The sequence below is a fragment of the Polypterus senegalus genome, chromosome 12, assembly GCF_016835505.1.
Source record: "Polypterus senegalus isolate Bchr_013 chromosome 12, ASM1683550v1, whole genome shotgun sequence".
Lineage (NCBI taxonomy): Eukaryota > Metazoa > Chordata > Cladistia > Polypteriformes > Polypteridae > Polypterus > Polypterus senegalus.
This window is the reverse complement of record NC_053165.1, coordinates 156,154,592-156,298,770: the sequence shown is the minus strand read 5'-3', so window position 1 is coordinate 156,298,770 and position 144,179 is coordinate 156,154,592. Positions and strand designations below refer to the sequence as shown.

General features: G+C 41.4%; 3 protein-coding genes across 4 annotated transcripts in view; 2 read left to right on the top strand and 1 right to left on the bottom strand.

Annotated features, from left to right (window-relative positions):
* atp13a1 (ATPase 13A1) overlaps nt 1-46,999 on the top strand; it is a 71,344-nt gene extending 24,345 nt beyond the window's left edge. The window contains exons 9-26 of the mRNA XM_039770412.1: nt 1,617-1,672; nt 6,972-7,098; nt 7,220-7,357; nt 7,519-7,639; nt 14,497-14,654; nt 17,717-17,892; nt 19,849-19,959; nt 20,404-20,529; nt 23,841-23,949; nt 24,394-24,593; nt 24,690-24,786; nt 32,178-32,359; nt 36,922-37,036; nt 40,657-40,853; nt 41,524-41,666; nt 41,961-42,072; nt 42,258-42,401; nt 44,914-46,999. Of these exons, the coding sequence (XP_039626346.1) occupies nt 1,617-1,672; nt 6,972-7,098; nt 7,220-7,357; nt 7,519-7,639; nt 14,497-14,654; nt 17,717-17,892; nt 19,849-19,959; nt 20,404-20,529; nt 23,841-23,949; nt 24,394-24,593; nt 24,690-24,786; nt 32,178-32,359; nt 36,922-37,036; nt 40,657-40,853; nt 41,524-41,666; nt 41,961-42,072; nt 42,258-42,401; nt 44,914-45,024 (2,423 nt within the window). The 3' untranslated portion in view covers nt 45,025-46,999. The remainder of the gene's footprint in view (nt 1-1,616; nt 1,673-6,971; nt 7,099-7,219; nt 7,358-7,518; nt 7,640-14,496; nt 14,655-17,716; nt 17,893-19,848; nt 19,960-20,403; nt 20,530-23,840; nt 23,950-24,393; nt 24,594-24,689; nt 24,787-32,177; nt 32,360-36,921; nt 37,037-40,656; nt 40,854-41,523; nt 41,667-41,960; nt 42,073-42,257; nt 42,402-44,913) is intronic.
* Nucleotides 47,000-59,160: 12,161 nt separating this feature from the next.
* mvb12a (multivesicular body subunit 12A) lies at nt 59,161-95,237 on the bottom strand. Its single transcript, XM_039770406.1, has 10 exons — nt 95,029-95,237; nt 85,689-85,775; nt 85,407-85,493; nt 81,423-81,519; nt 77,150-77,279; nt 75,939-76,079; nt 74,433-74,533; nt 72,400-72,458; nt 65,781-65,837; nt 59,161-59,989 (listed from the first exon to the last, which is right to left on the bottom strand). The coding sequence occupies exons 2-10, from the start codon at nt 85,773-85,775 to the stop codon at nt 59,915-59,917; spliced, it is 834 nt and encodes a 277-aa protein (XP_039626340.1). The 5' UTR covers nt 95,029-95,237; the 3' UTR covers nt 59,161-59,914.
* A 2,284-nt stretch (nt 95,238-97,521) lies between these two features.
* On the top strand, nt 97,522-114,567 carry LOC120539986 (kinetochore-associated protein DSN1 homolog). Of its 2 annotated transcripts, none has more exons than XM_039770404.1 (12): nt 97,522-98,116; nt 101,079-101,106; nt 101,720-101,756; nt 101,883-102,713; nt 104,531-104,604; nt 104,927-104,999; nt 106,392-106,485; nt 107,831-107,887; nt 108,015-108,086; nt 108,552-108,699; nt 110,483-110,570; nt 114,380-114,567. In XM_039770404.1, exons 1-12 carry the CDS (start codon nt 98,046-98,048, stop codon nt 114,448-114,450), a joined length of 1,644 nt encoding a protein of 547 aa, XP_039626338.1. In that variant the 5' UTR covers nt 97,522-98,045; the 3' UTR covers nt 114,451-114,567. The 2 variants fall into 2 exon arrangements, with proteins under 2 accessions (XP_039626338.1, XP_039626339.1); XM_039770405.1 differs by lacking the exon at nt 97,522-98,116 and adding an exon at nt 98,134-98,347.
* Nucleotides 114,568-144,179: the final 29,612 nt, after the last annotated feature.

The window sequence follows — 144,179 nt, the reverse complement described above, 5'->3', positions numbered from 1 at the left end:
TCTACCTTTCATTAGATTGAAATTTATTTGTCTCCAGAAGGGACATTTATATTTTTACAGAAGCTTGATTAAATACAATTACATTAAGATAAACAACAAACCATCTGTCTAGATACACATTCGAATAACTAAAAGAAAGAAAATTAAATAGAAAGAAAGATTCTGACTTGGCTAAAAATAAGAAGAGAAGTCACAATCACAATAAGGCATTATGCAGATGTATTGCCATCAATGTAAAGGAACATCCGTAGTGTTTTTTGGCACATTTCTGTTAAATAATTCATTGGCAGAAAGTCTCAATGTGTTTGTGTGTCAGAGAGAGGATGTGGAGAATTGTTCATAATGGCACTCACCTTTGTCTTTATTCTCTCTCTCTCTTCATTCCATTACTTCCTCCATGGAGTTGAGAGTACATCCCATAACTGTCCCTGCTTTTTAAGTTATCTGCTTTATTCGGTGGACCTCTCCTGAAATGATGTTAGCAGCTTGGCACACCGCAGTGTAGAAAATCATTCATGTAGAGTATGTAAAGGAGTCTTCTCTGCCTTTTCTTAGGTAGGTGAGACTAGTTCAGATTGTTATTGATGTGGTCCCCCATGTACTTGTAGCAGTGCACCACATCCAATTGCTGAATATATTCTTGGGGTGGAAAAAGTCAAAATCCATTTCCTTGGTTTTGCTGATGTTAACTTGAAAATAATTCTTTCTGCAAGTAGAAACAAACTTCTCCGCCTTACTCCTATACTCTGTTTCATCCCCCGTGTCATTGCACACCATTTGTGCAGATCATCAAAGAGTTTCTGCAAGTGGCACGACTTGGTGTCATACTTCTAGTCTGAGGTGTACAGATGGAAGACAAAAGGAGGCAGGACTGTTTCTTGTGGCACCCCCTCCAGTATTACTCACATCTGTATCAGAGGCACATTCCTTTTGCCTCACAAACTGCAGTTTGTATGATAGACCATGCATTATCGAGGACCTCATTGGCTCATCCACCTCCACATCTCTGAGTATACCCCTTAAGTGGCATGGCTGGATGGTATTGAAGGCACTGGGAAAATTATATATGTGTAATCCTCACAATGCTGCCATCTTTGTCCAAGTGGGAATAAACCTGGTGGAGCAGATAAACAATTGCATCTTCCACTGTAATCTTTGTCCTATTACCTTTGTTTCTGGGCCAGTGTTACAAACTGCCTTGAATCCTACTACCTTCAGTTCATATGAGGTATCTCATTAAAAAATCAAAATAAATAATTTAAGCACTTTATATTATTTAAGGTAGTAAAATGCCTTGGGCCAAGTAATGCTTTTTGCTCAGCCAGTTTAACGTAAAGCCTTTGTGCTTGAACCATTTAAGCTAATTTCGCACTCTCACACTGACCATATTACTTCCTCACTGCACTGATAAGTAAAATTATGACCTTTTGTCTGTTAAATAGTTTTTAACAGTCATCATGTGTGTTTTTTCTACTAGCAGAGTACTACTTAATGCTTGCAAACCAATGGAACCTTAAGGTTTAAAAGTATCTGTACTCTGTTGGACCTCTACTCCCTTATCTGTGTGATCTTTTCTATTTTTAATAATATTCATTTGTTTTTTTTCTTTTATTTAGCTGTTGACAATGGATGTGTAGCTTATGTGCTCCGGACTGGATTTTACACCTCACAGGTATGGCAGAAAAATGCATTCCCCAGCCTCCCCCCCAAAGCCCCCCCCCCAACACCGTGGGGCTTGGCTATGTAGACATGCACTGATTACAGGATATTATGCCAGTCAATTTATTAATTGGTATGTAATTGTGTGATGTGACCACAAGGGGGTGCCACTGAACCCTAATTTAAGACATAATAATTACCCAACAGGGTCCTGGATTCAAATAAAGGATTTTTATTACCCAATATAAATTATTAAGTGTGTAAAACCAGCCAAACAACGATTATAAAGCAAGTGAATCTTCATTCTCTCCTTGCGCTCGTCCTTTAGAGTGTAGCCTCGCATAGATGAGTCAGAGTCTGTAGGCAGCGGGCTCCTTTTAAGCTTCATGTTTCTGGTGCCATAGTGTGTCTTCTTGAAAGCTCTTTCAAATCATGTGGAAACCAGGGAGGTCTTCCCCTGACAGCTCCTTCTAATGGAACCCACTGGCCCTGACAGGGCTGCACTTCCGGACTCTAACTCCCATGTACTCCTGTGGGTGTCCAAACTGGGATGCCTCAGGAGATGCACTGCCACCTGTCTTACGGAGGGATGAAACTGCGCCTGGCCTCCAGGTTCCACTACTCCACTTTTTAAAACCCTCTGGCTGGGAAGAAGTCGTTTCCCCATTTGGCTGGCATAACCGTCTGTCCTTTATACAGTGGTTTGTGACATCTGCCTTTTAACTTGATGGATTGTTCAGGTTCTCTTCTATAGTAACAGAAAAACATCTATATGTGAAAGAGCCATTAGAAGAACAAGTTGAACCTCTCCCACTGTGTGAGCTATGCTGTTTTGTGTCACTAGCTACATTTTGTGCAATTATTACAAATTGGTTGTGAGGTGATAAACTGGTCTGAAATCAGTGTGGTGTTGCAGAGTGTACAAGAAGTATTAGATACTGCCTTGTTTTGATCAATAATTGATTAAAATAACATGTGAGCTGAATTTAATTAAATGGTTAAAACTAACACTGGTGGGACTTTCTACAACAGTAGACAGAGATGAGGTAAACCATCTAATTAAAAGAAAAGCTCAAGTTCCAAAATGGCTTGACTTTAAAAAAAAAAAAATAATAATAATAATAATTACAGCAAAAAACTTGCAGCCATTGTGAATTTTAAGAAACAGGTGTGCCTTTTTTCTCTGTTAAAACAGTTTAGTTGTAAAGAAGAAGCTGTCTTAGTGTACTCCAAAAATATGTTTGAAAAAGTAAATTATACAGCAGAGATGGTTACTTTTAGTCTTGTAAGGCTACGGGCTTTCATTTCAGTAAGTTTTGTAATTTCAGCAAATTGTTTATCTACACATGTTGTCTATGCAAAACAAACATGTCCACAGGCTTCAGTTCCACAAGATGAAGTTGGTCTACAGAAGGAGATACAACAACAACATTTATTTATATAGCACATTTTCATACAAAAAAATGTAGCTCAAAGTGCTTTACATAATGAAGAATAGAAAAATAAGAGACACAGTAATAAAATAAAATAAGTCAACATTAATTAACATAGAATAAGAGTAAGGTCCAATGGCCAGGGGGGACAGAAAAAACAAAAAAAAAAACTCCAGACGGCCGGAGAAAAAAAATAAAATCTGCAGGGATTCCAGGCCATGAGACTGCCCGGTCCCCTCTGGGCAATCTACCTAACATAAATGAAACAGTCCTCTTTGGATTTAGGGTTTTCACGGAAGGATTTGATGATGATGATGATGATCACGTGGACTTCTGGCTTTTAGTCCATCAATGCTGGGGCATCATGGTGCTTTGAGTAGGTTGGTGGTGGCGCAGGCCGCCACCACAGAGAAACCGGAAAAAGAAACGGAAGAGAGAGTAGGGGTCAGTACGGATGACCAATCCTAACCACGAATGGCCAGAGACTTTCATACCATCCAGTTTCTTAGGAACACGTTGTTAACAAAATGTTGTGCTTGTTGTTTCTTGCTACTCTGCAGAGACAGAAAGTTCTACCAGTATATACAGTTAGGTCCATAAATACTTGGACAGAGACAAATTGTTTCTAATTTTGGTTCTGTACATGACCACAATGAATTTTAAATGAAACAACTCGGATGCAGTTGAAGTGCAGACTTTCAGCTTTAATTCAGTGGGGTGAGCAAAACGATTGCATAAAAATGTGAGGGAACTAAAACTTTTTTTTAACACAGTCCCTTCATTTCAGGAGCTCAAAAGTAATTGGACAAATTAAATAACTGGAAATAAAATGTTCATTGTGTTAAAAAAATGCTTTAGTTGCCTCACGTTTTTATGCAATCGTTTTGTTCACCCCACTGAATTAAAGCTGAAAGTCTGCACTTCAACTGCATCTGAGTTGTTTCATTTAAAATTCATCGTGGTAATGTACAGAACCAAAATTCGAAAAAAATTGTCTTTGTCCAAATATTTATGGACCTAACTGTAAGTCATTGAACATTTTGTGGACCAGAATGAATTAGTAACTTCTTGTTCTCAACTATACCTTTTAATTCTTTCTACATATTTTGTCTGATAATGTATGCTGAACACACTCCTGTGTAAATGAAGTCAAATTAACTGCTTCACTTTTGGTGGTCTTGCTACTAAAGCCTCCTTGTTTGTTGTGAAACAATAAAAATAAATAATTTCAACAGGCAAGTTCACTAAAAGAACATATTGACTGAATTGACTCTTGTGTCAGTACTAAGCTTCACTCTGAAGTTCATAAATAAGTTAAATACTCACTATAGGGAATTTTGAAGATTGCAGACAAAGTGATGGATAGTAAGCCATCTGATTAAATAAGTTTTTAATTAGCAGCAGGAATTGACTTAATGAAATTGGTGATAACAAAAATCCACATTTATTGCATTCCTCCAGGACCACCGTTGAATACTGATTTGTTCTAAAGGTAAACTTTAACAAAGATGGTACAAGGTGAAGCATAATAGCTGTACTTGCTGGTGTAGTCTCAAGTCTCTGACACATTGTTGATCTTGAAAGAATAACCTCATCTTTCTAGTGTCCGATCAGTAGTTCTCTGTCATTTTAGATAAAACATCAACTAATGGATATCAACTGATTTCTAAGACTGGTTGAAATCTTAGTAATCAACAAAGACCTTGGCATTAAAATGTGCAGTGCACCATACAATGCCTTTGTCATATGCAATTTGGTATGGCATTCGTAAAAAACGCCATCTATTGGAATGACAAATGCAGTACATTTCTCTCTATTATAAAAAAAAAAAAATCTTGGGACGGGACGACTTTTTTCCTGCAACAAGACGTGATCTTTTGAAGGGAGACACTTTCACGTTCCGCGAGACGGTCACGTCACGTCATACTTACAACCTTTGGAAACAAGTCCCATGATACATATGCAGAGCAGGTTAGAGTTAATGGAAGTAGGGAAAAAAAATGAGAGTGAAGATCACATTAGCGCAAACAAACAGAAAATATTACTCTGTGAAATAACGGAATAGCAAAAAGAGATTGAATAGTGTTTGAGGATGTCTTGGGGAGAAGAGAGACAAGGCAGTGAAACAAAAGGACAGCTGCTGTACACGCTTTAAACGTTTGAAGCACCGCATGAAATGCAGATCACGGGGCACGGCAACAGCAGATCGGACAAAGAGGAGGTAAAAAAAAATACATATTTCTTTCCCATTGATAATAAATTGGACTGGACTGCCAATATTTATGCTCTGTGCAAGAGAGGACAGAGCCGATTATACTTCCTTAGAAGGCTGGCGTCTTTCTAAGATGCTGCAGATGTTCTTTCAGACGATTGTGGCGAGTGTCTTCTTCTATGCGGCGGTGTGCTGGGGAGGCAGCATAAAGAAGAAGGACGCCTCACACCTGGACAAAATGGTGAAGAAGGCAGGCTCTATTGTAGGCATGGCGTTGGACAGTTTGACATCAGTGGCAGAGCGACGGGTGCTGAGCAGGCTCCTGGCAATCATGGAGAATGCGCTGCATCCACTAAACAGTATCATCTCCAGACAGAGGAGCAGCTTCAGCGACAGACTGCTGTCACCGTCCTGCTCCACTGACAGACTAAGTAGACCCCACACTATGCGACTCTTCACCTGCACAGGCACACACACATTTTTTTATTAAGGAGGATTTGACTAATACCTTCATCCAGAATGACCTGCAGGTTCAGGAAGCAGTGCTTTTCATATATTTTTTTTTTTTAAGTTGGAGCACAGGAAGGTTATATGACTTGTTCAAAGTATGAATTAAATCAGCAGCCTTAAGGTTTTAAGCACAGTATCCAAGCTGTTGCACAGCACTGCTTAAATAAGAAAAAAATGTAATGATTTCTTTTAAAACCTACTTTAATTTCAAATTTGTGTAAAATATATTGTCATTTGTTAAAAGTACAATGAAATGGTTACTTGTGTGTCTCATAGAATTGTAAAAGGAGTATAGTACTGTGCTTTAGGTGCACCATTACATGGTGCATATAAAAAAAAAAAAAACATTCATTCATTAGTCAGTATGAGTGGCTGATGAGCAGCCCTATGACTTGTGCTTAAAATTGTTTGTCAGTCTACTGGTGTGAATGCTAATGGACATGAGGAGTCAAGAGAAAAGTAACTGTGCAGAATGCTGAAGACCTTTAGTAATACTTTCTGCTTTTCTAAGGCAGTGTGTGCCAATATTGATGTGAGTTGAGTTCTCCCCCCTGTGTTTGTGTCCAGTGATCTTAAGCACTCGTGAAGGTGAATTTCACTGGATAATTTGGTGAGCATAGATGGAGACATCTGAGCTTTCCTTTGATGTAAAGGGCACAACACATTGATTAGCCTTATTGGTGAAAGCAAAAATTTATTATGCCCCCTTTAGGTCATCAGTATTGGTAAATCTGAAAAAAAAAATAAAAAATTAAAGCTGGTGGTCCTCACCATAAAATCCTCAACAGCATGCTGATTCCTATGACCACTTGTTTTATTTTGCAGACATTAAGGTTGAGATTATTTGCTGGCACAGCTGTGTCAGAATGCAAATATTTTCTCTGTAAGCACTCTTATCATTGTTATTAATCAGGCCTGTGATGGTGGAGTCATCAACAAATGTAATGGTGAAGTTATACAGTCTGGCAGTTTATTTGAAGTGTTGAAACTAATAGTGCAGCCTTCTGTTTCATTTATGTATTGACAAGGCAAGGCAAAACTGTCTCTTTTTTACATTGGAATATTATATTTTGAGAGCATTTTGTGAAAAACTTTGTGTTGATTGACATTTGAATTTGATAAAATGCATTTCGGCCACTTTTTGCTTGATTTTGCAGGGCAAGCTATTACGCACCATTCTCTTTGGGGTAAAGAGAGTTACAGCCAACAACCTGGAGACATTCATTTTCATTCTCTTCCTCCTTATCTTTGCTGTTGCTGCTGCTGGTTATGTCTGGGTTGAAGGTTAGAATACCTTTTTTTTTTTTTTTATAATTTTCATTTATACATTTCTTGTTTACAAACAGTAAAGCTTTTAGTTAACATTTCTTTACGGCATTTAAACAAAGAATGTTGCTCATTACAGGAACAAAGGACCTAAGCCGTAACCGCTACAAACTCTTTTTGGAATGCACGTTGATTCTTACTTCTGTTGTGCCACCTGAGTTACCAATCGAGCTCTCGCTAGCAGTCAACACATCTCTCATTGCACTGGCAAAACTCTGTAAGTGGTGACAGTTCATCTGTGGTGTTCATTTAGCCTGTCATAATTTCTCATTGCTTAATGCACTTTCCTGTTGCAGAATTTATCTGTGGTGCAAGAATAAGGCTGATGCGTTTCATTGTTTTACATTACCTCTGAGTCTCCACCACTTCTGTTAACAGATGTCTACTGCACAGAGCCGTTTCGAATCCCCTTTGCTGGCAAGGTGCAGATCTGCTGCTTTGACAAAACAGGCACTCTTACCAGTGATAACTTGGTGGTGAGGGGTGTAGCAGGACTCAGGTAAGGCTATATTGGAGGATGGAGAGGGATGTGTGGTGTCTATTAATATAACTTACTATACTGATTTCACACTTTTCATATAAAAGTAGATGGAATGGCCTTGTGATTGAGGCATTTCACTATAATTCATAAGGCTGCAAGAACCGTCCCCGTCACTGACTCCCTGTGTAACACCAAAGAGATCACTTTCCAGTTCCTCAGTGGTACAAATTTGGAAACAATTGTACATTGTGTGTATAATGCTTTAGAGTGGGTTCCACTGAGGTGCTGTGTACAATATTTTTTGTGTTTGTGTTTTATGCAATCCAATTATTTTTTTTGTCCTAGAATGAAGGTGAGGATACGTGTAAGAGTACTGCAATGTAGCAATGTCCCATTCATCGTGGCTCCTTATTTTGTATCTTCTTCATCTTCTTGTTTCAGCTGCTCCCCTTTGGGGTTGCCACAGCGGATCATCTTCTTCCATATATTTCTGTCCTCTGCATCTTGTTCTGTAACACCTAACACCTGCTTGTCCTCTCTCACCACACCCATAAACCTTCCTTTAGGCCTTCCTCTTTTCCACTTCCCTGGCAGCTCTATCCTTAGCATCCTTCTTCAAATATACTCGGCATCACTCCTCTGCACTCCAACGCAATCTCACCTCTCTGACTTTGTCTCCCAACCGCCCAACTTGAGCTGACCCTCTAATGTCCTTGTTTCTAATCCTGTCCATCCTCGTCACACTCAATGCAAATCCTAGCATCTTTAACTCTGCCACCTCCAGCTCTGTCTCCTGTTTTCTGGTCAGTGCCACCGTCTCCAGCCCATATAACCCAGCTGGTCTCACTATCTTACTACCGTCCTGTAGACCTTTTCTTTCACTCTTGTTGGTACCCGTCTGTCACAAATCACTCCTGACACTCTTCTCCACCCATTCCACCCTGCCTTCACTCCCTTCTTCACTTCTCTTACACACTCCCCATTACTCTGAACTGTTGATCCCAAGTGTTTAAACTCATCCACCTTCACCAATTCTACCCTTTGCATCCTAGCCATTCCATTGACCTCTCAAGGATACATAATTTTTATTTGAATATCCTATTTTAATTAAGATCATATGCTGATGCAGTAGTAGTGAGTACTTTTACCATATAGCTGCAGCGACTCAGAGTTGTTGTTTGTAAGGTGCTTGCATGTTCTCACTATGTCCATGTAGGATTTTTCTAGGTGATCCAATTTAATCCCATGCTGAAAGACTTGTGTGTGGTAGGCAATTGTCAGTTTTCTTCTATCATCTGAGTTTGTGTATGTGTAACTGAAGAGGGGTCTTCTTGTTGTGTGCAAATGTTGACAGGAATAGTGAATGATAGGAATTTGAGATTAGGAGTATGTATGTAAATATCAATTGAATGCCAGGCTTTGCTTATTTTCCCTTGGTGTGCATCTGTTATGTAATGGTGAAATCAATAAATAAGAAATGAAGGACAGAAACAATATGAAAACAGGTCATGGAGACACATGCACACCAGCAAGTAGAATATTCACTTTGTTTCCAAATTGGGCTATTTGTGTGGTGACTCAGTGGTAAAATGTGGGTTAAAAAAATCCCAGGGGACAAAAAGTACAGATGAGAGGAAATTAATGTGAACTGCATTTAAGACAGAAGCGAGGAAGCACATCTTTACTCAAAGAGTTGTGGGAATCTGAAGAAAAACTAACAGGTATTAGAGTTTAATCAGAAACCTTGCAACGTTTAAGATGCATCTGGATGAGCAATTGGGACAGCTTAACTATAAGCTGAACAAGTAGGCTTGATGGGGTGAATAGCCTTCTATCATTGATCAAATTTTGCTTTTTCTTATGTCTGAAAGTGCTGTGTGTTAAGAGTCCTATCAGAGCTCAAAGGCTTGCATTCAGTTTTTTTCTTTACCAAAAATTTAGGATTTCCCTCCATAGTTGAAAGATGTGTCCTCCAATTGCATAGCTTCACTGAACTGTGCCCCAGTTTGAGAAAAGGTGCAGCCAACTAATCTATCATGTTTCGTGCCTTACACACTTTGCTGTATTTATGGACTTAGCCTCCCGATTAAGAAAGAAAAGAAAAAAAAAGTTTTGAAAGTGAATCGGAATTCAATTTGTGATGGTATTGACCAAGAACAGAAATAGACCATTAAATTGAAAGTTTCAAGGCAGAACCTGGAATCTGACCTGAGAAATTCATAAGAAAACAATACAAGGTAAATAAGGAATAAATTGAGTCTGTCTCAGAATGCTTCTGTTTTGTAACCTTATCCACTTTGTAGTGCACAACATTATTGAACAGGCATGAATTGGTATTTTATGCTTGACTTATTGGAGGAATTAGGGTAAAAAATGTGACACACATCTTTGCTTGCATAATGTCTTATCAGAACGTCCTGGGCCTTTCTCCTCTTTCTTTCCCATTTTAAGCCGTTTTCTTTTCGATGATGTGCTGCTTTTTTTCTCTGTTTTAGTAAGAGCTTATAATTAGCTGGGATATATTCATTATAGTAAAATTAACAGGACTCCATTCCAGAGCTGTTTTCTGCCCTGCACACGATGGGGGTCAGGGTAGGCTATGGTCTCCAGTGACCCTGAATTGGATTAAGGAGGGTTTGAGAATGCTGTATTATGATATCTGCATTAGGCCATATTTAACTTAACATGTTTCCTGCTAATTAAAAACAACCACCATGTTCCTTGGCCTGGTTTCATTCATGCTGCACTGACAGGCCAAATAAAGATAAAATATATAGTGAAAGACCTTGTGCTAAGATATTTTATCAACTATGAGTTGTAAAGATACAAGAACAAAGAGAATGTTTTGGGGCACCATTTGGCCAAACCCGTATATTCTAATCCATGTAAATGTGTAAAAAGCGTGTTGAGGAACAGCTGTTATGCTGTGTTGGGTGTGCCATCTACTGGCAAAAGTGAGAACACCATGGAAACAATTTATGGTTGGAGCATGCAGAAAAAAGATTTAGATTGTCTTAAAGTTCCAATCCACAAAGACCTACTAACACGGCCTTAAGCCACACTGGGACCTCATCCAGCACTGTTGGATTCCAAGTGGTTTGCTAGGCTGTAATCTTATGAAGTGGATTATAAACTGACAATCTTTAGTCAAACAACCAAGTAAAAGCCATACATTAGCTCACCCCACATTTGCAATTTTCTGTTTTAATTGTAAGCGCACTGCCTTGAGTTAAGCAGAGTGCTATAGCAAGTAGTTCCTACCATCTCACAATTCTTAGACGTCCATTCCATTTCTGGCCATGCTGCCTTATGTAAGGTTGGTTATTCTGTTCTGTGTTTGTGTGTATTATTCTACAAACTCCTGTTTTCAACTACAGTGAAAGACAGGCTGTGAGGTTGATCTGCAATTCTAAACTCCCTTTAGCCACAATACTCAGTAGTTTGCTTCCTACTTCCAAAATGGTGTTGAGTGCTTCCAGGCCTCTGTTATCCACTAGGTGTCCCAGGGAATGTTGTTCACTATTTGATTCAAAGAATTCTGGTGGAGTAACCTTATAGGTTTATAGGGACCTTATTGTCATGTGTACAGAGTTCAGTGACATGCTAATCAAAATGCCACTCCATGTTGCGATGATTCAGGAATATAACTACTTTTCCATTAAATGTCTATCTTCAGTTACGGTAGGAGAATTGTCATCTGTATAGAGTACAGTAAAACTCCTTTTTCTTTTTTTTGCCTATCCCACCAACATGTCCCCATGTAGCCTTTTCTGTTAAGAAATAAACAGATTTAATCTCTTATCCCCTCTCTAAACTCCAGGGGTGCATTTGGTTGATGCCAAACTACAGACAAGACTCGTAGATGCAGTTTGACATCTCAGTATATTGTCTGAGGGAAACTACTCTTGATTTATATTTGACAGTTTCCACAATGCACTGTCAAATTTTATTTGCCTATCTATTGCTTTTGTGCCTTTCATAGAGGTTTGTTCAAGATTCTGTCCCAGAGAAATGTTAGGTTTTTGTATTTTGTTATCTGAATCTGTCATCTGTTATCCTAATGCGTTACTTAATGGGGAAGAAGATGGTAGAGGGAATATTGGGCATTTGAAAATGAGGAAAATTAGAACGATATTGTACAAATAATTATATTACTGTCAGAAAAATTAATAATAATTAATTGGCCCAACTGTATTTGGGAAGCTAGTCAATTGCAGGGCCCACTCATGTCGTGCCAATTTGGATTCAACACTGTGATGAGCTGGCACTGCACCCTGAGTTTATTCCTGCTTTGCACTCAAAGCTTTTTGGATTAGCTCTGTCCCCTTGCCACTCAGAATTGGATTAAGTTGGTTTGAGAATGTTACATTATGTTAGAAAATGTAAGGAGAAAAACCGAAGAGTGGCAGTCTACATATATACAGTTACTAGGAGTGGAACTTAACCCAGAACTCTGGATTTGTGACATAGTACACCACCATGCTGCCCTCAGCTTTGACATTAAAAGATTTTATTAAGCTATTCATATCAGGAGCAATGCTTCTGCCGCAAATGATAACTTTAACTCACTCTTGGCATAAAAAATGGATTTGCACTATTTTAACTTTCTGATCTGAAATTCTTAAGTTCTTTGTACATATTGTTTGGTATACACTTCAACTTCTTCCTACCTTGATTTGTATTTGTATGGATAAATATTATTTTTTCATGCTTGTTATCCATCTGTCTTTTTTTTTTTTTTACACAATCTGCTTCCCATTTACAAGTTCTGAGTGCAATATCTATTAACCTGTTTCCTTTAACCAATTTTTCCAAGTCAAAGGAAGTTATGCTTAAGCTTTAAGCTTTATAAAGCCCTACTGAGGCCTCACATGGAGTAATGCATGCAGTTTGGGTTTTTGTGCTACAAGAAAAAACATAGTAGCATTAGAGAAAGTTCAAAGGCTAACTCCTTGTTTGAGAGGTGTGAGCTGTGAAGAGAGATTGACAGAATTGAAATGTTACCATTTAAGCAAACTGAGTGTAGGAGGTGAGATGAGCGAAGTATTTAAAATTAAAGGAACCAGTACAGTGGGTCCAGGTTGATACTTTAAAATGAGTTAATTAAGAACACGAGAATACTCTCTTGAAAACACACTGTTGGAAACTAGCATGTACATTTTGCCCAAATCTTAAAAGTTTTTCTTCACACAGAAAGCCACAGATATATGAAATAAAACAACAAGTAGTGTGGTTAGACAAAAGATGTTTAGGGTCTTTTAAAAGTCGACTTGATGTTATTTTGGAGGAATTTGGTGGACAGTATTGGTCAGTTAGCCTGGATACCCAAACTGCATACAGTACTCCAGATGAGGCCTCACCAGTGCGTTATAAAGCTTCAGCATAACCTCCTTGGACTTGTACTGCACGCGTCAGGGCGCTGTGTAACCTGAAATTCTGTCAGCCCTCTTAAGGGCTTCTGCACACTGTCTGGCAGTTGATAGTGTCAAGTCCACAACAACTCCTAAATCCTTCTCATAAGGTGTACTTTTAGATTTTTCAGACTTCCCGTTGTGTATTCAAACAAAACATTTTTACTTCGTACTTGTAATACTTTACATTTACTTACGTTAAATCTCACTTTGAAGCTTTCAGTGGATTCACAAACTTTTGGCATACCTGAACACGGTTTGTCTACTTTCGTGTGATGTCTGTATGTCAGGATGTGAGACAGTGGACATGATAGCTGATAAATGAATCTGTCCATTCAGATTAGCCTATGGTATTTTTACTACTAAAATTACAGCTTTATGCATTGACAGTTGTCAGATTTTTATTTGGTGGATTGCTTTTTACAATCTTGTCCACAGAACTCCTTGATGCATGGGTGCATTACAGCTCTCTCATGTACTGATGATAGGTGTATCATCCTGTAAAACCAATTGGCTTTCAGCTTCTCAGATCTGTTAGTGGTGACTTTAAATATTACCTCTCACCCCTGTATCAATATGTAGAAGCCTCATGTTTAAGTTGCCTGTGTTGCTGGAAAAAAAAAAAAAAACCTTTTTGAAATACCGTCTGCACTGCTTAAAAGAATTCTTGGGACCATATCTTTATTTGTGGGCTACAAGTGCAGGTGGAGATTGGAGAAATGCTGTCTTCCCGCTGCTGCTCAGATGCCTTCCGATGGCTCTTCTGACAAGCTAGCCAGTGAACACGCTGTCTTTGGACAAAGAAGCCCTTCATTGTTGGTCTGCAGGTGCAGGCCTTGCAGCTGGCAGCCGATCGCTCCATCCAAACAGATATGAAGGAGACGAGTGACGGGTCACCGATGAAGTTGTTGCTTCTGCATCCAACCCCTGTGTGACCCACCAATGTGAATAATTTCTTTCTTTTCTTACCTACCCCCTCCCTCCTTCACCACCTTGATATTTCATTAAGCTGGTGAATGCCTGCTGCACTTTGTGGCTGGCAGCATATTCTGCTTATCAGGTTTGAAGAGTGATGTACATCTAAACTTCTGCAGACTATGTAGGGATGCTGCGGCCGAGTGGCTATTGACACACACCAGCTTATTCAGGCTGTATGAGTGATGCATACTTGAGTGTGATGGTTGAAAGATTCTTAGTGCAGCTGTTCAGTCTTGAATATATTTCATTATTGAAGGTATGTATGCAATGTAGGGTCACTAGAATAAAGCAAGCATACTTCAGCACACAGTGTCCTGAGTGTAGTATACTGTATTAGTGTTCTCAGAAGAGATCAGTTCATAATGAGCAAGATTTGCACAATTCTACATACACTTGGTGTTCCTGGTTGTATCATTTTCCTGTGGGCTGGTGAGCAACATTGCAGCTGAAATACAATGTATAAATGACCTTCTATTCACCTTGCAGGGAAGGAAAGGAAGTGATGCCAGTGTCTGACATTCCTGTAGATACGCACAGGGTGGTGGCAACTTGCCATTCCCTAGTGCAGATGGATGATGGGACACTAGTGGGTGATCCGTTGGAGAAGGCCATGCTTACAGCTGTCGACTGGACCCTAACCAAAGGTACATGTGTTTCTAAGGTAGTGCTGGGAGGTATACCATTTCATACCGAAAACCGTTTTTTATTTTTGTTATGATATGGATTTTTCTTATACCACAGTACCGTTTTAAATAGCCTAAACAACGTTCGGAACATGGCACAGTGGGAAACTGTTTAAGGGGGGACCCGTTTCACTGCTAAACACGCATGCAACGAAGTGCATGCTTTAGTGGAGGTATTCAGCGGTGAAAATGGACAGAGAACATTCAAAAACTGAAGCTGTAGCAGACGATATAGTTGAACATGATGACACAGAAGAACTTTTGCCAAAAAAAGGAGGCGTGTCTGTTGTCTGGAGATAAAAGGTTTTAAAAGGTCAGATGTGGACCAAACAACTATTTACTGCAAATGCTGTCAAGCTAAAGTTGTCGCCAGAGGAGGCAACACGAGCAATTTGCTGCACCACCTTAGCCGCAAACATGCTCTGGTATACCATGAATGTATGGAACTAAGATTGGCACCCCACGTCCTCAGGTAAAGCTGAAAAAGCGAGAGGACACTCGAGTCAGACGTCACTTGTAGACGCGTTTGTTAGAGGTACTGCCTACGACAAAAAAAGCAAGGGGTGGATCGAGATAACCAACTCCATTACAATCCATATACACACGTGGACAAAATTGTTGGTACCCTTCAGTCAATGAAAGAAAAACTCAAAATGGTCACAGAAATAACTTTAATCTGACAAAAGTAGTAATAAATAAAAATTCTATGAAATTTAACCAATGAAAGTCAGACATTGATTTTCAACCATGCTTCAACAGAATTATTTAAAAAAATAAACTCATGAAACAGGCCTGGACAAAAATGATGGTACCCCTAACTTAATATTTTGTTGCACAACCTTTTGAGGCAATCACTGCAATCAAACGATTCCTGTAACTGTCAATGAGACTTCTGCACTTCTCAGCAGGTATTTTGGCCCACTCCTCATGAGCAAACTGCTCCAGTTGTCTCAGGTTTGAAGGGTGCCTTTTCCAGACGGCATGTTTCAGCTCTTTCCAAAGATGCTCAATAGGATTGAGGTCAGGGCTCATAGAAGGCCACTTTAGAATAGTCCAATGTTTTCCTCTTAGCCATTCTTGGGTGTTTTTAGCTGTATGTTTTGGGTCATTGTCCTGTTGCAAGACCCATGACCTGCGACTGAGACCAAGCTTTCTGACACTGGCCAGCACATTTCTCTCTAGAATCCCTTGATAGTCTTGAGATTTCATTGTACCCTGCACAGATTCAAGACACCCTGTGCCAGATGCAGCAAAGCAGCCCCAGAACATAACAGAGCCTCCTCCATGTTTCACAGAAGGGACAGTGTTCTTTTCTTGATATGCTTCATTTTTCCATCTGTGAACATAGAGCTGATGTGCCTTGGCAAAAAGTTCAATTTTTGTCTCATCTGTCCATAGGACATTCTCCCAGAACCTTTGTGGCTTGTCCACATGTAGTTTGGCAAATTCCAGTCTGGCTTTTTTATGATTTGTTTTCAACAATGGTGTCCTCCTTGGTCGTCTCCCATGAAGTCCACTTTGGCTCAAACAACGACGGATGGTGCGATCTGACACTGATGTTCCTTGAGCTTGAAGTTCAGCCTTTATCTTTGACATGCTTGTCTATAATTTTCTTTCTAAACTCCTGAGACAACTCTTTCCTTCGCTTCCTCTGGTCCATGTTGAGTGTGGTACACACCATGTCGCCAAACACAGTGACTACCTGGAGCCCTATATATAGGTCCACTGACTGATTACAAGATTGTAGACACCTGTGATGCTAATTAGTGGACACACCTTGGATTAACATGTCCCTTTGGTCATATTATTTTCAGTCTTTTCTAGGGGTACCATCATTTTTGTCCAGGCCTAAGTTTATTTTTTTAAATAATTCTGTTGAAGCATGGTTGAAAAGCAATGTCTGACTTTTATTAGTTAAATTTCATAGAATTTTTATTTATTATTACTTTTGTTAGATTAAAGTTATTTCTGTGACCATTTTGAGTTTTTCTTTCATTGACTGAAGGGTACCAACAATTTTGTCCACATGTGTAGCTAACATGTCAGTGGACAGGGATTGTTAACAGAAAGTGTAGTTGGTTTACAAAAAGTATTTACTATTTATTCCTTTTCTAAGACATGTTCAGTGCAATACAACTTTTGACAAGCATCTCTGGATATTTGACTAAGTCTAAATGCCTCTTTGGATGGTTGAAAATATGTTGTCAAAATTATAGTTCAAGTTGTTTGCAAAATTTGTTCAATAAAAATATATTTTGACTGCAACTGTCATGCAATGTGATTCCTTCTCTTCACTAGCGCCACCCCCTTGAAAACTATCACTTTATGGGGCCATGCAAACCTGCATAAATATGTGTGTGCACATTAAAATGTACAATTCTCATGACAGTGGAATAGGTTATTCTTAGCCAGTCTAGTGCAGTAATTGCAGTGGAAAATGTGGTTAAAATCCACTCATGCATGGGGAAAAAAATATTGTTGAATACCGTGAAACCGGTATAATTTTGAAAAATGCAGTAATATAGAATTTTGGTCCTACCGGCCAGCACTATTCTAAGGTATTTTCTGAGAAGTCAAGCAAAATGACACCTTTTATTGGCTAACTGAACAGATTGCAATATGCAAGCGTTCGAGGCAACTGAGGCCCCCTCTTCAGGCAGGTTGTATTTTCTGAAAGCTAACTGAGTGATGCACCTTTTCACCTTTCTTGGCTCCCCACTATGCCAGCACTTTAAATTATTATTCTAATTTTTAATTTAGCAAAAGCCTTCACCCAAGGCAGATTGTAAGCAAAAAATGCTCTGCGTACAATCTAAGTGACTTAAAACGACAACATTAATAAGCAATAGTAAAGAGAATTCAAAGAAGAGCAGATGAAATGAAGTGCTATGGATGAAAAAAACAAAACTTGTAGGATGGGCTCAGAACTTAAATATACTCACGCCATGTTGGCGCTGTCAGGTACATACAGCATTTATCTTCATCTTTTTTCTCTTTGCTTTGTCTTCCATGTCTGATTGCAGATGAAAAGGTATTTCCTCGCAGTATTAAAACTCAGGGTCTGAAGATTCATCAGCGTTTTCACTTCGCCAGTGCTCTAAAGAGGATGTCTGTTTTGGCGTCCTACGAGAAGATGGGCTCAAGCGACCTGTGTTACATCTCCACTGTCAAAGGTGCACCTGAGACACTTCACAGCATGGTGGGTCCTTAATTATTATTTTATTAATATTAACAAACATAGTGTATGCTAGGGTGGAACATTAGAAAGAGAGGTTGGGTGTCTTGCTACTTGGTATTTTATTACGTAAATAGGTCTTCTAAGGCATAATGATGGAAATTACCGTACTATTTTGCAAGAACATTTGCATTTATTTACATGACCGTTTAGTCCGTTGTTAAAATTTGTTTCAGAAGGTGGCATGGCACTACCTACCTTTCAGTTTTGCTACTATACAGCAAAATACACACAGAATAAAATAATGGAAATCAGCAGAAATTCAAGAATTCACACTGGCCTTGCTTACAATAGAAACAAACTGCTGTTCTAAGTCTTCCTTGTCTGCTGTGCTTTGTGCTTCACTCAATACTAACTACTGTCAATACCAGCAATCATGTCGTCCACGAGTTACTTAAAATATAGAACCAATGCAGGGCACAATTCAAAGAAGAAAAGTCTTATCTGTTGCTCCTATACATGATAGTCACTTTTTTCCACCTTCCGTAACCTTCTCTGTGTTTTAACTAACGGAAAATGCAAGGGGTTAAAACATAAAGATCTTTATATAAGATGACATATTTGCATCTTATGAACAAGTATGCACCAAATATTTTTGACGTTTAAACTGCAAATTCAGTTCTGGATTATATTGTACGATCTGAGTGTAAACTGTGTTGATTCAGATCAAAGTTTTTGTTTTGTAAAGTAGAAAAGCATCTTGCCTTTGATCCAGCTTAGATAGTTGTATAAAATCTGATGCAATGGCAACCGAGAGGATAACAGTGAATGCATATGGGAATTGAACAGATTTTTAAAATACTAATTGTTACTTTCTGTTCTTGTGTTGTGATCCATGAAAGAGGTACACAGATGAAGGAAATCATCAAAAGGAAATCCATCTATCCATACATTGCCTTAAACAACCAATCCAATAATAGGTCTGTTTGCAGCCATCTCAGTGGCATTGGCACAAGGCTGGAGGCAACTTTAGACAGAACACTTGGGCCTGTTTTAAAGTCAGTCAATGAGCAAACATGCATGTCTTTGGGCATTGGGAGAAAACATACAAAATCCAAACTGTTGCCTTTAAAGCAACTAAAGACTCTCATTTAAGGTTTAAAACTATCAAATGCCAATTATTTTCCTGGCCTTTCTTTTTCTGTTTTTTTTTTTCCTCCCACCTTCTTCAACATACATTCATACATTCAGCATTCTTCAACATTTTTGCTTTGTTAATTATTCTCTTGTTAAGTCTAATAGGGAGTTGTACATCTTTGACTAGCTAGGATTGTCACACTGTATTGTTAAGCCTTTAGCAAAATCTCATTGAATCACCCAGCATTGTGGTGCAGTACAGGGTGATATGGTCTGTGCTAAGCACCGACAGTAATACTTGGTTGAAATTCAAATTTCAATGTTTTTTGAGAGATTTAAGTGAAAAGCAATTGTTGATCTGATTGGTGTGAATGGCCTGCCCTTGTCAAAGCAAATCTTTTGTTTTTATTTTACTGAGCTGTTTAACTCCTATGGCTTCATCTACAGTATGCTGAAGGTTGGATGTCCAACTGGCTCTTGATTTCAACCTGAAGCCAAAAGTCTGAAGTTTTAGATATCGACACATATGTGAGCAAGTCATTAAATCTGTTTGAGCTGAATTTTGAGAGTTAAGGCACAATATTAAATTGCATAGTAGTTCATAGAGGCATTTACATCGGACTTTTAAACCACAGCATTGTCAGGTTAGCTTCTAACTCATCAAGCAAACCATTTATCATGCTTGTTTTATAAATAAATTAAAATATGTGAGAAAATGAATGTGATGTATTTTCATCTTGTAAGCCAATTTGGGTAATGGTATCTCCAAAATGTACAGTAATGATGAGCCTTAAAACTACATCACAGTAACATTTCTGGATATTTTTTGTGTTTTATTCTCAGTTTTCAGAATGCCCAGAAGATTACAATTCAGTTCATACAGAGATCTCCAGAGAAGGAGCCCGAGTGTTGGCATTGGGTTACAAAGAGCTTGGACACCTTACCCATCAACAAGTAAGTGATGGCAAAAAAAGAATAAATCTTTCCTTCTTGTGTGCTTTGATAGATACGGTGGTTGATAGCACAGGCTGCATAGGAGGTCAATCTTGACAGACCAGTTAGGGTTAGATGACCGCTAAGCAAGCAAAACTTGTGTTGAGGTCTAAAACATGCTAATGAAATAGCATCCCTCGTTTATGTGGGAAATTTTTCAAGTAAACTGTTGGAAGTCAAACCTCAACCTTTTATCCCTCCAGCTATAAATTGTTTTGCGGTATAAAAAGTGAAAGAGAAAAACATTACTGAAAGAAATGTTACTGTGTGTGTAAGATAAGAATCTGCAGAGGAAAGAGATTTGTTTGGAACGTTTTTTCATGAAAAGAGAAATTAAAAAATATATATATTTTAATAAGCTTGTGAGTGTGTGGCTTGTATATTCTTTCTCTCCCCTCTCTTTAGGTAAGAGAAATGTCAAGGGATGACCTGGAGTGCAATCTGAAGTTTGCTGGCTTCATAGTAGTGTCCTGTCCGCTCAAGTCCGACTCTAAAGCTGTTATCAAAGAAATTCAGAATGCATCACATCATGTAAGTATCTCCCTCAAATGGGCAGGGAAGTGAATATTATAAAATATATATAATTTATTTTATTGATATCTTAAAGATTACTTTAAAGTCATTCCACACAGATGCATATTGACTTGAGATTACAAAAGTACTGAATGTAAAATATTATTAATCTCAATAGACTAAACATTTTCACTAATTAACCTCCTTAGCGTTAGACCCGAGTATCACTCGGGCTGTGAAAACAGTACTAAAAGTTTTAGTCCCAAGTGTCACTTGAGCAACTGTATAAACGCGTGTCACATAAACATTAGACCCCAGGCTTACTCAGGCTGTAAAAGTACTAACGCGTTAGTCCTGAGCATTACTCAGCCAACGGGGTAGATGTCTTACGTAAGCGTCAGGTCCAAGCATTTCCCAGGCAATAGTGTAGACGCATCTTCTCCTAGCCTCATATAGGTGTCTTGTAAGAAATGTTTTTCAGCAGCCCAGGTGTTGCACACTCCTAACAGTGATACGAGCAGTGATGTTGAGGAGCCTCTCATCAGCAGTGATGACGAAGTGAATCTGTCTTCAGGAAATGAAATTGAAACGAGCTGTGAAATCAAAAGTGATTCTGACGAATCCAAAAGTGATGCTCGCTTTTGGGTTTCTGTTGACCCTACTTCAAATAAACCAGCACCTCCTTGTTTAGATTACGGGGGGCAGCCAGGAATAAAGGTCAATGTTAATGTTGAAAGCCAAGATCCTCTTACTTACATGAAGTTATTTCTTGATGATGACACGATGGAAAGAATCGTTGTTGAGACGAGCTGTTATGCTGAACAATGTCAGGTAAATGACCGTACACCTAAGCAGTTTTCCTGTTCAAAGATATACCACACAAAATACATATTTTGACAATATATACAGTATTAGCATCATTATTATTATTATTAAGTAATTTCATATTATTTTTATTTGTATCATTATTATAGTCCAAGTGTTGGAGTGTGCACAAGTGGGCCCTGTGATGGACTTGTGCACTTTTCAGAGTGTGCTTCAAACTTGCAACTGATGCTGTAGCTCCTGCAACCCCTTATAGTGTGTGTTTGTGTGTGTGTGTACACTGATGAGCCAAAATATTATGAGCAGTACTATATGAAGTAAATTACTTTATCTGTTTTGTAATAACAGTGCATGTCAAGGTCAGGGATATATTATCCAGTAAGCTGACATTAAGTTCTCCTAGTCGACGTGTTGAATGCCGGAGCCTGGGCAGGTGAAAAAACCTGAGTGAGTTTGATAAGGGCCAGATGACTGGGTCAGAGCATTTCCAAAACAGCAGGGCTTGTGGGGTCCTCCTGGTCAGACAAGGTAAGTACCTGTTGATAATGGTCATTGGAAGGAAAAACCAAAGACAGGTGTTGGGTGGCAAAGACACATTGATATGAGTGGTTAACAGGTGCTGTCTTGTTTGATCCGAAACAAAAAAATATCTGCTGTGGCACTAATTGCTAATAATTTTAATGATGATTATTGGAGTAATGTGTTACTACACACAGTGTTTCAAACCCTGCTGTGTATGTGACTGCTTAGCTCACTGGCTAGTCAGAGTGCCCATGCTAACCCATCTTCACTGTCAAAAGCACCAACAATGGGAGAGTGTCAAAACTGGACCTTGGATCAAAGGAAGAAGGTAGTCTGGTCCATCGATTTCTTGTTTTCTGTTCCATCACGTGAATAGATGAGTATGTCTGCGTTGTTTACCTGGGTAAGAGGTGGCATCAGGATGCACAGTGGGAAGAAGACAAACTGGTGGAGGGAGTGTGATGCATTAAACCCGGAGTTCAGGCTTTCATATGGATGTTAATCTCACGTTTTCCACTTACCTAAACATTGTTGTATACCACGAATTACCTCTCCAGGGCAATGGTATTCCTTGATGGAAGTGGCCTCTTTCAGCAGGTTAATGTGGCCCCCACCACATCATAATGCATCAATATACGGCATTGGATAAGCATCAAATTTGGAAACCTTATTTAAGCATCTAAAATCAATACAGAACCGAATTGAACCATCCAGTTTTGGGACTAATATGATCGGGCTCTGCCAATTGCTTTTACACTCATGAATTACGCCTAATTCAAGCATCTGTTTCACCTCATCATGTACCACATTCTTCCTCGCCAATTTGGTCGCACTTGGACTTAGCCTGTTACGATTTTATGTTCAGCAAGTTTAGTGAGGCGAGGCAACAAGGAAAAGACATCCATGTTTCTTCCGATCAAAGACTGCAGCTCCGTTTTCTGAGTGTCTGTCAAATCGTTACTAATAGTAATGTCAGTTAGGGAGACTGCAACCGTGGGGGATAACGCCTTGCCCGGTTTGTGCCATTCTTTCAAAAGATTAACATGTAAAGTTTGAATGGGCTTTCACCAGCCCAGTATTCTAACTTATAATTTACAGGGCCCATCTGCTCTACTACTAAAGTAGGAACCCTGCCATTTCGCCAGGAACTTGTTCTGATTTCATCTGACCCACACAAGTACCTGATAGCCCTTTTTGAATTTGTGGAGTTTGTTTTTCTTAATCATAATTATATTTCTGCGTCTCCTGCTCGCACTGCTGATGCCCCACTGCGATAGAGGATAATTTAGAAATTTGTTCCTGCAGTGAAACAACCCAATCTACTAATTTCAAACCCTGAGTATTAGTCTGCACACCCGTTCACTCTTCAAGAATAATATCCAAGACGCACAACGGATGCCTGTCAAACAGTAACTCAAATGGACTTAAGCCAGTAGAAGACTAAAGGGATTCTCGAACTGCGAGCATGATGAGAGCAACACAGAGTCCCAGGATGTCTGGTCATCATGAGCCACACACCTGATCACCTGCTTTAAAGTCTTGTTAAATCAACCTGTCAGACCATTTGTCTGAGGATGGTAAACCATGGTGCTCAATTTCTGAATGGCAAGACAATCACATTAACTGTTTCATTACCCAGGAAGTAACAGGCAAAACTTGGTCAGCTAAAGCTTCTCGAGGAATGCCATTACGAGTAATGATCTCACAATTGAGCCTTTGCAACAGTCGGCGAGTTGGCCTTCCGCAGAGCAGCCACTTCAGGATTCCATGTTGTATAATCGACCAGCACAAGTATATACTGATAACCATATAATTGGACTTTCCACACACATACACTTCCTAGCTTAACTTTTCACAAAAGGGATTTTACTAGTGTATAAGTGATTTTATGTAAGTCAATTACAGTATATATATATATATATACAGTACTGGATAACCAAAGATGTCAAAAATTGCTTATTTCTGTGCCCTTTCTCTTCTAGGTTGTTATGATCACTGGTGATAACCCACTGACAGCATGCCACGTAGCACGAGAACTTCACTTCCTACAAAAGGAGCACACTCTGATCCTGCAGGCACCACAAACTCCAGGTAGGCAATGCCTGTCACTTGTTTTAGATCATGCTGTGAGGAGGAGGAACAGATACACAACTCCCTGTTAGCCTTTTAGCCTGTTTAGTCAATTTCAGTTACCATACAAGTCTTGTAGGGCAGTTCATTTTCAGACAGCAGATTGGGTCAACTGTGCTATGTTTAATCTTGCTAAATGAGTAGTAATGGACATCTCCAGCAAATGTGAGGCAAGATTCAGTTGTTAAAGCAGATGTATTAGAACGTTCGAGCCAACATAACTATTGGGAAAATCTTTGCAAACAATAGTTTCACCGCCCACCAAAAACCTCCCAACAATTTTGATGTTCTTCAAACCTAAGGACTAAATGTTAATTTGCATTTCTTTTAAAAAAGAGAAAAACAGCAAGCATCCTGCCAACTGTCAGACCACTTTATAACTATCCTCTGACCTTTTATGTCTAGGCTCACAGTGGGAATGGCAGTCTATTGACTGCACGGTCCAGCTACCTCTCATCCCACCATCTCTGAAGGACCTGGTCAGGCAGTATGATCTGTGTGTCACCGGTGAAGGACTGTCCTGCCTGAAAGCACAGGACTCTGGCTTACTGGCGCAACTTATCCCACACATCCAGGTGTTTGCCAGGGTTGCCCCTAAGCAGAAGGTCAGATGCTGATAAATGATGTATATTGACAGTTCCTGCATTACCTTTTAAAATTAACTTAAGTTGAACGGCTGGCCATGTTCTCTCATTTTGCAGGAGTTTGTAATAACAAGCCTAAAGGGAATGGGATTTGTCACACTCATGTGTGGAGACGGCACCAACGATGTGGGGGCTTTGAAACACGCAGACGTAGGTAGGTCACCTTGTTGTTGAATTACTACTTGGTACAAAACCTTACTGTTAAGACACCTCTGTTGCATTTATTCTTGAAATGACATCACTGTAGTTCACCAGCTGATCCTTCTAGAAGAATCTGGTGTGGTCATGTCTATATAAATAGATGGCCAATACTTTGTCTCAAGGAGGGAAATTTAGCTTTTTACAGAAGCTGATATATGACAGACAAACTGCAACACCCTCAAACACACAATTAAGAATTGACAAAAAAGCGAAAAACAAAAATCGGACATTTTATTATCAGAACATGCCAGGAATGTTATGAATTGCAATCAATGTAGATTCCTTTGTAGACCAGATTTGGCAATGTGACATGTAAAACAGTGATCAGGATTGATGTCAGACATTGGTATGTGCAAAGCATACAATTATTCAACGTAAAATCTTTTATGAAGCACATCTATTTTGTTTAAAATTGTCCAAAATGTTTCCAGGGCAAGATCCAACCTGCAAACGTTGCAATCGAGCTCCAGCCTCATTGGGCCACATGTTTTAGGTGTGCACCAAATGAACATCATTCTGGACCAAAAATCTTTAAATGCTTTTCAGACAGCCTTGGTGTTATAATCCCTCCTAATCCATTAACAGCTGTGTGTGGTGGACCCCCCAGATGAACTTAAAAGTGGAGAAGGACAAACAAACTGTAATTGCCTTCACTTTACTATTAGTACATAGGGTTATCTTGCTCAACTGGAAGAATCCTAACCAACCTCTTTTAAGTCAGTGGGTAACTGATGTTATATACTGTTTGAAATTGGGGAAAAAATCAAATTCTTACTTAGAGGAACTGTTGAAAACTTTTTTAAAACCTAGCAGGATCTAATCAATAACTTTATAGAATAAGCATTTTTTTGGGGAGAAGGACTGCTTTTCATCTTTACTAGTCTCAAATGTTTTACTTTGGCTGTTGGCCTTCCTCTCTCTTTCTCATGGGTGGGAGTTGAATTGCATTTACTTTTGTCAAATTTGACTTGTTTGTATGGAATGTTACTTGGTTTTAATACATTCAATAAAAAAGACATGGGTCCTTAGAGCAGTTGGGGTAGCAACTCTAACCCACAACAATGTAACAACACTTAGCTGTCTCCAACTGGTTCTGGCATCAGGGCGGGAGGGTTACTATCAGTACAATGGTGGATTGATTATTTGGAGGGCAGCAAGGGTGGCACAATGGTTAGCGCGGTTTCCCATGGGTTCGTATCCCACATGTGGTGTTGTCTGTATGGAACCTGCATGTTCTCTTCAAGTTTGTGGCATTTTGTCTTCTGATAGTCCAGTTTCCCTGCAATGCTGGGGTTAATTGAATAATTGGTTATTTAAAGTTGGAACAGGATGAATGTGGATGGGCCCTGTAATGGACTGGAGCCCTAGGTATGGTCTCCCAACTTTCACCAAGTACTGCCAAAGTTGGCTGTAACCTGCAGTGGCCAGGTTTGGGAATGTATGCACATGTCTGACTAAGCTCACGACAAGAAAGCAGTCCCAGTGAGACATTATTCCGGCATATTGCCATTGGTGAAAAGGAGCCTCAATAATTTGTTGGCTGAAAGTCCTCAGTGCTAGCAATCATGGCCATCAGTGCAGCTGAAGTAAATAGCAAAAGCTGAGTATTCTGTGTCTGCGTGAGATGGAACTTCTTATGACTCAGTACAATCTTTGAGAGCGAACACAATTTGATCAACGTATAAAGCAATAAAAATACAGTAGATGAAATGAAGAAATATATGTGGAGTATATATAACCTAATATAACATCCTTAAACCCACTGAATCCAGATTAGGGTCACGGGGAAGACCCCCCCAAACCCCGAGTCTATTTCTGCAACATTTGGTGCCAGAAAGAGAATAAACACAGGGTGGGATGAAAGTCTGTTAACGTTCTAAACCCTGCTTGTTATAATTCATGGTTATGCATGACCGACTCTCCTAGATAAAACTTTATTAGTCTTCAGGGGCAAATTTGGATTTTTTTTTTTTTTTTTTAGAAGTTCTATAAATAAATAAATAGTTGGATGGATGGATAAATAAATACACCCACACTATGGTTTGGATACACACCAGAATGACTAAACACCAAGAAAATTAAAAAGAAAGAAAACTTCTGACTTGGCTGTCACAGTCCCAGTCCCAGTGAGGCACTATGTGGGCGTATTGCTGTTAGTATGAAGGAGCCCCCATAGCATTGCTTGACCTACTTCTGATGAATGATTTGTTGGCTGGAAGTCCTCAGTGTCGGTGTGTCCGAGAGAGGATGTTCAGCATTTTTCAAAATGGCACTCAGTTCTGTTTGCATTCTCTCCTTTGCTCTGACCTTCAGGGTGTCCAGAGTGCCTCCAATAACTGATCTTTCCTTTTGTAATTAGCTTGTTGATTTGGTGAGCCTCTCTTTAAGTGATGTTGCCAGCCCAGCACACCACAGTGCAAAAAATTGACCCTGGCCATCACAGGGTTATAGAAAATGTGAAGGATGTCACTTCCCACATTGAAGGAACACAGTTTCCTAAGGAAAAAGAGCCAGCTTTGCCCATTCATCTGTAGTCCCACTGTGTTCTGAGACCAGTCCAACCTGTCATTGATGTGGACCTCCTCTACATCCACACCGTGAATAGTGATTGGACGTTGAGGTTCTTCAGTGTGGCGAAAGTCAATAACCAGTTCCTTGGTTTTGCTTATGTTAAGGAGTAGACCCAACTCCTCTCCTCTGTCTCATCCTCCTTATTAATTCACATCATAAGTGCAGAATCATCTAAGAATTTCTGCAAGTGACATAATCTGGTATTATATTTATAGTCTTGAGGAGTGAAAAGCCCAGAGCTGCTTATATCCTTATCAGAAATGCAGACCTTAACTCTCACAAACTGCACCATCTTCAGACACAGTGCAGGGACCAACCCTGAACCAGGGCACCAATCTTCTTACATTACATCTGCCTAATTCAATTAAGACTCTCGGCAGATGCAGCCCATCCCAGTGGGATCAGGCAGGCACAAACCCTGAACAAGATGCAAGTCTTATAATTTTCTAAAGCCATCTTAATCCAGTTCAGAGATGAAGAGCCCAGATCCCATCTTGGCTGTATTGGACACAAGGGCAGAGAGCCAGTCCATCACAATTGCATGTGTATAAATCGGAGGAGACATTAAAGTAACTGTGTTAATACCAAAAAAAAAAAAAAAGTCTTCTAAAGCCAGTGGGCAAATTCAATTAGTCTAAATTGTGTTTTTATTTATTTTTTCAAACCAACAGCCTTATTTCCTAAGGGGCATGTTATTGACTCACTACATTTTTTATGAGGGTTTTAATGAAGATCAGCGCTGAAGCCGAGACGTGGACAGGTAGTTTGTAAAATCGTTGAAGGCATTGATTTAAAAAAAAAAAAAAATCGACATTTTCCACACTACTCAATTAACTTCTAATATGAGAGTTGTTCAAAAAGCAAGAATACAAAGCTAAAAATAAAGTAGGAAAAAATGATCAGAATTAATTGTAGAAGAGCCATTTTTATGCTTAAATGTCGTATTTGATTTACTAGCATAACGTTTCCATGTTGACTTAATCCACTTTGGGGTTGTGAGAGCTTCATCTGGTGGTGCCATTCCGGTGCAGGGTCCACTGAAAATAATCCATGCAGACATGATGAGAAAGTGCTGCGTTCATTTTAAAGCATTTTAAATGGCCTAAAACTGCTTTTCTTGTTATTTGTTTTTAGTTTACGTCTGAGTGAGTGCTGTCCTTTAAGTAAGTTACAAGGATGTTATGTTATAGCACAGGGTAGGTAGGCTTTATTATCCCAGAAGGAAATAGGACAGGAGCAGGAAAGTACAAAAAGAAAATACAACACTTGTTATAGTAATTCAAGAAAAAAAGCCAAGATGCAATAAATGGCAGTAATTGTTAATCAGTATGCACACCTGTAGGATTTTTGCAAATAGAGATAATTACATTTAACAGTATACAATAGAAGTTAAGCAAAATGACACCTTTTATTGGCTAACTAGAAAGATTACAATATGCAAGCTTTCGAGGCAACTCAGGCCCCTTCTTCAGGCAAGATCTAATGGAATATTGCACACTAGCCAACCCGCGGCATACCATACGCCGCATAATCAGGGCATTTTTTTAATAATTTTTAAGCACAGGAAGAAAATTAACATTTGAAAAATCGGTAATGTAATAAATCAGCAAGAAAAGCAGCATTGTAACAATGCACGGAACGAACCAACACACAATCGTCCATGCGGCGCTCAGGCGCGGAGGGTGGAACGGGAGGAGAGGAGAAGGACATCCACTCCGCTCCCTCCGTCATGCTAGTCTGCTGGTTTCTCGTTCAGTATACACTGCCTGCTCATGTGCCCACCTCCAACTCGTCACTCGAGTCTTTGTACAGTCCAGATGCACCTGTGACTCACATAGATTTTTCATTTCTCTGTGCGGTTTTGGCTGCCTTTCTATATATAATCCACCATGACACCCGACCACGGTAGTAGCAAGGTGGGAGGGCGGTGTGTACAAAGTGCAGGAGCATCTAAGAAGACGCATGTTTGTCGCTGATGCGAATTGCTGTATGTAGCGTGTAAAACAGTTTGCCATGGTGCATGCGGTCGTGCGTCGTAACTGAAAACTCGTTTTTTAAAGACCGCTCACTTCATTGTATTTTAACCTCAGTTGTAAAGGATTGTTTTAAGGATCCCATGGGATACCCCTCGCAAACAGTTTTACACGCTGCATATGGCGATTCACCTCTGCGAGAAACATGCCTCTATGAACAGTCAACGTGGGTCGGAGCTGCATGTGGCCTCTGCGACAGACAAATATAAATGACGCCGGTTTTTCTGTGTCGTAGCGTCCAAGTTGGTGGCCGTGGCTCTGTGAGTTGTCGTCGTATCCAATGGTCTTGGAGTTGGTGAGCGTGGCTCCTTCCTGCTTGCGCCATAGATGTCTCACTTGTCGGCGGCTTAGTGAATCCACGCCCCTTCCGGCGTGCTTTCCATGGTTGTCTTGCCTTAGTGAGTTATATATATAGATTTAATCTTTCTATAAAACTCACACTGTTCTACTCCATCTGAACTAGTGTGGTGCTGAGGAATCGCCCGTTGCATGGCTGTACTCGGGTCCTAATCTGGATCCTGAGTTGGTTTGTCGTGTAGTGGGTGCAGCAATGCATGTATCAGTGCGTGCTCCTAACCCCTCTCTCCCTCTCTAGTTAGCTAATAAAGGGAGTCATTTTCCTTAAGTTCTCTCTACAGCTATAATGGCTAACACGATAAACACCCTAGTACTACAGAATTCAGCAGGATCTGTACACCTCCTACAATTCAATAGGCTTATAGCTCTGGGGACAAAAAAGTTCTTAAATCTGTTCATCCTTATCCTTGGGGACCTAGCTCTGCAGCCTGATGGCAACAAATAAAACTTCGTGGGGGAGAGAGCATGGCTACTGTCTGACAAAGTCAAGTCAGCCTTCTTTCTAACTTGTTTGCGATATAGCTCAGTGACCATATTGTCCGCCTGAGGAGCTCACAGATAGGTGTGGTCCCACTTTAATGATAAATGCTAGTCCCTTGGTTAGGAGTCTTGTGCAGATTTTTGCAGGTACAGCAAGTTCAGCCTCATTCTCTGCCCAGAAAAGATACTTTGCTTAAATGTTATTTACTCATTTGCTTATAGTGACGGGCGAGAAAAAAATGTTATCTCATGTTTTCATGCAGAAAGGAGTTAAGAAAGTTTATGATTCAACAGTCCCATTAGGGGTCCACCACAGTACAACACCAAACAACATCAAAACCTCCTTGAAAAAATCTTATGTTACTTGCGTCTCATAATCTATATGCAAAGTTACTAAGTCGCTTACAATGTCCAAAATGTGTATTTTCACTAAAACTAGAGGGCTTTGCTCGCCAACCCCCCGGCCCGCACTACACATTAGCCTCTTTGCGGTTCTGCTGCTCGCGTATGGGGATGCGGATGTACAATTTAAACAGATTTTTATTTTCATGGGAATTGTTACATATGCATCAATGCAACTTATAACTACCCGTGATTGAATTTCGTTTCTTTCTCTCTATTAAATAAAATGACTTTTTCGAATGTTTGGCTCTGAGATTTGTTGTTTGTCTTTGCAAAAGTTATTTTAACGGGAAACTGTTAATGTTTTAATATGAATGGCATATCAAGATCTCCTTTGTTGTCTAATGTTATCCCCTGAAGATGTACTCCATTACCTTTCTTGGAATCGCCCTTCTTTCTACAGTAATTTGTGCGTTGTAAGACCCGGACGTTGTTAAAGGTTGTAGATATTCTTCGTGATATTGTAAGTTGTTGTTTTCATTTTCCGCACGATCACCACCAACTGTTTCAGCACAGTCTATTGATACGCATTTAACCAATTTGCCATGTAACCGTTCGGCATTTTTGAACGCATTTAACCAATTTGATGTGTAACCAATTGACATTTTTGCCGTTAATTCGTTTGACTTCCTCGTTTCTCGGTGCTAGGATTACACGTGTACTCATTTTATATGTTGATAACCCTTTGTGATGAAATTCTTCAATAAGATTTGGACATAATAATACGTTTTCTTTAATTGGGAACTTAAAGTGAGGAAAACGTATAAGAGCTGCGAGTGCAGGAAGTGTGCCTGACAAAAGCATTCACACAAATGAGAGTTGAGAGGACCTTGGTCTTGTTTGAAAATTTTTGAGATGAGGGCGTGATTTGAACAAATATCATGACAAAAGTCTCGTGGGACTTGAAAAAATCTCTCTTCCAAAAAGTCTCGTCTCTATTACTAATAGAGAGATACTTGTAAATAAACTGCTTCCGCAATGTGCTCTCATGGACAAGGAAGGAGCGCAGATGCACATGTGAGTGAGCATTTGACCTGAATTGGTCAGGACTCCTTCTTATTCACTTGGCTGCCTTGACGCTTCACATGCTGTGTGCAGGCGCTGATTCCTTCCATGGTCTTGAGTGTGTGCTTTCCAGAAGCGGTTTACTCAGAAATATTTTCGTTAAAAGACATGTTTTGGACATTGCAGAAAAGAGGTAAGAAAGTTAATGATTCAAGCACGTTGCTTCCTCACAGATCCATTGCCGCTGGTTTCACATCCCCACATATGTTGTTGTATATGTGGAGTCTACATGTTCTCCCCATGTTTGTAGTGTTTTCCTGCAGATTGTTCACTTTTTGTCCATCAATGGGGTAAATTTACTGGTCAAAGTTGGCCCGGGATAAATGTGGATTGACCCTGTAATATACTGGAGCCCTATGTAAGGTCTCCCACCTTACACCAAGCACTGTCACATATGTTAGTATCATTATCAAGATGCACCTTTCTCTTTTACTAGGTGTTGCGCTTTTGGCCAATGCACCCGAAAGAATCCCTGAGAGACGGAAGAAAGTACGGGAAGGACTGAATGATGCCAAACCATCCGTGCTGCCTGGCTCTAGTGGAAACATGAAGCTAAGCTCACGGGCTGCCAGACAAAGAATGATGTCTCTTCGGGAAGAACAGCTTGCCATGCAAAGGGTAAGATCATTGGCAGGTTGTAGCTTCCTGAAAGAAGTGAAACTGCTCCTCTTGAGCAAATTACTCAGTACCTACACATTATGTGAGAAATGCGCACTGCCGGAGATCCTACTTACCTTGACTCGAAGGTGCAGAAACATAAAAGATAGTCAATCAATCAACATTTATTTATACAGCACATATTCATACAAAAAAATGTAGCTCAAAGTGCTTTACAAAATGAATAGAAAAATAGAAGACACAAAAAAAAATAAACATTAATTAACATAGAATAAGTAAGGTCCGATGGCCAGGGTGGACAGAAAAAACAAAAAAAAAACTCTGTAGGGGTTCCAGACCACAAGACCGCCCGCTCCCCTCTGGGCAATCTACCTAACATAAATCAAACAGTCCTCTTTGTATTTAGGGTTTTCATGGAAGGACCTGATGATGATGGTCACGTAGACTTCTGGCTTTTAGTCCATCAATGTTAGTCACTGGAAGGCTGTGATTTCATTACCTTTCTTGATGACTGTTTGCATAAAAATGCAAAAGCACATTATCTGTCTGTCCATCTGCTTCTGTAACAATTCCGCTCCCAGCTGACTAATTCCGTTGTGTGCAAGTTTTGCACACTTGTTCTTCAAGGAAAGTTCCATTTTAATTTGTAGTACCTCAAATTCATTGTGGTGCTGGAGTTTTAAAAATTTCAAACGTTTTTATTTGTAGTACTAGGGTGTTATGCCGTGTTAGCCATTATGGATGTAGTGTGAAGTCCAGAAAAATGACACCTTTTATTGGCTAACTAAAAAGATTGCAATATGCATGCTTTCGAGGCAACTCGGACCCCTTCTTCAAGCAAGATGTAATCAATTACCTACCTACATATTGATTATTCTGCGGTGGGCTGGCGCTCTGCCCAGGGTTTGTTTCCTGCCTTGCGCCTTCTGTTGACTAGGATTGGCTCCAGCAGACCCCTGTGACCCTGTAGTTAGGGTATAGCGGGGTGGATCATGAATGAATGGATGGATGGATATTGATTATTGCTTTTCTATCTGGCATCCCACAAAAACGTATCCATTGCTGCCAGAATAATAACCCGTTCTAAATCCACTGAACATATTACACTGATTCTCTCCCAACTTTAATGGCTCCCTGTTTACTACCAAATACAATACAAAATACCGCTCTTAACATTTAAAGCTCTTCACAACCTCACTGATCTCCTCCAGACTTGCACTCCATCTCGCTCACTTGGATCCTCATCTGCAGCTCTACTTTCTGTACCACACATCAAACTCGGTTCAATGCGAGCTCAAACGTCCCTCATAGTGCTCCTCCTCTCATATCCGTCATCTAGACTCAATAACACTTTTTAAAACTGCCTTCAAATCTCTTCAAACTGGCATACCAATTATGAATTTAACACTTGCTGCCTGTTCTCTTTGTGTGTTTGCTACTACCTCTGTACCTTATTGCCATTTGATTTTATCGTCCTCTTTGTTTTTATATTTCATTAATGTTGTTTAATTTCATTGTAAGGTAACCTTGAGTGTTAGGGAAGGTGCTTATTAAATAAAATGTAGTATTATTATTATTAATAATAATATTATTTATTAATTACTAGCTGTGTAAGCCCGTGCTATAAAAAGCCTGGGGTCCTAGAAACTATTGAAATCGTCAGAAAAAAAAAATTGAAGTGTAGAAAGGTCAGGTAATTGAAAGGAACTACTCTGGGCGTCTCTCTCTTAGGAGGTTTCGTTTTGCCGATATGCTGGCCCTGCTTACCCCGACTCCACCTCTCACTTCCAGGCCAGACAGACACACACACTTGCATGTATAGACTTGAAAAAGCCTTGAAAGCTTGCATATTGTAATATTTTAGTTAGCCAACAAAAGGAAACATTTCTATTTGAAAAACATTAACAAATTTTCAAAATCATCTATCCTAAAAGAGAAAAAAATATTATCTGTGATCTCCATTAGATAGATAGATAGATAGATAGATACTTTATTAATCCCAAGGGGAAATTCACATAATCCAGCAGCAGTATACTGATACAAAGAAACAATATTAAATTAAATAGTAATAAAATGAAAAAAATTTAAATAAAATTAATGTTCGCATTTACTCCCCCGGGTGGAATTGAAGAGTCACATAGTGTGGGGTCTCCTCAGTCTGGCAGTGGAGCAGGACGGTGACAAAAGTCTGTCACTGAAGCTACTCCTCTGTCTGGAGATGACACTGTTCAGTGGATGCAGTGGATTCTTCATGATTGACAGGAGTTTGCTTAATGCCCGTCGCTCTGCCACAGATGTCAAACTGTCAAACTTTAATCCTACAATGGAGCCTGCCTTCTTAACAAGTTTGTCCAGGCGTGAGGCGTCTTTCATCTTTATGCTGCCACCCCAGCACACACTCATTAATTTACTCTTTCAAAATTGATGGGTTATCTAAACTTGTATATTTTCCTCTTTTTACTGCTTGTGATTGCCACCCTTTATAGCCAAATAAATCCCTAATACAAGTTATTGAAATATTGTGAAAGATTGCATTGTATTGTGAAGTAGTCCTAACAGATATCACTTAAACTTCTGAGGCTCTTTTTATATTGTTACCATACCATACCATATTTATTTGTTGAGCGCTTAAAAAAACAGCATTACAACTGACCGAAGCGCTATACAGTTACAACAAGCAGGACTAAAAGCAAAATATTAAAAACAAACATTAAGAGAGAATTAAAACAGAGATACTAAAAACAGGTCAGGGGACGAAATAAAATAGAGAAAATAGCAAAAGGCAAGTGGAAAATGAAACAGGTTAAGAATTAAAAGCCAATGTGAAGAAGTGCGTTTTTTAGGCGAGATTTGAATGTGGCGACTAAAGCGGCTTGCCTAACCACTAAGGGCAGGGAGTTCCAGAGCCTGGGTGCACAGACGGAGAAAGCCCTTTCACCACGAGCTTTAAAACGCGTGCCTTGGGAACGGTTATGAGCCGCTGATCTGCGGATCTAAGAACACGAGGGGGATTGTGACAATGGAGCAAGACACTCAAATATGTGGGGGCTAGACCGTTTAATGCCTTATAGGTGAGGAGGAGAATCTTAAAATCGATTCTGAATCTAACTGGCAGCCAGTGTAGGGTTTTTAAAATCGGTGAAATGTGTTGGATTCTGCTACTTCCAGTTAGAAGCCTTGCAGCCGCATTTTGAGCCAGTTGGAGTCTAGAAAGTGTGGCTTTACTGATACCAAAAAGGCAGGAATTAGAGTAGTCAAGCCGGGACGTAATGAATGCATGAATTACTGATTCCAGGAGGTGGTTAGACAGAATAGGCTTGAGTTTGGCGATTCGCCTTAGATGGAAAAAGCAGGACTTTACTGTGCTGTTGACTTGAGCATCCATTTTCATTTTCCATTTTTCATTGTTGGACAAGTTAACCCGAGAAATGCCTCAATCATTAGTTTTGATTTACAGAATATGTGCAAACACAACAGAGGCCATGGGGCTGTTGCTGTCCCTGCTGGGTTACAGATTTGGCAATCTGCACCGGGGTCGCTACAACAATGACCTCAAATACAAAGCAAACATACCTTGACAATGGCCAAGGCTCAGCTTCAATGCCTTATCAGGGGCTGGGGCATACTTCACAAGGAGACCATTTGGAGTGGTCAGGATGAACTTGGCACAGATCATGTAGAACATTCTCTTAGCTCGCTAGGCAGATCCCATCAAGGAAAACCGGGAAACTGGTATTGGCGACTGGTCAGGGAAACGTGAGTGTGGATGAAAATGTTTACTTAAGCAACAGCTCTCAAAGGAAGGAAGAATTTCAAGATTTCTGTTCCAAGATTTGGTTGATTCTGCTCAGTGGTCAGAGAAGATAACCAAAGTAGTATAAAATGAACTATGTGATTTTAAAAAAGTTGTATTTAATTTATTCTTTAAGTGATAGCACACAAGGCTTTTTATTTTGGCCAAGCATTGTCATGATATGCTGCAAGTTTAAACACTCCGCTTACTTCCTTTCTGTTCTCACGTTATATCTCACACAGGGTATTTTGTCATTTGTATTATGTAATTAATTATGGGTAACCCATGACATTTCTAATTAGTGGGCTTGAAAATGGATGGATGGATGGACAAATCATACACTTACCCCTACCAGTCTGTTTTTGACGGGGTGGACTGAATGGTTTTCTTAGTCAGTCTTCATATAATGTGATGGGTAGCGAGACTGCCTCATATATTGAGCTCCAAGGACACAGGGCTTCATTTCATCCTGGTCAGTTTCTGTGTGAAGTTTGCATGTTCTCTCCTGGATACTTTAGTTTTCTTCCAGTCATGTACATGTTAGGTGTCATTGCAATTCTAAGATGGCTCAGTAAGTCAATAGTATTCTTTACTTCGAAGATAAGTTCTGGCTCCTCGTGACTTTTAAACCGGGGGAGAAAGTTTACAGAAAATGGATGGAACAGCTACCCTGACTGTAAACTGATTTCTTGATTTTTTTTTTTTTCTTTACATTTTTGATAATTCTTCAAATAATCATTAACTTTTGTATTCTTTATTAAACATCTAGGAACGGATCAGTCAAGTGTTTAAAGACCTAGAGGATGATCAGGTTCAAGTTGTCAAGCTGGGAGATGCGTCGATAGCAGCACCCTTCACCTCCAAACTCTCCTCCATCCAGTGCAGTAAGTTCATTCTTCCGTTACACGTGGAGTTTTAAACTTTTGGAGGGGAGCAGCAGGCAGCCAATTTTGAGGTATTCTGGAAACATCGTTTAAACATGCTGAATATACCATGGAGAATTTGAGTGGCCAACATTTGGTTCATCTTTTTTGTTCTTCTAGTTTACTACTGAACCTAACCAAAAGTCAGCATTTAAGCACAAATTTGGAATACTGAGTAAATGGTTACTTTTATACAAAGCTTTGACAGTCTATTCAACTGTGCAGAGTATTCAGAAACAGTTGTAATGGTTTAAACCAGGGGTTCTCAATCACGGTCCTGGAGGGCTACAGTGCCTACAGGTTTTTGCTCCAACTCAACTGCTTAATAAGAAGCACTTATTGCTCAAGTAACACGTTTCTGCTTCACTTTAGTGGTCTCGCTTGTTAAGAGTTTGAACCCTTATTGCTTATTTTAGTCTTAAACATTCTTATGTCTTAAAGCAAAATTATTGGTTTTTAGTTGCTCCTAATTAGCAATAAAAGCAAATGACAAAAGAGACCAGCATATCACCATTTAGCTTATTACCATTTACACCTGTGTGTATTTATTTTGCACTACACTGTGTGCACAATTATTAGGCAAGTTGTATTTTTGAGGATGAATTTTAATATGGAACAAACACAGTGCTATCAGTCAATCCAAAATGTTAATAAACCTGAAACCTGAATGTTTCACAACGGAAATGTGAGTGTGAACATCATCAGGGGAATACATATGTGCGCACAATTATTAGGCAACTATTAGTGTGCAGATTTATTATGCAACTAAAGGAAAAATGAAAATTTTCCCATCTCACTTGTTTATTTTCATCTGTTATAGTGAGAATAATAAACAAACACCTCAAAATTTACAAATAAACATCTCTGACATTTAAAAAAAAATCAATCAATCAATCAATGACCAATATAGCCACCCTTCTTTCCAATAACAGTCATAAGCCTTTCCATTCATGGAGTCTGTCAGTTTCTTGATCTGTTGACGATCAGCTTTTTGTGGAGCAGTGACTACAGCCTCCCAGACACTCTTCAGAGAGGTGTATTGTTTTTCTCCCCCGTAAATCTAGCGTTTAAGAAGTGCCCACAAGTTCTCGATAGGGTTTAGGTCAGATGAGGAAGGGGGGCCATGTCATTATTCCTTCATCTTTAAGGCCTTTACTGGCTGGCCACGCAGTGGAGAACTTCGATGCAAGTGATGGAGCATTGGCCTGCATAAAAATCATGGTCTTCTTCCTGTATCACTGTTTGAAGAAAGTGTCTTCAAAAACTGGCAGTAGGTTTGGGAGTTGATTTTGAGTTCATCTTCAATGCAAAAGGTCCAACTAGCTCATCTTTAAAAATACCAGCTCATACCAGTACCCCACCTCCACGTTGGAGTGGAGCTCTGTGCCCATTACTGATCCACAGGTCCATCCATCTGGTCCATCAAGAGTCACTCTCATCTCATCGGTCCATAAAACCTTTGAAAAAATCTGTCTTCTGATATTTCTTGGCCCAGTTTTGACGTTTCAACTTATGTTTCTTGTTCAGTGGTGGTTGGGTTTCAGCCCTCCTTACCTTGGCCATGTCTTTGAGCACTGAACACCTTGTACTTCTGGGCACTCCAGGTAGGTTGCAGCTCTGGAATATGAAAGTACTGGAGGATAATGGGTTCCTGGTAGCTTCACGTTTGATTCTTCTCAAATCTTTGGCAGCTAATTTGCATCTTTTGTTCTCAACACGTTTCTTGCGACCCTGTTGACTATTTGCAACAAAATGTTTGATGGTTCTGTGATCACACACCAATATCTTAGCAATTCCAAAAGTGCTGCATCCCTCTGAAAGACTTTTTACAATTTTTGACTTTTCAGAGTCAGTTAAATCTCTTTTTTGGCCCATTTTGCCCGAGGAAAACTAGCTGCCTAATAATTCTGCACACCTTGATATGGGGTGTTGATCTCCTTAGGCCACACCCTCCCTCATTACACAAATACACATCACCTGACGTGCTTAAATCCAATAAGCATTCAAGTTAATACAGCTTGGAGTTGGAATATACGCATTAAAAATGATGATATGGTCAAAATACTCACTTGCCTAATAATTGTGCACACAGTGTATTGGGTTTAATTAAATACTGTACTTAGAAGGAAAGTGAAGGACTGAGAATTACTCCTCCATTTTAGGCTTCAAATCATTTGGATGATATCCTTAAAAAGGGGAAGAAAATCGAGGATATGAGAATGAGCTGACATAGCAGAGTTAAAGCAATAACAAGCCATGAAATTAAATTATTGGCAAGAATTGCTTTTTAATTAAGTAAACGGGTTAGAACGTAAACCTGCAGCCTCTGCAGCCCTCCAGGACTGTGATTGAGGACCCCTGGTGTAAACTGTGTGACAGCAGGCCTCGAGGTGGCATGTCAAGAGTGTCCTCTCACTTCTGCCCTTATATAATCTTCTCTCTGCCTCTGCAGTCACTTGAAGTTTGAAGTCGACGTTATTTGTGTGATCTTAGACATATAAGGAGTTTTGGTACAATGGGGGCAGGAGGGTTCCCTTTGGGAGTATCGTCCATATTTTTAGCTTCTTCTCCCTCTGCTTCTGTAGCTGCCTTTTCTTTAGAGCCATTCTGAAAGTGAAATGTTGGTTGACAAGTCCTGTAGCATCACAGAGAGCATTCCTTGCCAATGATCACCTGGACTATTGTAGATTAGGCCTTGAGGGTATATTTGAATCACTTTCTCTGGCCACCCTGGCATCTGTTCTGTTAGTAGTAGAGGATTTGCCTTAAGAGGCAGGAGTCGGGTCATTCACTGGCCCATCCAGCAGTGTTGGTTCCACAGGTTCATGGCTTAGGTGCTGATCATCTTTGCCTTAGTTGGTACTGTGATCTCCATTTTCTGAAAGCAAGAAGTCATAATTTTTCCAGGATATTGTTTGATAACTCAAGAAATGCTGTCAAGCAGGAGTGTAGTGTTACATGTGGCCTTGTAGCTTGGTTTCCTTTTTGAATGTCTTGGCAGGTGTTTCTACAGCTAATATGGTACTGAACATTTTCCCTGGTCACTGGCAGCAGAACTATGGAAAGTGGTCAACAGCTTCCAGAGGTTCCCCGAGATGGCAATTGTTAGGGACATTTGGTAGAAGATTTTGATTTTCCCAGTGTTGAGTTCTTTAGCATAGTGGACCAAGTCATCTGCATACTGAAGGTTGATGATTATTGTAGCCTTACATTATTAAAGAGTGAAGAGCTTCCTGCCAAACTGGTATTCAAACTCATAAGGAGAGCTGTCAGAGATTTGAATAACAAAATGACATGTAGGTAAACCGCAAAAAGGATCAATACAAAGACACAGCCATAATTGACCTCTGTTCAGCTGGGGAAGTGATCTGTTTCCATTCTACTGCAAGGAATAGTTAGCCATATTGTCCCGCAACAGCCCCAGGATTGTGATGAATTCCTTTACATAGAAAAGTAGTAGAACAACTGAGGGTACGTATCGCCACATCTCCCTGAAAACCAGGAAGTATTTACACCCTTTAGATGTTTATGGTGTGCTGCAGATGTCCACATGCCTTTAATTCTAACTTGTCTTTTTGCAGTCTGCCATGTGATCAAGCAGGGTCGTTGCACCCTTGTCACCACTTTGCAGATGTTCAAGATATTGGCACTAAACGCACTCATCCTGGCATACAGCCAAAGCGTCCTGTATTTGGAGGGCGTCAAGTTCAGCGATTTCCAAGCTACACTGCAGGGCCTCCTGCTGGCTGGGTGCTTCCTGTTCATCTCCAGGTCAAAGGTGAGTTTGTTGAGCCCACATTTTTTGTACAATGCAATACAAACCCAGATAAAGAAACAGAAGAGTAAAAAGAAAAAATAGCTGACAGTTGGTCTAATTCTGCTTCCACATTACCATTTGTGTCAACCTGCCTTCCCAATTTGTTCTGTTCACCTCTATATTCAGTTGTGGGATTTGGGAGAAATTCAGTATTGCTGTTGATTTAACTACACACTCTTGACAAAGTGCAATTTTAGATTTCGTTTACTTTAGGGGGATAAAACATAATTGAATCTTATTGAACAGGTATCACCTAACCATGCATACAATGTGACTGCCACTGACATTTTTGGCTGTGCTAATTATTATTATTTATTTGGTACACAGAAAAAGCTGAGAGGTCGGCACTGCTTCATATCTTCGCTAAATTAATCCCCCATATTGTGCCACTGCAAGCGTGGATGGACATTCACATGAAATGTCCCTATAGACATCTCCTATTTTCATTTACATGTCCTTGGGGTGTATAGGAAAAGTGGAATACCTGGATAAAACTCACATGCACACAAAGACATCATACAAATATTGCATATTTTTTTAAATAATTGTCATTTTATCTTTTTTTTTATTTTATTGCCAACACCTTTTCACATTTTCACAATGTTTTTCTGTATTTTTTTTTCTGTGGTAGCCCTTGAGGACACTGTCAAAAGAGCGTCCCCTGCCGAACATCTTTAACTTGTACACGGTACTGACAGTTCTCCTGCAGTTCCTGGTCCACTTCTGCAGCCTGGTATATCTTTATCGAGGAGCCCAGACACGCAGCCCTCCCAGGTAATTCATTATGAAATGTTCCTCCTTTTCAAGGCGTCTTTCACCTCGGCTTGCTTTTCTTGTTACCGGTGAACCCTGAGTTGATTTATTTAACTTTCTTTCTTACTCTGTTGGCTAAGGATAACCGATGATCTCCACTTTATCAGAATTCACCTTTTACAGCAGATTCTGACTATCTCAGGTTTAGTCTTGGTGGTCACTTATATATCTTATTTTTTCTCTTGGTGCTTCTTGTGTACCTTCCTTGTGCCTGGCCTTCTCATTTCACCACTTCTCTGTACCTTTTCTCCACAGGAAAGAACAGTTTGTGGACCTTTACAAAGAGTTTGAACCCAGCCTTGTAAACAGCACCGTCTATATCATGTCCATGGCCATGCAGATGGCCACGTTTGCCATCAACTACAAGGTAAAGCACGTTTACAGATACATTTGTGTGCTTCGCTAATTTTCTTTGTGTCATTCAGTGAAAAGTTAGGACAACCACTTTCAGCATGTTAACTCTTTTCATTAGTTTTTCAGCACTTTTTCGTGTACACAAACCACTTTGATGTTGCTCTAGTCTTTAGATTTTGTTCATGTCCTTTATTTTAGGGCCACCCATTCATGGAGAGCCTGCGAGAGAACAAACCTCTCCTTTGGAGCATCGTGGTTTCCGGTCTGGCAATAGTTGGCCTACTTAGTGGATCATCCCCAGAATTCAATGAGCAGTTTGCTCTTGTAGACATTCCTACTGAGGTAACGTTCAGTTTCTGGTTTATACTTTAAATTGATGAGAAATCACTCAGACCTCAGACAGGTCGTGCATACATTCACTGTACTGCCCATTGTCACAGGACATGTGTTCTATGCCTGACCCAATCATGGAGATGTGGAATGTTTTCATATATTTTTGGATACACTAATCACAAGGAGCTCTGTCTGTCTGGACGGCTAAGTTGCACTGTATCCCCATTAAGACGTGAGCCTGAGTACTCCATCATCATCATCATCATCATCTTCATATTTAAAGTATCTTGCATATACAGATAAGACCATCATATTTTGAACTTAAAACAATGTCTGAGTGATACGCTTGTACATAAAAGAAGAAGAAGAAATATATATATATATACATCCATCCACCACATCCATACAGGGGATGCACAAACCAGTGAGTTTCTTTGTGCTAGTCCCAAGCCCGGATAAATGGGGTGGGTTACATCAGGAAGGGCATCCGGTGTAGAATTTTGCGAAACCAATATGCAGACAACAATACAAATTATATATATATATATATATATGTATATATATATATATACTGTATATATATATATATACTGTATATATATATATATATATATATATATATATATATATATATATATATACTGTATATATTATACATACACACACGTGTGTGTATATATATTTATGTTACGGCCAAAACCCGAAGTTCAGCCAGTTCCAGAGAATTGGCCAGCCAATTCGCTTTTTGGCCGAGAGGTGAGGCCAAAGTCTGAATTACTAGAAATGACCAGCGTATATACTACTTTGCCCGGCCATTTTGCGAAGTGGCGAGAACTCCCTGGCCAAAGTTGGATGCGCTGATGTACGACTGTCCGCTCAAGGTGGAAAGATGCTTAAAAACTTTCAGATGCAGATTCAGGAGTGAGTTTTCGATTCTGCACGAGAAACTGCTCACACTGGAATCCGTAGGCACAGAAGAAAAATCGCTACGAACCGTCGCATCTTCCCAATCACCAACTGGCGGCCAAGGCTACACTCAATGCGATTACACTACTAAGTGCGCAACAAATTACTGCTCATGCCTTTTTTTCCTTCTGACTTTGGCCAATCACCCTAAGCCATTAAGCAAACTGGCTGGCCAAATCCCGAAATCAAGGAAAAGGACCAGGTGATATTTCAGTTTTTCTTTTTTAATAAATCTGCAACAATTTCAAAAATTCTTTTTTTTGTCTGTCAATATGGGGTGCTGTGTGTACATTAATGAGGGAAAAAATTAATTTAAATGATTTTAGCAAATGGCTGCAATATAACAAAGAGTGAAAAATTGAAGAGGGTCTGAATACTTTCTGTACCCACTGTATGTATGTGTGAGTGTGTGTGTGTGTTGGTATGTATTATATATATATATATATATATATATATATATATATATATATATATATATATATATATATATATATATATATATAGTGAACCTCGCCCCGGACACAGACAGGCAGACACGTTCATGTCACCCACAAACACTGGTTTATTTTCCATTATTCTTTTATACAACTCTGCTCACCAACCCCAATATCCCTCAGTCCAGGCCACTCCAATGCCTTCTCTTTTCTTCTTCTCTTTTCTCTCACTTTTACTTTCTCTTTCTCTTTTCTTCCCACCGCCTCCTTCCTCCTCCAGACGTTGCCACTCTTCCACCCGACTCTTGTCAATGACTGGAGGGAGGCGGCCCCTTTTATAGGAACCCGGATGGGCTCCAGCTGCTTCCCGCAATCTCCCGCGGACACACCCCGTGGCGGAAGTGCCAGCTGCGCACCCGGAAGCCGTCCGGGTGTCCCCAGTCGTCTTCCCCGGAAGTGCCGGGCCCCTGGAATAATGAGGCACTGGGGGCGCCGCCTGGCAGCTTCCAAGCCCTGTACCCAAGGCCCCCTGCATAACCAGGACGGACGCCCCCACTCGGTCTGGAGGAGGCACTCGCCCTCCTCTGGTCCTCCGAGGCGTCCCGGCCGGCGACCACACGGCATAAACCGGCATCGGGGCGCCGCCTGGCGGTGGCCACGGGCCCCTACAGGGCTGGGCTTCCAAGCCCTCCACCCGTGGTCCCCAACAGAACCAGGACGGACGCCCCCTCGCGGTCTGGAGGAGGCACAAGCCCTCCTCTCGTCCTCCTGGGCGTCCCAGCCGGGGACCACAATATATATATATATATAGGGGCAGTCAACAAGTTCCCGGAATTGTGATATAGCAGGAGAGTGAGAGATCAGATTATTATACCCACATTGTTGTGGAGGGGAATGCAGCCTGTCTGTAGACCAGTTACAGCAGGTCTGGATTGGTTTTGGCGTGTAGTATTGTTTTAATTACCATTTGAGTTAGACTTTGTCATAGTCATCTGGCACAATATCATAGATCAAACAACGTGCTAACATCAAGTTCATGTACAAATTGGGGAAAGTGCCACGTGTGTGTGTGTGTGTGTGAGGTTTAAACCTAATGCATGTCCTTCTTTCTCTTTTCCCAGTTCAAGCTGGTGATTGCTCAGGTGCTGGTGGTCGACTTCATGTTGGCTCTGCTGGTGGACAGACTCCTACAGTTCTTGCTAGGCAATGCTAAGCTCAAAGTGCTGTCTTGAGTACTTCTAGCACTTGCCACTGTGAGGGTGGCAGCTGGTGCTTTGACATAAAACTGGAGTGAACCGAGTACTGCTGGAGAGCCGGTGACCATTGCCAACCAACCAACCAACCAACCAATCAGCCAGCCAACCCCCTCTCCCCTCCCTTCCCATCCACCCCGGGCTCTCCCTCTACTCAAACTGAGCCTCGCGCCGCTCCAGGCTTTGAATCTGTTTACACTTCAGGACTCTGCAAGGAACCCGAGGAGATGGGGTGAATCACGGACAGCCAGGCTGACCACCTATGGTGAAGATCTCAAGAGAGGGAGGGGAGGAAAACTGTATTTTGGAGGGGGTGGCGCAGCAGCCATTACACTTCTTCAAGCAACAGATGGCATTACTTTGGCTCCTTTTAATACACGGTTTGGACTTTTAACTTTCCCATTTACCCCTCTTTAATGTTGACATGGAGATCTTTGTGCGTGTCTCGACACTGAACACAAGCAATATCACCTTCTGCTTTGGTCAGCAATTGGGTGAAATTACTCCGAGTCTAAATTACTTGTTGCAAATTACGCCGAAAAATATCACTTGGTAAAAATCCTGCCAGCCCCAGAGAAGATGACCTGGACAAATTTAACTAAGCAGAAATCACTATTTTTTTTTTTGGGAAGGGGGGAGAGAAGAAATGTATGTATATATGTAAGCATGAGAGTATTATGAGAGCTGCCTTATGTGATAGCATAAAGCCAGACAAGACACTCAAAGTTTGGGATCTGTAAATGCCAGAGACGTGCCTGTACAGCTTTTTTGGGTTTTTCTTTTCCCCTCTCCTCCCCGGATAGAGCCGTGTTTGCTGCCTACAGATGTCCGACTGGTGAATTTGGTTTTTTTGGTTTTTCTCTCCTGTATTCCGACACGGAAGGAGTTTTTCTCATGTCAGGATACCCAGAGACAGAGACCCTGACTCGTCTGTAAGTCCATTTTCACTCATCACAGAATTTTTTTTAGTCTTCTGTTAATTTTTATAAATGCATAATTAATGACTTAATTGTAACAAACGATAAGGGGAGAGGACAAAATTATGCTGCTGATGGGAACTGCATTTCTTATAAAGGCCAGCCTATTTTGTGAGGGGAAGGGGGTGCGTGTTGCATTTCAATTGAACTTGAAACCACACTTTTGTAGACTGGCAGTTAAAAGACGTGCCAGTGCTGAAGCCCAAATGTGTGTGAGCCTCCCGAGTGGCACTGCTATGTCACACACACCCGAGCTTATGGCTTTATAAAAATTCTAATTTTTGATGTCATATAAGACCGCTACCCCTTTCTCAAGACACAACAACCAAATGCTTAACAAAGATTTCCCCAAACCCAATTTAAATTATTTTTTGGTGCCCACAAGGAGAGAAATAGAGCTGACCACGGTGGCAGCAGTTTCCCGTCTCCTAAAAAAGTTTTCCATTTTATTCACATTTTTTGACCAGTACAGATTGGTGGGCCCACTCCTGCCTTCAATAAAACTCGGTTCTCTAAACGTACCGTCGCTTCAAGCGGACCCCAAATCAGTTGCTAGGATCACCGTCACCTCTTTTCTAGGAGTTGGTTTTTCGCTCATCTCTGCCCTACCCATAATGAACGGGCATCTCCACAATCTCTGATTTTGTGTATTTGCTGTTTGTCTAGCAAGTATAACGCGCTTAGCCTTTGAAAAGGGGCGGTGGTGTTAAAACAGAATCGATACCTCGAATTCAGAAGTCAGCCTTTGTAACGCGGAGGGCATGGGCAGGATGTCCACCACCAGAAGACCAAACGGCGCAGCATGAAACGTGAAATCAGTGAATGGAAGTATTTATTCGGTTTTTTGTTTTTTGTTTTTCCTTTGGCCTCCTTTTGTAATGATAATACTCGAGGACGCTGTGAGGTATGGAGGGGGGGGGAAGGACACGAGAAGTATTTATTAGATTTGTTAAATAAACAGTGTCTATAAATTTTAATCCTTTCTACTTTCCTGATGCTTTTGGACACGGGTTATGTTGTGTCAACGGCCAAACGTCATTCTCAGGTTTCAACATGCCTGGGGTTTTGCTGGGCCCTTTCCCCTCTAGCATCAATACAGCTTATGACATTGACCTCTTTTGGTGACACGGGCTTTTCCAAGGATGTACAGTCGTGTGAAAAGGTAAGTGTAGCCCATGAAATGTTTTATTTTTTTGGTAGCGTATTTAGACCTATCAAGATGTGATCTTCATTTAAATGATATCGATGGTAGCAAACGCCATGCCACATTTACAGTTGAGGCCCGGAGCTTCCATACACTTGAGGTGAATTCTTTCTAACCTCTCCACGGATGTTATACTAACTGTAAGGTTGGCGTATCGTTTTAAGACGTCTACTTTGTGCAGGCAAAAGTCATTTTTTTCCAACAATGTTCACAGATCTCGGGCGTATTTCGCTTTTTAGTGACCATAACACAATTCCAGTGGGTCACAAGTTTACATACATTTTGTTAACTGGGCCTTTAAACAGCTTGGAAAATTCCAAAAAATGATGCCAAGTCTTTTGGCAGTTAGACCATTAGCTTCTGATCACCAATTAGCGTAATTGGAGTCAACATGTGGATGGATGTTGAGGCCTACCAGCAAACTCGCTGCCTCTCTGCTTGACATAATGGGAAAAATCAAAAGAAATCAGCCAGGACCTCAAAAAACCTGTGGATCTTCACAAATGTGGTTCATCCTTGGGAACACGTTCATCTGTAAGACACAAGCATAAACGCCATGGCACCACACGGCCGTCGTACCGTTCAGGAGCGAGACACTTTTTGTCTCCTAGAGAAGAACGGACTTTGGCGCGAAAAGTGCAAATCAATCCCAGAAGAACAGAAAAGGACCTTGTGAAGATGCTGGAGGACACAGGTAGACAAGTCTTGATATCCACAGTAAAACGAGTCCGACATCGACATAAGCTGAAAGACTGCTCGGCGAGGAAGAAGCCACTGCTCCAAAGCCACTATAAAAAAGCCAGAGACACATGGGGACAAAGATCTGACCTTCCGGAGAAATGTCCTCCAAGATCGAACTGTTTGGCCATATAATGACCGTCGTTATGGTTGAAAGAAAAAGGGCGAGGCTTGCAAGCCAAAGAACAACAGTCATGCATGGCGGTGGGAGCATCGTGTGGTGGGGCTGCTTTGCTGCAGGAGGTTAGGGTTAGGGTTAGGGTGAGGGTTAATAGAGATTTTTTACCCCAAGGGGTAAAGACGCACGGGTACACTTGTGCTTAATGCACTTTTCTACACCTGACGGACACATATTCCAGATTAAAATCTATTTATTAAATGCCTATTCATAATGCCTATAACCCATTATATATATCTCTCTAAACATAAGGTTTAAAAATTCCAAAACTCGAATACATCGAATTAAAAATCAGATATGTACCCGAGATTGAAAACCATCCCCTTCCATAATAGAACTAAAAGCTCCGCAAGGACCGCTCTGACGACGGTCCTCGACTCACCAAGGAGTAAAAGCTCTGACACTCGGGCTTGATTCATCAAACGCTTTGACGCTCTGCTTATCGCACAGGACCCTAAAGACAAACGCGTTTGGTTCGGTGGGTCGGTCACAAGCAAAGCAAAAGTTTGGGAACGCCGCTCTAAAGATGATCAAGTCTTACACGTCTACATCTGTGAGAAATGAAAAAAGGGGTGTACTTACTTTTTCACACACCTATACCTGTAAATTCCCAGCATGTGGAAATGTGTGAACAAACTCGGCTCAAGAATTCCTGGGTAAGCCAACCAGGGAGGTTTTCAGGCTGGGACTCGATAGAACTTGCACAATTTCCCACGTTAACGGCAGGAAACTCCACCGTAAAGCACAGAAGATGTCATGGCGCCCTCGGTGTGGGTAACACGCATATTCGTGAAAGTGAGCCCACGGTAAGTGACATGTTTGATCGTATCAGGTAGGTAAACTAATGACTGAGTAGAGTCAGAGATCGACAGCCTTGTCAGCTAGATCAGGGGCGGCAAACTCCAGGGCTCGAGTGCCACAGTGGCTGCTGCAGGTTTTCATTCTTGCCATCTTCTTAATTAGTGACCAGTTTTTGCTGCTGATGACTTCTTATAATTAACTTGACTCCGGCCCCTTAGTTGTTTCTTTTTCTTTAATTAGCAGCCAAACAAGCCACCGCGTGACCAGCTCCCCTGGACCCGTCACTCAATATCTGAAATTAAAGAGAGGTGATGGTCTTGGTATGGTTGATCTCTCAGGTCACCCAAACACTTTGACATTGGCGCTCTTAGAAAGAACAGAAAAACAAACGGATGTGGCGGAATGAGAGCAGCAACAAGCCACGGGATGAAAGAACTGATTTAATTAACAGCGAGAGTCGGCTTCTCGTTAAGAAAGTGATTGGAGTGAAATTGGTTGGAGTTTGAAGCCCCAGTTGGCTCGTTTGACATCCCATTGCTGCTTGGCTGTCATTTAATGAAGAAAGGAATCAATTCTGAGGGCTGAACTCTTCCAACAGGGCTGGGCGGAAAAAAGTGAATTAGCAGTGAAAACTGGTCACTGATTAGGAAAAGGTTAGGATGAAAACCTTACAGATCACATTGTTCAGGTCCGACCAGTGAAAACAGTGGCTGGAGGGAGCAGATGTTACCCGAGTATGGTGGAGCTTTCCAGAGCAGCTGAAATACAGAATCCTCCTTAATTACGTGACCCGTCTGGTTTTCGGTTTGCAGTCCAGTGTGTGATTTCTTAATGGATTTTTGAGTCTGGCTGTGGATTCTGTTCTTGCCGATTTGTCTATCTGCTGTTACAAAAGCGTAACCCACCTCCCGTATCCGCAGTCTAACTTTGCCTATTCGTGGTCACGTGCAGCAGAAGAGGCTTGTTGGCGCAGCAGTGAACCATGCGATTGAATAATAACAGGTGAGTGATGGCGCTAAGATTTTGGGGGCTGAATGGATCAACGTGTGCCTACCTGGTAAAGTCATTGCACCCCACGTGTGATGGGGACTGACTGGCACTTGCAACCGTTCACCACTGTAGCCAAAGGCTTTGAGGTTTGTCACTGTGATCGGTGAGGTTTACTTCATTGGACCCGAGTGTCAGTCAGTTATTTTCCAACCCACTCTGTCCTAACACCGGGTAAATCCCCGGGCAGGGCGCCAGCCCACCGCAGGGCACACACACACCCTGCTCAAACTAAAAACCATGCTCTCTCTGCCCGCTTGCAGAGAGAGAGAAACTGATTCTGCCATGCCAGCAACCTGACCAACGCATAGAGAGAAACAAGTGGGAACGGCTTGGGCGGCCGGTTAAGGGTTGACTTGGTGTGCCCAGTGGTCTAAAAATCATTTACTTACTGGGCTGATGTCTTTATCCAAGGTGACTTGCAACATTTAAGATGCATTTGGTGACACAACCTCAGGGTTTGAAGTCCAAAGCCTTAATCACTACGCCACACTACCAGGGCGTCCCCTTGGCCTGGTCCAGCCACTCGGGTCCTTAATAATATGGATCCTGCGAGCTGATCATCATCATCATCATGTAATCGCGCCACATGGCCATAACTGAGGCTCCCTCACAATGCAGGTCATGTGCCTCATTCAACACAAAGTCAAGCCAACGGCACCCAAGGATTCTCCGAAGAGACACAGCAGTGAAGGAGTCCAGTCTTCATCTCGGGTCACTGGATAGCGTCCATTTCTCACAACCATATCGTCCTTTTGCTGAGATGATATGAGCGCCACACACCCCTTTCTAGTGACCTCATGACCCCCCTATGCTCTCCCAATCCGTCCATTGACTTCATAGAAGTAGTCACCAGAGCCATGAATGTCACTGCCGAGGTAAGTAAACCTCTCGATGACGAGGTCGACACTCTCTCTGCAGACAGGCACACTGCTGATGGCCGTACACAAGAGGTCATTAAAGGCCTGATGTTGATATTTATCAGGACCCTCTCAAGCCAAGACCCTCAGACTCCTCGCTCAGTCTCTCGAGCTCCTCGATCTGGGCCTCCATTGACTCTGTGAAGATCACAGCATCGTCAGGAAAGTCAAGATCTGTGAATCTCTCTTCACCAACTGATGCCCCACAGCCGTTGGACCCCACCACCCTGCCCAACGCCCAGTCCATACAAGCATTGAACAGACCACTGACAGACCCCAGAATCAACTGGGAAAAACACTCGTTTTAGGTTGGGTCAGCTTGTGGGCTCAATCTATCGGGCACCCACCTCGCCCAAACTTCTCATAACCCAAGTCTGTTGTTGATTATTGCACAGGCCGAGCCAATGACGGATTTGCAAATGATTTGCCACGTCAGCTACTGGCACTCGTCTACTCAACAGAATCATTTCACTGGCGCGCTCAATGTTGTCATCCGCTGCGGACGTGGACGGGCATCCGGCTCCTTCTTCATGGCTGACACTTGTGCAACCTTCCTTGAACTTCTCATCCACACTTCTTTGCGACAAAACAATTTCTCCATACTTGTGCACAAAGTCTTCGATAAAAATATCGACACCAGGCAACCCCCTCAGACCACAAAAAACGAATCGCTGCACGTTACTCTTCTTTCGTGCAAATCACAAGTGGGGCAGCCACTGATCTCGGACCGCAGTTACAAATGATCTGACGTAACCCGTTCGACACCCGCACAGCAGTGACTGGAGAGACGGGGACCTCGTATGGAGAGCGCTGATAAGTCGGTGCGGCCAACAGACGTTTTAATATAACTTGAGTGCGGATCTTTTTGACTCCCCTCGTGTCATCATCTTGTTCAAACACACGCCAGTTCTCTGTGACATTGATAGATAGATAAGTCACTGTGTAATAGAGTGCCAGCAAAGCAGCGGGTCCAGATGGTGTATCGCCACGACTGCTGAAGGCCTGTGCATTGGAGCTGGGGAGTCCTCTACAGTACATCTTCAACCTGAGCCTGGAACAGGGGAAAGTCCTGAGGCTTTGGAAAACATCTTGTATCACGCCAGTCCCAAAGGTATCACGTCCTAGTGAGCTGAATGACTTCCGGCCTGTCGTTCTGACGTCACATGTGATGAAGACCATGGAGCGGCTGCTGCTTCACCACCTGAGGCCACAGGTCCGCCACGCCCTCGACCCTCTGCAGTTTGCATACCAGAAGAAGGTGAGAGCGGAGGATGCCATCATCTACATGCTACACCAATCCCTCTCCCACTTGGACAGAGTCAGTGGGGCTGTAAGAATTCTGTTTCTGGACTTCTCTAGCACCTTCAACACCATCCAACCTCTGCTCCTCAGGGACAAGCTGACAGAGATGGGAGTAGACTCACACCTGGTGGTATGGATCGTGGACTATCTTACAGACAGACCTCAGTATGTGTGTCTTGGAAACTGCAGATCTGACATTGTGGTCAGCAGCACAGGAGCGCCGCAGGGGACTGGACTTTCTCCAGTCCTGTTCAGCCAACATACATCGGACTTCTAATGCAACTCCGAGTCCTGCCACGTGGAAAAGTTCACTGATGACATTGCTATGGTGGGCTGCATCAGGAGTGGGCAGGAGGAGGAGTACAGGAAGCTAATCAAGGACTTTGTTAAATGGTGCGACTCAAACCACCTACAACTGAACACCAGCAAAACCAAGGAGCTGGTGGTGGATTTTAGGAGGCCCAGGCTCCTCATGGACCCCGTGATCATCAGAGGTGACTCTGCAGAGGGTACAGACCTATAAATACCTGGGAGAGCAGCTGGATGATAAAATGGACTGGACTGCCAATACTGATGCTCTATGTAAGAAAGGTCAGAGCAGACTATACTTCATTAGAAGGCTGGCGTCCTTCAACATCTGTAATAAGATACTGCAGATGTTCTACCAGACGGTTGTGGTGAGCGCCCTCTTCTACGGTGGTGTGCTGGGGAGGCAGCATAAAGAAGAGGGACGCCTCACGCCTGGACAAACTGGTGAAGAAGGCAGGCTCTATTGTAGGCACGGAGCTGGACAGTTTGACATCCATGGCAGAGTGACGGGCACTGAGCAGGCTCCTGTCAATCATGGAGAATCCACTGCATCGACTGAACAGGATCATCTCCAGACAGAGGAGCAGCTTCAGAGACAGACTGCTGTCACCATCCTGCTCCACTGACAGACTGAGGAGACCCCACACTATGCGACTCTTCAATTCCACCCAGGGGGGGTAAACGTTAACATTATACAAAGTTATTGTCTGTTATACCGCCATTGTTATCACTCTTTAATTTAATATTGTTTTTTATCAGTATGCTGCTGCTGGAGTATGGGAATCTCCCCTTGGGATTAATAAAGTATCTATCTATCTAGATAGGAAAGGCACTATATAATAGATAGACAGATAGATAGATAGGAAAGGCACTATATAATAGATAGACAGATAGATAGGAAAGGCACTATATAATAGATAGACAGATACTTTATTAATCCCAAGGCCATCAAACACAAGCGGTTCAGATCTACAAAATCCTTCTGCCATGCCATCTAAATGTACGTTCAATTACCTTCGCTCACTGCACTGCGATGAGACTTTGTTACTGACGAGTCGTCTCCGTTATTGAAGGTTATCAAACAGTTTATTGTACTCCACTAACAAATCAATCTGCACGCACATCTAAACTTTACCCGATACCACCTGGCGGGCGCCACTCCTGCTTCCTGAACTACAGTGGCTGTCGAGGGACACAAACAGCAGAACATCGTCACTCACTGCTCTACAGAGACGATCCGGTCGTTTATCAAAATTAAACATCCTGCTGTAATGTCAGACAGAAACCGTCAGATGGATGATCGACGACCTTACACTGTGTGCACAAATTATTAGGCAAGTTGTATTTTTGAGGAGTCATTTTAATATGGAACAAACACAGTGCTATCAGTCAATCCAAAATGTTAATAAACCTGAATGTTTCACAACGGAAAAGTGAGTGTGAACATCATCAGGGGAATACATATGTGCGCACAATTATTAGGCAGCTTTTCTTCTTCTTCTTTCGGCTGCTCCCGTTAGGGGTTACCACAGCGGATCATCATCTTCCATGTCTTCCTGTCCTCTAACTATTAGTGTGCAGAATTATTACACAACTAAAGGAAAAATGAAAATATTCCCGATCTCCCAGTTTATTTTCATGTTGCAGTGAGAATAATAAACAACTCAAAATTTACAAATAAATATTTCTGACATTTAAAAAAAAAATAAATAAAAATCCGCGCCCAATGTAGCCCCCCCTTCTTTTCAGTAACAGTCATAAGCCTTCCATTCATGGAGTCTGTCAGGGTTAGGGTTGGGGTAGGGGATAAAAGCCTTACGGCAATACATGGGTACACTGCTCCGGTTATAAAAAATAATTTTTGTTTTATTAGGATCATTCAATCTATCTATAATTTATACATGATCTACTAATTACTCCCTCACTATCCTCCTAATTACCTCACCATACGATTATTAATAAGCTCCAAAAAGATTTACATAATTATTTTAAAAAATGTTTTTATTTTGGCCGTTTCTCCGAACCATTGCCCTATAATACTTTCAAATTAATTTTCAATCAATCATTCATTAGCCTCTCATTAACAGTATTCTTTTGATATTCTAAAGAACAGTACACTAAAGCTCAACAGATCATATTAAAAATTATTCTTGATTGGGTGTATCAATTATATTTCTGACCTTTCTTATTTCCCTGACTTAAATCCCTTCCAAATTTTGTCCCTCCTATTCCTTTATATATTCCTCCCCTACAACAATTAAATAACATTGTACAACCCCTCTCACTCCCTTCTTCCACCATACCCTGTTGTCCAATATACTAATGTAACCTCAGGGCCCTACCCCATAGGGGTTAAGTTTAGAGCTTGGGGAGGGCCAGGCGGTCAAGTACAACCCTCAACTAACCCTCTCCACTATCCAACTGCCCACTTCTTCTATTTAACATCAGGGCCCCTACCTCAAAATCCCTCTCTCTCAGCGGAAAGGCCCCATCTACTGATTAACATCAGGGTTACCTCTCCAGTGAGGTTAAGTTCAGAATTGGGTCAGGGGATGGGTTAGGGTTATCTGTTGACGATCAACTTTTTGTGGAGCAGTGACCACAGCCCCCCAGACGCTCTTCAGAGAGGTGGACTGTTTTCCTTCCCCGTAAATCTCCTGTTTAAGAAGGGCCCACAAGTTCTCAATAGGGTTTAGGTCAGGAGAGGAAGGGGAGCCATGTCATTGTTCTTTCATCTTTAAGGCCTTTACTGGATAGCCATGCTGTGGGGTACTTTGATGAAAGTGATGGAGCATTGGTCTACATACAAATCAAGGTCCTCTTGAGAGATGCTGACTTCTTCCTGTATCACTGTTTGAAGAAAGTGTCTTCTAAAAACTGGCAGTAGGTTTGGGAGTTGATTTGGAGTTCATCTTCAATGCGAAAAGGTCCAACTAGCTCATCTTTAAAAATACCAGCCCATACCAGTACCCCACCTCCACCTTGCTGGCATCTGAGTCAAAGTGGAGCTCTGTGCCCGTTACTGATCCACGGGCCCATCCATCTGGTCCATCAACAGTCACTCTCATCTCATCAGTCCATAAAACCTTAGAAAAAATCTGTCTTCAGAGATTTCTTGGCTCAGTCTTGACGTTTCAACTTATTCAAGTTCAAGAGTATTTATTGTCATTTCATCCATATACAGCAGTGCAGCATACAGTGAAACGAAACAACGTTCCTCCAGGACCAGGGTGCTACATAGAACAGAGGACAACGAAGACTCCACGACACATGACATAAAGACACGTAATGTATGACAAGGTGCATGTGAGTCAAATGTCTTCTGCTCTGCAGTGTTGCACATCTATCAGATCAGATCAGTCCGGTCCATGAGTGTTCAGGAGTCCGACTGCTTGTGGGTAAAAACTGTGACACATTCTGGTGGTGAGGACTTGAATGCTTCTGTACCTTTTTACGAAATGGCAGGAGTGTAAACAGTGCGTGTGCAGGGTGTGTTGGGTCATTCACACTGCTGGTGGCTTTGCGGATGCAGCGTGTGGTGTAAATGTCCATGATGGATGGAAGGAAGAGAGACACCGATGATCTTCTCAGCTGTCTTCACTATCTGTTGTAGGGCTTTACCATCCCCGACTGTTCAATTTCCAAACCAGACCGCGATTCCATTGCTCAGGATGCTCTCTATGGTTCCTCTGTAGAGTGTTGTTAGAGTAGCTGGTGGAAGATGAGCTTTTCTCAGCCTACGCAGGAAGTAGAGCTGCCGCTGGGCTTTCTTGGCTAAAGAGCTGGTGTTGTGTTTTATGCGTTATGATGGTTATGTTTCTTGTTCAGTGGTGGTCGAGTTTCAGCCCTCCTTACCTTGGCCATGTCTCTGAGCACTGGACACCTTGTACTTCTGGGCACTCCAGGTAGGTTGCAGTTCTGGAATAGGACAGCACTGGAGGATAACGGGTTCCTGGCAGCTTCACGTTTGATTCTTCTCAAATCCTTGGCAGCTAATTTGCGTCTTTTTTTCTCGACACGTTTCTTGCGAAGATATTGGGGCGTGATCACAGAACCGTCAAATGTTTTGCTGCAAATAGTCAACAGGATTTAAATATCTTAGCATCCCTCTGAACGACTTTTTACAATTTTTGACTTTTCAGAGTCTGCACACCTTGATATAGAGTGTTGGTCTCTTTAGGCCACGCCCTCCCTCATTACACAAATACATATCACCTGACATCCTTAAATCCAATAAGCATCCAAGTTTATACAGTTTGGAATTGGAATATATAGGGTGGTCCTGATCTAATTATGCAATTTTCATTACGCTATAACTTATTAGATAGATAGATAGATAGAAAGGCACTATATGATAGATAGATACTTTATTAATCCCAAGGGGAAATTCAAATACGTTCATTACATAAAAATCACCCGAAAAATCCCGGACCATCGAGAAGTGTGCGAACTGACGACATGAAGAATCGTCTTCGCGCCGAACTGGAATCATCCGCGCAAAAATAAAAGTCATCCAGACGATCGGGATCTGCATAATTAGATCTGGACCACCCTGTGTACACATAAAAATGATGATATGGTCAAAATACTCACTTGCCTAATAATTGTGCGCACAGTGTAAATCCCGCCCCAAATTATGATTTATGAAACCATTACATTTACGTTGCTTACGGCCTTTGTATATTTTGATATTAACGATGGGCACTGTTCAAATTATTTTAATAAAGTGCACAATTATTTGGCTCTTTATTACAAGCAAGAGAAGTGTCTTTTTTAAATGAGGCTCCTATTATTAGTTTTGAATCTGGCATTTTTACAATGATATTACGTATCAGGACGGGGGCATAATTATCATAATTTATAATTTGGGGGTAATGCTATAGATTTCTTATAATTTGGGGTGGGGTAAATTTCAGAATTCATATTTTTGGGATGGGACTATATTTCATACATCCCATTTCATAATTCATATTTTCACACATTTCATAAATCATAATTTGGGGCGGGGTTTAAGGTCATCAAGCATCCATTTGACAGTTTCTGCCTGTCAATAACATGGGAAGTAAATGTGATTGACACGGAAATTTCAGGGTCGGGTTACCTGGAATATCATTCATTCATTCATTTTCCACAGCTTATCAGATGCCAGGTCACGGGGGCAACAGTCTTAGCAGCACCTTTTCTCCAGCCACACTTGCCAAGTCATACTGTGGCATACAAAGGGGCTCCAGCCCACCTGGGTGACATACTCCTCCCAGTGAGCCCCAGGGTCTCCTCCCAGCTGGTGGTGCCTGTAAAACCTCCACAGGGACGCGTCTGCGTCAGATGCCCAAACCACGTCAATTGACTCGTCTTGATGTGGAGGGTCAGAGGTTGGCTGCCAAGCCTTTCCTGGATGTCTGCACCTCTCCTGCTATCTCTAAGGGAGAGTCCAGCCACCCTGCAGAGAAAGGTCAACCTGGAATGACAATCGGTCTAATGATTCAAATGCTGTTATTTTTGCCCAGGATAAACTTTATCTACTATAATAGCGAAACACTTTTTATTAACCTCCTTAGCGTTAGAGCCGAGGGTCACTCAGGCTGTGAAAACAGTGCTAAAAGCGTTAGTCCCAAGTGTCACTCGGGCCTCAGTATAGACATGTCTCATGTAAGACCACAGGGCTGGTAAAGTGCCAACAGCAGTAGTGCCAAGCATTACTCAGGCAATGGCATAGACGCATTTTGCGTAAGACCCAAGAATTACTCGGGCTGGAAAAGTGCCAACAGAGCTGGTGCCGAGCGTTACTCGGGTATCGGTATAAACATGTCTCGTATAAGACCACCAGGCTGGAAAAGTGCCAACAGCGTTAGTGCCAAGCGCTACTCATTCATAACACACATCTCATGTAAGACCCGAGAATTACTCGGGCTGGAAAAGTGCCAACACAGCTGGTGCCAAGCGTTACTCGGGCAACGGCATAGGCACGTCTTGTGTGAGTGTCAGGCCCGAGTGTTACCATAGCAACGATGTAGGCGTGTCTTCAAAATAACATAATGGCGTCTCGTAGAAAATGTTTTTCAGTGGCCCGGGTGTTGCACACTCTTGATAGGCGTGGTAAGTGCAAGTGACGAGAATCCAAAAATGACACGCGTCACTCGCACATGTGCAGTATGCTGTTCATATTATTATTGTTCATTATTTATTATTATTATTTGTATCACTGTTATCTGCGGTGGGTTGGCACCCTGCCCTGGATTGGTTCCTGCCTTGTGCCCTGTGTTGGCTGGGATTGGCTCCAGCAGACCCCCGTGACCCTGTGTTCGGATTCAGCGAGTTGGAAAATGGATGGATAGATGTATCACCGTTATACTTTCTACACTTCTGGCTTTTGTACGTTTTACAATAGAAAGATGACATTTTTCTAGCCAAAGAATGCAACGCTTTTTTTTAACACTTTTTTTCTGAGAAACGCTAAGGAGGTTAATTACGTTCGCTTTCACGTCCTGCACCTACAAGCAGAAACAATTTAATTTTAAGAGACTCGCAATACAGTAAGTGCTGGACAGAAGGCCACTCGTTGTTCTACTGTGTAAAACGGTTTTAGGGAGACTTTGTTTGGTTTTAAAAATTCAAAACTTTATTTCTTTCCACATTTGGTAAGGTAATTAACAGAGTGATACAGTTTATTTAAATAAACATAATGTTAAAGCTTAGCAGACAGTTCTCCACGTTTGTTATCCCCGTGTCCCTTTACAGTTTTATGTCTTTGGCCTAACATAGGCCTCAAACCAGACACACAGTAAAAATTGTTTAAAAATATTATCATAATTTCTACAAAAACCTCTACCTCTGTATGAAATTGCTGCTGGACATTTTATTATATAAAGGATATTTAGCCTTCGAGATCAGGTGGAACACGGACGGTCATTTCACGTGCACGTCAAAGCTATCCACTCAGTGAGGTTGATCCGAGTGTCCTTCAGGGTCAGAGAGTAACGAAGTGGACGGCGTCACCCTGGGCTGGAGCCTCGGAGGGAATACAGTACTCTTCACGCTGGGCATGACGAATGTTTGCACCACGCCACGTATTTGCATTCTCCCAGCCAGGCATGGCACCAGGATGCAGACGCTAGTTAAGGCCCATTATGGTTCCACCCCTGGCTTCTACAAATGTCAACGTTTGCCAATATCATATTGTCAAGGGATGTGTGAAGGATGTTCAGAAATTGTAGATGTTGAGTAAAAACACAAATAGGGAAGCTAAATAAATTACTTCACAAAATGTACCAAGTATCAAGCTTGGCAACTAGTGCTACTGAAACTCCATCGTCTTGAAGAGCAGGAAAAGGGACTAAACACACCTCTGACGGACATTTGTCACCAGGCATTGAGGCAGTGTGCTAGAGCACCTTCAGGAGGACTCCACCATGCTTCTGACCACAGAACCACCAGCTGCCGTCTTCTCCACCACAAAACTGTAGTCGTACTATAGGATGAAAGACAGAGTTATGAGAAAAATGGCACCAGCAGGAGCACTTGGTATTGTCCATTGGTCTGCGAGAGGACCTAACAAACAACTCAGCAGTTCAAAGGCAAATCTTATACACCACCGGTCAAAGGTTTTAGAGCACCTCAGCCTTTTCAGTTCTAATGTCTTCAATGTTTCATGAAATCAAGGCATAGAACAAGTAAACAATGACAAATCTTTTATATACAGTTGTTTTTGAAAGTTTATGAACCCTTTAGAATCTTCTATATTTCTGCATAAATATGACCTAAAACATCATCAGATTTTCACTCAAGTCCTAAAAGTAGATAAAGAGAAACCAGTTAAACAAATGAGACAAAAATATTATACTTGGTCATTTATTTATTGAGGAAAATGATCGAATATTACATATTTGTGAGTGGCAAAAGTATGTGAACTTCACAGATGATCAGTTAGTTTGAAGGTGAAATTCGAGTCCGGTGTTTTCAATCAATGGGATGACAATATACAATATACTATATATATATATATATATACACACACATACACTCACCTAAAGGATTATTAGGAACACCTGTTCAATTTCTCATGAATGCAATTATCTAATCAACCAATCACATGGCAGTTGCTTCAATGCATTTAGGGGTGTGGTCCTGGTCAAGACAATCTCCTGAACTCCAAACTGAATGTCAGAATGGCAAAGAAAGGTGATTTAAGCAATTTGGAGCGTGGCATGGTTGTTGGTGCCAGACGGGCCGGTCTGAGTATTTCACAATCTGCTCGGTTACTGGGATTTTCACGCGCAACCATTTCTAGGGTTTTCAAAGAATGGTGTGAAAAGGGAAAAACATCCAGTATGCGGCAGTCCTGTGGGCGAAAATGCCTTGTTGATGCTAGAGGTCAGAGGAGAATGAATGAGCCGACTGATTCAAGCTGATAGAAGAGCAACTTTGACTGAAATAACCACTCGTTACAATTGAGATATGTAGCAAAGCATTTGTGAAGCCACAACACGCACAGCCTTGAGGTGGATGGGCTACAACAGCAGAAGACCCCACCGGGTACCACTCATCTCCACTACAAATAGGAAAAAGAGGCTACAATTTGCACGAGATCACCAAAATTGGACAGTTGAAGACTGGAAAAATGTTGCCTGGTCTGATGAGTCTCGATTTCTGTTGAGACATTCAAATGGTGGAGTCAGAATTTGGCGTAAACAGAATGAGAACATGGATCCATCATGCCTTGTTACCACTGTGCAGGCTGGTGGTGGTGGTGTAATGGTGTGGGGGATGTTTTCTTGGCACACTTTAGGCCCCTTAGTGCCAATTGGGCATCGTTTAAATGCCATGGGCTACCTGAGCATTGTTTCTAGCCATGTCCATCCCTTCATGACCACCATGTACCCATCCTCTGGTGGCTACTTCCAGCAGGATAATGCACCATGTCACAAAGCTTGAATCATTTCAAATTGGTTTCTTGAACATGACAATGAGTTCACTGTACTAAAATGGCCCCCACACTCACCAGATCTCAACCCAATAGAGCATCTTTGGGATGTGGTGGAACGGGAGCTTCGTGCCCTGGATGTGCATCCCACAAATCTCCATCAACTGCAAGATGCTATCCTATCAATATGGGCCAACATTTCTAAAGAATGCTTTCAGCACCTTGTTGAATCAATGCCACGTAGAATTAAGGCAGTGCTGAAGGCGAAAGGGGGTCAAACACCGTATTAGTATGGTGGTCCTAATAATCCTTTAGGTCAGTGTAGATATATTATATATATATATATATATATATATATATATATATATATATATATATATACACACACACACACAGTACAGGTCAAAAGTTTGGACACACCTCCTCATTCAATGTGTTTTCTTTATTTTCATGACCATTTACATTGGTAGATTCTCACTGAAGGCATCAACACTATGAATGAACACGTGGAGTTATGTACTTAACATAAAAAGGTGAAATAACTGAAAACATGTTTTATATTCTAGTTTCTTCAAAATAGCCACCCTTTGCTCTGATTACTGCTTTGCACACTCTTGCCATTCTCTCGATGAGCTTCAACAGGTAGTCACCTGAAATGGTTTTCACTTCACAGGTGGGCCTTATCAGGGTATTTAGTGGAATTTCTTGCTTTATCAATGGGGTTGGGACCAGCAGTTGTGTTGTGCAGAAGTCAGGTTAGTTGGACGATCATTTATTTTTCAACAGGACAAGGACCCCAAACACACCTCCAGGCTGTGAAAGGGCTATTTGACCAAGAAGGAGAGTGATGGAGTGCTGGAAACGGTCATGAAAATAAAGAAAACACATTGAATGAGGAGGTGGGTCCAAACGTTTGGCCTGTACTGTGTGTATATATATATAGAATTATTATTATAATATACACACAATTGTGCTTGAAAGTTTGTGAACCCTTTACAATTTTCTTATCTGAGACAGAGGCTGCGGGCCGAGGGGAGAGCGAAGCATGAAGTCAGGGGTGGGGAGCCGGATAAGGCCCTCCTCACTGTCCTGTTTCACTACTACATGTGTGGAGCCGTGGGGGACGGCTAGTAAAAAATAAAAATAAGTCAAGGAATCATTAAGAGTGCAAAATGTTTTTCAAATTTTTGATTCATCTAAGTAGCTGTGCCTTCTGCTGATATAACATCCAAACACATACGTGGCATTCGTTCTATACGGGAAATCAAATATTGGTCAGAAAGATCTCCCAGCACTGCTGCAGAAGTCCCCACCAATGTGTTGCACTTGTCAGTTGCTTTCCTTTCATCCTTCTGTCCAGTTCATCCCAAGCTAACTCAACGGAGGGGAGATTTTAAAGTGTACCTTCTTGTTCTTTTAACAGAATTCTGACATACGAGTTCTGACAATTAAGTTTGTAAACTTGCCACCGTGCACTTACGTTGTACAAACAGCTCGGTAAGGTTTCATAACCTTGGTATGTCACTGTCACACAGCTGTGTTTATGTTGACGTGTGGCAGTGTCTTGCTGAGTGACGTTCATTATTGTTGTTGCGTGTTCTTGTGTGCTGTCGCGAGAATGTCGGAGTTTGCAATAGAACAACGAACAAATGCCAGCTCACATGGCGCCGTCTGTGAGGGAGTTTTTAGCCAGTAAACAAATAACTGTACTGGAACACCCTCCCTACTTACCTGATCTGGCCCCCAATGACTTTTTCTTTACCCGAAGATAAAGGAAGTATTAAAAGTAAGACATTTTAATGACATTCTGGACATCAAGTATAATACGACGACAGCTCTGATGGCCACCCCAGGAAAAAAACATCCAAATTTGCTTTGAAGGGTGGACTAGGCACTGGCGTCGGTGCACAGCTTCCCAAGGGGAGTACTTTGAAGGTGACCGTAGTGATATTCAGCAATTTTTTTCTAGGATGAGTTTGCAAACTTAATTGTCAGACCTTGTATCCTGGAGGTATGTTTTGGGTCATTGTCTTGCTGTCCTGACCTACTAGATGCAGACTAGAAGGTATCGCGTGGTGCTGCAAAATGCTGTGGTGACCCTTTTGATTCAGAATGCCAGTCAAGGCACCGACTCTGCTCTCAGCAAAAGAACCCCAGACCATCACACGTCCTCCTCCATGTGTGACAGTTGGTGTCACACACTGAACTGAGGGACTATCCTGTCACCAACTCGATGGCGTACAAACCCCCTGCGTGATGAACTGAACATTTCAAATTTGGATTCATCGGCCCACAAGAGTTTATTCAGTTTACAGTTGCCCACAGCCGGTATTTCATGGCCCTATTTTGTCCTTTAACAAATGGCTTTCTTCCTGCCACTTCTGTAGCGCAAAGTCTCCTCTTCACAGTACAAACTGAGATTTGCTTTTGTTGACCTGCACTGTTAAGCTGTTGTGCTGTGAGGCACGAAGCTGGTGACCCTCAGAAACTTGTCTTCCGATTGGCTTGTGACTTGGGCTCTTCCAGATCTCTTCCTATCAGAGTTTCTATCAGTTTCCAGTTGCCTTTGGGTTGTGTAGGACACCACTGGACTCACCGACACTTTGATATTTTTTTGCAGTTTCTCTAAATGAAAGGCCTACACTTCTAAGGGTAATAATGCTCTGTCTCATTTCATTTTGTTAATTGCCATTTTCTTGCCATTATCACTGGAATATTGTCCAAGTAGTACTCTTTAAGACAGACAGCAGGATTTTTTTAAGTAATCAACAGAAGTAGGGACACCTGTGCAAATTGTTTGCTTCACCTTGCCAGGGTTCATTTACTTGAATCGCTGCAGAATATCTGTAGGTTGTAACATATTCGTTGTTCCCCGAAGAAGGCCCAATTGTAATATTCTGAAATTTCCTTTTTTCCCCCATTTTTACTAACCTGAACTTTAAATTTAAGGCCTCTGGCAGTTGACTGCTTACCTTTTCACCATTTTTATGTCATTCATTGCATTTCAACCGATTTTCATTTGAAAAAATAAACTGAAAAACTTACAACCAGAAGTGTATCTTTTTTATTTTTGCCATGGGTCTCCGAGTTCTTAACACTCGACAGGTTTTCTTTAGCAACGGTTGTGCTAAGCCAGGGGTGTCGAACTCTGGGCCTGGTGGGCCAAAGTGGCTGCAGATTTTCATTCTAACCCTTTACTTAATCAGTGACCAGTTTTCACTGCTAATTAACTTCTTTTCCCTTCATTTTAATAGCCCTGTTTTTAAGGATTCAGTCCTCTGAATTTATTCCTTTCTTCATTAAATGACAGCCAAACAGAAATGAGATGTGAAACGAGCCAACAGATGAGCAGCTGAATTGGGCCTACAAACTCCAACCAATCTCTTAATGAGAAGCTGATTCTTGCTGCTAATTAAACTCATTATTTAATTCCACAGCTTGTTGATGCTCTCATTCTGCCACAGCAGACATTTCTAAAACTTTTTGTTTTTTCTAGGAACACCGTCAACATGTTTCGGAAACCAGAGAGATCAACCTTATCGGGACCATCACTTTTCTTTATTTTCAGATACTGTGTGATGGACACAGGTTTAGCTGATTATGTGACGGCTTATTTTGTGTCTCATTGTTGTTTGGCTTCTAATAAAGGAAAAAGAGACAACTCGGGGGCCTGAGTTGAGTTAAATAAAACTAAGGCAGAATAAATTAATCGGCAGCAAAAACTGGTCACTAATTAAGAAGGTGGTTAGAATGAAAACCTTCAGCCACTGCGGCCCTCCAGAACTGGAGTGCGACACCCGTGCGTTAAGCTACACTTTTAAACTGCCCTGTCCTACCCACAAGACTTTATGTGTAACTTCAGTGGATTTTAATGTTCAGTGCTGTGGAACCCCAAAAGGCTGCAGATTTTTGTTCCAACCATTCCTCACTCAGTCATTTTTTCCAGTAACTGGCAACTGAGTGTTATGGAGTAGCAACAAAAATGATGGAACATAAGCAGTTCTTGAGATTACAAGATTAGCAAATTAGGATTTAATCTGTCCAAAGACATGCAGGTTAGGTGGATTGGCGATTCTGAATTGGCCCTAGTGTGTGATTGGCGTGTGGGTGTGCTTGTGTGTGTCCTGCGGTAGGTTGGCACCCTGCTCAGGATTGGTTCCTGCCTTGTGCCCTGTGTTGGCTGGGATTGGCTCCAGCAGACCCCCGTGACCCTGTATTCGGATTCAGCGGGTTAGAAAAATGAAATGGATTTAATCTGAAGCTCCCATTAAGACCCACGCTATTAGGAAAAAGTCCAAAACAACAAAATTTATAACAATACCCGAAAGCGTACTCTCACCTCATTTTCAATGTCAACAAGAGATTTGATTTGCATGTTCAAGTTGGAAACGGCCACCTGCAAAAAAAAAAAATAGATTAAAAATGAATACAAGTTACTCGTCAAGATGATACATCCTTAAATGGTTAAAGACCTTTCCTCAGATATTCACAAAAGTGCAGAGTTAATCAGTTTCTGGAATCCTGGGGAGACAACTCTAATTCATTCTCATTCACCCGTTCCAAGTTAGACATCATTTTAATTTGCTTTACTGTCATGATCAGGGGGTCAGCTCCTTCTTTGTATGCCAGCACCCATCCCACCTGCACTTCAGAAGAGGTCATCCACCTTTGGCTTAGCATGTTTTTGCCCAGCCAGTGCTTGGAAGGGACGCCATCTTGGGCAAGCTTAAGTTGCTGCTGGAAGAGGTATTGGCGAGACCAGCAGGGGGGGCGCTTATCCTGTGGTCTGAATGGAGATTCCAATGCCCCAGTGCAGTGATAGGGACACCGTGCTGTCTGTCAAAACCAAGGTCCCCGCTCTCTGTGGTCATAAAAGATCTTTGTGCATCCTTTCATAAAGAGCAGGGAGTATCCTGATGTCATGGCTAAGATATCCTCCCTGGCCAAGTCATTCTGGCCCCCAAATCATCCCCTGTTTCTAACTGTCTCTCTCTCTCTCACCCCTTCACCTTTTTACAGCTAATGCAAGGTGAACATACTGGCACAAAAATCATCCAGATGGGTGCTACACATTGGTGGTGGTTGAAGTGGCTCCCACTCACTATGAAAAGTGCTATATAAATGTAAAGAATTATTAATTATTATTATTTGTCTCTGCATAGTAATTTGCTTTTTGTGTATCTGTGACAGAACTACACAACAGTATTTTTCATGATGAATATTTTGTCAGTATATAAAGCATCAGATTTTGAATTTTAAGGTTATATTTTATGCATTTTTTTGGTGCATGCATATCTCAGCCAGGGCTGCTCCTCTGGCTGGGATTTAAGTTCATGATTGATTCATTAATTTATGTACTTAATGTTCATTCTTTAGTTTTGGTTTTGTCTATGTTTCTAAGCAGCCTGTGTTAGGGGGGAAGGTGGCCCCGCCTCCTGGGGAACCACCCCTAAAACACATGCTACATAACATGGTTTGTGCCCTGTGTTGGCTGGGATTGGCTCCAGCAGACCCCCGCTACATAGAAACATAGACAAAACCAAAAATAAAGAATGAACATTAAGGACATAAACTAACAAGTCAAAAATGAACCTGAATCACAGCCAGAAGAGGAATCCTAGCTGAGATATAACAGGCACTTGAATTATTACTAATTATTTATTTGACTGATGACTTTATCCAATGCAACTTACAACATCTGAGATACAACTGGTTACATTCAATTTTGTTCTTCCAAAAGGAGGAGAACAGGGGCCTCGTGTATAACGCCGTGCGTAGAACTCGCACTATAACATGGCGTAAGCACAAAAGCCGAAATGTGCTTACGCACAGAAAAATCCAGATGCAGGAATCTGTGCATAGTCCAACTTCCACGTTCTTCCGCTACATAAATCCCGATCAGCGTGAAAACTAACGCTCGTGCACGCGCATTATGCAACGCCCCAAATCCTCCCAGAATTACGCCTATTTGAATATGCAAATCAATATAAATCGCCCTTAAGCGCAGCCTTCTGTGTAAAGACAATGGGAAAAGCACGGGGGGAAACATAAGAATTTCAGCGAATACCAAGTGGAGGCAAAGGAAAAACATACTATTTGTTCAAATAAACCGTGGTATAATCAACAAAATGAAGTTGATCGAGTGACATAGCGTGTTGGAGAAACTTGAAAGCTCACATTCACAAAATCGCACAGTGCCAGAAATAAAAAAGAAGTCACATATCAAAGTCGCCGTGAAAAGAAGAGTTGTAAGCCCACTGTCTGAGTGTCATATGAAAGCTTATTAGGGTACAGAGAAAAAAGCCACACGGTGGGAAAAAGCACAAATGTCAACTTCAATCTCGACATTTCCACTTTAATCACGTAGTTTATTTTGTCATTAAAGTAGAACATCATAAACTTCATCTTAAAATCGTTTAATTAACCAGTTTCTCAAATCACATCGTAATTAAAGTAGCACGTTAAATGCTTTGTTTTGTATTTGATCTTCTATGTGCTCTATGTGTGTGAATCACTACTTGCTTTTAAACCGCTCTCTTCCTCCAACTGGACACAGAGTCCATTACATTTGTGATATTACAGCTCTCTGAATAACTAAAATACTGAGATGTATACGTGATATCATTTTCATGATGATAGGAGTTAAAGCACGTTATTAAACATGTTTCACTTCGATGAAATAATTTATTGCAGCAGTACTCAGGGCGCTCTAGGCTTGTGGTGGCACTGGGCAGAGAAAGAATCGGTGGCTCCTTCACCCGCCAATGTCAGTAAAGTATCTTATGCACGGTGGATGGCCACGTATGTTGCAGACACTAGCCGCCTCGCTCATGACACAAGCATTTAACTTTTGCCGAAACTTGTCGCTGCGTTTTTGCTGTGTTGTTATTTTCTCTTTCTGTTTTATATTCAATATATATTGGTGTAGCCGTCACTGCAGTCAGTGCTTTTCTTTCCCCAAGTAACCGATCGCCACACAATCAGCTCTGTAATAGACGTTAAGCCATCTGTAAGCTTAGCGCCGATTCTTCAAAACGTTTAAAGAACATTGAAATATCTTTGTAGTACATGTTTAATTATTCTATCCTTAAAGACACTCCCAGTGAAGAATATAGATTATTTAAATGAAGTTAAAGTTTTATCTGTATAATTTAATAAACATATTTTGCTGCATTTCACCTTAAAAATGATATCGTCATCATATGTAAATCGCGCTTTATAAAGTGGCTCAGGTTGTGCGATATTATAACTGTAGTGCAAGTTTACAGTGAGGTGATTGTACTTATAAGTACTCACAGTTCTACAAGGTGCAATTGATTAAGTGCATTTAAAGTTCTTGGGATGAAACTGTTTCTGAACCGCGAGGTCCGTACAGGAGAGGCTTTGAAACGTTTTGCAGTGGCTGAGGTAGCGTGTCCTTGAAGCCTTAGCTGTATACCGATAATTCTCTTTCTGATCAGCTGCTGCTGTGATTCACACTCAGATACAGTGATATAAATACTCTGAGTGGTGCAGTGAGAGTAATATGGAAAAAGATGATCCGCTGTGGCAACTCCTAACGGGAGGAGCTGAAAGAAGAAGAAGAAGAAGAAGAAGTGAGAGTAACAACGCTAAAGCAGTTATGGCATTTGGAATACTATGGCTGTTCCCTGGACCATTATATTGTTACGAGTTAATTACAATCAGATGCATTACACTAATAAACAATATGCGGTTAGTTTCAGTGTATTTATAAAGCCGCGTCAGGAAAATAAGGTGTAATCACACAAGAACAGTAGCACTGCTTTGACGCTGGGTGCCGCCAGTTTGCAAAACCGAGCGGAGAACTTGCGTACGACAAGGCATGAGGTACCGTGGAAAAGTGCGTGGCTTTACGCCAAGTGTAGGTTTTATACATCGCGATTTGAACGTGGAAAAGTTCTTATGCAACATTTCTGTGCGTACGCACCGTTTATACATGAGGCCCCTTGTGAAGTGCCTTGTTGATGGTACTGGTGTCAGTAGTGGGATTTGAACCTTCAATCTCAGGGTTTAAAGTCCAAAGCCTTAACCACTACGCCACACTGCCTGCGTGTCATACACATTGTTCCTTCCGACATCCTTTAGATGGTACCCTGTATTATAAGGTCTTGCAAGTAGGAATAGTTATAGTGAGAGAAGTGATGGTAATTGTCACATTAGCATGGCTACAGAGAGACACAGATACAAAATGCTCAGTCTGGATTGGAGTTCATTCTGATTTTCCCAGTGTTATAGGGAATACCATGCAACTTGCAGCTGTCATTAATGAAAATGGACTTCTCTGCGAGCACTTTGAGTGTGTGGGCTCAGCTTACGAGGCATCACCCAGATGTGTGTCACAATGGGACTTGATGTTGAGGTTGGTGGGATGACAAAATTTGGCTTCCACATTTATCACCCTTTTTAAATGGGATGAGAAGCCTCAAGGGGGCGGCGCGGTGGCGCAGTGGTAGCGCTGCTGCCTCGCAGTTAGGAGACCCGTCTGGGTTCACTTCCTGGGTCCTCCCTGCGTGGAGTTTGCATGTTCTCCCCGTGTCTGTGTGGGTTTCTTCCCACAGTCCAAAGACATGCAGGTTAGGTGGATTGGTGATTCTAAATTGGCCCTAGTGTGTGCTTGGTGTGTGCTTGAGTGTGTCCTGTGGTGGGTTGGCACCCTGCCCACGATTGGTTTGTGCCCTATGTTGGCTGGGATTGGCTCCAGCAGACCCCCGTGACCCTGTGTTTGGATTCAGCGGGTTGGAAAATGGACGGATGGATGAGAAGCCTCAAGGACTTTATGTAAGCTAAAATATTTTTGATGTGACTTTTTAGTGAAATAAGATACTAGGTTAAGTGACGACGTTGTGTTGAGCACATATCATGGCAGGTTATTTATTTTTAAGCTGTCGAATGCCCTCTTTAGACCTCATCTGGAATACTGAGTTTAGGTTTGGTCTCAATATTCCACAAAAGAAAAAGGTGTACTAGAAACAAGATAAGAGGCCGATTCTAGGGTATGAGCTACCAGGAGTTACTTCTTTTCATTCCTATCTAAAGAACAAGGGGTCTTCACTTCATACGTATAACACCGCATGAACAAACTTCCCGTTTGTGGATTAGTTTAATTTTCTTGAGGTATTAATGATGTGAAAAGTCAAGCAAAACGACACCTTTTATGTTCTTGCCTGAAGAAGGGCCCTGAGTCGCCTTGAAAGCTTGCATATTGTAATCTTTTTAGTTGCCCAATAACAGGTGTCATTTTGCTTGACTTCTCACTACATTCATAACGGCTAACACGGTACAACACCCTAGTACTACCTGAGGTATTAATGATATTTTAGCTAAAAAGGTCCGCGTTTTACGCGTTGTAAGCTTACAACTGGATGACTTGACATGTGGCACAAGTCACATGAGATTTCTTTATGGATGTTTTTCTGATATTGTTTGCTGTTGTCCAGCGTTGGTCAGCATAGCCTACCATTTTAGCACAAACATTGTTATCTCTATTCTCCATAAAAACATGACATTATTCTTTCTTGGCCATCACTACCAATCCCATGGGATAAGTAACATATAGTGTTGGGTGGAGTGATCCTTTAAAAAGGAAAGTCAATGCACACTGACACAATGGAATCATGGCCTTTTGTAAAACATTTAAAGGCTTCATGAGGTCCAAAATATTCACCCAAAACTATAACGACAATTGATTATTGTTCAATTTCACGTACACAACATTCTCAAACCCAGTTAATCCCATGCAGTGTCACCTGGGTGCTGGGGATTACTCTGCCAGCATTAGGCTGAAGAACATCGTGGGGGTCCTCTTAAGCAGATGCTCACATGTGGCCAATTTTACAGTTGCCAGTTAACCTAACCCATGTTTTAGGGATGTGGGGACCCACTCAGACATGGGGAGAATGTGTGAACTCCACATAAAAAACGAGCAGATACTCGACTTGGACTCTGAAGACTGGATTTGTGAGGCAGGAGCAATAGACATCTACACCACAAGGCTGCCCACTACTTTATTTCACATAGCAAAATTTTTTAAGTAAACCAACTTTAATATGGTGGCACTGCTGCCTCACAGTAAGGAGACCAAGGTTCAGGTCCCGGGTCATCCCTGAGTGGAGTTTGCATGTTCTCACCATGTCCTCCAGGTGCTCCAGCTTCCTCCCACAGTCCAAAGAAAAGCAGGTTAGGTTGACTGTCGATGCTAAATTGGCCCTGGTGTGTGGTTGAGGGTGGACGTGTTATGTGTGTGTTCACCCTGTGATGGACTGGTGCCCTGTCCAGGGTTTGTTCCTGTCTTGTGCCCTATGGTAGCTGGGATAGGCTCCAGCAGAACCCCCGCACCCTTGTTCATAACCAAGCGGGTTAGAAAATGACTGACCGATTGACAATCTTTAATATAGATTAATGGTTTATATGATCTTATGCCATGCAACACCCAATCAAACATATTTACTGGTTTTACTTTTAGATTGTTCTTAATTATCATTAATGATCCAACTTTTTATATATAAACGTCTACGTGTGGAAGTGTGTGTGTGTGTGTGTGTATTTGTCCAGTCCAGAAGTAAGAGGTGGAGTCGGGGTAAGGGCTCCACCTCTGAAGATATGCAAGCGAGGACAGCATGTCAGCAAGACAAAACCTCCTAGTGAAGACAAAAGTGAAGCGAGCACATTGGCAAAACGAAACCTCCTAGGAGAGAGACGCCCAGAGTCGTTACTTTCAGTTACCCGACATCTCTACACTTCAATTATTTATTTTTTTTTGTTTCTAGGACCCCTTACACAGCTAGTCTCATATGAAACACAAGCAATAAAAACATTATCCAGTAACAGAAATAACATATAATTTGTATTTTAATTGCTTGAAAGGGAAAATTAAAAAGCACAAGATGCTATTCCTTACTATGCAGGGCTCTAGCCAATACATTTTGTTTAGCACTTACACTGTTGCTGGAATGTCTTTCAAATTTCGGATGCAAAGCAAATGGCACACCATCCATGGCTGAAAAAGACGGAAGGCAGAAAGGCATGAAGCATATGGCAGAGAAAGAAACCAAAAAAACATTACATTTAAATGAGTACTCCACTCAGCAATTATACTTGTATACAATATGTTACCTACCCAAGAGTAATAACCCATTTATAATGAGAAGGGTGACATTCAGGATTGTGGAAATTACAGAGGGATAAAATAGATGTCACACATGCAAATGAAAATTTGGGAAAGACGTCTAAAGAGAAGGCTTAGGGAAGAGACCACCACAGAGGGAAGGAGCAGTCTGGTTTTATACCAGGGAGAGGAACAACTGATGCCGTCTTTGCACTGAGACAACTGATAGAGAATAATCGAGAAAAAAACAGAAAGGTCTGCACGTGGTGTTTATCGATTTGGAGAGGACGTATGATGGTGTACCACGTTAAGAGGTCTGGAGGTGCATTAGAGAGAAAGGAGAACCAGAAAAGTGGGCGAGACTTGTCCAGGATATGTATGAGGGAGTGAGCACTCAGGCTGGAGTAACAAACAAGATCCCAGTTAGAGTGGTTCTGCACTAGGGGTCTTCTTGAAGTCCTTACCTCTTTGATCTGGTTATGGATGTGTTGAGTCATGGGATAGAAGTTCTGGCGCAGGCTTTTTTTGCTCATGACATTGTGTTGTGTAGCATCAGGCAAGAGGAAGTTGGAAGAATGGAGAAGGGCTTTGAAAGAGAGAAGGTTGAAGATAAATAGGAAGAAGAGTGAACATCCAAGGTTTAATGATGATCAGGATTCAGAATGTAGCCTGCAGGGAGAGCTAAGAGTGGAGAAGTTTAAATATCTAGGATCAGTGGTAGCACAAAATGGAAAACTAGATTCAGAGATGAGCCTCAGAGTGCAGTGGGGATGGAACACTAGGAAGAAGGTTATCAGGAGTACTGAGTGATTGACAAATTAATGTCAAAGGTAAAGGTCAGGTTTGTAAGACAGTAGTATAACCAACGATGATGTATGGAGCTGAGACATGTGTAGTAAAGAAAATGCAGGACAAGAATTTGAATTTGCCAGAAATAAGAATGTGGATTTACAAAAAAATGGACTGAATAAGAAATGAGACAATCAGAGGTACAACGAAGTACAGCAAAGTAGGTTGAAGTGGTATGGACATGTGATGAAGAGCGACAATGAATACGTGGACAAAAGAATGAGGGCATGAGGAAGAGAAGGCGAGTGGAGGTGGATGGATAAAGTGAAAGAAGATCTGAAGGAAAAGGTCCTGACTGGGGAGGAAAGGCAGGACTGGGCTGTACGGAGAAGGTTGATCAAGTGCTTCCACCCCACAAAGAAGTGGGAAAAGATGAAGAGGAAGAAGATGATACTTACCAAAGTAGGTTATAGTGATGGCTAAGAAAAATGTTTAATTTTTTGTATAGAAATGAACCCAATGGTTACCCACACTGAACAGCAGGAAACAATATCAAAGACATTTATGAAAAAAGTTCAAAATTATCCGAGTCACGTAATTTTCACCTTAAGTCATCTAGTTGTACGATCACAACATGCCAAATGTGTGTATTTTTTGCTAAAGTGCTGTGAAATAAATAACTCCAGAAAGTGAAAGGAGTCCACACACATGGAAGCCCCTTCACACGGGGTTGCACTTTTTAACTGAAGACAGGATTCTTGACCAATGAATAAGGGGAAGAGATGGGCCTTGAATTCAAAGTGTAATCCCTGTTATTTTTGATACTGTCTGCTGTTGTCCAGCATTGGTTTCCATTGGGTCCTATTCTATCAGAAACTTTGTTACGTCTGTTCTCCACTAATACAAGAGATTTAAAATTTTTCTCAGCCATCACTACAAACTACATGGAATAAGCAACATAAACAAAATATCATTTTTGGGTGGAGTATTCCTTGAGACAACACGTTAAACAGTGCGAACATATTTCCACTGATATCTAGCACTGAAATCTAAAACGGAAAAGTAACGTTTACTTACCGGAAATGCCATAGATCCCAGATGTGTTGTAAATAGGATCTTTAAGGTCCAAACCACTGCGACGGTTGGTCAGCGGTGGGGCTGTGGGCGCAAAATCATTGCTGCAAAATAAGAACTTATAATTTAGAATCTACCTATTGTTTATAAATGTCCTATAACAACTATGACAGTGAAGCAGCCCAGCAGTTAGGACCAGTTTTTACTAAATGAAACAGGGTATTCTGAGAGGAAAAGAAATCTCCATTTTAAAGAATATCCAAAGGAATATTACTTTACAGGGCGGCACGGTGGCGCAATGGGTAGCACTGCTGCCTCGCAGTTAGGAGACCCGGGTTCACTTCCCGGGTCCTGCGTGGAGTTTGCATGTTCTCCCCGTGTCTGCGTGGGTTTCCTCCGGGTACTCTGGTTTCCTCCCACAGTCCAAAGACATATAGGTTAGGTGCATTGGCAATTCTAAATTGTCCCTAGTGTGTGCTTGGTGTGTGTGTGCGCCCTGCGGTGGGCTGGCACCCTGCTCTGGGTTTGTTTCCTGCCTTGCACCCTGTGTTGGCTGGGATTGGCTCCAGCATACCCCCGTCACCCTGTAGTTAGGTTATAGTGGGTTGAATAATGGATGGATATTACTTTATTTTATTGAGACTTAACTGTTCAGTTTTGAGTGCCTAACCTCTCAATAAAATAAAAACAACTTCTCATGTGTTGAAGTGGGGCAATGGCAAGTGTTGCTGCTTCACGGCATCAGAGAACCTGGTCACGATCTCCAGTACAGTATATATATAATCTCTCTCTCTGTATATATATATCTCTGTATATATATATATATATATATATATATATATATATATATATATATATATACAGTATATATATATATATAATCAATATATATATATATATATATATATATATATATATACAGTATATTAAAGTCAATGTGTATCATTTCCGAACGGCTGGACCGATTTTCATGAATCTTGGTACACAGGTTTCTCATTGGTTGACTAAAAATACTGTCGAGTAAAATCAACTCTAAACCCCCCTTCTGGGTAGGTTGGGGGGTGATCTTGCAGTCTTGTATGCATGTTATCATCCAGTTGACACTCAGAACGATCACCAAAGGGCGAACTGGAGGTGACTGCCAGCATTCTTTATGTTTGAGCCCCACCGCGCCCCTGTTGCTTTTCAAATTAAATCGAGTTGGCCGGTTCCAATTTTTCTCAAAAAATTAAAAAAAAAATCACTTTATTTTTGTATTTCAGCTAGTAGAGTTAAAAAAAAGAAAAAGTAGAGAAATGTTTTGAACGTCCCTCATATAAAGACTGAAGTCTTCCTTGTTTACCTGTCGCAGTTCTCCATGTTGAAAGTAACATTAAAGAAACTGCATCTAATAATCTCTGAAGCATTTTAGATGATTTCATTAAAATTGGGCATTAAAAATGAAATGTGTTTGATGGCAAGCATATTTTAACTTTAAAGTGGTCCAATTCTACCAAAAAGATTGCTTACCTGCTTTGTTCTTGCATAGATGAGGAGTTGCCATCAATGGCCAGGTCTTTCATGTTCACATGGATGTTACGAGGTTTAGGAAGTGGTTTTGCAATGGCTACCCTCTCCTTCTTGCACCAAATTACATACCCATTGAAATCTCTAAAGAAATAAAATGGAAATACTTGCTTTAGAGCCAAAAAAAATAAACAAAACAGAAACTGCTTCAAATGTGAGGACAACATGTGACTATGGGTCAGATGTTTAGCAAGTAAAGAGGGTGGAGTAGTGGCTCTGAGGCTAAGGATCTGCATTGGTATCCCGAAGGTTGCCGGTTCGAATCCCCGTCACTGCCAAAAGAGATCCTACTCTGCTGGGCCCTTGAGGAAGGCCTTTCAATTGCTCCAGGGGTGCTGTACAATGGCTGACCCTGTGCTCTGACCCCAAGGGGTATGCAAAAACTAACAAATTCCTAATACGAGAAATTGTATAATATATATATATAAGGCGAAATAAAGAACAAAAAAAAGGCTGGGGATACACTTGATGTGTACTGTCTATTCTTGCATGTGTACTTTAAGAAAATCTGGAGGATTCCACCAGGTGGCAGTGTGAGAAATCATTACAGGGAGAAAACAACATCCAGTTTCGCTGTGTTCTGACATGAGGGACATAAAAATTCTTTGCAAAAAGACAGTAACAGCGACACAGCTGATGGGATGCAAGACCTTTAAATGTATCGCGTCATTATGAATAGGAATATGCGATGCTTGTATTGCCTATGTGAGAAACGGATGAAGAAAAGCATCATGAATATTTTCATGTCAGCATTTAAGTTTGATGATTTGCTTCACCGCATCGAACCATTCATCAAATATTGAAGCACACAGATTTATCCTACTGTAGCCGCACTTCGGCTTGCCATTACATGTTGATAGTAAACAACGATGCAATTGTCACGTACCAAAACTTGAATGCACACACCACCCATATTTTTGCTGGTACTGCAACTCATGCATGTATCGCGCTAACTTCCTACAATACGCTCAGAAGACGTGTCAAAAGAATGCTGGGAACACATGGCAGCCATGATGTGTGCATGTAAACATTCTGAGTGTGAAGTATAAACCGGCCCCAAGTCTCCTTCATCAAAGCAATGGTGGTGGAAATTCCCTTATTTTTACTAGCAACCTAGCGTGAAGCTGCCAGAATGTGCCTTGTGGATTCCTTACCCGACACATGTGTAGTGTGGGATTATCATTTTGCTCTTCGCCGTCACTTTGATGTCCACAACGATCACATCTGCGTATGAAGCGGGCACAGGCTTTACACAGAGGCGTTTCTTCTTGGAAATTGAAGCTTCTGAAAAAGGTAAATGTGGGTAAAAGAAATTAAAACACTGCAAGCAAAGAGTCAGTTCATTTAAGGATGATAATGTTTCAAATGTGTGCCATAACCACCATTAAGTCCTTCTTATGTTTCATGTTGGTAAGAAGCTTATTTACTATTTTATCAAAGGATAGAAGGTTATTCTACATCATCATGTCATGTTATGTTCTAACCCACGTAATCCAGAGTTGGGTTACAGGGGGTGCTGGATGCCTATCTCAGCTATCAAAAGGATGCAAGGCTATCGCAGGGTGAACACACACATGCACCAAGCACACACTAAGGCCAATTTAGAGTCACCAATTCACCTAACCTTTATGCCTTCAGGACAGTGGGAGGAAACCGGAGCACCCGGAAGAAACCCACGTCAACATGAGAAGAACCTGGGATGTGAACCTCCTTGCTGTGCTGCCAGTAATTCGTCATCACCAGTTTAACTACCCATTTCCAGGTTTATCCAGGTTAGTCAGCAGCCCCTGCAAAATACTTTTCTTACACGCTTCATGGTGCACTGCATCCTTGTAGTGAGACCATTCTTTTCAAATCTTCCGACGCCAACACCAACCACCACTTCTTTGTTTTCAGTCATGTCCTCATCTTCTCCACCTCAATTATGGTGCATCTCATCACCAAATCATCCTCTGTCTTCAGCCTCTCTTTCCATTTCTCCTCAGTGCAACGCCTGTCACATCCACAGCAAGTCCTTCTCATAGCTCAGTATATCACCCTGTTACACTCCACACATCCGCCTTCATCATTCTCATCTCTGTCCTTTCCAGCTGTGCTTCATCATCTCACTCCCATAGAGTACACTGCTTAAAGCTTTCATATTCTTTTCCATTAAATACCAGAGAAACTTCTTTTAGAGGTCAGAATGGGAAGGCAGCCCTGGGAATTTCTTCCACATCTCCATCTGCACTCATCATGTCACCTAAGCAGCAGAACTTTACTAATTTCTCCAAAAAAACTTAATTTCCAATATTTAAATTTACATCTACTACATAAATTACTATATCTACTACATGATGTGAATTTCCCCTTAGGATTAATAAAGTATCTATCTATCTATCAGCATTCTGCACCCCCTCACACATGTCCTAACAACAAAGGTGGTACTTGTTGCCTGTAGACAACCCCTTGTAACACTATTTATGCAGTAACTTCTGAAAAATCGTTTTTGCTAACACCTTCGCCACTCACTCTGCATGGCCATGTGCCCACCTCTTTGCTCATTTCTGCATTTACCTTGAGACTATAGAAAAATGTATTCTTAAAATTGGTAATCTCTACGTATTAGAAAAGTATTATAAGCACATGAGAAAAGTAGGCACTATATTTTACTAAGTATTTTGATGTAAGAGTTAGGATTGAAAAGGCTTATTCCTACATTATTTTTATTATTCTCTATGAGCTAGAATCCATCAATAGTTCATTAAGCCAAAGGTTAGACGTGCAGGAGAGCTGGAGAAAGATGGGCCCCTCACTTAGAGAGGGAATGTGAACTCTTTGGCTGTAAATAAAGGTAGCAAGCGCCAACCTAGTAGGGAGTACAGGTATGCCTTGTCAGACAGGCATGAAGGACAGAGAGAGGTTTGACACCCCCTTACCTATGAAATATTAGTAGAATTAATAAGAGGCAGGATTAGAGAAGTGGAATGATAGGAGGATGAATAATGGCTTCTATGATAATAATTATAATTAACTTTTTCAGGGCTGATGTCGACTTTTGTCGAAAGGAGGAGTTGACGATGGTAATCGACTGTAAACGGTGACAAAACCAACTGTTATGTTTAGTTGATCTCTCGTTGCTAGAAAGAAAGTTAGATTCATTGGCTTGACCGAGATTCCTGCACTCGCGTGAATAGCAAGGCGCCAACAATGGCAAAAATGGCACTGACATCTGCCGAGAGATCAAAGCGGATGCGGAAAGCAAAATACTCTGCGGACGACGTTTCGCATATTCTTATCTCTGAACTGGACTATGACTTGTCGGATTTTGATACAAGTGATCGAAAATAAATCTAAGGTTCCAGCTTCAGCTGATTGGTCCCCAGCTAATTGTGGTACTGATAATGTTCGCCAGGTAGGACTGCCAGTTAACAATGATGAGAGGTAGAAACCAGATTACAATGACACTGCGACTGTGACGGCCTGGCAGCAAGCCTGCTGCACATTCTTGGCAAATTGGCAGCCACAGCACACAGCAACAGACATTTAATGTTGATTTCTGTGTGAAACCATTGCTTTTCAGAAAGTGTCTTTGGGGAAAAAATATTCAGCCCTCAAAGAGTTAATATAAGAGATGCCTAAGGCTCAGGACTCCAGTCATCTGAATTAAGACTGTATGTGCGCCGTACAATAAAGCCTGAATCTTCTGTCTGTCCTGAGACGCCGAGTGCCATCATTGGGGTTAAGGGTGCCTGTGCCAGTCTGCTTCAACAAGACCCTACACTTCCAAACTACCGTTCCATTTCAGTATCTCCTCCTTCAATTCTGCCATCAAAAGAAGAGAGTTGGCATACAAGAACTCCCAGGGCAATCCTTCAACACACATCTCTCAAATTCCCATCACTGACTCACCTTCACCTCAACACTCTCAGTAACCTCATTTTGCTTTTCTGACCACCAGTTTCCTATTCCTGAGACTAAACAGGTTTTATTGTCTAACTCTATCAGAGTATGACATGTCCTTAAGTGCTGGGATGCACGTGGTTGCTCTTCTACACACACCTTCAAGTGCTGCTATGTCTTTTTTGGGCAGCACCTGCACGGTGACGAGAACTGCACACAATACTCCAGATGTGGCCTCATATTATTTAGTTCTGATGACTCACAGCTCCCACATAAGCTAAAAACCAAAGTACCATTGTTACCTTAAGGATAAACTCCAGACGCTCACATTTTCATTGTTTGGTTTCTCATCCTGGGTATGCACATTACAGAGCCATTTTAGTGCTTAACAGCTGCAGATGCGTTTTACTTTCACATTATTGACAATGTTCTACCCCAGGATGCTTCCAGTCAGCTCTGTAGCCTTCTTTCCAATGGATGTGAAAACTCAACGTGTACTAGTTATTAAGAACAAAGAACACTCCTCGGAGTGGTTAGTGGGATGAATTTGTGATAAGATTAGTCCCATCTTTGCTTTCTCATAAAGAGGCCTCTGAAAGCATATCTTCTGAAGTTGATATATTTAGTAAGTTTGAATGTTCCTTCTAGTGCTCCACTGGCTACAACCATAAGAGTTTTATTATTTTAAATTTTCCTACACACTGTAGTTGGTTGTGTTGCCACTTGATTTATAAATACATCACTTAACTATACCAGTTAAACTGAAAATTCATGATGAGCCCAAATGTGAAAAAAAACACAACTTCAAAAATACCAATACCAGAAAGAACCAATATTTTTTTTAAGAAACATGCACCCTGTCCAGGGTTTCATCCTGTATTGCGCCCTATGCTAGCTGGGACAGGCTCCAGTAGACCCCCGTGAACCTGTTCAGCACTAAGTGGGTTAGAAAATGACCGACTGACTGACTGACTCACTCACTTGTCATAAAGTTTACCTTGTACTCAGTGCTGTCTTAATGTATGGGCACTGGGGGGCCCACGATGTTTCTGATGCCAATGTATGTTTCTATTTTGGTATCAAAACAGGATCCCCAGTGCACTACTTTGCTCAGGGGCCTATGATGCTATTAAGAAAACCCTATGACTTTGTAAGGTGACACTTTTTGCCTTGCTTTTTAAAGCCAGAACCTGCAAAGACTGGCACGGGGTTTCATGAAGCAGCAACCACACCAGTAAGTACTCAACCATACATCAATTTTTTTCTCCAGCCTTTGGAGTTTTTTTTTTTTTGTTGTTTTTTCTGTCCACCCTGGCCATCGGACCTTACTTATTCTATGTTAATTAATGTTGACTTATGTTTATCTTTTATTGTGTCTTCTATTTTTCTATTCATTTTGTAAAGCACTTTGAGCTACATTTTTTGTATGAATATGTGCTATATAAATAAATGTTGATTGATTGATTGATTGACATCCAGAAAGAATGGCAAGGGAGGTTAATAGCAACAATAAAATATAATCCAGTTTAGCGTGGTTTAACTTACTGTTTTCCAGGAATTCAGAAACGTAAGTATATCCATGAGGAATGGCTTCCTTCTCCGATATGAGCTGAATGTCACCCACCACTGTGGGACTCTGGGTCTGGAAAAATAAAATGACGGTAAATATAACTCATTTTGAAGAGAGAGACTAAAATTGTAAATGTAATTCATATTGAAAAGAATAACTAAAATATCAATAATTAACCTTATTACTTTTGTCTGCTTTTGTGGTATTAAACAAAATTAAATCTCTGCTGCACACGGAATATCCCTCTCTCCCTGGTTAAGCCAGTAATTGTTGCACCTGAAACAGTGGCATATTATAACAAAGAAATTATTTTTAAAATTCAGCATCCACTGCTTTCATTGTTTTCTTAAAAGTATACTGGACAACATAGCATGACTTAAAAAATAACAGATGCATCCATCCACAAATCCCTTATCAAAATGAGTCACATGACATCCCCAAGAGTTGTTGAACCACTGCTCTAGGAGATGTGATTTGGTCTGGTGCCTCACAGCACAGCTCTAAAATGTATTTATTGTAGTGATAGGTGTGAGATTCAGGTCTCTCCATCTAACAGCCAATAATTTAGACATTTCTCTTCACACTTTGCACCACAGCTTTCAAGTATAAGTCTAATTAATGCCACCTACAGAAGTTTAACAGTAACTCTGGTGATGGACTATGTCATGTTGTTCAGGAAGAGACACCTGGAATTGAAAGTTGTATAATCAAAAAAGCTGATCTTGCAGCATTCAAGGGAGCTCCTGAGATCAGTTAAGAGTTCATCCGAACAGTAGACTGGAACAGGTGGTCAACACAGACCTGCAGTACATAAAGGTGTACAGCAGCATCGCTCTACCATCTAAGGTGTAGTGAGAAAAGCGCTATATAAATGTAAAGAATTATTATTATTATTAGGTCCTTTATTGTGTGGAACAAGACGCCGGAGATGTTCCATACTTCCAAAATGTCCTGTTCAGTGCTGCAGTCTGCAGGGGGCAGTAGAATACCAATTGCATTACAGGACTGGCCCTGCAGTGACTAGAGACTGTGGCAGAACAGAACAAGATGGCAAAATTGGAGACCCTTATGCTCAATGCTGCCCCGAGCTCTTCATGATACATTGTCCTGGAGCACCTTTACCCACCTGCTCATTCCAACACTAATGTGGCTCTTTTTTGCCCACCGCTGCCTGTATAATGCCTCCTCCTATTATGCCATCTTCAGCAGACACACTGGTATTTGAACAGTGTTTCTTTAGGGAAACGGCACATTAAAAGGTACGCTGGGTATAAGGAGTAAAGAGTTTTGAGGCTTACACTTACGTAACAGATTTCTGAACTGTTTTGCACGATGCTTTATGTTGCTGCCGGAGCAAGCGAATTTCCCCGCAGGGATCAATAAAGTGCTATCTATCTGTCTGTTTTACTGAGATAATACATAAATTAATAGCTGCAGCTTGAAGTGTGATGGCAGTGAAATCATGTCTTATTTATGTTAGCTAAAACCCTAGCAGTGTCTGGATGGAAGAGGTTATAGTTTTATCTGATATCCGAAACTAGCACATTGAAATTCTTTGTTCTTTCCAGAAACAAAGTAAGACAAAAAGGTGAATAGATCAAAATAAAAATGGCCAATAAACAAATGTACCTACCAACAGGGACTACAGAATGCAATACAGCAATGCACAAAGGTATCATGTGGAATAACGTGCTCACGTATTAAATAGGACAATCTCGGTGTTAAAGGACAGCACTTGGATAATGTGTGACAAATGCCAATCGGTGGAGGGCTAATTATTTTGGAACCTACTGTGCTGAGGTGAGACGATGGAAAAGAGTCTGCAAGGCCATGGAAGGGACAACAGTATGCGCTTATGATGGCTGGAATCCTCAATAAACAGCACAGGCTTTATTATGAACTTGGAATAGATCTCTGTGTATGTCAGATATCAGATTTTTTTCAAACAGATGTCACAACTGCTTAATTGGTCCTTCTTTTCCACGGCTGTTTTACTGTACTACAACATGACACCACCAATCAATATTTTCTACAGCACAGTGATTTAAAAAAAAAAAATCAAGATGATCATCTTGCTTTTCTTTCCTTTCTTATCAAGTGAAGGTGTTCAAGTCTTGAATAGTGTGACCTTAACATTACGGGAACAATACAAGTCACTAGATAACTGGCGTGACAAGGCCACATGGGATGAGGGGAAAATACTAGTTAATCTTCTCTCTGGTCGGCGTCACTGTACAGTTATTCAGAGGGCTTGCAGAATTCATGCAGTCATTAGAAGGCTAAGTTGGAGGACCCCAAGTCAGGTTAACATCAAGTTGCCAAAGCAACAAAGGAAATGATGTGGCATTTCTAGCAGGAAAAATCCGGCTTTTAAGAGGGAGAATTGCAGGAGACAGAACAAGAAGGTAGCTATCTGAGATAATTAGGAAAACCCAGAAGAACTTCACGGCAGGGGCAGCTGCTGTTTGGTGGAGGAGGGAATTTGGGACTTTGCCATTCATTCTCAGGTTGACCCATCTGGTGAGTCAAACCGGTTTTTCATTTAATTAGGATAGTGCCGAGCAGAATATATACATTTGATGGCCATCATCCGATTCCAAAACCTCTGCTTCTAAAGCAGGGGTGTCCAACTCCGGTCCTGGTGGGCCGCATGTTTTTATTCGAACCCTTTTCCTAATCAGTGAGAAGTTTTCACGGCTAATTAACTCCTTTTCCCTTCCCTTTTAATAGCCCTGTTTTAAAGGATTCAGTCCTCTTGAATTGATTCGTTTCTTAATTAAATGGCAGCCAAACAGAAATGAAATGTGAAATGAGCCAACAGATGACCAGCTAAACTGGAACGTCAAACTCCTGCCAATTTCACTCTAACCAGTTTCTTAATGAGAAGCCAATTCTTGCTGTTAAATTAAAGCCGTTATTGAATATCATGACTTGTTGCTCCTCTCATTCTGCCTCAGCCAACTGTTGATTTTCTGTTTTTTCTAAGACCACCGTGAAGATGTTCTGGTGACCTGAGCAGACCAATGTGACGGAGACCTTCAGCTTTCTTTATTATCAGGTGATGTGGAGGCTTCTTTTGTGTCTCATTATTGTTTGGCTGCTCATTAAGGAAAAAGAAACAACTAAGGGGTCTGAGTCACGTCAATTAAAACAAAGGCAAAACAAGTTCACCAGCAACAAAAACGGCTCACTAATTAAGAAGCTGGTTAGAATGAAAACCTGCAGCCCCTGCGGCCCACCAGGACCAGAGTTGGACACCCCTGATCTAAAGGAAAAGAACTTTTCTGCCCTCATATCTTTAAACTGCAATCAATATACTGTAGTTTTTTTTTTTTCTTCATGTTTGTACATCCGTATTAATGGTTTTATGTGCATGTTTTGGATGGGGGAGAATTCATTAGATGGTTCAGGAGGGTATACATGGAAAGTAGGGGGTCAACGATCGTTTTCCCCGTCACCTTTTTGATAACCTTACTATAAGTAAATCATTATTGTTTGTGTAACCATTGCGAATGGTAAAACTACATTCTTTTTTTCTTGATTTACTCTTTTACCATCATTGCTTTGGGATTAGGGAGCAGGGAAACTCTGCTATAGTCTGATGCTGGCGAACGTACAAGCAACATCTTCACAATGACCAATGAATTGTAGGTGTCGCTTCTTTTGAGGCTGAACTTACAACTGTAACCAAAAGAATTGGAAAAAACCTGTGTGTCCGCTGTTGCTTCGTCGATGCTAAACAAAATGGATGGTGCTGATGAGGATCTACCAAGTCAAAAGAGCAGTGACTGGACAGGAATTGCACATCAAAGTTAAATGAACACTGCAGTAAGTGGGGTGGAGGACCTCCTGTTCACTTTAGGAAAGACACAAATAAATGAGAGTGTAATGATTTAAGAGATTAAAACCATTAAGAACATCAGCAGTGATCCTGAGTCAATAAAACTGCTTTCTCCTACCGTCATGGTGTAACAGAGGTAATAGCCTGATTTGATCCCAAATCCTTTGCCAAAGTTTGCGCTTGATCCATCATGGGTATTGGAAATCTGAATAAAGGAAGGAAAAAGTATTGTGTTAATATATAATGCTGTGAAGTACCAGAAGCTTTTCAGAATGGATGAACAAATGACCATAACAAAATGGCTCCAAAAACACAGCAGCAATTATTAAACACTCAGGCAAATAGAAAAGTGTCAGTTTATTATACTTCCACCACTCAGTTCCCTAAAGTGAACACTTACCACTTTGTAATCTTTGGGACAAGTCTGAGGATTTGACGTCCATGCCACACCAGTTAGTGGAAGAATGCTCCTGCCATGTGTTGACATCTATGGAGGAGAAGGACTGTGGTCAGCAATAACTCAAAAACTTCAAAAATAAAATGGATTATTGGTCTTAAAGTGTAAAGTAATTCATGGCACACCAAAAGTAGTTATTAACTCTTTGAGGGCTGAATATTTTTTCCCCAAAGACACTTTCTGAAAAGCAATGGTTTCACACAGAAATCAACATAAAATGTCTGTTGCTGTGTGCTGTGGCTGCCAATTTGCAAAGAATGTGCAGCAGTCGCAGTGTCATTGTAATCTGGTTTCTACCTCTCATCATTGTTAACTGGCAGTCCTACCTGGCGAACATTATCAGTACCACAATTAGCTGGGGACCAATCAGCTGAAGCTGGAACCTTAGATTTATTTTCAATCACTTGTAAATCTGAATTAGTCCAGTTCAGAGATAAGAATAAGCGAAACGTCGTCCGCAGAGTATTTTGCTTTCCGCATCCGCTTTGATCTCTCCATCTCTTTTGCCATTGTTGGCGCCTTGCTATTCACGCGAGTGCAGGAATCTCGGTCAAGCCAATGAATCTAACTTTCTTTCTAGCAACGAGAGACCAACTAAACAGAACAGTTGGTTTTGTCAACGTTTACAGTCGATTACCATCGTCAACTCCTCCTTTCAACAAAAGTCGACATCAGCCCTGAAAGAGTTAATAAGGATGACTATTAGTAGAGTTGTTTCGTCGTGTGGTGGGTGCGGGTCCCCGACTTGACTTGACTAATAGTACCTTCCATACTCTATTGGATTTTTAAGAATGCTAGTTACATACATCCATCCATCCATCACCCAACCCACTGTATCCTAATTACAGGGTCACGGGGGTCTGCTGGAGCCAATCCCAGCCATCACGGGGCACAAGGCAGGAAACAAACCTTGGGCAGGGCGCCAGCCCACCATATAGTGCATCAATAGATCAGACTGTATTTAACTATCTAACCAACAGGTTAGCAACATTAAACAGCTTTCCTTCCCAGCAATTTTAATAATAATAATAATAATAATAATAGAAGATTTTATTTATAACGCACTTTTCATTGATAAGATCTCAAAGTGCTACAACAAAAGCAATAACCACAAAATTTAAAAGTTTAAAAGACTAGATTAAATCAACAATCACAGCAATTATATGCTTTCCTAAATAAAAAAGTCTTCAAATTTGCTTTAAAAATGTCCAGGTTTTGTGTATTTCTCAGTTCAACAGGGAGCTGATTCCAGAGCTGTGGGGCAGCAGAGCAAAAAGCTCGACCCCCCATAGTACGGAGCTTAGTAAGGGGAGTATGAAGCTGCATGCTGCCAGATGATCTGAGGATCCGATTGGAAGTTTTTAAGTGAATCAAATCCTGAAGGTAAGAAGGTGCCTGGCCGTAGATACATCTGTGGGTCAGTAGAAGAATTTTGTACTCAATCCGGAAGGAAACAGGGAGCCAATGAAGTGATTTGAGGATGGGAGTAATATGTTTGAATTTCCTTACTCTTAGTAGGATTCTTGCAGCACTATTTTGGATATATTGAAGCTTTTCAGTCGCATATTTATATATTCATATTTTCAGTCGCAGCCTTCATTTACATGGTTTTAGCCAGTCACAGGCATTCAGCAGTGCTCTCCCGTCAAGCCGATCGCCTAATGTGACATACCCAACGGCTGAGACCAACTAGTCTGCGATTGGCTACGGCAAAATCAAACCCATTTTATTTTCTCATTAGTCACAGGGGCAGGATGTATACACCGGAGAGCTGATGACCAACGAACGCTCACCTGGAAGTTCAATGCACAGACTGTAGTGAGGAGGTATAAGGAAGGTAGGAGTTTTGAACCTTATAAACAGAAGAGAATCACATCTTTTCTTTTGTCTTGTGTCTTATGTAGTAAAACAGAAGGGGAGCACCAAGACTGCGGCTGAACGCACTACAGCTATTAACGTTTTACACAGCGCGGGCTCCGTCAGGCCTCATACATAGAAGAGAACCCTGAAATCCATGAGGACAGATTTAGACCATTTATGTTAGGTAGAAAGCCCAGAGTGGGCTGGGCGGTCTCGTGGTTTCGGAACCCTTGCAGATTTTTTTTCCCCCCCAAGCCCTCAGCAGTTTTTTTTTTTTTTCTGTCCTCGTGGACATCGGACCTTACTTTATTCTTTGTAACTTAGTATTATTTTTTCTTTCTTCACCTTGTAAAACACTTTGAGCTACATCGTTTGTATGAAAATGTGCTACAGTATGTAAATAAATGTTGTTGTCTGCCTGATGTCTTGTATTTTACATACCATAACAGAATAGGAAAAAATGAAATAAAGGGCAGAGACTGCTTCTGAACTTGCTGCAGCTGTTAACCCTTCATACAGCACTGGCTTCATCAGGCAACACGCTATTGGCTGTTAGAAAAAGGGGCGAGCACGACTTTGCTGAAAGAGTGGTGGTCAGTCGGTAAATGTGACATGGACTGTGATTTTCAGTCGTGTGATTAGACACAGGGGTGCGATGAGATCAGTGACTGCAACTGGCAAATCTGACATAACCCACGACAAAAAGTCTTGTAATACGACATCAGCTTTAGCAAAGTAAGTATTTGGCAAAGTACTTTGTATGTATTTTATATAAAATATGCAATATACATTTAAATGTATTGAGTTCATAAGAATCAATTATGAACACTTTGAAATCACTTGTTTTTTGTCTAGCGCCTCCTGACTCATTGGTACAAGAAAACCCCCAGACAGAATAAACCATTCAACTCGTCTTGATGTCTAGTTATGCAGGTCGTCAAGCTTTATGGGATTCACCCCTATTTCTGACTTTATAGACCCGTATTGGACCATATTTTCTGCAGAAAATTACACCCTTCTGATAAAGAGTAAATCAATAGGTGCATTCAGCAGAAATGATTTGAAGGACTTCAATTTGAGCAGGCCACATCAGCCGACCCCAGGGGGTTTCGTTACTTCTTTTCACAAAACTTTGAAAAAAATTATAGGCACATGGAGTGACACTTTACGTAATTTCGAGGTTGCTGATCACAAATATAGTCATATATTTGACTCTTTATTGGTGGTCCTAGGCTTCTAAGTGCCACTCCCAGAAGGTTAAACATAATATAAGCATGTGGGACATCGTTTTAGACTATTCTAAGGTCAGTGATTATGAATGTGATGTTATTTTTGATTTTGATCCTTTACTAGAGATCTAGCCCTGTATTGACGTCTATCAAAGGGAGAAAAATGACAAATTTCTATTACAACCAATAATCTTTAGACCTTGAACATTTAAATTGAGTACACATTTTAATATTTCAAATATTTGACATAACTGCTCTAGTCTATTATGCACTTCTACCACAGCATTACATTTCTTATGAAAAATCTGAATTTATGCTGACTTAAGCTAATTCAGACTTGTTTCTTTTATCCAAAGTGACATACCAAAGAGGTGAGCATAATCAGGCAAACGTCACTCCAGGGGGGACTGTTTAGGCACAAGAGCTACTGGATAGAGTTACAAAAATCGATCATCACATGTTATTATGAACTAGAGCAGGGGTGCCCACACTTTTTCGGCTTGCGAACTACTTCTAAAATGATCAGGTCAAAATAAATTACCTACATTAAAAATGCTATATATACGTGTATATATATTGTGAATAAGGCGCTATATAGCGCCCGACCTGGCACAGACTACGCAGAGGCACGTGTTCACACTCAAGGGCTTTTTATTGTATTTCTTCAGCCGTGGGCACACGTCTTCCCCGTGTCCCACAGGCCCAACACAGTCCAAGCACAAAAACCCACACAAACCAAACGCTTCCTTCCTCCACCACTCCTCCCAGGCAACCTCGTCCTCTTCCTCCCGATTCTGGCCCCGATTGCTGGGAGGCAGGCCCTTTTATACCCCACCCGCAAGTGTTCCAGGTGCCTGACCAGCTGCTCTTAATTGCACCTCCGGGTGGGGCTGATAAACCGTCCACCGTGGTGGCTGGTTCTCCGCAGCACCCCCTAGCGGCCACCCCATCTCCCAACCGGGCTGCTGTGGTGGACTCTATGTCCCATGGAGCCACGGGGGAGATTGAGGAGGGATTCACGGCCAGGGAGACTGCCCCCAAGCGTCCCGGGGAAGGTACTGCAATGTCCATGATGGCTCCCCCGGGACGTATGCAGCAGAGGCGTCCCGGCCGGGCATGGGACCCGCTGTCCGTCACAATATATATATATATATATATATATATATATATATATATATATACACACACACACACACACACACACACACACTCTGAGTATACTTTATACATAAAATGTATGTTGTCATACCTTGCATAACTGAACAACCATTATAGCACAATAGCAATTCAATACATTTGACTCCAAACAGGTGAAACAACTCAGGTAGGACACTATCAGCAGCCTAAAGCAAACTAACCATACTGCTCTCCCAGGGAAGCTGAAGCTCTGGTGCTTTCAGTTTGGATTGTTGCCCCGCCTCATGTGGCCAATTTCCATCTATGAGGTCACCCTATCCCATGCCAAGCGGCTGGAGAGGCTGGTGAATGCGCAGGTGCGGAGGTGGCTTGGATTACCCAGATGCCTCAGTAGCATAGGCCTATATGGCAACGGAGTGCTCTCTCTTCCAATATCAAGCCTGGTAGAAGAGTACAAATGCTGCAAAGCAAGGCTTGAAATGACCCTCACGGAATCCATAGATCCCTTGGTCAGAGGCGCTGCTCCAACCTTAGTAACAGGGAGGAGGTGGAGGCCAGGAGCAGCAGTGGCACAGGCAAAGGCTGCCCTGAAACATCGGGATATAGTGGGACAAGTCCAAACCAGCAGAGGGGGCCTAGGCCTGAGTACAACAGCCACATTGCAGAAGGCTAACCCGTTAGAACGGCAACACCTGGTGATAAAGGAGGTGTGCCACCAGGAGGATGGAGACCGATGTGCTAAGGCTGTGTCACAAGCCAAGCAAGGCCGCTGGATGAAGTGGGATGGGGTAGAGAGGAGAAAGATCACTTGGAGCGAGCTGTGGAACATAGAGTCCAATATGCTGAGCTTTACCATCAGAGCCACATATGATGTCCTGCCCTCTCCAACAAACTTGCATCTTTGGTTTGGAGAGGATCCGGCCTGTCTCCAGTGTGCTGCCCCAGCAACTCTTAAACACATCCTGGTGGGTTGCAAGACGAGCCTTACCCAAGGCAGATACACCTGGCGTCACAACCAAGTGTTGAGGAGCTTGGCAGCTGCACTGGAGATTAAGAGGGTAACTACCAACACCATACCCTTGGAAGCTGAGACTGCCTCTTGGCAACGAACATCTTTTGTCTGTGAGGGGGAGAAGCAGCCAGCCAAAAGAGCGTCTCCAGTCGCATGTCCACTGAATGCAGCCCGAGACTGGGAAATGCAAGTGGATTTAAATCAAAGACTAACTTTCCCACCTAAAATCGTAATAACAAACCTGCGGCCAGACCTGGTCCTTTGGTCTAAATCCTGTCGACGTCTGTTCATTGTGGAGCCGACAGTCCCATGGGAGGAAGCCATCGATGAGGCATTCGAAAGGAAAAAGCTGCGATATACAAACTTGGCAGATGAGGCAGAGGTCCGGGCTGGAAAGTGTCTGTGCATCCAGTGGAGGTGGGCTGCAGGGATTTTGTAGCTAGTTCCACCACGAGGGTGCTGAAGGAGGTAGGAGTCAGTGGGCAGGCTCAGCGGAAGACCATCAAGGAGCTGGCAGATACCACCATAAGAAGCAGCCATTGGTTGTGGCTGAAGCGGAATGAGACCGTATGGGCTGCTCATGGAGCCTCCAGCACGGCACACACCCAGGTCTGATCAGCCTGTGGTAAGCCGTCCTTGGGCGAGGGTGTATTGTGATAAAGGCCGAAACACCCAATGACCTCCGGGTACACAACTGATGATGTGTCGTACTGGAGGACAGTAACACTGCCAGATGAAAACCCATGAAGACACCTCCGGTCCTACCTAAGAAATCAGTGCTGTCCTGATTACAAAGGGATTAAAACATCTAGTCCTAGTAGACATACTGGTCACTACAGTATTTGGATTTAATAATTGTCATATGGGAAAAGGCTGACTCGCATAAATAAGTTTTGAATTCAGCCGAGTGAAAAATGACGGCTGTCCAATTAACTGCGATTTTAGTTCTCTCTCCTTTCTCTTTCTCAGATCGCTTTTTGGAAGGACGTCAGTTTTGTAGTTTTTATGAACAGTTCGAAAATGGCTTTCCACACTTTCCTTCTTTGGAATAGCAATGATAGATTGACAGATCAGACAAACGCACTTCGATTGTGACATTGTGAGAAAAAAATCTTCTTCCAATTCCACATTCAGCCCATACCCTCCCCAAACAATTTTTTTTTAAATCCCTTCTTTAGTCGATATAAATTGGAAGGCTAACTAAATCACAGCCAGAGTTTTGCAGTAGCTTGTGCGTTTGATCGTGAGTGCAGGATGACCAGTGTGGTAGAAGAAAGGAGATCTCAGACTGGCCACCCTGTATGTCAATCAAGTGGCAAATGCCATAGGGAGGATATATGATAGACTAACTTTTAAAAAAAAATTTTTTGAATGCAACGCGATCTACCAGCACTACCTTTGCGATCTACTAGTTGATTGCGATCGACACACTGGGCACCCATGAACTAGAGTGTTCCTAAGTCCCAGAATTACTCAAAAATGCCCACTGTGGTGTTGGGAACCTTCAAACCCTGGCTAGTTACAAAGAATCTTTATAAATAAAGCCATTTATTTTTTACACAAAATGCTCTGCAGTGCAATTAAGCTCCAAGGAGCACAAGAGGCAAAAGGAGTTGCCTGGAAAGGCAATCCAGGTCAGGTCAGGTCAGGATGGGGAGCATGCACTGGTATAGCATGTTGCTGCACCCACCCCATGACAAAACAGCTTGGAATCCTGGTTGGCATCCCCCCAGGCAAACATGCAGTCCAATTCCCCAAAGAAATGACCATCTATCTGCCACAGCCAGGTGTCACATGGGCATCCCCTAGGCCTGGTCCAGCCACTCGGATCCACAACGAGTGTCCTGTGAGCTGATTACCTTCAGGGAATCGAGCCACATGGCTGTAGTCGGTAACTGACAGTCCCTCACAATGCAGGTCATGAGCCTCACTCGGGACTCCATGAGCAATTACCCAAGGATTCTCTGAAGAGACACCAAAGGAGTCCAGTCTTCATTTCAGGTCACCCGATAGTGTCTATGTCTCACAGAGGTTTGTAAGTCATTACCAGAGGCGGGTAAGCCCCAATACACAATTCAAAGAATGATCAAACATCACAAGAGCACAAGAACAATCACAAATCTGGCAAAACACACCACACCCCGAGCACATTCAATGAACCGCAAGAGATTATGGGTTTTCCCAGTCCCTTGCAGTGATGGGCAGGTGGCCCCACCTAATGGGCAGCAACCCACAAGTCATGTGGAACATAAAAGACGAAGTACAGAAACTAAATAACCAAAAATATTAACACAAAAATCGGGAGTGGCCTCCCCTAGACTTTCGTGTATACTCAGATATGGTGATGGATATTTGAGGAGTAAACCGCAAGACAATGATTACATTTATATATTATGTACATTAAAGAACCAACGACAAATCAAATCAAACTCAGACTATGCAGCTGCATGAATAAAAAAGGTACCACGTCTGGCTAACAGAAATAGCTCAAAAGTTGACAGAAATCTACGTTTTGTACCTAATACTTGTATACAAAATTTGGTTGATGTAACTGAAAACATACACAAGTTATCGTGTTTACATACAGAGACATAATTCCAAAAATGGTATATTCAGACTCAGGGAAGTCTAAAACAACAAAATTTTTCAAAATCTCGGAATCTGATTTTTGCACATTACAATACTTAACCTACAAGAAAATAAATCAGACTCGGGAAGGTCTAAATCTTTTGAATTTTTGAATGATTACAATACTTTCCCTATACTTCATACACGAGAAAGTACAAAATGAACAAAACATGTATACACAAGTGAAGAGCTCAGAACGTAATGCAAGCTGGACTGAATTCCTTCGTTATATAAACCTAATGAATCCATCATCAGTTAGACAGGAATACATGGAACAAGAGAGTCTTCAAAAGCTTCTTATAACACATTGAGGAAGTCAGCATTTTGAATGGAGGGGGTCAGCTTGTTCCACCAACTAGAAGGTACACATGAAAAGAGCCTGGATTGAGACTTGATGGCAGACAAAGGTGGTGTCTAGGGTTACCACTTTTAATACAAAAAAATAAGGGACGCATACTGCAGCGGGGGCCATATCCCTTGGGGGCCAAGCGCAATTTCATTCTCAAATACGGGACGATTCCGTATTTTAAAGGACGGGTGGCAACCCTAGTGTTGTCACCAGATGCTGTTCAACAGCAGACTCGAGTGCTCCAGTAGGAGCATAGGACCTCACAAGTGCCAACATATACATAGGTGCTGACTTGTTAACTATTCTGTAGACATGCATCAATATGTTATCACTACTGGGAGGCAATGCAGTGATCTGAAACATTTTAAACTTTGTATTTTTTGACATTATATAACAACATTCATAACCCTGTTTGAGCCAGTTAAGGGTCACACAATACTGCCTATCCCAGTATCTCTGGACGGGATGCCAGTCCATCGTGGGGCACACACACTTCCATGATGGCCAATTTAGTGCCACCTATTAACATGACCTGACAGTGAACGGACTTGGGATTTGAACCCCGGACGGGTGGATCTGTGAAGCAGCTGTCCTGTACTCTGCTGCCTTGCCGCCCACTTTATACATCATTCAAGTCCATCGTTAGACTACTCATGTCCCCCCCCAAACGACACAACATCATTCGTTCACTTGACCATTGCCGGTTTACGTGTGTATGTTGTAGGAGCCGGCAACAACATCCAAGTTCAAAAACTACACGAAAGGAGAACCGAAAGTCCTAAACAACGATCTTGAGTCACAAAGTAAGAAAAGTCTCGTTTTTTTGTTCAGTTTGCTGACGCTTTTTTGAAGTTTATTTTTTTTTAGGCGGCACTGCCATTCGAGGGAGTGTGCGAGGTTGCAGTAGTTTCGACGATATGACAGAGAGGTGTGTGTGTGTGTGTGTGTGTGTGTTTGTCACCCGGCCTCTGTCGCGCACATTAGTTACTCAGAGTCAAAGTAAAGGCTCTCCTCGAAACCAGGAAGTTTTTTTGTTTTTTTTACTTTGTTACTTAATGCGGTACCCACCGTTGTTTCCTTCGCGCTGGATCCGATCTTGTCGTAAACTGCGATGCCAAAATCTCTTAAACGTTTTCCTCAAACAGTCCCCTTTCCTTTTTTGTCCCTTGGTTGTCTCTGTTGGATGTCCTCGATGTACCGCTTCTGTAGGTGCAACTACCTGGTCACACTTTTTTTTATTCGGGGGTGGGCTGTTCAAACTTTGACGTGGAAACCGGAAACAGTCATTAAAAACTGCAAAGTCCAGGATGCTCTATTTCGAGCATGCGCAGTAACCGTCTAAAACACGCGCGCAAGATAATGGACTACAATTCCCAAACTCCATTTGTGCAAAAGTTTAATCCAGTTTACCCGGTTAGATTACGTTTATTCCGGTGGGCTGGCGCCCTGCCCGGGGTTTGTTTCCTGCCTTGCGCCCTGTGTTGAGAGGGGTTTGGCTGCAGCCACTGTGGAGCCTCTTGTCTGTGTTCGCTAGGATTGGCTCCAGCAGACCCCCGTGACCCTGTAGTTAGGATATAGCGGGTTGGATAATGGATGGATAGCGTTTACTACATGGTGGCGCATAAATGATTTTTTTTATTGGTAAACCTCTACAGTTTATTTAAACTACGGTGGCCAAATGCTGCAACAGATTTTGTATTCAATATGGTTTGTTCCAGCTCGTGTACGATGTTGTATCTGTCTTAGTGTCTATATTACATTTTGCCTGAAGATGTGGCCTGAGTTTTCTCGAAAGCTTGCATATTTATGGCAAGTCGAAATAACATTTGGAGATATCTCAAAACGAATTTCAAATATCTTAAAATGTAATTTACTTTTTAAGATATCTGAAACTCGCTTTGAGATATCTTAAAATAATTTCCTTCACATTTTAAGATATCTGCAATACATTTTGAGATATCTCAAATACATTTTCAGTGGTAGTGCTGCTGCTTTGCAGTGAGGAGACTGTGGAAGATTGTGGGTTCGCTTCCCGGTTCCTCCCTGTGTGGATCGCGCTTTGAGTACTGAGGAAAGCGCTATATAAATGTAATTAATTATTACTATATTCAAATATCTTAAAAATAATTGTGTCTGCATTTCAAGATATCTCAAATGAATTTTCAGATATCTTTAAATTGACCTTTTCTGCATTTTAAGATATCTTAAATGCATTTCAAGATATCTCAAAATCATTTCCTGTAAAACTGCCTATTATTTCAATGGAACTTCTTGTTTATTATACGATATCTTAAAATGTATTTGAGATATCTTGAAATGAGCAGGAAGTGATGTTGAGATACCTGAAAGTGGACAGGAAGCTGTTCTGAGATATCTGGAAATGTATTTCAGATATCTTAAATTGTATTGTAGATATCTAAAAATGCTATTGAGATATCTTGAAATAATCGAGTGTCCTTTTAAAGATATCTTAAAATGCATTTTAGATATCAGCAAATACAATTTGAGATATCTTTAAATACATTGTTAGATATCTGAAATGGAGCAGAGACCCATTTTAAGATATCATGAAATTAATTTTAGATATCAAAAAATGTATTTTAGATATCTCAAACAACAGTGAATTTTAAGTTATGTTAAATACTTTTTGAGATATCTTATATTTCGAGATATCCTACAATAACTTCCTACTCATTTTAAGATATCTCAGATTCATTTTGAGATATCTGAAATGCATTTTCAGATATCTCAACATAACTTCCTGTACGTTTTAAGATGTCACAAATAGATTTTCAGACATCTTAAAATAACTTCCTGTGCATTTCAAGATATCTCAAATACATTTTGAGATATCTCAAAATAGACAGGAAGTCCCATTGAAAGAATAGGAAATTTTACAGGAAGTGATTTTGAGATATCTTGAAATGCACGGGAAGTGATTTTGAGATATCTGAAAATCTATTTGAGATATCTTTAAAATGTGCAGGAAGTTATGTTGAGATATCTGAAAATGCATTTCATATATTTCAAAATGTACAGCACATAATTTCAAGATCTCTTGAAATCTATTTGAGATCATAAAATGCTTTTTAGATCTTAAAATAGATGCATTTTTAGATATCTGTAATTCAATTTGAGATATCCAAAATGCATTTCTAGATATCTTAAAATTAATTTTGAGATATCTCTAAATGTCAATTCGGCTTGCTATACATATTGTAATCTTTTTAGTTGGTCAATAAAAGGTGTAATTTTGCTTGACTTCTCTCGATGTCAACTCAGAAATCCCAAATCACGGGATGGCAGCATGCTGCGTTTTCTGTGAAAGACCATAGCTGAATAGATTAATCGTCTGAAGTTCTTCTTTAGATCTGTCTCGTTTTCTTTCCAAAGACAAGATAGCCTTAGTCTTGTGTTGCGAGATTCGGGCACCGGTTGGATCAAATGGAGTTTGTGGTTCATTTCAGTTATCATTTTAGAGGCGTGGCGTTTTCTGTCTTGTTTTTCTGATGGCTTAGGCAATTGCTTGATATATATTTTAACACTGCTAGTTTACATCAGAAAATTACTCTTATTAAGTTAAACGCCATAATTTTGACAGATGAACTGTTGTTTAATGGCATATTATGGCCACTTTCAAATCTTACAAAGTAACGCCATTTTACATATGTTAAAATGAGGGTATCGCGTCTGTAATGCTTTAAGAGACATACATGATCACAACGTTAAAAACAGAGGCTTGATTAAGGTTTAATACTGAAGCCGCACGGTAGTTATGAAGTGTGAGTGTAACTTTCAGAAGCGCAAGCTTAACTGACACGTGTGAAATGTAAATTTGACTTCAATTATTACGAGTTATTTTTGACAGCGATCTTACTCCATTAAGTAGTTTTAGGTAAGCCTGTGTGTAAGAAACACAACTAAAACTACACTTCCCAAGACACACGCGACCTCCGTGACACAATTAACACGCGACGATGTTTACGTCATAAGGAAATCATAAACTGGCGGGCAGAGTTTGAAAAACGAATACACAATAGGGCGTGGCTATAGCCGTTCTTTGAAAAGAAGAGGAAAAAATAAGAATGGCTGAAGCGACGAGACAGCGGCGAAGAAATGAATCAACACCAACGCAACAAAGCAGTGAACTTTCCAGGTGAGAGTGTTTTGAATTAGTTTATTTTAATCGTGAATGTATACGCGTGAACTTGGCCCGTGGCGCCCAAAACTCTATTAACGTAATACTTGCATAAGCGTTAGGGTACTTTAAAAGAAATGCAGCTGGAGCCGTAAGCCCCAAAAATATATAAGAAAAAGGAACAGCTTTTCTTCAGAGTTGGATGAAAAGGCAGGATTGTATTACGTCTTTTGCAGATAACAAGGCAAGGTAAATATCTATAAAAAGTAAAGAACTGCTCAAGGTAATATGGAAACTCGTTGGGTTTGTATTTAAGAGGATTCATAACCTGCAATTGCTTCGTCCTGGGTATGACGTTAATCTGCATACAACCCTGCAAGCAGGCCCTCCAATTTACAGGAACTGACACTCCAGCCACCGTCAAAAATCGTACACTGTTCCAGTGTGCTGCTGAGGTGTCACCCCCCGCACTCGAGTGCCAATCCAGGTGGTTCGTCATGTGGTGGATGAGCCGACGTGCTTTCAGCGCATGCTCTCAACCATTTGTGCTTTAACATGTTTCGTGGACTGGGTTTGAACCGTTCTTCGTGACCCACCTACCTGTTTTGAGGGAAATGCAAAAAAAACAGTTGTGTAATGTCAAAGCTTTTGAATAGGTAGGACATTTGAACGGCAAGTCGTGCGAGAGCATGGCTGCAATTTGAATGGATAGCCACAAAAAACGGAAACAGCATTTGTGATTATGAGCGATTTTCAGTATATAGACAGAGTATGCAATGTCCAAGCTTAAAGTTATTGTGCCCAGATTGCTAGCAGGTATATGAGCATATCATGTCAAATATTGAAAACTACTGTCTGATCCTTAAGTTATTTTTAGAGAAGGAATGAAAATCTTTAAAACAATATTTTGTCAACCAATTATTTTTACAAAACAATATTGAGTGTTTTAATCTGTTAAGGTACAAGAAGGAAAAACTTTAAAATAATAAATAAAAATCAGTTTATTGACCCAGGGCACCTTTTGATATGACTTTGTTGCGTTGGTGTTGATTCGTTTCTTCACCACTTATGCTGAGTAATTAATTGGCTGAAAGTCTTTCAAGCAGGTGTGTCACAGAGAGAGGATGTGCAGCATAGTTTATACTGGCACCCAGTTTTGTTGTCAAACTACCAATAAACTTTACCTGATATACATTAGGGACACAGTAATTGTACAAGGTTTGTATCACTTCATTTTCAAACCGCCTTTTCAAAACCATAAGTGATTTGTCAACAACAACATTAAGTATGTAGACTTTAGCGTATCTCTCTATTGGTGCCTCAAAAGATGGTTTTACTCTCTAAAAGGATTTCAATACTATCTGTAAATTGTTGGTGGAGTGTAATATGCAATATAAAAGTTGTTAGTCCAATAGAATTGGCTGTAGAAGATGAAAGTAAACTGACGCTGTTGCTGGCACCTTTCAAGATAAATTACTTTTAAGCCTGTTATAAGAATACATTCTGGTTAGGACTGCCAATTCTTTCTCTGAAAATGAGGACATTTGGGTCAATAAATGAGGACTTTTGAGGACGTCTTTCCCTATGATGTCATAATACTCTTTTATACTGTCTTATGGTTTTTTTAAAATGACATAAACCTTTAGTAGCAGTTTATCACTATAATTATGATATGATGGCCACAGTCACTAGTAAACTAATAAGCAATTAAATATTGTGAATACGTCAAGCCTCTTAAATTAAGACTTCATTCCTTCCATTCTTATTTCGATAGCTTAACTGTCGTAAACCTGTAAAAAATGATACACATGGTAAATTCACTTCTAGTAAACTAAAAAATATTCTTACTCGTTTCAATTTAGTTTATTTGTATTTATCTACATTCTTTTATATTGTTCCACCGAAGCTATTTTTCTCCGTAAATCTGGGTTCTTGGATAAATATGAATAGCAATCTATACATCGCATGCTACTGAAATTGAATCTTGTGAGTGTTAGCCCCATAACTGAATGTGTGTCTGCCCTTTCAAAATAAGGATATTGTTGTTCATGTAGTCTGTGAGCTTGCACTTGGCATAATGGGTATTCCTGAATTTATGTAAATGAAAGAATTATGAAAATATTATTAAATTACTTGAAGTGACTTATTACTTGATCAGCTGATTTAAAAAACATATTGCATATATATATATATATATATATATATATATATATATATATATATATATATATACAATAAATGTGTGGGGTTGGTTTTTTGTTTTGTTTTTTTTTTTAATTAACTGAAACTTGAATAGTTGACTCATTCATTTACAATTCTAAATCCGTTTTAGAACAACGTGAGGTAATAGCTATTTTCCAATAAAATATTACAAAGCAGTACTTGCTTAAGTTTGACAGACTGTACCTGGATGTAAGAAATTTCTGTGTAACCAAGCTGCTGAAAGAAGAATCGAAAATAAGATCTCACACAGAAAATGTGAAATTGTAATTTCAATTTTAAATAAATTCACTTATTTACTGTGAATTAGAATTACAAATAATTAAGGAAAGGAACAATATTTATAATAAATTGCCTACTCGCCAAGAAGATAAAGCTGAATTCAAAAGATGAAGTGAAAAAGTCAAGTTGGACAGACATGGACTTTTCTCATCAATCATTGTTTACTACTGGAATGAAAGTGAAGATTCTGGGGAGAAAGTGTGCACACTACTTATGCAAATGCTGATTGGAGTACAGCTTTCAGTTTTTACCAGTGATAAGGATATGGAGATTTTCAAATTTTAGTAGCCAAAATTCTGGGTATTTTCAAAATTTTATAAATTCCTCCTGGATAGTCCATGGTGTGTTTTTAAAAATGAAGACATGTCTGGGAAAATGAGGACGGTTGGCAGCCCTAATTATGGTTCTATTAATTAAGATGTGCAATCAAGAAGATGTAAAAGAATCCATTAATTATGTTTTCTCCTCTCCCTTGCAGGAATCAAAGAGTGCAGAGTCTGCAAGATGTAAGGACATTTTAATTATCTTGATAAGTGGTAATAACTTAAATATGTAGACACTGAAGTGTTACACTTGTTACTATTGCATCCATCCATTTTCTAACACACACAATCACTCAATGGCCACAGGAAGTCTTTAGTGATCCTAACAACAACCCTGAACTGGACACCAGTGCATCAAAGAGTACTCTTGCTTGGCCAGTATAGAAGAAAAACCACAGCAGACCCGACGTGCAGACTCAACATAGACAGTCGTCAGCCTGGGATTTGAATCCAGGACAATGGAGTTTTGTTGCAGTAGCACTATACTAGATCCTTTTGTTTATTCTGCTTGAAAGGAAAACTTTTTTTTTTTTTTTAAAATATAGTCTAAGTAATGGCTTTATTATTATGGTTTTATCACCCAAACACATACGCCTTTTAAAATACACTACATGGTTATCATGTACCATTTATTAACACTTCCTCCTAGAAGTTTTGTACTTTTTTGTAATATGACACTTTGTATTATTATAATTGGATTAAACAGATATAATCATTGTCTGTTTCTGTTTTGCCAAATAAAGAAACCGGGCACTTGAATGATTTTCTTGGTACTTTGCTTCTTTTTTCTGTTCAGACTGCTTCTTCACAGCCAGTAGCTTTTGGGACTCGTGGTAAGTGTGAACTATTTGGGAAAGTTTTGCTTTTAACCTTCTTTTGAAAAATGCTAATTCTTCTGCATTTTCTTTCATCCCTGTATGTACTCGGCTACGTGTTCCTCAACCATTTACAACCTGTAGCAAGATGTACACCAGTGAAGACCGAACTTAATCAGAGCTTAAGGAAAAGGCACTTGCCTCCCCCAGAATCAAATTTGAAAATGTCTACAAGGAAGCAAAACAAAAGAGCTAATTGCAGCAGAAATGGAGTAGAAATGTTGGAAAATCCTAACCTGAAACAAGAAAAAGGAGGGAAGTTCGAAATTCCCAACTTAGAACAACATAAGGCGGAGTTTACTAAAGAAAACTGTGGCAAGGGAGAGATTGGTGGAGAGTCTGAAAACTGCAGCTCTGACTGTAGGACAGACCGTTCAGAAGAGTATCTTGAGGATCGAGAGTTGAAATGCTTCAAATTGGCACAAAAGACTGAAAGTCAGTCTCAGACTGTTATCTCAGAGAAGCAGAATGATTTGAACAGCATGGTGCAGGAGGCAGAAGGGCAATCTGGCAGCTGCAGATCTCTGCCAGAGGCAAGGATGCAGTGCCAAGGCCACGTCTCTGAATTGGAGGCAGGAAAGCAATGTCAAGACTCCATACTAATCGAGGAGTCTTCTGAAAGACAAAAGTCGCCAAAAGAAGTGAAGGAATTAAACAAATGTCCTGATCTGGAGGAGCATGAGGGAGTACATTCAACTGTGAATAGTACTTTCCAAAATGCACAGTGTTCAAACGCTTCCTCAGAAGGAGAGAGCTCTTCTGGCAAAGTTACAAAGATGGAGTCCATTTTGGCTGCTGCCATGCCTGACCCAAGATCTCATGGAATCACAAGTCCACCTAACAGGAGGAAGTCCTGGAGGAAATCTATCAGCAGGTCTCTGCCAACATTCCACAAAGAATCGTCTGATCATCAAGGTCTGTTTTAGGTTTCTACTCAAATTTGATTCATTTAGCTGCTAATTGTATTCATGTGTTTACCTACTTGTCTTCTATGTCTGATTAGAATAAATTATACTCCTTGCTACATTTTGATGTCTAAAATGAATTTGAGATTGAATACTAATGCTAGGTAACAAAAGGCAAATAGAGGTGTTTTTATGATGTCTTATGTATATGGATTAAAACCATACAAAGTGGTCTTTTATATCTGAACGTAGCAGTTTTCATTTTTCTATAGTAGTACATTTTATTAAAGCTATCAGAAGGCATTGTAGAAAGTACAGTGGTAAGAGAAGGTATGGCAACGGTTTGGAATGACCTGGTTTTCTTCATTAACTGGTTATACAGCATGATTTGATCTTTAAGTCACAAGTATTGACAAACACGATACACTTAAGCTAGTAATGCATAATGTTTAGTCTTTATTTCATTAAACAAACCCATCCAACATTCACAGTGTGCTGTAGGAAATATATTTGAACCTTTAGATTTAATAACTGTTTGAATCTCAAGCACTTTTGGTAGGTGCAGAGCAGACCTGAACAAAGTTCAGGAGGAATTTTGGACCTTTCTTCTTTACTGAACTGTTTCAGCTTAGCCATATTCTTAGGATGTGTGGTATGAGTGGCTCCCTTGAGGTCATTGCACAGCATCTCTATTGGAATAATGTCTACGCTCTGACCAGGCCAATCCAGTAGGTAGGTTTTCTTTTCTTCGAAGCTATTCTGTAATATGTTTACTTGGATGATTATTGTCATTGTCCTGCTGTATTATCCAACCTCTACTGAGCTTCAGCTAGCAGACAGCAGAACTGACATTCTGTTGGATGCTTTGATAATCTTCAGAATTCACTTACTAGTCGATGATAGTAAAATGCCCTGTCCCCGAGGGAGAAAAACAAACCCAAACAGTGATGCTTCCTCCACTATACTTCATTATTGGGATGATGTTTTCATGTTGGTATGCAGTGCCCATTTTATACCATATGTACCACTATGTGTGCTTCCATTTTGACCACAGTTTCAGTTCACATAGCATTTTTCCAATAGCTCTGTGGAGTGTCAAGGTGGTCTTTGGCAAATGTCAGGCATGGAGTGATTATTTATTTATTTTTTGTATTATGTATGGTAGACTCTTGAAAAGAGATGCTCATCTGTTCTAATTATTCCTTCAAGCCTTTGGCTGTTTAACCAGGGTTCTTTTTTACTTCGTTGAGCTTTCTGAGTTGTACCTTTCGAGTTATGTTGGCAGGCCTCCCACTTCTACAGAGCGTAGCCACAGTACTAAATACTCTCCATCTATACACAGTTTAACTGTGGACTGACAAATACATCAGTAAACTCTGCGAAAATACATTTGAACACTTTACAGCTTTATGCAATTCAACAATTCATTATTGTAAGTGTTCTGAGATCAGTTTTTAGCAATGCATGCTTCACATTAGTAGGCACCTATGAAAAATTACAATATATACAAGGACAATATAATAATTTGTACAGTATAAGTTAAACCAAATTGTTTGTTCATGGTTGTAACGTAGATGAAGAACAGACCTTCTTTTAAGACAACCGTTTACATAAATAAAGTTATTTCCAAAGAGTCCACTTACTGCTTCTTGCCGCAGTATATGAATAGGTTCAATACAGTGATTGCTCTTTATTAAAAAGGCAGTGCAGAAAATAATGGCAGTACATTTGCTTAGTTCAGCCTTGGAGAATGATTACTTTAATACCTTCTAATTGATAAATCAATACTGCTACACAGTGAAATGTTGACTGCTTTATAATCCACAGAACTCGGTAATGATATTGGGCAGGAGCTGCCAGAGGACCAGAGGTTCGCCAGACTTCTGCAGGCCTCTTTTGAGGTATAGTGCTATTACAATTTGTCATATCTGTGTCTTCTTACCTTTTACAAAGATTTCCACAATTAATCTGAAATATTTTTTTCCCTTCACAGTTTGCATGATTAGATTTAATTCTTTGCTATATGTATTATTTAAAACACAATATTATCTGGGAGTGTGTCATTTTGTGGATTCTTAGTATTTGCTAATTTAATAGTGCTTTATGTAGCTGGCTGATTTGTGCTGTGATGTTACATTAATAATTGTTGCCAATATCATGTATTTATGTTCTTGCATTGTATTCCTTTTTTTTTTTCTTCATTTCCCTCTCTCCATTGTCTAGTATGCATTGGAGAAGCTAAAGAATTCTGTGATGTCAGAGCCAGAAATTGACCTGCACGTTCTTAATTCAAACGGTATGTTTTAAGTAGCTGCTTCTTCTCTTTTTAGAATTCACTCTTTTCTCATTATGCTTACTCTAGTTAAGTAAACAAGATTCCTGTAATCCACAATTGGGATTAAGGATCTTAGAAAAAAATACAGCTCCTTGAAGTTGTGTCAGATGGCTTTAACATAAACAATTAATCTAACATCATGGCAGTCCTTGCTAATTCACTACTTTGTGACATTTTGTATTCAAATTAAAATAATTTGCTATATCTCGCTGGCCTCTTTATTTTTTTGCGCCTGTTTAGTCCTGGCGAGGTCCCCCAACTTCCTTATGAACAGACATAACTCTTTGATGTATGGTGCCATATTCCTTATGAAATTATGGTCTGTACTATTTTAATTATATAGTTCCTCCAGATTTTTTTAAACATACATTCTTGCTGAAAACCTCTGCACTGTGAATAGTGCAAAACCATCCGAGTAGCCTGAAGTTACAGTCACGTTTGTGCTTTTTCCAAAACGGGCCATTATCCTACTAGAAGTATTCATTTGAAAAAGGGCAGACTGTAGCTATGGTTCACAGTATTATGTAAGTACGCTGCATCATTTAAATAATGTGCAGTTGGTATTAAGGTTGCTAATGTTTGTCATAAAGATATTCAATACAACTTTATACCACCACTGGCAGTCCATACAGTTGACACAAGGCAAAAAGGATCAATGGATTCATGTATTTATATCAAGTTCTGGCCCTGTCATCTGCAATATAACAACATAAACTGAGATACATCAGACCAGGTAACATTTTTCTAAGTTTTGATTGTCTTGTTTTAGTGACCTTGTGCCTACTGTAGCCTCATCTTCCTGTTCTTGCAGTAGCCTGTCAGCCTCAAGGTCTGGTTGCATATTTAGAGATGCCCTTCTTCACATTACTATTATGGAAATATTTTGTTTAGCTGTTTGTGGCTTTTTTGTTGGTTTCAAAGAGTCTGACTGAACTCTTTTATTAATAAGGTGTTTAGGCCCTTACAGCAGAACTGCAACTTACCAGATATTTTTTTTTGTTTTTTGCACAATTCTTTGTAAACTTTTAGGAAGTGTAGAGAATAAAAGAGCTGAAGATGGCAGTCCTTTTTTAAATGATGGAACCAGCAAACCTGGTAACAATAAACGTACCAAAGGCAATGTCACTTGGATCACATGTCGTCTTCCATTGTTAAGTCTGGTAGTCAACAAGTAAACCCATTGACCTTGTACATATGGTATTTACATGTACTGCAGATTAAAGTATTTTCACTTTTTGCAAGGATCGTGTTGGTTTTTGCAGGAGAAGGAGGGTGCCTCATTCCACAGAGATGCATGTATTCGACTTGATTTGGGTTTTTGCTAATAGTTCTTTATCTATCTATCTCCAACAGTTTCTTCTATAACTAAAGATGTCAAGTGGTTGCTGAACAACATGCAAAAAGCAGGAAAGTTTGAGAAGGTGACGCAGAAGCCACCAGAAGAATTGTAATTAATATTAACACCTCTTTTATGTTTAGTCCCACTTTCTTACTTTTGGGGATAAATGAAGAAACAAGAGTAGACACATCTCTCTCTCTTTCTCTCATTCATATATATATATATATATATATATATAAAATCCAGCGTCTGTCTGTATGTCTCTCTGCTTTTCATGAGTGAACTACTTAACGGATTTATATTGGGTTTTTTATCTATAACTTGCTTGAACATTCAGGTTGATTTTGTGACATCATCATGCCAAGTATCACAGTTTGCTTGCGGTACCAATTTATTTGCGCGAATCCGAGAGACATGTAGCAGGCCAAGGGGTACCTCCTCACTCACTGCCAGCCTCCTTACCTCCACTTAACTAGCAAACAAGAGGACTACTTAACCGATTTAGATTGGGTGTTATTCGTTCTGGTTGATTTTGCGACTTCTCTCATCGCGCTAAGAATCATAGTTCGCTTGTAGGAGCGATATATATTTGCGCTAATCCAAAAAAAAGTTGCCTGATGTCAGGAGTGGGCAGCCGGGAGGGGCCCTCCTCACCCTCCTGTTTTACTACTACATGGGCAGAGTCGCGGAGAACGGCTAGTGTGATAATAAAAGAAAAACACTTGACCAGTTCTTCTCACATAGGGTTCAGCATACGTTATTTCATTTTTGCCCTATACTACAAAGATATGTTGGGTTTATTGATTGATATAAATTAATTAGACACAATTAGAGTTCATTAAGATGTATGTGCAGCTGTACCCCTCTATGGTAGTTTTAAAACCTTGTTGTCAAAGTAGGCCTGATGTGAGCCTTTACTGAAAATACAGGTCCAAAAAATAAATGTGTAGTTTAAATAAAATCTGAGCAAGTTGATTTGCAATGTAAGGACTGATGCTGAAGAAACATGGATTTTAAACTTTTCCCAAAGAAGCAAAAATATTGCCTTAAATGCAGTTTTTCCAAAGTGAAAGGGAACACTTTTTATCCATACTTGATCCATCTTGCATTTTGTTAAGTTCTATATCAGCCAGTTAATCCATTTTGTTTAGCCATTTTTTGCAGTGATGGCTGTCAAAAATTGATAGCCAGAACACACAGGAATTTAGTACAAGTTGGTACTGTTAAATATTCAGCCCTCAAGGCTTGTAGTGGAATGGTTTGGGAAGCAGGCTAAGCTTAATCTGTTGTTTTGTCTGACTTCTTATGGCAATACATGGCCATACATACCTTTTGGAATAAATAGCTAAATTTTAATTTACACCCAAGTATTTTGTCTTCATTATAAAACATATACTTTTTCAAGAAGGGAAAAAGGTAAATTTATTGTTCTTATGCTTTATTCATACACTAGGTGTTCTGATCCAGAGATAAGAAAAACCATGGAGAATTTAAGCATTGCTGCCAAGAGGTACAGGATGCTTCAGTTTCTAATTACTTTTTCAATTTTTTCCACCAGATCTTAATTTTTTTTTCTTCACCAAACTCTGAAGTCCTAACTTATTCAAGCCGGTATGATGTGTGTTTGTATTTGACAGTTTAAAATTGGAGTGTGTAGCCTGGGATAAACTTCTGAAAAGACACAAGGAATTATCTGAAGAGAAAAACCGGTGAGACTTTGAACAGTTACTACTTTCCACTGACTAAGATTTAAGTAGATAAGGAGGACTTAGTCATTCTGGTGTGTATTTGAGAGAATGGTTGTTGTTGTTTGTTATAATATTTGATTGATTGATCAGCCAAATGAAATACTATCTGTCCATCCACCCATTAGCGGTTGTGAGACATCTTTCTATATTTTAACTGGATGCATTGGCGGGGAAGAAGCTAATCTGAAATGTGGACAGATACTTCTCATCCTTAAAAAATTCAACAGCTTTGTGAAAGAAAATTGCATGAAACTGTATATTCAGAAGTCTTGCTTAATGCCAGTCTGCACGATTCTATCCATTTTATATAGTTTGCCGTATACACATACTTTCTTTAAATGAGACGTGTGTGTGTATATAGCTATGAAATGTGTATTATGCAAAAATAACCAGCTGTTAAGAACTTCTATTCTGTCATTAACTTAGGGAGTTGGAGCAAGCGAAGATCTCTGGTGTTACATGTGTGCTGCCAGCTGGAGTGGAATCTTCCCAGAGTCGAGTATTAAACAGCAAACCAGATTATCAGAAATTGCTGGATAGTCAACGATTTATGATACAAAGCGCTGAGACTCTGGTGAGCATCGGATAGAAATCCATCCTAAAATTTCTTATTTGCAAATGTGTTGCTCCATTTGGCCTTAATTCTTTTAGACCACTTTGAAATATTTATAGTAGCCAGTGATTTGTTGCCATTTTGATTGGAATATGTTTCAAAAGTGAAACTATCCAGTGTGGTTTTTTTTTTTTCTTTTAACCCGCTCATTTCTTCCTACTTTACAATCAAACAAGTTGCTTTTAAATTAGTACTCCTCTCAAAAGATTTTTTTTTTTTAAACTAGGGGGCTCCGCCCCCTGCTCACTTTGCTCACCTACCACCGGGTTTCATTCACTGTGAGATACTATTTAAAGAGATTATTTTCATGGGAATTGTTACATATGCATTATATTTACTCTTACTTTAAAACTTTTGTAAAAACAATATTAGTCCTTTTTTTCCTGCCCTGGGTGTGGTTAAATCTTTTTCTAGCGGGACCTATAACGTTGCTTGCTTTGTGAAGGGGGGGTTGGTGGGGGTAGGGGAGCTGAACACACACCAAGGAGATGTGCTCTGATCATCTGCTGGCGAGCTGCGTGTTCTGCTTGTTGTTGTTTTAAGAGCTGGGAGCTCATGAAGTGTCTGCCAAAAGCATTCCAACAACTGCTAGATTAAGATGTCTGTTAACTTGTTTTAAATTGTTTGTAAGTAGGACGTGACGTGCAAAAGTCACCATCTCATGAGTTTTTGCTTCCTACGGTTGTAATGTCTAGTCTGTAATCAAAGTGTCTCTCTGAGATGATCAGGTCTTGATCGCTTCGCTCAACCCCAGAGGCGCGAGACGCTCCTGCCACTTCGCGTCTCTCCCACTTGCAATGTGAAGTTGGGGAGCTGAACGCACACTAAGGAGATGCAGACAGATCAGCTGTTGGCCTTGTGCTGCTGCTGCCGAGGTGCGTGTTCAGCTTGTTGCGCTGCACGTCGATTATTTAAAAGCCAGTACAGCAGCTGTCCTTCTGTCTCACTGCCTTGTTTCGCGTGACGTTAAAGTGTATCTTGCGGGACATCAAATTGTCTTCCTAGAAGATCATGTTTCGTCTCCTTGGTCTCCCTGCCAAGATGTTTTTTTTTTTTATAATAGAGAGAGATATGTGACTTATTCCATGTAGTTTGTAGTGATGACCATGAAAAAATTTTGATCTTGTGTGTTCTTGCAGAACAGAAAGAAAAAAAGTTCATGACAATAGTGCTCTGTGCTGTACAATGGCTAATGATGTGAAGCACAACCATGGTAAAAAGAGAAAAAAAAATCTCACTCATGTTTTATAATACATTACTTTAGAGAAGTCAGCTGACATTATAGTTCCCATAATATTGTGCTTTTAAATTGCAGATCCACCTCTTGCCTTTATTCATTGGTCAAGAGTTGTCACTTCTGTTTTGAAGGTTAGTATTATGGGAATGAATTTCCTGTTTATGATTTGACATAAACAGAACAGAAATAAACTGGTACATGGAATGTTTTTGTCTTCAGTGAGTACCAGGTAGAAACAGTTGACATTCTTTACTGTTGTACACTGACAAAACTATGTCCTGTTTAAATAAAAAAAAAAATGTTATGCTATAGTAAATGGTCCTCAATTTTAGTGAGCAGATATGTTGTATGTTAACTTATTGTTAACAGTTATGTCTGTAGACAGTGGTGTGGTGTTGCTGTACCTTAACAGAAAGAAAGGACTTATGGGATTGTTGAAGTCTCCCTTTGAAGAGCAGCTGTTATGAGTAAAGATTTGTGTTTTTTGGGTTTTTTTTTCCTCTCTAGATGGATAAACATAGGATTACATTAAGAGGTCTAATCACATTTCAAAATCATGTGGAAACAACACTGAAGAAGGTTTCTGCTCAACTCGGTAAGGACATCTTGTTTTATTTGGCAAATAACATTCTTACGGAATTTCTTGCAAAATGTTTTGTAAACTGCACCCATGTTAACATATCAATTATTACTAAACTTGCTATAAATTACATCATCGAATCTAACCTGGGGACAAAAATTTGTTTGTTATATAGGTGCCTTTTACGTGTCTGTCTGTCTGTCTGTCTGTCTTATCCTGCCAACTATACTAAAATTAAAATCTGTCTATCTGAGTTAAGTTTAAAAACAAGAATTGCGTCCCTTCTCTTTAATAAGCAAGTAGATTATCATTTATGGTTATGTTTTGTAATATAATATAACATGCAGTCTGATATGGTCTTTGTTAACCTAAAACCCATTAAGGGTTGGATTCAACATCACAAACAAAAATCAAAGTCAAAAATTGAAATCCCAGCCTGATCCAACTTGTGTGAATTCCATAATGTCAAGGCAGACATTACCCTGTGGGATGTCGTCCCTGACCTGAATCAGAGCATCAATGAGCTCTTGGACAGTCTGTGGGGCTACTTGGTGGTGAACATAACTTCCCAGAGGTTCTCAGTTGGATTTGGGTCAGGGGAACGTGTGGGCTAGCCAGTGGCATCAATGCCTTCATCATCCAGAAACTGCCTACACACTCTGGCTGCATGATGCCAGGTACTGTCATGCACCAGGAGGAAACCAAGTTCCCCTGCACCTGCATAAGGTCTGACAATGGGCTCTGAGGATTTCATCCTGGTACTTAACTGCAGTCTGGCTACCGTTGTCTAGCACGTAGAAGTCTGTGCGACCCTCCCAAGTATATACCTCCCCAGACCATCACTGACACACCGCCAAACTGGTCATGCTGGATGATGTTGCAGGCTGCATAATGTTCAGCACGGCATTTTACAGGCTCTTTCACGTCTGTCACATGTGCTCAGTGTGAACCTGCTCTCCTCTCTGAAGAGAGCTGACAATTGCCATTCAAGCTACATGGTGATGCACTGTGAGCATAGGTCCCACTAAAGGGTATCTGGCCTTCATATAGTCTGTTTCTGACAGTGTGGACAGAAGCACAAAGGAGCAGCTCTGTTGCTTAGTTGATGTCCTTTTACAGCTCAGTCCAGCTGTTCTCATGTAATAGCCTATCTCCTTGTTTCTACTTCTTGCTGTTAAAACTGTGCTGGGAGACCTAACAAACCTCCTTATGACAGCACTTTTGGATTTGCCACATGAAGCAACCTCTGAAAGCAATTTAGTGGTGTATAGCATTTTCATTGACTAACAATACACAAAAAGGCAAATAAAATGTTAGATTATATCATTAAAACTGTTGAATTTAAGTCAAGGGATGTTATAATCAAGCTATATGGTAGCGGGTAGAATGAGGAGCTCGGCACACACAAAAATCTCCTACTCTTAGAAAAAACTAATATTATCAGGAACGGAACCAGACAGAACCTTAGCCCCCATTTTGATCCCCTCAGCTGGAGATGTCCTTTAAGAATTTACAAAAGGAAATAACCACCCAACAATTATTTAAACAAACAAGAATGTATATTATAAATCAACCAAACAAAACTATAAACGCCCTTTAAGCAATCCTCCCCAAATCCGTAACAACTAAACAAACACTAATTAATTTGCCCACCCCCTTGAACCCTTCTATAATACACTCCCCTTAAAGAGATATCCTCTAAGACAATCATTCCCTCGGACATCTATTTCAAAGGGAGCAAGAAGCAGAAACGGATAAAAGCACACAAAATATGTGACAACTGTTACAATATGATGTACTCATGGGACCGCATCTGAAGTATTTTGTGTAGTTCTGGTCACCACTGTACAAGAAAGACATAGCAGCAATTGAAGCTGTACAAAGAAGCGCGACCAAGTGCATCATGGGACTGAAGAACATGACCTATAGTGACAGACTCGGTGAATGAAACCTGTTTATTGTCAAGCAGAGGAGGCTGCGTGAGGACCTAATCCAGGTATTTAAAATCCTCAGACATTGATAAAGTAGGTCCAGCAATATTCTTTCATCTTAAGTGTGAATCCCGTACTGTCGTTGGACATTAAGGGGAAGGGCATTTAAAACTGAAGCCAAGGAAGACATCTTGACTCAGAGTTGTGGGATTCTGGAACAAAGTACCATGACATGTAGTTGAAGCAAAAACCTTGACAACCTTTAAGAAAAATCCGGATGACTTATTGGGACAGCTGTTCGCTAAACAAACTAACTTGATGGACTGAATGGTCTCCTCTCGTTTGTCAAATTTCTTATGTATCTTGAAGGAGCTGGGACTACCTGTGCCTTATGCTACCACTAGTGACGAGGACACTAGCAAAACTAGACAAGAATCATTTAGGAAGGATAAGGAGAAGGCAACACTCTGTGGCTACCACTTGCAAAACCCTTTTTGGGTGTTGTCCTGCTGTGTCCTCTCCAGTGCGCCTGTTGTCCCTTTTTCATTTGCACCAAAGCAGGTGAAGTTGATTCACAATCACTTATGCTTGTTAACTGAACAGATTGATATCCCTGAAGCTTGATTGACTTGTATTAGACACTGATTAAGAGGTCCCTTAATTTGGCAAGTGCCATTGAAAAAATCAATGTTTTTAAACTGTCATTTTTATATATGAATAATTTTACTGATGATACGTTTTATGTTAATTAAATTTAGTGCATGTGACACTTAAGTCTTAGATACTTTATATAAAATGTATACAGAACAGTATTTTTTTTTCTTTATGCTGACCTTTTAGACTTCTTACTGGTTCTTTACATCACTAAGGGTGCATCAATGTGTTCATCCATCATAAGAACAACTGAGTGTGGGTCATTGGCTTCTATTCAGTTCAATATGATGCCAGGTGGATTCTTTGACGTATCATGGCTATGTTGGCTGTACATATATGGTTCAGTCCTAGAGGCAAAGTCTGTTGGAAATAATCTGGGAGGCCAAAGGGAATGCTGCCTTTGGAACCCTGGAAAATTGTACCACTCTCACTCTTGGCTCCTGTGTCTGTGCTTTCTAATTTTCATATGTATGTGATGCCCTCTATGGTTATGGGTACACAAGTCCTGGAAATGTGTTCAAAAATGCTGGCTACTTACCATGGCTAACTTAAGTTAGACTGAAATCTGAAATTATTTCCCATCTTGCCTGAAGAAGGGGGCCTGAGTTGCCTTGAAAGCTTGCATATTGTAATCTTTTTAGTTAGCCAATAAAAGGTGTCATTTTGCTTGGCTTTTCCCTATAAAAGGAGAGAATGTTTTTTAATTAGGCTTTAGTTTTTTTTTTTTAGGAATTTTTTAAAAAATATTTTTACCTTTATATATGACACATTGTCAATCACAGAGGAAAGAAACTTAACAAATACAAAGCTGCTTCATCCAGTTCATGGTGGTGGGAGGCCAGAGCCTTTCGACAGCACTGAGAGAAGATGCCAGTCCCTCACATCGTCCGCTATCAAGCACCCACCCACACTTGCACATGGCCAGTTTGAAGCTACCAGTTCACCTATCCTGTACATCTTTGGGGAGAAAGCCCTTGTAGAAACAGGAATAAGATCCAAACTCTGCATGGATCAGGTTTGAGATTCAAATGCAGAATGCTGGAGCTATGAAGTGGCAGTTCTACTAACTCTACCATAGAAAGGAATACTGTTGTAATTGAACATTCTCAGACCAAAGAATGTGAAACATTATTGTTGGCTAAATAAGCTTTCGAGGCAATGTATGTTTATATGTGTAATATAATCAGACAAAAACATTCAGTAAAATATTTTTCTGTTTTTTTTTTGTTTTTTTTTTAGGTAAACAAGCTTTCCCAGAGCAGGGGTGGTCTCAACTGAAAAATCTGGCCAGGTTGCCTAAAGTTATATGAACTCTACAGAAAATAGAACATTTTATGAAGCCTGGGTTTAAGTTTACATCCCTATCTGTCAATAAACACCTGCTATACAGAGGACCGGTATATAAAAAGCTGGGACTTTTCATGGGAGACTAGTGTACATTTTTTAAGGTTTTTTTTTTTTTTAAATTGACATCATATAATTGTGTTTAAAAAATAAATTTTAGATTGTCCACAGCAGTATCTACTTATTACATAATGTTGATTATTGCTGCCTAGTGGGCTTCATGGTGGTGCAGCAGGTTGTACTGACACCAACAGGTTCAGTATAATGGGTTCAAATGGCCGTACCTGGTAGTGAACTGCTTTGGGTTTGCACTCTCCACATGTTAACATGTTTCTCCCCCCCATCCCCCCCATGTACTCCACTTCTCCCACATGCCCAAAGCTGCTTAGGTTATATTGATTGGTCACTCTAATTCGGTCCTCAGTGAATATGGTTGTATACATGAGTGGGCCTTGCAATAAGCTGGCTCCTTGTCAATGGCTGCCAGACTTGGCTGTTGGCCCCCTGTGACTGTTAATTGCATTAAGTGGGTTTAAGGATGTGAATCTCTGTAAGAAGCAGTTAGTATGTTGTACATGTGCTATCTGTACCTTTCAGTGGATTTTAGTTAGAATTCTGAAATGTTAGCCATAATTACATCTCTTATTATTTCATGGGTTTTTTCTGCATTTAATTATCCCTGAGCAGAATCATTCTTGCATCTCTTTTCTCATGACGGTTACTTTTCATCTTTTGATGCTATTTTATTTTTGAAACTGCCGTGGCCTTTTTACTCCAAGGTTTATAGTGACATTTAGTGGACATCATGGAGTACCTGCTAGTTTATAGCCTCATAGAATGCTCTCTTATACCAGAAGTACACAAAAGATGCTATGATTACAATTTTCTGTCTTATCACACAATTTGGTCAGGACGGGTTGCTGTTTTTTGTATTTCTTTGTAGGGTATCTTTTTTTTTTTATCTGTTTTAAGTGTTTTCTAATTATCACTTATGTTGAAAGCTATGTTAATATAGTTAACTTTTAAAAAAAAAAACCTGATCATGTGACAATGTTTTCATATGTCAGTCAGTGTTCTTGTACTCGCCTGCAGTCACTGAAATGTTGATGTTTTTTGTATATATGGCCAAAATTACATTCCCACAGTGTTGTTGGACTCTCTCTATGGCAGTGTGAGGAGCTTAGCTCTACTGTATCTTCCAAGAATAGAACAATTGCTTCTCTAGATCTAAGGATGGCACTTGAGGTAATTTGGGCATACAATTAAATGCTATGGGAGGTGAACCAGGCATGACACTTTTAGAGAATCTGTAGGTGTAGACCCAGAATATACTGGAAGCATCCTAACTCTTGGCAGGCCTATAAGCATTTGGGAATGGGAATTGCTCAGAGGTTTGAAGAAAGGGCTGACCGGAACTCTTTAGCTCCACTTGTTTTCACCATAACCCTCATCAGAAAAAAACATTGCAAGTCTAGTAAATCTTTGGCTTTTGCAGTTTAGCTCGATTTCAACCAGTGGAAACTTCTGATGGAGATTATGAAGAAAATTCACGAAGAATGTTCCTTGTTAATAGGCTCTGCATCTTCCAGGGTTAGTTTCTGCCTTTAAACTCGGGCTCCCCCAGGTCCTCCTAACAACAGACAGCAGGGGGACATTTAGTACAAGCATAAATATCTGCTTTATTTTTTATTATTTGTCTTTATCCAGATTTTTTTTTTATTATTATTCTTTTCTACCATGCTTTTACATAGTTCTTATTGGAAAAACTTTTTTGGCAGTGTAAAGGAAGTAAACATGGCATAGCATTCAGTGTCTTTGGAGTTAGTAAACCAGTGCTATTTTGTGTGTGTGTATGTATATGTATATATATATATGTGTGTGTATATATATATATAGACAGATTTGGGGCTTTGTCGTCCCCTTGAACCCTCAGACTATACGTCAGACACCAGATAAAAGTCCAAATTATGAATTTATTATAATAATAATGTGCACAAAGCACCCTCCTCTCCACAATACTCCTATAAATATACACAATAATCAATAAACAATAATCCTCCACTCTCCCAGACACGTTGCCACCCAGCTCTGTCTGGGATTTCCCAGAGTCCTTTATAATCCATGACTAGAAGTGCTTCTGAACTGAAATTTTTTTTTTTTTGCGGTTTTGGGTAAAATCTGGGTAGGATCATGTTCATTGTTCTGCTTCCTTCTCTTTTAAAGCTGTTTCTTCCTTCATAGTTTTGTAATTTAGATGTCTGCCACTGCATGGCTAAAAACTGCAATCTGCTTTATAAATGTATTTTACTAGGCAACTCCATAGGTGCCCCTTCTCTTCATCTGTGTTTTTATTCCTCCAATGATCTTGGTGAACCTCGGAAAGGTTTGATCCGATTGCATTAAATGAATGAGGTAGACAAAACACTGCTTGCTTTGCCTTGGGTGGTGGTGGTGGTGGTGGGTTGGCCTCCTTTCTAGAGTAGGAGTGTTACCCTCTATAGTCTTGGGATGTTCTTAATCAGAGGTTATAAGTTATAGGTTATTGTTTCTTTGCCAGAGTTTCCTGGTAAAAGCTGATGTCCCATCCAGGTTTGGATTACACCTTGCTGCTGTGTTTAATTCTGGCTTCAAAATGGAAAAAGTGGATTCCAAAATGGAGAAGTTATTAGACTTAGTCTTATATCCAGGTATATAACGGGAGATTCAATGTTGACTTCATTCTCAGCATTTTGTTTTAATTTTTTTTTATTACAAACGGCTTGACTGTGGGGATGGCGGTACATGCTCCCTAAAAAATTTGTTTTTTCTCCGGTTATTGTTAGTTGTCCGCTATACTGAGGTGCATGGAAACATTTGTAGGCTGAGCGCTTGAACAGTAGCGAATTTAATGTTAATTATAGCTTAATTTCTTCAAACAAAATTATATTAAAACACAGGAAAGCAACATATCATCTGAACGAGAGTCTCTGGGAAGCAGGGGTCATGGGCAGATTCCATGTCTCTGGTTTGGGTCTTGAATTCTACAGCTGTATACAGTGGGCTTCCTAACACTCAAGTAAAATGTTTGATGGTTGGCTTAGGTTGTTGGTACATTACAGCTTGTAGCTTTGGCATTTCAAACTTCATAACTGCAGCTGCTGGATCTCATCATCTTAAGGATGTCCGTTTACATGGCTAGGAGTCACAGGCAGTGAGAAATTATGTGACTGCCTCACAACTTCTTGATATAGTTTAACATTTTTCAAAGAACCACAAGCTATCCTCATTACGACAGCTGATTTGACACACTGCCTGATAGCACTAGTACTGTACTTGTACGAGTATGAACGATTTCCAGGTAAGGTCTCTTCAGCTGTGGTCCTTACTCTTCTTTTTCCTTTCTCAGTTCTCTCGTGGTTTAACAAATATTAGACATTGGATTGACAAGCCTCACTTCTGTTTGCCTGGTCCAAAACACCCATTCTCTTTCTTTCTTTGCAGTTGCGTTGTATGCATAGTTAATGCAAAATCAAACTTAAACCTGTCTAAGTCACTGACGAGGCTAAACGACTCACTGTTACAGAGCACACCACAGCTGCCCCTGACTCAGTAAGATTATGTAAATGAAGGCCAAAATTAAGTGGAAAAAACGGCATATCTGAATGTTAAGCCACTGTGATAGCAAATGAATGAGCAACTGAGCCAACAGCAGCACGCTCTCATCATTTTACTCAAATGTTATTTGAAAAAAATAGTCCAATAAATGATCCATATTTGCTTTTCTTCCATCTTGTTCAAGGTTCTTAGTCAAATAGATGATTTTTGTGTGCGACTCTGCTGTATCTTATTCTATGCACACTTTTTTCCCGTTTTTGTGCAGCACTTTTGAAAAGCTGCACGACCACTGTCCTTTCTTTGCAGCAGTTTGTAAGAGCCATGCAGTCGTGACTCCTGAAACCCAAATAATCCCTCATTCCCACACCTCATCCACCCCACCACCATGTCCCCCAAAATGTCATGGTGATTTACAAGGGTCAGTACTCCATGGGGAACCACTACCTGCCATGAGTCATCTTGTTTTGGAGTTTCACAATACTCCGTTCTCCAAGAGGGAATCCCAAAGGGTGCTTTGCGCTGCTATACAGTTAGTACCATCTCATATATTATTCACATCCGCTCATCAGTTAATGAAATTAAGAGGAACATTAATCTTACTGGCTGTGCTCCTTTTCTAAGATGGGTTAAAATTTAAGTAATCCGCGTAAACCTTAGTGTTAACATTTGCAGCGCATCTTCTATTGGAATTTATTTTGTAATGCATTGCATTTGTCATTGTAACAGATGGTGTGTCACAAACATTAGTAATTAACTACAAATGTTTGATGCACCATCTGTTGGAATGACAAATATATGTCTGTTAATGGATTCAGAAAAGCCGTGCTACTGTTTGCAATTTAACATCTGCTGGAATAACAAATGCAACGCATGCTATTAGTACAAATGTTTGATGCTCCATCTGCTGGAATGACAAATGCAATGGATATGTCTCTGTTGTATGCCATTTTGCATGGGATTTGGAAATGCCTTGCCAATGTTTGTGATTTAGCATCTGTTGGAATAATATGCAATGCATTTTATTACTACAGATGTTTGTTGTGCCATCTCTTGGAATGACAGAGTCGTAGCCACTGGATGGACACACAGATACGCAGACCTCCTTTTTTATTTTCTTGTATGCAAAGCATAGGAAGAGTATTGTAATTGTCCAAAAATTTGATGTCGAGATTTTGATGAATCTCAATGTTTTAGACCTTCCTGAGTCCAAAAATACCATTTTCGGAATTATTTCCATCTGTCTGTGTAAACACGATAACTTGAGTGATCTTTCACTTCAGTCAACCAAACTTTGCACACAAGTATTTGGTACAAAACATAGATCTATGAACGTTTGAGCAATTTCCACCAACCGAAAGTGGTACTTGACCTTTTATTCATGCAGCTGCAGAGTCTGATTTATTCAACTTTACTTTTATTGTAATTGTTCAATATACAGTATTATTGATTTGTTGTTGATGGTTCTTTTAATGTACACAATATAAAAATATAGTCATTGTCTTGTGGTTTACTATACGAGAAAGTCGAGGGGAGACCACTCATATTTATTTATTTATTTTTTTTTTTTTTTTAATGGATATTCTCATTTGGCTCCATAACGATTTTAAGCATTAATCTCGGTGACATAGTTATTACAAATTATGTTTGCAGCACACTACAGTGGCCATTTCTTTACAAAGTCAGCATTCTTGTGTTGTGCCACTACTTTATTCGTTGTTATAGTTTGCTCTCAAGAGCACTGCATTTTAAGGTGAATGCTGCAGGGAATTTCCAGATCTGAGTTACAAATGGTTGTTTTTGTTTTCCACCAGCAGAGGTCTGTCTTACCTTGCAGTTTGAATACAGCGTCTTTCTTTTTTCTTACTTCATTCATACAGTCAGTTTTAACTGTTGCCACACTAGTAACCTGACATAACTTGATTTATGCACACCATATGAAATGATAGACGGAGAATTTGTTGATTTTCTTTCACAGACCAATTTAAAATGAGAATAATATTCTTAAAACTACATTGGCCAACAGTTCAGTGTCCTCTGTAATGGTTTCTGTTTAAAGTTTGTCATGTTGAGCCGACACTCGCCTTTGGGTTTCCACAGGAACCTGCTATGTTTCAAATGCTTCGAGTGTCAGTCAGTCATTTTCCAACCCGCTATATCCTAACACAGGGTCACGGGGATCTGCTGGAGCCAATCCCAGCCAGCACAGGGCACAAGGCAGGGGAGAACCCCGAGCAGGGCGCCAGCCCACCAAAGGGCGCACACACCAGGGACAATTTAGGATCACCAGTGCACCTAATCTGCATGTCTTTGGATGGTGGGAGGAAACCCACGCAGACGCAGGGTGAACATACAAACTCCACGCAGGGAGGACCCGGGAAGTGAACCCGTAGGTCTCCTTACTGCGAGGCAGCAGCGCTACCTCTGCACCACCATGCCACCCTGCTTCGAGTGTACCAAGACCAATTTCTTCCTCCTAACAATACATGTTGCTGATATCCTGTCTCATTTTAGTGCTCCATGTTTGCTTTTAACATGACTGACTATAAGTGCAGCTTCTGCTATTTTAGTTATCACCTTTGTAGTGGGCCCTGCATTTCAGAAAAAAAAACATTACCAGAGACCCTGTAGCTGGTGAATTTGCATGATAAGTAGTCTTAAAAATCCGTTTTAAAGTTGAAAATGGTGACTTTTAAAGAGTAGGCTTAGGCATAGGTGGAGTTGGGATCTACTTGGTGAAAGTTGGCTTTGTCCCTTTATAACACTGAACCGGCAGCATAACTCATGAGATGACCTGTCGAGAACCCCTGTTTGACATTTTTACCTGAATGACTGTTCCCCTCCGGTCTTTCTGTAAAAGTAATGTCATCCTTTTAGGCAATGGACTATTTCTAGCTGCCAGATGTCATTAATCTGAAGTTTTCAAGGGCAGTTGTTTCCAACTGTCTGTACGTCTACAACTTTATCTTTCAGGAAAACCCCACTTTCAGGGCCTCTTAAATTCTGTCTATTATTTCTCCATTGTGGTCGCACGTGTGCACACACTCACTCACACTCACACACACAATGTGTTGGTACCTCTGCCTGCCTATTATACATAATGGTGACATTATGTCAGTTATTCAGTAGGGCAAAATCCTAAAAGTGCGGAGCCAATGGAATTATTCACAGTGGGTATAGAAAAGAGCCCCCCCTTTGAACTATTCCCCTTTTTTTTGCTTTACAGCCTTAAATGAAAACACACAAACCAATATTTCTTCCCAGCTTTACTTACTCAATACAACAACTAACATCCAAGTGAAAGATATCACAGCTACAGTTCTGAAGAATTATAAAAAAAAAATAAAAACAAGACATACTGAGATTAATAAAGGATCACCCCCAATGTCAATATTTTGTTTGCTTTAATGACAGCCTTCTACCGTAATGAAAGCCCCAGGCCCCCCCACAACAGGATGCTGCCCCCTCCATGCTTTACTGTAGGTATGGTGTGTTGAGGATGGTGAGCTGCATTGGTGTCCTGTTTGATTTTTGAGGCCATATAATAAGACCTTTTTCCACTTGACATCGGAATCTTCACAGGCAAGACACAAGACAAGTAGGTCTTATTTTCGATTTTTTTTTTATAATTCTTCTGAAGAATAGCTGTGGTATCTTTCACTTGGATGTTAGAAATTGCATTAAGTAAGTAAAGCTGGAAAAAATATTGGTGTGTGTGTTTTCATTTAAGGCTGAAAAGCAAAAAAAAAACTGGAATATTTCGAAGGGGGAATTCTTTTCTATACTGTATATAAAATAAATAAAATGAGCCCCACCCAAAACGTGGAAGGACAGGGGGAGGCAACTTGCACATGGCTTTGTCCGCCCCCAGGGCACTAAATGGGAGCCCCTCTCCTGGGTTGTGGCATTGCCTCAGATTCAATACGGCATCATGGGAATTGAAGTTTGTCAGCTCAGCCGTGCTGGGTTCCATGGGTGTCACCAGGGGGTGCTTGGAGGACTGGTAAAGGCCTACTGTATCGGGCTCTAACCTTACCCAGAAGTGCTGCCAAGCCACAGCTTTGGGATACTGGAAGTATCAAACAAAAGGACCTCCCTGCCTCTACTACGTGAGCCAGAGCCGGGTGGAAGGAGACAAAGCTTTTTTTGGGGGGGAGTAGAGGAGGCAGAGAGAGGTAGATCGAGACGACCGTATCGCTGTGTGCTTTACTTATTTGTCGTAGTGTGGTTGTGGTGTGGGAAGCGCTTGCCTTTGGAAGGGTTTTCTGCAACAGAAATCTTGTGGTAGCTACACTTGTGTCCCGATCCTGTTGGTGTTGGGTGTTTGGGAAGCAGGGGTGCCTTTGGTGGCCACAATATATATGTATAAAATCTACCTACTTACATATTTATATTTAATGCGCTTCTTTATAGTACTAGGGTGTTGTACCGTGTTAGCCATTTATGGATGTAGTGAGAAGTCAAGCAAAATCCATCCATCCATTATCCAACCTGCTATATCCTAACACAGGGTCACGGGGGTCTGCTGGAGCCAATCCCAGCCAACACAGAGCGCAAGACAGGAAGAAACCCTGAGCAGGGCGCCAGCCCACCGCAGGACACACACCAAGCACACACTAGGGACAATGTAGGATCGCCAATGCACCTAACCTGCATGTCTTTGGACTGTGGGAGGACACGGGGAGAACCCGGGAAGCAAACCCAGGTCTCCTTACTGTGCCACCGTGCTGCCCACATTTAGAAAAGTATTGGTTGCAAATAAAAACATTGGTCAAGCAAAATGACACCTTTTTATTGACTAACTAGAAAGACTACAAAATGCAAGTTTTTGCGGCAACTCATTTTGCCTGAAGAAGGGGCCCGAGTTGCCTCAAAAGCTTGCATGTTGTAATCTTTCCAGTTAGTCAATAAAAAGGTGTCATTATGCTTGACTTTTCACTACATGAGCTTCTTTAAAAAGCCGAATGTTCCCCTGGGGACAAATAAAGTTCCATCTAACTAACTCCTGTTCCAAAAGTCACTTAAATGAAACTTCATCTGTGTGCGGTTTTTTCCCCAGCTGGTCAAGAAAGCACTGCAGGTCTTTGACCCGAAACACGCACTACAGAAGGGCAGGAAAACAAAGTGGCACCTTTGAGAAGCACGGTATTTGGACGTGTCAATGTGCGTGTTTGTTTATTAAGCCATTATCCCAGCAGAGCTTTAAATAGGTGCTCTAAGAAAAGATTTTTCACTTATCTGTGCCAGTTGATTGATGTGAATTCAATAACTGCGTTTCAGCTTATTTGGTTTTGTCAGAAGCGAGAAAAAAAAAAAAAAAGTGTGTGTAAAGTGTGAGAGCAATGAGTAGCCTGGCTGGCCACCTGAGCGTTTACACAAAGGCGTGTGTTTGAAAAGGCTGTAAAGTAAATGGACAGGTTTGCTCTGGTCGAAGGAGCTTTTAGCCGATAACGTTTAAATAATGTTTGCTCAGACCAGCAGACACCCCACCTTCCTAGCAGACCACATGAGGCACAGTGCCCCAGAATTAGATAGCAGTGCTGGAAGAGGTCAATGGCACACTAAGGTGTTTTCTGCTGCCACCTCCTGATCACTTTGTCCCCAGTTAAGGGCTCACAAACCATGATATTTCGGCCAATGGGACCCCCTAAATGTCCAAGGTGCTTGACTGTAAAGCACAAAAATGTAAGTTGGACCACCGCATCTCATTTCCCATGAGGCCCATCCCTACAGTTCTGTGGACGTGAGGTTCTTTTCTCTAATAAACTCCTCTAATAGCACCGACACTGCAATGACAGACACCCCATTTTTTGGCAGATGACTATACCAGTCTGCTTCGGAGAGCTCACTTCTCATGTATCTTTGACGTCAGGCGATGCTGGACTGCAGCCAGGGGGTTTTTGTCATGTCATCATTTAACTGCGAGACCGAGACTGGATGGATATTTGTGTGCAATTTCAACACTTAAAAGTTGCAGTGCGGCTCGATGGCACTTCCAAATGGTATCAGTCAGGTACAAAGACTAGAGAGGCGCTTTTGTAAAGAGAAACCAGGCACACTTTCAAGATACACTGCTGCAACTCTCAAATTAAAACACCTTTGTCACAGAGCGGCATACACTGTCTTACTTCATCCCAATTTAGGAAGTCACTGTGCACTGGAAAGATTCAGAAGGACTGGAAAATGGCAAATATCATCCCATTATATAATAAGAGTGACAGGGCAGATCCAAGCAACTATAGGCCAGTAAGCTTAACGGGCATCACAGGAAAATTAATGGAAGGAATTATTAAGGATAAGATTGAGCAACATCTGACAAGGACAGGAGTTATTAGGAACAGTCCGTGTGGGCTCAGAAGAGGGAAGTCAAATTTTACTAACATGCTGGAATTCTATGAGGAGGCAACAAAAGGATTTGATCAGAATGGAGCAGATGAGATTATTGATCTGAAAGCATTTGATAAGGCGCCACATGAGAGGATGGGCATCAAACTAAAAGAAGTGGGAGTTCAGGATGATGTTTTTAGATGGGTGCAGAATTGGCTCAGACACAGGAAACAGAGGGTGATGGTGCGAGGAACCTCATCAGAACTGGCCAATGTTAAGAGTGGTGACCAGCAGGGGGCAGTGCTAGAGTCCATTCTCTTTTTAATATACTGTTTATACACTGGGCGGCACGGTGGCGCAGTGGTAGCGCTGCTGCCTCGCAGTTAGGAGACCCGGGTTCGCTTCCCGGGTCCTCCCTGCGTGGAGTTTGCATGTTCTCCCCGTGTCTGCGTGGGTTTCCTCCCACAGTCCAAAGACATGCAGGTTAGGTGGACTGGCGATTCTAAATTGGCCCTGGTGTGTGCTTGGTGTGTGGGTGTGTTTGTGTGTGTCCTGCAGTGGGTTGGCACCCTGCCCAGGATTGGTTCCTGCCTTGTGCCCTGTGTTGGCTGGGATTGGCTCCAGCAGACCCCCGTGACCCTGTGTTCGGATTCAGCGGGTTAGAAAATGGATGGATGGATGGATGTTTATACACTGTGTGTGTGTGTGTGGAAGAGAAGGTCTGTGATACGGTTTGCATATTTGCAGCTGGTGATCCACAAAGGGAGAAAATGAATCATGTATCATAAAGTAGTTTTTATTCCTGAGCTTTCAACCCCTTCCAGGGGTCTTCATCAGAGGATAATGCTTAGACGTACAAGAATCAAAGGCAATATATAGCAATAAATTACGTGGGGGTGGGGAGGGGTGGCTAAGTCCGTGTGGTGGGGTGGGGGTGGGGGTTATTGGGTGTAAAGTCTTGTTTATTATGAATAAGTTCTTCTTAAGTTTGTATATGCTGGATTTATGTCCAAGTGTCTGTTGATGGCGTTCTCATTTGATAACCAGGATTCAGCCAGCTCTCTGGCACTTTTAGTATTGGCTTTAAATTTTACACAGAGACAGACACACTGCTGATGGCCGTGCCCAAGAGGTCATTAAAGGCCTGATGTTGGTTTTTATCAGGACACTTTCAAAGCCCAGACACTCAAACTCCTCACTCAGTCTCTCGAGCGCCGCGATCAGAGCCTCCATTGACTCAGTGAAGATCACAGCATTGACAGCAAAGTCGAGATCTGTGAATCTTTCTTCACCAACAGATGCCCCACAGCCACTGGACCCCATGACCCTGCCCAACACCCAGTCCATACAAACATTGAACAGAGTAGGAGCAGAACAGACTGCTGACGAACCTCAGAATCAACTGGGAAAAAACACAGAGGTCCTTCCTCCACTCTGCACAGCACTCACAATACCAGTGGACAGGCTGGCCATGATATCCAGCAACCTCGAGGGGATCCCACGAACCCTCAGGATGTCCCACAGGCCGGCTCAATCAACTGAGTCGAACGCTTTGTGGAAATCTACAAAGGCTGCAAAGAAACTCTGCTGATATTTGCATTTGCACTACATGAGAACCCTCAGTGCCAGGATGCGGTCGACGGTAGACTTCTTAGGCGAAAAACCAGACTGTTCCGGTCGCTGGTAGGTGAGCAGATGATCACGGATCCTATTGATGATGACCCTAGCAAGGACCTTACCCGGCACCGAGAGCAGTGTGATCCCCCTGTTGTTGCTGCAATCCAGGTGTAAATGTTTCCAAATTGAGTTAAAGGAGTCCCTCCCTGAATAATACATCAAATAATTAATCTGACCCCTCTACTCAATGTAAAGGATGTTAATTCAGCTCCCACACACAGAATACAACTGTAGTCCTTTCACTTATTATGATAGGGATCAAAAGGCACCTACCTCCCTGAATGTGACATAAATTCAGAGCAGCCGCACCACTTGTGACATGAATTAAGATCCTCTCTTTTAAATGTTACATTAAGATCTCAAGATGCCGGTCTGCTTATGACTCCAAGGATTAATAAAATAACCGTGGGAGGTCGAGCTTTTAGTTACACCGTGAGAGGAAACCCACGCAGACACGGGGAGGACATACAAACTCCACAGAGGGAGGACCTGGAAAGCTAACCCAGGTCTCTTAACTGCAAGGCAGCATTTCTACCACTGCGCCACCGTGCCACCTTTCCCTAAATGTGTCATTGAATAATCAACTGGCTTCAATGACAGACTTATTGCTATAATTTTTTATGTTCACTTTCTGACCAGGTATAAGGCTGTCATTTCACCCCAGTGGTCTGACGCAGGCCCAATAATAAGAAAGGTGAATGTGGCCGATCCCACCTCTAGAAGTCCTGTAATGCTCACTCTGAATCGTGTCGGCTTCTAGTATTTATTTTACAGCTAAAGCGTGGATGACAAAGCTGCACATTTGGTTTTTAATGATCAAACACCAAATGTTACATGACAGGGGGAAGCGGCACATTAATTTCATGTCTAAGGAGCCGTAGATCAAGCCTTCCTCCCTTAGCAAGCCATACATTACCCAAACCAACCAACCCACACGCACACACACACACACACACACACACAAGCCGTGGGAATCTGTTTGTAGCCGGTGAGTGCCGCTGGAGGCCACCCGATGTTATGATGTAGGTGTCTGTCACTTAAAAGATTCTGCAATTCAGCACACCATGTGCTGGACCCTGTGGGGGAGAGTGGACTTGTGACGAGAGGGTCTCACCCCAGATGGTCTGTCCAGTTATTGGGTTACCTTGCAGTCATTGAATTGTAACTGTGGTAGCACTTCATGCATGGTACAAGAACTGTGAACAGAGGGAAGTTCTGACGCTTGTGGCTGTTACGCTGTGTTTACACTACCAGGCCTTAATGTCCCAATCCAAACTGGTGTAGAAATCGGATCCGCTTCCTGTGATGTTTGCATATAAACAAACTAAATGGGGCTGTGGTGCTTTGGCATACACGTTCGGCTAAGGTGGAATGTGTGCACCAAGCATGTGTTGTGATGCTGGGAAGGAGCAGACATGAATCTTGGATGTTTTTTATCCGTTGATGCTCCTGAGTGCAGTGCAGAAACATATTAAAAAATATATTTCTATACTCCACCTCTCACCACTCACGTTATTCTTATTGACTTTTGTAGCGTTTTGCAGGATCCACAAAAAAATAAACCACAATCCCACCACAAGTACGAGGACAAATCTGATCAGACTATAGTATTTAAACTTGTGAATTTATTTAAACTTGTGAATTTCCCCTTGGGATTATTAAAGTATCTATCTATCTATCTATCTATCTATCTATCTATCTATCTATCTATCTATCTATCTATCTATCTATCTATTATATAGTGCCTTTCATATCTATCTATCTATCTATCTATCTATCTATCTATTATATAGTGCCTTTCATATCTATCTATCTATCTATTATATAGTGCCTTTCATATCTATCTATCTATCTATCTATCTATCTATCTATTATATAGTGCCTTTCATATCTATCTATCTATCTGTCTATCTATCTATTGTGAACGGTACCCGGGCACAGACAGGCGGACATGTTGTTATGACACCACCACACGTTTATTCACACACTATTTACAATTATATAGGTCACCAAGACCCCCAAACAATGGTCACAAAGACCCAGTCACGTGCACAAACCCCAAACTCCCAATGTCCTGGCCACAATGCCTTTCTTCGGGCCGCCTCCACTCTCCACTGCTTCGTCCTCCTTCCACCCGACTCCAGCTCTGAATGACGGGAGACGGCCCCCTTTTATGAAGGACCCGGATGAGCCCCAGGTGCTCCCGGCAATCTTCTGGCCACGCCCCAGCGTGGCGGAAGTGTCGGCTGTCCTCCCGGCTGCTCCCCGGGCACCGTCTCAAGTCTTCCCCCCAGCACTTCCTGGTGTGGCAGGAGTGCTGGGGAAACAAATCCCCAAGGCATTGGGGCGCCTCCTGGCGGTGGCCACGGGCCCCTACAGGGAAGAGCTTCCAAGCCCTTGACCCGTGGCTCCCAAAACAACCCGGAAGGCGCACCCACGTGATCAGGCCGGGCTCTGACCCTCTTCCGGTCCCTCCTGGCGTCCCGGCCGGGTCATAGCCCCTGGCATCCCTGACACTATCTATCTATCTAAACTGAGGTTGGAGATGGGTGGTGTGACAGATAGGGGGCACTATCTCTCCCTTGAACCCCTGTCTAAGACTCCAGGCACCAAGTAAAAGTCCAAAAGTAGACTATATTTATTAACAACAGTGCACCAAGCACCCTCCTCTCCACAATTCTCATCAAATACACTACAATAATAGAATCCTCCACTCCCAGACGCAATGCCACCCTTCCACCCAGTTCAGGTCGCCGACTGGGAGCTCCCACAATCCTTTTATAGTCCCTGACCCGGAAGTGTTCCAATCCCCAGTCCATGTGATCTCCTATCACTTCCGGGTCAGATAAAAAGTCCTTTTCTTCATCCCGGAAGCACATCATTTCCTTTGTCCATATGACTCAGACGTACTTCCAGGGCGTAAGGCAAATCACCATCGTTCCTCCCTGCAGCGTCTCCTAGTGGCCCCCATGGTATCCAGCAGGACTATGTATAAAAACTTCAATGTCCATGATGCCCTGCTGGTCTTCGGGGGACCTCCATACTGCAGGGAGGGCTCCACCTGGCGGCTTGGGGGTATTGGCCGGGATGAACGGCCAGCCATACACCACAGTGGTCAGAATTTAGTAACAAATATGAAAGTGGCGCCGTCTGTAATCTGAAAAAATCAAATACCTTGTGATTTTGGGAGTGGCTACCAAAATCTGACCTGCATCAGATAACTGGGACCCAAAATGGACCAGAATTGTTTAACAAAACAACAAACAGTAATTCCCTTCAACACACTCTCCTTAAGATGCAATGCCTCCATCCCAGCGTTTCTCCCACTCCTGTTTTTTTTTAAATGTGGCTATGGCCTCCTGTGTTTTTTTTTTTCTAGGATTTCTTCCACGGTCATAAATCATCTTCCCTTCACTCTCATTTTTAATTTTACATTTCTCACGAATACATGGGGTGCAAAGCAAAGAACCGCATTATTTTGGTACAAAAACTCTTTGACTGACCCGTGCTGTGAGCAGATGCATTGTTATGGTGCAAAATCCCGTTTATTTTATTTATTTTTATTTTTTTTTTTTCCTGATGGTTTCCCATAGACGCTTTAGCAATTCACTGTAATGTCACAGATTAACACGAGGAACACACTTTTTATGAAGAAGTCAGTCAGTGTTGAAAAGGAAATCAAATCATTGTTGTCTCTTGTAAAATCTGTCACTGTGAGTTGTGGTTGATCGTCCAAGTCACATGCAACATTATGGAGTACATGCCAGACCAGAAATACGGATTCTATCAACTCAGCACAATGCCACGCAGTAGGGATTAACCAGACCGTAGGCATTACGATACCTACTGGCATATTCGATAACTACACGCTACTTCCCTGATATTGGGTCTCCCCCTCATATGGGGGAAAAATTTAAAATTGGGCCCCATCAGAGTGATTGGATTGATGACTGGAGAGGCATATAAACTCCCTTATGCTTAAGAAAATCTTCTTCTTCTTTCGGCTGCACCCGTTAGGGGTCGTCCCAGCGGATCATCGTCTTCCATATCTTTCTGTCCTCATCATCTTGCTCTGTCACCCCCATCACCTGCATGTCCTCTCTCACCACATCCATAAACCTTCTCTTAGGCCTTCCTCTTCTCTTTCCTGGCAGCTCTATCCTTAGTATCCTTCTCCCAATACACCCCTCATCTCTCCTCTGCACACGTCCAAACCAACGCCATCTTGCCTCTCTGACTTTGTCTCACAACCTGAGCTGACCCTATAATGTCCTCATTTCTAATCTTGTCCATCCTCATCACACCCAATGCAAATCTTAGCATCTTTAACTCTGCCACCTCCAGCTCTGTCTCCTGTGCCACCGTCTCCCACCCATATAACAAAGCTGGTCTCACTACCATCCTGTAGACCTTCCCTTTCACTTTTGCTGATATCCATTATGCTTAAGAAAATAACAGATAGAATTTTGACCAGAAATCTGAAGATGAAATGGAAGTCAACGTAATAAGCCAATTTCCTTAACCATAAATTTGGTCAATCGTTAATCAACTCCAAAACAAAATCCTAAACTCTTGGTCGAAATATGTTGCCAATTAATTCTTTAGAACAGGGGTTCTACAACACGTTGCTACCGGTAGCTCGCCACCCCTTTCCAAGTAGCTCTCAGAAGGTTAAATGAATCCTACATAAATTTGAAAACTTTATTAGTCAAATTAGGGGTGGGCGATCTTTCCAAAGAATCATATCACGATCGTTTTAACACAAAACCACGATCCACAATCTGAAGTTCAATCTCTCTTTTCAATGTGGCAGACACTTAAGAGAATATCCGGACTCAAAATCATCAAGACCTAATTAACACTTTATTTTAAATATCAGACAGAGTTGAATTCGATTGTTCTCTCGTTTGCTTGCTAAGCGGAGTTAAGGACCACGCCCCAAAGCTGGCGAGTGAGTGGGGAAGGCCCCGCCCCTCAACCCGGATTCGCGCAAATAAATCGTCACCGCAAGCGAACTCTGATACAAAGTGAAATGAGAGAAGTCGTGAGAGAGAAGCCGGAATGTTCAAGCAAATTATAGAAAAAAACCCGATCTAAATCCGTTAAGTTAGTTTTCTCGTGAAAAGCGGACAGACAGACAGAGAGAGAGACATTGGTTTTTATATATTATATATTAGTAAATAATGTGCAGTTAAAGTCTCAACAGCATTTTCAGCATTTCTGGAGCTTAGTAGAGCCAGATAACTATAAGAATCTTCACCAAGCAGCTCTGAAAATGTCTGCTTTGTTTGGGTCTCCATACCTCTGTGAGTCTGACGTGAATGTCATGAAATCAAAGTTCAGAACAAGACTGACAGACGAACATTTAAACGACTCCATAAGAGTGAACCTCAGTGGCTCCACTCCACCACACACCTCAGCGCCAGTCATCTGACGAACTAAAAAACACGTCACACATGCGACTGGACCTGTGAATAAAGTGACACAGTGGCATGTGACAAAATGACAAATGAAGAAGTCACATCTGTGTATTTGGAATTGCATTGTTTTGTTTTGACAGCATTCATGTTTTAATTCAATAGCGTGAGATACACGAGAAAATCCATACAGACATACAAAATGCACTTCCAGGTGAACTCAATATTTTTTGTGATGTTTTAATGCAAAATGTGAGTTGTGGACACCAACATTTTGTAAATGTTCAGGCAAAACAAGCTTATTCAGTTTGTTTGGGTTGAAATAAGCAGTGAGAATAAACGTTAGAAAACATGAGTAGCTCTCGGCCATTTTCATTTAGTTAAAGTAGCTCTCAGGGGAAAAAAAGGTTGGAGACCCCTGATTTAGAACAAAAAAAAAAAATTTAAACAAAAAGCGCTCACAAGGAATTAGGACTAGGAATTGTATGGGCCAGCCTTTATCCCATTGGGATGGTTACGTCACACGCGTGCACTTTTGGTCCAATTTCCATGTTAACATAATGGTGACCACATCACAAAATGGCACTGCCTATAACAAACAAAATGGCATGAGGCAAAGATACAAATTTCAACGCCATTAAAACAAAACTGAAACCAAAAATTTATTCGGTAGCCCAGAACACCATAATAACCGAAAAAATCTTGGCAAAATTCCATTTCACAATTAAGTTAAAAATGAATAATATAGTATAATCATAACAAACAAATAAGAAATGATTTTGAATGAGTAGGCTTTTCAGGTAAAAGATGGCACAGATTTCAACTCTCCTTGTGCTTCCACTGTATTTTAAGTCAGGATATTAAGGTCAGGGGTGTCACAGTCGCACAGGGGTGGTGCAGTGGTAACGCTGCTGCCTCACCGTACAGAGACCTGGGTATGCTTCCCGGGTCCTCCTTGCGTGGAGTTTGCATGTTCTCCCCGTGTCTGCGTAGGTTTCCTCCCACAGTCCAAAGACATGCAGGTTGAGTGCATTGGCGATCCTAAATTGTCCCTAGTGTGTATGGGTATGTATGCCCTGCAGTGGGCTGGCACCCTGCCTGGGATTTGTTCCAGCCTTGCACCCTGTGTTGGCTGGGATTGGCTCCAGTAGACCCCTGTGACCATGTGTTAGGATATAGCAAGTTGGATAATGGATGGGTGGATATTAAGGTCCTCAAGATGTGACCGAAACTTAGAACAATTGTGATAAAAACAGGCCATTCAGCCCAACAAGCCCCTCCATCCTGTTCACCTCGATTGTTCAAAATAATATCAAGTCAAGATCTGAAGGTCTCCAAAGTCCTCCTTATTACCACCCTACCTTGTCATTTATTGCATGTGTCTGTGGGAGCTTTTGTGTGAAGAAAAATTTTCTAACGTTTGTGAGAAATCTACCCTTAACAGATGTCCATCCACTTCCCTGTTTTCTAAGTAACAGCCAGGATCCACTGTACTAATTCAATCCATAATTCTAAACACTTCAGTCACGTCACCTCACCTCTTAATCTCCTTTTGCCTAAACTGAAACCGTTCGACCCCTTTGGTCTCTCCTCCTAGCTCAAAACTGACAACCTCTCCACTTGGTATCTGTATTCCGTGACCAACCAATGCTAGAAAGTATAAATCTTACCTAAAATGAATGTTCTATCAGTCAGCCATCTTCTATGGTGCTCCTTCATGATGTGCAGCTATCCAGTGACACAGATGCTTGCAGGTATCGTTGACCAGTGGAATATCACAAGCAAGTTATGGTTGACGAGCACCTCATTCAGTTAGGACAATGAAATTTAAAATGCAGCCTGGTCCGGCCAGTGTGTCTCTAAATTTGGATAGTTTGGAGCACAGTGACTATTTATGCAGGTCACTGTTGGCCGGTCGGGGTCAAGCGGTAAGAGTTAAGTGGCCAACATGGATCTTGGATTTGATATCATTTACCAAAGTTACTTTGAGACAGCATATCATTGAACGTTTTGGCTCTCAGGTTGAACATAGTGATCTCCATTAGAGTACCTCTGACCGGTGAATTGCTCTTAGGTTGAACATGCGCTCCATTAGAGTACAGTAGAGTCTCACTTATCTGACATAAACGGGCCGGCAGAACGTCGGATAAGCGAAAATGTTGGATAATGGCAAGTGTTAAGAAAAAGCCTATTAAACGTCAAACTATGTTATAATTTTACACATTACGAACCTAATAATCATGTTTTACAACAAAACAGAATAAATTAACTGAAAAAATGAACTTACAGTTACAGAATTGTCTGACGTTAAATACAGTATGTACTGCACTTAAAAAGTTCAGTCCTGTGATGATTTAAAGACATTTTTGATTGTAGTCTGCTTTCCTGACGAGTGCCGTTTCTTTGCTGTCAAGTCTCGCCATCTTTGTAGCATCATCATGTCAATTCCTGTAGCTTCTTCTTGTTGCTCAATGTAATTAATTGCAGTTTCTAGAGCCTTAACTCCATCACTCATATATTCAACATCCGTACGAGCGTATACTGTTTACTACAGCATTGTGACTGCGTGTGTGTGTTTGTGCTGTGATGTGCGAGGCCCCGTCTTGCACCCGAAAACTCGAAGCTGAGTCTCAGTACTTAACACCAGCTTTATTAAGCTTGAAACAGCAACAGCACGGTTATTTATTTTAGCGGGATCTGCCATTCTCCTATACACAGACACAGCAGTCAGGCAGGGTCGGAGGGAAAGTGATACTGAGCCCAGCGCATTAATAATGTCCCTTGTTCCTTGTATCACCCATCGATGGCAGGCGCTTATAGCATGTCCGCAATCTTTTCAGATTGGCCTTTATGGCGAACTGCTACAGCACTGGGAGACTGTGATTGCTTTGGGACGCTCTTCCGCATGTCGTCCAGTTGGGTGGAATCCCACAAGAGTTTAGAAACTCACTCGCACCAGCCATGATTCTTTTCAAAGGTGAAGTGCAGGTTAATTTGCTTTATGTATTTTTACTTTATATTTTGTATTAATCATTTTTATATGAATAGTTTTGGGTTGTGGAACGACTCATCTGAGTTTCCATTATTTCTTATGGGGAAATTCGCATTGATATACTGTACGAGTGCTTTGGACTGCGAGCACATTTCCAGAATGAATTATGCTCGCAAACCGAGGTTCCTTTGTAATTAGCTGCGGTAGAGTCGGGAGCAACAAAAAAATAGACTACGCTCACGCTCACAACTTGCAGTTCTTGTTGCCGATTGATGTTTTTTTTTTTTGCGGTTGGACATTGGATAATACGGAATGTTGGATAAGCGAAGGTAGGATAAGCGAGACTCTACTGTACTACTGACCAACGTGGCTCATAGGTTGAACATCGTGATCTCCATTAGGGCACTGCTGACCAGTATGGATCTCGTTGAACATCGTGATCTTCATTAGGGCACTGCTGACCAGTATGGATCTCGTTGAACACAGTGATCTTCATTAGAGTACTGCTGACTAACAACTACTGTTAGGTTGAACTTAATGCACTTCATTAGAGTACTACTGTCCAGTGTGGATCTCTGGTTGAACATAGTGATCTCCATTAGAGCATTGCTGACCAGTGTGGGTGTCATGTATAGAGTACTTTTGACCAGTGTGGATCTTGGGTTGAACATAATTTTCTCCATTAGAGTACTACTGACCACCATGCCTCTCTGGCTGAACACAGTGATCTCCTTTAGAGTGCTCTTGACCAGTGTTGCTCTTAAATCAAACTTATTTCTGTCCTTTAGAGGATTACAGGCCAGTATGGATCTTGGGTTGACCATAATGATCTCCTACCAGAGTACTTTTGACCAGTGTGGATCTCAGGTTGAACATAATTTTCTCCATTAGAGTACTATTGACCACCATGGCTCTCTGGTTGAACACAGTGATCTCCTTTAGAGTACTGCTGACCAGTGTTGTTCTTAGGTCAAACATAATTCTCTCCATTAGAGGACTGCTGACCAATGTGGATCTCAGGTTGAACATAATGTCTCCCATTAGAGTACTACTGACCAGCATGGCTCTCACACAAGAGTACCCCTTTTTTGACCAGAATAACTTCTAGGAAAGGTATTGTTGACCAGTGTGACCATTAGACATGGGTATCAGTGACCAGTTTAAAGGACAAGGTCCCTTTGACCAGAGTGGCTTTTATATTGAGTCTGGTTTTGTCATATTGGATATTGTTCACTACAGTGGCTTGACCAGTAAGGCTGGATATCACTGAACAGCATTGTTTGGCCAGTGTGACCAGTCACCGGCTAGAGTTAACTCTTAATTAGGTCGTTGCACAGAGCACCACTAACATTTTTGTCTCTTATATTGAAGACCATCCATCCATCCATTTTCCAACCATCTGAATCCGAACACAGGGTCAAGGGGGTCTGCTGGAGCCAATCCCAGCCAACACAGAGCGCAAGGCAGGAAGCAATCCTGGGCAGCCCACTGCAGATATTTAAGACCTTTGATCCAAATAACAAACATGACAGTTGTTGTCCGCCATTTGGATATTAATGATGAGTGTGATGATCTGACCAGTGTGGACGTCTGAAGTGGCTGTCTGGAGCGATTCTGAAGTAGTGTGATGGTGACTCCTGAGGCTCTTGAACTAGATAACATTGATAGTAAATTTCAGGCAGTGTGGTATTGCTGACCAGTGTTGGTTTTTAGAACAAATGTCACTGACCAGGGCAACCCCTTCTACAAAGGATATTCACACTTTTACTAATTAGAGCCATATCAGTGAGTGCAGTGCCAGTGCCAACCATTGAAATGACACAATGAACGAGGTGACCGGCAAAGCCTGTGATTCTGTGCTTTGGTGCCCAGCCTGGTGTGTGAGCTGAGTAAATAAACAGGAGAGGTAGGCATCGGCCTGACCACCAGAGGGGTGGGTTTAACGGGATCGAGGAGCTGGCCATCAGCCCCGCCGGCCTGCTTTGTGTGCAAAGTCTGCAGTGTCTCTGCTCGCTGCCATCCCTCTCGGCAACGTCGGGCAGCATTACTTTAAAGATCCGAGTCTCCTTGTCATCAAGTACCTCACAGGAAAATTATCCAGACAGGTTTCCTTGTCAGCGCTTTTTCCCGACCAGATTGCTGCAGAAGACAAGCCTCCTTGTTAGCAGTCTGTCTGGTGATCACAATTGAATCTTTCTGAATTTGTATTATTCTCGCTCTTGTTTTGTGCGGTATGTGCGCGTGTGCGAGGGGCGAGAGCTGAAAAATCCAAAGCCTCCGGGCCTTTTTTTTTTTATTTTTTGCCGTCAGTTTGGTTTATTGTTTTATTTATTTAACAATGTGGACTAAAGCATCACCCGAGTAGGGTGATCGAGGGTCTGGGAAGTGTGGCTTTCTAGGACTCCAACCGCTTCCCAAAGCTGGGACTCTGAAACAGCTCAGACCCCTTAAGGAGGCAGGGGAGGGTTAGCCCCACTGATGTTAATGAAGTGCAAATAAATAAAATATACACTTGAATATTTGAAGTATTTAAAAAAGAAGTATAAGGATGTCATTCTGTCAGTTTTTTTTTTCTGTTTGATAACTCTGCCTTTCTATTTATTTTAACATGGACCCCTCTTACCCTTCGTGATAAACAACTTAATAGCATCGACAAAAGATCAACTATTGGGAGCCTGTGGACATCCCCCCGGAGAAGCTGGAGAAAGTTATGGTGGTGTGGTAAGTTGCATTCATCCATTTGTCACTGCTACTAAAAATGATGATGATGATGATGATGACAATGACACAGTGCACCTTATTATCATCTGGGATGGCCAGTCTCACTGTGCTGGTGTCGGCCTTAGAGAGGGGGTGAAGAGTGCAGACATTCAGGTTCAAAGAAGAGCCGCTACTCCTCCACATTGACGGGAGGCAGTTGAGGTGGCTTGGGCATCTGTTTAGGATGCCACTTGGGGAGGTGTTTCAGGTACGTCTTTCCGGGACGGAGACCTCGGGGCAGACCCAGGACACACTGGAGAGATGGTATCTCTCGGCTGGCTTGGCAACTCCTCGGTATTCCACAGAGGAGGTGACTTGGAAATGGGATGTCTGGGCATCATTGCTTAGACTGCTGCCTCTGAGACCCAAACCTGGATAAGTGTCCGACAATTAATGGATGGATGGATGGATGACTGGCGTGGGAGCAGTGGGAATTTAATAAGATGAGACAAAGAAGTGCTGATTCTGAGACATGTCTCTGTTTTCAATCTCTGTTCTCATTTCAATTTATTTCTAGTCTAAAGATTTTTATCAATTGAGGCCATGACTGCTTGTGTGGCAGACTCTGACAGAGTCCACACTTTACCACTATGGGCACTTTCTCCCAACTGGTTTTCCCCAGAGGGCATCGTCATTTCTGCTAGAAGAGCACTAAGTTAGTCTGGCTGATGTCCCTCACACAGTGCTGTGCCAAATAAAGAGAAAAGGACCGTAAGAGGAGACATGGTCAGTAAATTGTGAGATCATAACTCAAGGAATTATCATTTAACCCCAATGTAAAAACAAGAAATCAAAGTCAAATTCAGTCAAAAAGTTTTCTCGTGAAGAGAAGTTAAAAAGCACACGATCAAGCTTCCTCCTGCCTGGTTCTTTGGGTTGATTATTTAAATATATTGTGGAGACATAGTGGGTACGCACCAGCTCCCCAAACCTGACACAGACAGGCTCAGACACCAGTTCTCAACCACAACACCGGCTTTATTTTGATGTGGGAAACGTTTCCCAAGATTACCACCTGCATTGCACAGTCACAGTACGCACCAAGCACAATAAGAAAGAGCACACAACACTTCTTTCTTTTCTCTCTCTGTCTCTGTCTCCGAGTCCTTCCACCTCCACTCCTCCTCCAGCAAGCTTCGTCTTCTCCCTTCTGACTCTGGCTCCATGAATGAGCCAGAAGTTCTCCTGGGTGTGGTGGAAGCCCGACATACTAGGACTCAACCGCTCCTGCAGCCCCCCCTGGTGGCACCCACGGAAACCCAAGAGGGCTGTGCCAAACTCCAGCTTCCACGGAGCCCTGTGGGAGTGTGAGGCACCGCAGCAACCCCTGGTTGGGGCACTGCCATCTAGCACTGTGGGGGAGATATTCTCTCCCCCGGTCCCTCCATTAAACACACATGTCAGGCAGGTAACAACAATATTTATTTATACAGCACATTTTCCTACAAATGATGTAGCTCAAAGTGCTTTACAGGATGAAGAAAATAAGGTAAGGGCCCCAGCTGTATGCCACAATATTTATTTCTTCCATACCCTCATCCTCGGGGTGAAATTCAAAACCTTAACCACTGCACCACACTGCCCATCTTACATGCCTCATCCTGTAATATTGGTAATGGAAAATGCCATGATGGCCCAGTCGTTTCCAATTTAACATTCAGCCCCTCACTCCATCCATTTCAGGTTCACAGGGCCTAGACTCACACCTGGTGGCATGGATCGTGGACTATCTTACAGACAGACCTCAGTATGTGCGTCTTGGGAACTGCAAGTCTGACATTGTGGTCAGCAGCACAAGAGCGCCGCAGTGGACTGGACTTTCTCCAGTCCTGTTCAGCCAACATACATCGGACTTCCAATACAACTCGGAGTCCTGCCACATGCAAAAGTTCGCTGACGACACTGCTATGGTGGGCTGCATCAGGAGTGGGCAGGAGGAGGAGTACAGGAACCTAATCAAGGACTTTGTTAAATGGTGCGACTCAAACCACTTACACCTGAACACCAGCAAAACCAAGGAACTGGTGGTGGATTTTAGGAGGCCCAGGCCCCTCATGGACCCCGTGATCATCAGAGGTGACTGTGCAGAGGGTACAGACCTATAAATACCTGGGAGTGCAGCTGGATGACAAATTGGACTGGACTGCCAATACTGATGTTCTGTGCAAGAGAGGACAGAGCCGACTATACTTCCTTAGAAGGCTGGCGTCCTTCAACATCTGTAATAAGATGCTGCAGATGTTCTACCAGATGGTTGTGGTGAGTGCCCTCTTCTACGCTGTGGTGTGCTGGGGAAGGACGCCTCACACCTGGACAAACTGGTGAGGAAGGCAGGCTCTATTGTAGGCACGGAGCTGGACAGTTTGACATCTGTGGCAGAGCGACGGGCGCTGAGCAGACTCCGGCCAATCATGGAGAATCCACTGCATCCACTGAACAGGATCATCTCCAGACAGAGGAGCAGCTTCAGTGACAGACTGCTGTCACCATCCTGCTCCACTGACAGACTGAGGAGACCCCACACTATGCGACTCTTCAGTTCCTCCCGGAGGGGTAAACGTTACCATTATTCAAAGTTATTGTCTGTTATTACCTGCATTTTTATTACTCTTTAATTTAATATTGTTTTTTGTATCAGTAAGCTGCTGCTGGATTATGTGAATTTCCCCTTGGGATTAGTAAAGTATCTATCTAGAACCTGTCACAGTAGCATTGGGCACAAGGGTAGAATCAACAATAGACAGGGCACCAGTCCATCATGCTTCTTTCTGACTGTATGCACACATCTGCCAAGGTGTCCAACTAAAACTGACTCTTGACTTTACCACCTAATTCATGTCATTAGCTGTCATTTAGGAGCCCTAATGCAAGAAACTCTGTGGGAAGAAGTGACCTGACATGGGCAGTAGAATAAACGTGTGTTCTTTAAGCCTAGCATGTTGGATGTTTGCCCCCAAAACACCATGTAGAGGTATAGAGGTTGCAGGTTCATGTTCTTAGAGAAGTCCCATGAGCACGTAGCCCAAATTCACTTCATTTGTTAAGAAGAGTTGCTTCAGAAAATTGGGACTTGTCAAAACAATGCAAGTGGCATTCTGGGCATTCTGCTGTAGTCATTGTCTAGTTTGTACATTCTCCTTGTGTCACCATAGGTGTTTCCTCAGGCTTTTGGCTTCCTCGCACATCACAAGCACATGCACATTATGTTAAATGGTGTTTCTGTATTGGCTCCTGTGGGCGTAGAGATGGACTGACACCCCATTCTTGGCTGGTTCTCTCTCGGATACGCTGTGAACCTGCAGTGGAATAAGTGGGTTTGAGAAAGTTGTGAGAGTTGGACTTTACACCCTAAGCTTGTGTCTTCAGTTACTTTCAGGACTTGCTTATCTCACCGCTGCTTCTAGTGTAGAAATACGGACACGCAGGTGGTGCATTTTGGGATGTTTAAAGTGACACGCATGTCTATGATGGTATGTGGGAGAAAAACAAAATCTTTAGAGATGGTGACCAAGTCTGGACTGGGACCCATGACGCCTGATCTGTGGAGTATCCACACTAAACACTAGGCCAGCGTATGTTATGTTATTGACTGAACTTGTTCAGTGTGTAGCACCATATTGATTTCTAGCAGCATCTGGTGCAAGGCAGAAACAAGCTCTGAAAAGGATGATGTTTCATCACACCTACATATTGTAGATACCATAATGGATAAGCATGCATCTCCACTGGGATGGAGAGAAATGTCTTACCCAACTGGGGAGAATATATTGGAAGGATAGCCTGGATGGAGGTGCAACCCAGTGAGAATGGGTCCCAGTTCTAATCGCAGTCAAGGAGAAAGACTAACAGATACCCTTGGAGAGTCTCTGTAACAGGGACAGTTCATCCCCCAGTACATTAGGTGGCAGTGGTCCCATTTTGGACACCTGCAGAGCTACATGGGATTTTTAGTACTGAAGAGTAGCCCTGATGGGGTTCTTAGGTGCCATCAGCAGGCACTGCCAGGAGAAGACCTCCATGTTTCGTGGAGCTTCCACATGACCCGGAAGTACTTCCGACCTACAATGGATTTAACACTCACAGGGCACCATGGGACTTAAATTTCTGAAGAGTAGCCCTGATGGGGTCCATGGGTGCCATCAGAGGGCACTGCCAGAAAGAGGCCCCGCCTGTCTTGTGGAGCTTTAGCATGACCTAGAAGTGCTTTCACCATGCAATGCTATAGCACGTGAAGTACTCCTAGATCCACCATAAAGGAAGCCACCTCACCTCAACCTGGGAGTCAGAGTCCTGAGGAGGTGGACAACGCTCACTGGAGAGGAAGAGGAAAATGATAAAGGACTGAGTCTGTGACTATATTTGTGTTGTAGAAGAAGGAACCTGGGCAGGTACTCAGTTTTGTAAAGTTAAAAACACTTTCTTTTGAGCCCAGAACTGTCTTGGTGATCACAACACCTCATAACCTAAATGCACACTAACAAGGAGAGACGGCACAAACCCCACTAAGACAGGGAACGGGTGCGGAATTTCGAGCACAGGATGCTGACTGGCCCCAACACTAACTCCTGCACCACTGTGTCACGGTGACGTCACCTCTAATAAAACAAACATGGCAATTTTTTCTGTGCTGTTTCCTGACTCTTTCCTTTCCCCATTCCTTGTTTCTATTCTCCATGTCCTTAGTTTTAATTCAGGTCCCTTTCACTCTAGCATAGCGCCCCCTCTCAGTAGTTTTGCTCAGAGCTTCCTCTTTTTTTGTTTCCTTTATTCTCCTCTCTCATCCCCCCATACCCCCTTCTCCGTCTCCCTCACGCTCGCTCGGGGGTCACTGATGTGGAAAGCTCTTCTGACATTTTCAGAGTGACTCATTCTCCACAACCCCCTTCCCAATACGCTAATACGATGTGTGAAAGCCAGGCTGTTGGCCTCCAGTGTTCAGCAGCGAAGAGGCTGGCGGAGAGGAAACATGGCAAATAAAAGAAGACACACAGCACCTTCAGTCAGAGGTGCGCACACGCACACACACACACACACCGACGTGACGAGTCACAGGTGGAGACTGCATTAGTGATGGTTCGCCAAGAAAAGGCACTATACCTGCTCCGTATGCTCATTCCCAGCTAATCCCATATCTCCACTCCACTGCACCCCCAGCTTTCTGCCATTTGATGGAATCTGTAGATTCCTCCACGTAAACTGGGCAATGGGCATCTAACACGTCTGCCAGACGCCATCCTCACTAATGCTTGTGCTTGAGACGGCAGTTGTTTCTCGCTCTCCGTGCACTGACATCCTTGACTAGACATTGTCCTTGATAATTAGAGCAGGGCATGGATGCAGCACCTTCCTTGTCATCGGCGAGATGGGAGGTGCCGTAACTTGTCACTTCCATCTTGCAGCAAAAGATCTGACCAGACTCCATTAAAAAAAAAAAATCTGCCTGGGTGTACTTCGGAGTGCCTTGCAGGGCCTCGTGGAAGCCGTTTACCTGCGGCCTCTTGCTCTGCTTCATGCCGTTTGTGTATTTTAGAACTGTTTGTTTTGCATGGTACCATATTGCCGCCAACTGAAATTGTATATAATCCTCTAGCCTGTGTTGTTGGTATATTGTTTGGCAGCATGGAGGCACAGTGGTTAGAAACACTGCCTCACAGATCCAGCATTTTGGATTCTATGGCATGAATCGTCTGGACATTGGAATGGTGAAAGTCCACTCGTTTTGGGATCTTTTTGAAATCCTATAGACATCTTAGACCTTCTCACTGAAGGCCTCAGAGGGCTGTTTTGATCCTGACATGGTGATAACTCACAGAGCAAACTGAATGACTGAGGTTTAATAACAAGACCCTCTCTCAAGATGTCGTAATCAGTTGCAGTTTGTGATAGATGGGGGAGCAGACTTGCTGTTATGTGGCATGGCGTTTGTTATATTATATCACCTTTCCGTTGTCATGTTTCAGCCAGCATTCTCCCCTTGGCTGATGTTCACTCACAGTTGTCTTTCTTGTCTGTTTTGTCTAATTTTGTATCATTTATTAATGTTTGTTTTATTTATAACTAGCAGGAGTACCCGGCGTTGCCCGGGAATCTATAACCGGTGAATTTCCCAAATGAAAGAAATAGAACATAGAAACAGAACAAACATTTTTCTGATTGACATTTTATTGTAAGTTCCTCCACTCTGGATTCTGTCTGCTGTGGCGTTTAAGACGCCCTTGAAATAGACTTTCTTCTGGCATCTAAAGTGGACCTTCCAATTCTACGTCTTTTTTTCGGTGGCATGGGTATATTAGCGAAAAGCAGGACAATTATAATGTGTTACATGGTATTACGTACGGAATAAACACCACAATGAGATGAATTTACGTTATTTACAATACGTCAGAAAGCGAACAAATAGCACCAGTCAGTCAGAAAGAGCAACACTGAAATCGTACTGCGAGTCGGGAAAGCGAGCAAATAGCACCACAAATATGGAAAGCCAGTGAGAAAGAGTAGCACTGGGAAAAATGGTGGGGAGGGGTGGTCTGTTTGTAAGGAGCGTCTGTGTTGAACCGTGATGCCATCTAACGGACATTGGCGATGGTAACTACAGAGAGAAGTGACATACAATTGGTGCTGCGTTTGGGGAAAATGGTGGGGAAAGGATGCTGTGTTTTCAAGGCGAGTCTCTGTTCAAACGTGCTTGCATATAACAGACGTTGGCGAATGAAATACAGCACTATCAGTGCGTGTGGGAATGTGACGTGCGGAAACGCGGGTGTGTCAGCCGCTCACGCGCACTTGGTCGTTGACGTTTTACATCCATGAGGCAGTTCCTCTTCACTCGATCAAAGTAGTCGGCCTTCTCATACTTGGACACTTCCGCCATCTCTTGGCAATTTAAAGAAACATGGGTAAAGAGCGACGCACGGAGACCAAAGCTGCTGCG

Coding starts and splice junctions, on each gene's coding strand:
- LOC120539986 (XM_039770404.1), top strand. CDS start 98,046: ATGGCTGAAGCGACGAGACAGCGGCGAAGAAATGAATCAACACCAACG. Junction 105,000..106,391: donor GCACGTTCTTAATTCAAACG/GTATGTTTTAAG, acceptor TATCTCCAACAG/TTTCTTCTATAACTAAAGAT. Junction 107,888..108,014: donor TTAAGCATTGCTGCCAAGAG/GTACAGGATGCT, acceptor TGTATTTGACAG/TTTAAAATTGGAGTGTGTAG.
- mvb12a (XM_039770406.1), bottom strand. CDS start 85,775: ATGTCAACACATGGCAGGAGCATTCTTCCACTAACTGGTGTGGCATGG. Junction 81,520..85,406: donor ACCTCTGTTACACCATGACG/GTAGGAGAAAGC, acceptor TTATTTTTCCAG/ACCCAGAGTCCCACAGTGGT. Junction 65,838..72,399: donor AAAGACATTCCAGCAACAGT/GTAAGTGCTAAA, acceptor TTTTTTTTGCAG/GTGGCCGTTTCCAACTTGAA.